This window comes from Podarcis filfolensis (assembly GCF_964270895.1).
Source record: "Podarcis filfolensis genome assembly, chromosome: 4".
Classification (NCBI taxonomy): Eukaryota; Metazoa; Chordata; class Lepidosauria; order Squamata; family Lacertidae; genus Podarcis; species Podarcis filfolensis.
The window spans coordinates 16,191,061-16,335,239 of NC_139607.1; positions in this window are offsets into that span (position 1 = coordinate 16,191,061).

Below are 144,179 nucleotides of genomic sequence, written 5' to 3' on the forward strand. Positions count from 1 at the left end.
GTTTGGAACCATTTTTGAGTTAATTGCAAAACGTCAGACTTTTGCTGAAATTGTGACTGCGCAGCTTAGGGATTTTTTCAAAAAAAAGTTGTTCAGAGTCGAGGGCTTATTCTGTTTCATATGGTAAAAACCCATCTGTTTCCACCAAAAAATCTTTCAAGAGATCCTTTGCAACAGTTTGGCACCATTTTTGAGTGAATTGCATAACGTCAGATTTTTGCTGAAATTGTGACCGCGCGGCTTAGGGATTTTTTCAAAAAAAAGTCGTTCAGAGTCGAGGGCTTATTCTGTTTCCGATGATAAAAACACATCTGTTTCCACCGAAAGATCTTTCAAGAGATCCTTTGCAACAGTTTGGAACCATTTTTGAGTGAATTGCAAAACGTCAGATTTTTGCTGAAATTGTGACCGCGCGGCTTAGGGATTTTTTCAAAAAAAAGTCGTTCAGAGTCGAGGGCTTATTCTGTTTCCGATGATAAAAACACATCTGTTTCCACCGAAAGATCTTTCAAGAGATCCTTTGCAACAGTTTGGCACCATTTTTGAGTGAATTTCAGAACGTCAGATTTTTGATGAAATTGTGACCGCGCGGCTTAGGGATTTTTTCAAAAAAAAGTTGTTCAGAGTCGAGTGCTAATTCTGTTTCCGATGATAAAAACACATCTGTTTCCACCGAAAAATCTTTCAAGAGATCCTTTGCAACAGTTTGGAACCATTTTTGAGTGAATTGCAAAACGTCAGATTTTTGCTGAAATTGTGACCGCGCGGCTTAGGGATTTTTTCAAAAAAAAAGTTGTTCAGAGTCGAGGGCTTATTCTGTTTCTGATGATAAAAACACATCTGTTTCCACCGAAAAATCTTTCAAGAGATCCTTTGCAACAGTTTGGAACCATTTTTGAGTGAATTGCAAAACGTCAGACTTTTGCTGAAATTGTGACCGCGCGGCTTAGGGATTTTTTCAAAAAAAAGTTGTTCAGAGTCGAGGGCTAATTCTGTTTCCTATGGTAAAAACACATCTGTTTCCACCAAAAAATCTTTCAAGAGATCCTTTGCAACAGTTTGGCACCATTTTTGAGTGAATTGCATAACGTCAGATTTTTGCTGAAATTGTGACCGCGCGGCTTAGGGATTTTTTCAAAAAAAAGTCGCTCAGAGTCGAGGGCTTATTCTGTTTCCGATGATAAAAACACATCTGTTTCCACCGAAAGATCTTTCAAGAGATCCTTTGCAACAGTTTGGAACCATTTTTCAGTGAATTGCAAAACGTCAGACTTTTGCTGAAATTGTGACCGCGCGGCTTAGGGATTTTTTCAAAAAAAAGTCGTTCTGCATCGAGGGCTGATTCTGTTTCCGATGATAAAAACACATCTGTTTCCACCGAATAACCTTTCAAGAGATCCTTTGCAACAGTTTGGCACCATTTTTGAGTGAATTGCAGAACGTCACATTTTTGCTGAAATTGTGACCGCGCGGCTTAGGGATTTTTTTCAAAAAAAAGTTGTTCAGAGTCGAGGGCTAATTCTGTTTCTGATGTTAAAAACACATCTGTTTCCACCAAAAAATCTTTCAAGAGATCCTTTGCAACAGTTTGGAACCATTTTTGAGTGAATTGCATAACGTCAGATTTTTGCTGAAATTGTGACCGCCCGGCTTAGGGATTTTTTCAAAAAAAAGTGGTTCAGAGTCGAGGGCTAATTCTGATTCCGATGATAAAAACACATCTGTTTCCACCGAATAACCTTTCAAGAGATTGTTTGCAACAGTTTGGCACCATTTTTGAGTGAATTGCAAAACGTCAGATTTTTGCTGAAATTGTGACCGCGCGGCTTAGGGATTTTTTCAAAAAAAAGTCGTTCAGAGTCGAGGGCTTATTCTGTTTCCGATGATAAAAACACATCTGTTTGCACCAAATAATCTTTCAAGAGATCCTTTGCAACAGTTTGGCACCATTTTTGAGTGAATTGCATAACGTCAGATTTTTGCTGAAATTGTGACAGCGCGGCTTAGGGATTTTTTCAAAAAAAAGTCGTTCAGAGTCGAGGGCTCATTCTGTTTCCGATGATAAAAATACATCTGTTTCCACCGAAAAATCTTTCAAGAGATCCTTTGCAACTGTTTGGAACCATTTTTGAGTGAATTGCAAAACGTCAGATTTTTGCTGAAATTGTGACCGCGCGGCTTAGGGATTTTTTCAAAAAAAAGTCGTTCTGCGTCGAGGGCTTATTCTGTTTCCGATGATAAAAACACATCTGTTTCCACCGAAAGATCTTTCAAGAGATCCTTTGCAACAGTTTGGCACCATTTTTGAGTGAATTGCAAAACGTCAGACTTTTGCTGAAATTGTGACCGCGCGGCTTAGGGATTTTTTCAAAAAAAAGTTGTTCAGAGTCGAGGGCTTATTCTGTTTCCTATGGTAAAAACACATCTGTTTCCACCAAAAAATCTTTCAAGAGATCCTTTGCAACAGTTTGGCACCATTTTTGAGTGAATTGCATAACGTCAGATTTTTTCTGAAATTGTGACCGCGCGGCTTAGGGATTTTTTCAAAAAAAAGTCGTTCAGAGTCGAGGGCTTATTCTGTTTCCGATGATAAAAACACATCTGTTTCCACCGAAAGATCTTTCAAGAGATCCTTTGCAACAGTTTGGAACCATTTTTGAGTGAATTGCAAAACGTCAGATTTTTGCTGAAATTGTGACCGCGCGGCTTAGGGATTTTTTCAAAAAAAAGTCGTTCAGAGTCGAGGGCTTATTCTGTTTCCGATGATAAAAACACATCTGTTTCCACCGAAAGATCTTTCAAGAGATCCTTTGCAACAGTTTGGAACCATTTTTGAGTGAATTACAAAACGTCAGACTTTTGCTGAAATTGTGACCGCGCGGCTTAGGGATTTTTTCAAAAAAAAGTTGTTCAGAGTCGAGGGCTTATTCTGTTTCCTATGGTAAAAACACATCTGTTTCCACCAAAAAATCTTTCAAGAGATCCTTTGCAACAGTTTGGCACCATTTTTGAGTGAATTGCATAACGTCAGATTTTTGCTGAAATTGTGACCGCGCGGCTTAGGGATTTTTTCAAAAAAAAGTCGTTCAGAGTCGAGGGCTTATTCTGTTTCCGATGATAAAAACACATCTGTTTCCACCGAAAGATCTTTCAAGAGATCCTTTGCAACAGTTTGGAACCATTTTTGAGTGAATTACAAAACGTCAGACTTTTGCTGAAATTGTGACCGCGCGGCTTAGGGATTTTTTCAAAAAAAAGTTGTTCAGAGTCGAGGGCTTATTATGTTTCCTATGGTAAAAACACATCTGTTTCCACCAAAAAATCTTTCAAGAGATCCTTTCCAACAGTTTGGCACCATTTTTGAGTGAATTGCATAACGTCAGATTTTTGCTGAAATTGTGACCGCGCGGCTTAGGGATTTTTTCAAAAAAAAGTCGCTCAGAGTCGAGGGCTTATTCTGTTTCCGATGATAAAAACACATCTGTTTCCACCGAAAGATCTTTCAAGAGATCCTTTGCAACAGTTTGGAACCATTTTTCAGTGAATTGCAAAACGTCAGACTTTTGCTGAAATTGTGACCGCGCGGCTTAGGGATTTTTTCAAAAAAAAGTCGTTCTGCATCGAGGGCTTATTCTGTTTCCGATGATAAAAACACATCTGTTTCCACCGAATAACCTTTCAAGAGATCCTTTGCAACAGTTTGGCACCATTTTTGAGTGAATTGCAGAACGTCACATTTTTGCTGAAATTGTGACCGCGCGGCTTAGGGATTTTTTCAAAAAAAAGTTGTTCAGAGTCGAGGGCTAATTCTGTTTCTGATGGTAAAAACACATCTGTTTCCACCAAAAAATCTTTCAAGAGATCCTTTGCAACAGTTTGGAACCATTTTTGAGTGAATTGCATAACGTCAGATTTTTGCTGAAATTGTGACCGCGCGGCTTAGGGATTTTTTCAAAAAAAAGTGGTTCAGAGTCGAGGGCTAATTCTGATTCCGATGATAAAAACACATCTGTTTCCACCGAATAACCTTTCAAGAGATTGTTTGCAACAGTTTGGCACCATTTTTGAGTGAATTGCAAAACGTCAGATTTTTGCTGAAATTGTGACCGCGCGGCTTAGGGATTTTTTTAAAAAAAAGTCGTTCAGAGTCGAGGGCTTATTCTGTTTCCGATGATAAAAACACATCTGTTTCCACCGAAAAATCTTTCAAGAGATCCATTGCAACAGTTTGGAAACATTTTTGAGTGAATTGCAAAACGTCAGACTTTTGCTGAAATTGTGACCGCGTGGCTTAGGGATTTTTTCAAAAAAAAGTTGTTCAGAGTCGAGGGCTAATTCTGTTTCCTATGGTAAAAACACATCTGTTTCCACCAAAAAATCTTTCAAGAGATCCTTTGCAACAGTTTGGCACCATTTTTGAGTGAATTGCATAACGTCAGATTTTTGCTGAAATTGTGACCGCGCGGCTTAGGGATTTTTTCAAAAAGAAGTCGCTCAGAGTCGAGGGCTTATTCTGTTTCCGATGATAAAAACACATCTGTTTCCACCGAAAGATCTTTCAAGAGATCCTTTGCAACAGTTTGGAACCATTTTTCAGTGAATTGCAAAACGTCAGACTTTTGCTGAAATTGTGACCGCGCGGCTTAGGGATTTTTTCAAAAAAAAGTTGTTCAGAGTCGAGGGCTAATTCTGTTTCCTATGGTAAAAACACATCTGTTTCCACCAAAAAATCTTTCAAGAGATCCTTTGCAACAGTTTGGCACCATTTTTGAGTGAATTGCATAACGTCAGATTTTTGCTGAGATTGTGACCGCGCGGCTTAGGGATTTTTTCAAAAAAAAGTCGTTCAGAGTCGAGGGCTTATTCTGTTTCCGATGATAAAAACACATCTGTTTGCACCAAATAATCTTTCAAGAGATCCTTTGCAACAGTTTGGCACCATTTTTGAGTGAATTGCATAACGTCAGATTTTTGCTGAAATTGTGACCGCGCGGCTTAGGGATTTTTTCAAAAAAAAGTCGTTCAGAGTCGAGGGCTCATTCTGTTTCCGATGATAAAAATACATCTGTTTCCACCGAAAAATCTTTCAAGAGATCCTTTGCAACTGTTTGGAACCATTTTTGAGTGAATTGCAAAACGTCAGATTTTTGCTGAAATTGTGACCGCGCGGCTTAGGGATTTTTTCAAAAAAAAGTCGTTCTGCGTCGAGGGCTTATTCTGTTTCCGATGATAAAAACACATCTGTTTCCACCGAAAGATCTTTCAAGAGATCCTTTGCAACAGTTTGGCACCATTTTTGAGTGAATTGCAAAACGTCAGACTTTTGCTGAAATTGTGACCGCGCGGCTTAGGGATTTTTTCAAAAAAAAGTTGTTCAGAGTCGAGGGCTTATTCTGTTTCCTATGGTAAAAACACATCTGTTTCCACCAAAAAATCTTTCAAGAGATCCTTTGCAACAGTTTGGCACCATTTTTGAGTGAATTGCATAACGTCAGATTTTTTCTGAAATTGTGACCGCGCGGCTTAGGGATTTTTTCAAAAAAAAGTCGTTCAGAGTCGAGGGCTTATTCTGTTTCCGATGATAAAAACACATCTGTTTCCACCGAAAGATCTTTCAAGAGATCCTTTGCAACAGTTTGGAACCATTTTTGAGTGAATTGCAAAACGTCAGATTTTTGCTGAAATTGTGACCGCGCGGCTTAGGGATTTTTTCAAAAAAAAGTCGTTCAGAGTCGAGGGCTTATTCTGTTTCCGATGATAAAAACACATCTGTTTCCACCGAAAGATCTTTCAAGAGATCCTTTGCAACAGTTTGGAACCATTTTTGAGTGAATTACAAAACGTCAGACTTTTGCTGAAATTGTGACCGCGCGGCTTAGGGATTTTTTCAAAAAAAAGTTGTTCAGAGTCGAGGGCTTATTCTGTTTCCTATGGTAAAAACACATCTGTTTCCACCAAAAAATCTTTCAAGAGATCCTTTGCAACAGTTTGGCACCATTTTTGAGTGAATTGCATAACGTCAGATTTTTGCTGAAATTGTGACCGCGCGGCTTAGGGATTTTTTCAAAAAAAAGTCGTTCAGAGTCGAGGGCTTATTCTGTTTCCGATGATAAAAACACATCTGTTTCCACCGAAAGATCTTTCAAGAGATCCTTTGCAACAGTTTGGAACCATTTTTGAGTGAATTACAAAACGTCAGACTTTTGCTGAAATTGTGACCGCGCGGCTTAGGGATTTTTTCAAAAAAAAGTTGTTCAGAGTCGAGGGCTTATTCTGTTTCCTATGGTAAAAACACATCTGTTTCCACCAAAAAATCTTTCAAGAGATCCTTTCCAACAGTTTGGCACCATTTTTGAGTGAATTGCATAACGTCAGATTTTTGCTGAAATTGTGACCGCGCGGCTTAGGGATTTTTTCAAAAAAAAGTCGCTCAGAGTCAAGGGCTTATTCTGTTTCCGATGATAAAAACACATCTGTTTCCACCGAAAGATCTTTCAAGAGATCCTTTGCAACAGTTTGGAACCATTTTTCAGTGAATTGCAAAACGTCAGACTTTTGCTGAAATTGTGACCGCGCGGCTTAGGGATTTTTTCAAAAAAAAGTCGTTCTGCATCGAGGGCTAATTCTGTTTCCGATGATAAAAACACATCTGTTTCCACCGAATAACCTTTCAAGAGATCCTTTGCAACAGTTTGGCACCATTTTTGAGTGAATTGCATAACGTCAGATTTTTGCTGAAATTGTGACCGCGCGGCTTAGGGATTTTTTCAAAAAAAAGTCGTTCAGAGTCGAGGGCTCATTCTGTTTCCGATGATAAAAATACATCTGTTTCCACCGAAAAATCTTTCAAGAGATCCTTTGCAACTGTTTGGAACCATTTTTGAGTGAATTGCAAAACGTCAGATTTTTGCTGAAATTGTGACCGCGCGGCTTAGGGATTTTTTCAAAAAAAAGTCGTTCAGAGTCGAGGGCTTATTCTGTTTCCGATGATAAAAACACATCTGTTTCCAACGAAAAATCTTTCAAGAGATCCTTTGCAACAGTTTGGAACCATTTTTGAGTGAATTGCAAAACGTCAGATTTTTGCTGAAATTGTGACCGCGCGGCTTAGGGATTTTTTCAAAAAAAAGTTGTTCAGAGTCGAGGGCTTATTCTGTTTCCTATGGTAAAAACACATCTGTTTCCACCAAAAAATCTTTCAAGAGATCCTTTGCAACAGTTTGGCACCATTTTTGAGTGAATTGCATAACGTCAGATTTTTGCTGAAATTGTGACCGCGCGGCTTAGGGATTTTTTCAAAAAAAAGTCGTTCAGAGTCGAGGGCTTATTCTGTTTCCGATGATAAAAACACATCTGTTTCCACCGAAAGATCTTTCAAGAGATCCTTTGCAACAGTTTGGAACCATTTTTGAGTGAATTGCAAAACGTCAGATTTTTGCTGAAATTGTGACCGCGCGGCTTAGGGATTTTTTCAAAAAAAAGTCGTTCAGAGTCGAGGGCTTATTCTGTTTCCGATGATAAAAACACATCTGTTTCCACCGAAAGATCTTTCAAGAGATCCTTTGCAACAGTTTGGAACCATTTTTGAGTGAATTACAAAACGTCAGACTTTTGCTGAAATTGTGACCGCGCGGCTTAGGGATTTTTTCAAAAAAAAGTTGTTCAGAGTCGAGGGCTTATTCTGTTTCCGATGATAAAAACACATCTGTTTCCAACGAAAAATCTTTCAAGAGATCCTTTGCAACAGTTTGGAACCATTTTTGAGTGAATTGCAAAACGTCAGACTTTTGCTGAAATTGTGACCGCGCGGCTTAGGGATTTTTTCAAAAAAAAGTTGTTCAGAGTCGAGGGCTTATTCTGTTTCCTATGGTAAAAACACATCTGTTTCCACCAAAAAATCTTTCAAGAGATCCTTTGCAACAGTTTGGCACCATTTTTGAGTGAATTGCATAACGTCAGATTTTTGCTGAAATTGTGACCGCGCGGCTTAGGGAGTTTTTCAAAAAAAAGTCGTTCAGAGTCGAGGGCTTATTCTGTTTCCGATGATAAAAACACATCTGTTTCCACCGAAAGATCTTTCAAGAGATCCTTTGCAACAGTTTGGCACCATTTTTGAGTGAATTGCATAACGTCAGATTTTTGCTGAAATTGTGACCGCGCGGCTTAGGGATTTTTTCAAAAAAAAGTTGTTCAGAGTCGAGGGCTAATTCTGTTTCCTATGGTAAAAACACATCTGTTTCCACCAAAAAATCTTTCAAGAGATCCTTTGCAACAGTTTGGCACCATTTTTGAGTGAATTGCATAACGTCAGATTTTTGCTGAAATTGTGACCGCGCGGCTTAGGGATTTTTTCAAAAAAAAGTCGCTCAGAGTCGAGGGCTTATTCTGTTTCCGATGATAAAAACACATCTGTTTCCACCGAAAGATCTTTCAAGAGATCCTTTGCAACAGTTTGGAACCATTTTTCAGTGAATTGCAAAACGTCAGACTTTTGCTGAAATTGTGACCGCGCGGCTTAGGGATTTTTTCAAAAAAAAGTCGTTCTGCATCGAGGGCTAATTCTGTTTCCGATGATAAAAACACATCTGTTTCCACCGAATAACCTTTCAAGAGATCCTGTGCAACAGTTTGGCACCATTTTTGAGTGAATTGCAGAACGTCACATTTTTGCTGAAATTGTGACCGCGCGGCTTAGGGATTTTTTCAAAAAAAAGTTGTTCAGAGTCGAGGGCTAATTCTGTTTCTGATGGTAAAAACACATCTGTTTCCACCAAAAAATCTTTCAAGAGATCCTTTGCAACAGTTTGGAACCATTTTTGAGTGAATTGCATAACGTCAGATTTTTGCTGAAATTGTGACCGCGCGGCTTAGGGATTTTTTCAAAAAAAAGTGGTTCAGAGTCGAGGGCTAATTCTGATTCCGATGATAAAAACACATCTGTTTCCACCGAATAACCTTTCAAGAGATTGTTTGCAACAGTTTGGCACCATTTTTGAGTGAATTGCAAAACGTCAGATTTTTGCTGAAATTGTGACCGCGCGGCTTAGGGATTTTTTTAAAAAAAAGTCGTTCAGAGTCGAGGGCTTATTCTGTTTCCGATGATAAAAACACATCTGTTTCCACCGAAAGATCTTTCAAGAGATCCTTTGCAACAGTTTGGAACCATTTTTCAGTGAATTGCAAAACGTCAGACTTTTGCTGAAATTGTGACCGCGCGGCTTAGGGATTTTTTCAAAAAAAAGTTGTTCAGAGTCGAGGGCTAATTCTGTTTCCTATGGTAAAAACACATCTGTTTCCACCAAAAAATCTTTCAAGAGATCCTTTGCAACAGTTTGGCACCATTTTTGAGTGAATTGCATAACGTCAGATTTTTGCTGAAATTGTGACCGCGCGGCTTAGGGATTTTTTCAAAAAAAAGTCGTTCAGAGTCGAGGGCTTATTCTGTTTCCGATGATAAAAACACATCTGTTTGCACCAAATAATCTTTCAAGAGATCCTTTGCAACAGTTTGGCACCATTTTTGAGTGAATTGCATAACGTCAGATTTTTGCTGAAATTGTGACCGCGCGGCTTAGGGATTTTTTCAAAAAAAAGTCGTTCAGAGTCGAGGGCTTATTCTGTTTCCGATGATAAAAATACATCTGTTTCCACCGAAAAATCTTTCAAGAGATCCTTTGCAACTGTTTGGAACCATTTTTGAGTGAATTGCAAAACGTCAGATTTTTGCTGAAATTGTGACCGCGCGGCTTAGGGATTTTTTCAAAAAAAAGTCGTTCAGAGTCGAGGGCTTATTCTGTTTCCGATGATAAAAACACATCTGTTTCCAACGAAAAATCTTTCAAGAGATCCTTTGCAACAGTTTGGAACCATTTTTGAGTGAATTGCAAAACGTCAGACTTTTGCTGAAATTGTGACCGCGCGGCTTAGGGATTTTTTCAAAAAAAAGTTGTTCAGAGTCGAGGGCTTATTCTGTTTCCTATGGTAAAAACACATCTGTTTCCACCAAAAAATCTTTCAAGAGATCCTTTGCAACAGTTTGGCACCATTTTTGAGTGAATTGCATAACGTCAGATTTTTGCTGAAATTGTGACCGCGCGGCTTAGGGATTTTTTCAAAAAAAAGTCGTTCAGAGTCGAGTTCTTATTCTGTTTCCGATGATAAAAACACATCTGTTTCCACCGAAAGATCTTTCAAGAGATCCTTTGCAACAGTTTGGAACCATTTTTGAGTGAATTGCAAAACGTCAGATTTTTGCGGAAATTGTGACCGCGCGGCTTAGGGATTTTTTCAAAAAAAAGTCGTTCAGAGTCGAGGGCTTATTCTGTTTCCGATGATAAAAACACATCTGTTTCCACCGAAAGATCTTTCAAGAGATCCTTTGCAACAGTTTGGAACCATTTTTGAGTGAATTACAAAACGTCAGACTTTTGCTGAAATTGTGACCGCACGGCTTAGGGATTTTTTCAAAAAAAAGTTGTTCAGAGTCGAGGGCTTATTCTGTTTCCTATGGTAAAAACACATCTGTTTCCACCAAAAAATCTTTCAAGAGATCCTTTGCAACAGTTTGGCACCATTTTTGAGTGAATTGCATAACGTCAGATTTTTGCTGAAATTATGACCGCGCGGCTTAGGGATTTTTTCAGAAAAAAGTCGTTCAGAGTCGAGGGCTTATTCTGTTTCCGATGATAAAAACACATCTGTTTCCACCGAAAGATCTTTCAAGAGATCCTTTGCAACAGTTTGGAACCATTTTTGAGTGAATTGCAAAACGTCAGATTTTTGCTGAAATTGTGACCGCGCGGCTTAGGGATTTTTTCAAAATAAAGTCGTTCAGAGTCGAGGGCTTATTCTGTTTCCGATGATAAAAACACATCTGTTTCCACCGAAAAATCTTTCAAGAGATCCTTTGCAACAGTTTGGAACCATTTTTCATTGAATTGCAAAACGTCAGATTTTTGCTGAAATTGTGACCGCGCGGCTTAGGGATTTTTTCAAAAAAAAGTTGTTCAGAGTCGAGGGCTAATTCTGATTCCGATGAAAATAACCCATCTGTTTCCACCTAATAACCTTTCAAGAGATCCTTTACAACAGTTTGGAACCATTTTTGAGTGAATTGCAAAACGTCAGATTTTTGCTGAAATTGTGACCGCGCGGCTTAGGGATTTTTTCAAAAAAAAGTTGTTTAGAGTCGAGGGCTAATTCTGTTTCTGATGATAAAAACACATCTGTTTCCACCGAATAACCTTTCAAGAGATCGTTTGCAACAGTTTGGCACCATTTTTGAGTGAATTGCATAACGTCAGATTTTTGCTGAAATTGTGACCGCGCGGCTTAGGGATTTTTTCAAAAAAAAGTTTTTCAGAGTCGAGGGCTAATTCTGTTTCCGATGATAAAAACACATCTGTTTCCACCGAAAGATCTTTCAAGAGATCCTTTGCAACAGTTTGGAACCATTTTTGAGTGAATTGCAGAACGTCAGATTTTTGCTGAAATTGTGACCGCGCGGCTTAGGGATTTTTTCCAAAAAAAAGTTGTTCAGAGTCGAGGGCTAATTCTGTTTCCAATGGTAAAAACACATCTGTTTCCACCGAAAAATCTTTCAAGAGATCCTTTGCAACAGTTTGGAACCATTTTTGAGTGAATTGCAAAACGGCAGATTTTTGCTGAAATTGTGACCGCGCGGCTTAGGGATTTTTTCAAAAAAAAAGTTGTTATGCGTCGAGGGCTTATTCTGTTTCCGATGATAAAAACACATCTGTTTCCACCGAATAACCTTTCAAGAGATCCTTTGCAACAGTTTGGCACCATTTTTGAGTGAACTGCAGAACGTCAGATTTTTGATGAAATTGTGACCGCGCGGCTTAGGGATTTTTTCAAAAAAAAGTTGTTTAGAGTCGAGGGTTATTCTGTTTCTGATGATAAAAACACATCTGTTTCCACCGAATAACCTTTCAAGAGATCGTTTGCAACAGTTTGGCACCATTTTTTAGTGAATTGCAGAACGTCAGATTTTTGCTGAAATTGTGACCGCGCGGCTTAGGGATTTTTTCAAAAAAAAAGTTGTTCAGAGTCGAGGGCTAATTCTGTTTCCAATGGTACAAACACATCTGTTTCCACCGAAAAATCTTTCAAGAGATCCTTTGCAACAGTTTGGAACCATTTTTGAGTGAATTGCAAAACGGCAGATTTTTGCTGAAATTGTGACCGCGCGGCTTAGGGATTTTTTCAAAAAAAAGTCGTTCTGCGTCGAGGGCTTATTCTGCTTCCGATGATAAAAACACATCTGTTTCCACCGAAAGATCTTTCAAGAGATCCTTTGCAACAGTTTGGAACCATTTTTGAGTGAATTGCAAAACGTCAGATTTTTGCTGAAATTGTGACCGCGCGGCTTAGGGATTTTTTCAAAAAAAAGTTGTTTAGAGTCGAGGGCTAATTCTGTTTCAGATGATAAAAACACATCTGTTTCCACCTAATAACCTTTCAAGAGATCGTTTGCAACAGTTTGGCACCATTTTTTAGTGAATTGCAGAACGTCAGATTTTTGCTGAAATTGTGACCGCGCGGCTTAGGGATTTTTTCAAAAAAAAAGTTGTTCAGAGTCGAGGGCTAATTCTGTTTCCAATGGTAAAAACACATCTGTTTCCACCGAAAAATCTTTCAAGAGATCCTTTGCAACAGTTTGGAACCATTTTTGAGTGAATTGCAAAACGGCAGATTTTTGCTGAAATTGTGACCGCGCGGCTTAGGGATTTTTTCAAAAAAAGTCGTTCTGCATCGAGGGCTAATTCTGTTTCCGATGATAAAAACACATCTGTTTCCACCGAATAACCTTTCAAGAGATCGTTTGCAACAGTTTGGCACCATTTTTGAGTGAATTGCAGAACGTCACATTTTTGCTGAAATTGTGACCGCGCGGCTTAGGGATTTTTTCAAAAAAAAGTTGTTCAGAGTCGAGGGCTAATTCTGATTCCGATGATAAAAACACATCTGTTTCCACCGAATAACCTTTCAAGAGATCGTTTGCAACAGTTTGGCACCATTTTTGAGTGAATTGCATAACGTCAGATTTTTGCTGAAATTGTGACCCCGCGCCTTAGGGATTTTTTCAAAAAAAAGTTGTTCAGAGTCGAGGGCTTATTCTGTTTCCGATGGTAAAAACATATCTGTTTCCACCAAAAAATCTTTCAAGAGATCCTTTGCAACAGTTTGGAACCATTTTTGAGTGAATTGCATAACGTCAGATTTTTGCTGAAATTGTGACCGCGCGGCTTAGGGATTTTTTCAAAAAAAAGTGGTTCAGAGTCGAGGGCTAATTCTCATTCCGATGATAAAAACACATCTGTTTCCACCGAATAACCTTTCAAGAGATCGTTTGCAACAGTTTGGCACCATTTTTGAGTGAATTGCAGAACGTCACATTTTTGCTGAAATTGTGACCGCGCGGCTTAGGGATTTTTTCAAAAAAAAGTTGTTCAGAGTCGAGGGCTTATTCTGTTTCCGATGGTAAAAACACATCTGTTTCCACCAAAAAATCTTTCAAGAGATCCTTTGCAACAGTTTGGCACCATTTTTGAGTGAATTGCATAACGTCAGATTTTTGCTGAAATTGTGACCGCGCGGCTTAGGGATTTTTTCAAAAAAAAGTCGTTCAGAGTCGAGGGCTAATTCTGTTTCCGATGATAAAAACACATCTGTTTCCACCAAATAATCTTTGAAGAGATCCTTTGCAACAGTTTGGAACCATTTTTGAGTCAATTGCAAAACGTCAGATTTTTGCTGAAATTGTGACCGCGCGGCTTAGGGATTTTTTCAAAAAAAGTTGTTCAGAGTCGAGGGCTAATTCTGTTTCCTATGGTAAAAACACATCTGTTTCCACCAAATAACCTTTCAAGAGATCCTTTGCAACAGTTTGGCACCATTTTTGAGTGAATTGCAGAACGTCAGATTTTTGCTGAAATTGTGACCGCGCGGCTTAGGGATTTTTTCAAAAAAAAGTTGTTCAGAGTCGAGGGCTAATTCTGTTTCCGATGATAAAAACACATCTGTTTCCACCGAAAAATCTTTGAAGAGATCCTTTGCAACAGTTTGGAACCATTTTTGAGTCAATTGCAAAACGTCAGATTTTTGCTGAAATTGTGACCGCGCGGCTTAGGGATTTTTTCAAAAAAAAGTTCTTCAGAGTCGAGGGCTAATTCTGTTTCTGATGATAAAAACACATCTGTTTCCACCGAATAACCTTTCAAGAGATCCTTTGCAACAGTTTGGCACCATTTTTGAGTGAATTGCAGAACGTCACATTTTTGCTGAAATTGTGACCGCGCGGCTTAGGGATTTTTTCAAAAAAAAGTTGTTCAGAGTCGAGGGCTAATTCTGTTTCCGATGGTAAAAACACATCTGTTTCCACCAAAAAATCTTTCAAGAGATCCTTTGCAACAGTTTGGAACCATTTTTGAGTGAATTGCATAACGTCAGATTTTTGCTGAAATTGTGACCGCGCGGCTTAGGGATTTTTTCAAAAAAAGTCGTTCTGCATCGAGGGCTAATTCTGTTTCCGATGATAAAAACACATCTGTTTCCACCGAATAACCTTTCAAGAGATCCTTTACAACAGTTTGGAACCATTTTTGAGTGAATTGCATAACGTCAGATTTTTGCTGAAATTGTGACCGCGCGGCTTAGGGATTTTTTCAAAAAAAAGTCGTTCAGAGTCGAGGGCTTATTCTGTTTCCGATGATAAAAACACATCTGTTTCCACCGAAAAATCTTTCAAGAGATCCTTTGCAACAGTTTGGAACCATTTTTGAGTGAATTGCAAAACGTCAGACTTTTGCTGAAATTGTGACCGCGCGGCTTAGGGATTTTTTCAAAAAAAAGTTGTTCAGAGTCGAGGGCTAATTCTGTTTCCTATGGTAAAAACACATCTGTTTCCACCAAAAAATCTTTCAAGAGATCCTTTGCAACAGTTTGGCACCATTTTTGAGTGAATTGCATAACGTCAGATTTTTGCTGAAATTGTGACCGCGCGGCTTAGGGATTTTTTCAAAAAAAAGTCGCTCAGAGTCGAGGGCTTATTCTGTTTCCGATGATAAAAACACATCTGTTTCCACCGAAAGATCTTTCAAGAGATCCTTTGCAACAGTTTGGAACCATTTTTCAGTGAATTGCAAAACGTCAGACTTTTGCTGAAATTGTGACCGCGCGGCTTAGGGATTTTTTCAAAAAAAAGTTGTTCAGAGTCGAGGGCTAATTCTGTTTCCGATGGTAAAAACACATCTGTTTCCACCAAAAAATCTTTCAAGAGATCCTTTGCAACAGTTTGGAACCATTTTTGAGTGAATTGCATAACGTCAGATTTTTGCTGAAATTGTGACCGCGCGGCTTAGGGATTTTTTCAAAAAAAAAGTTGTTCAGAGTCGAGGGCTAATTCTGTTTCCGATGATAAAAACACATCTGTTTCCACCGAAAGATCTTTCAAGAGATCCTTTGCAACAGTTTGTCACCATTTTTGAGTGAATTGCAGAACGTCAGATTTTTGCTGAAATTGTGACCGCGCGGCTTAGGGATTTTTTCAAAAAAAAGTCGCTCAGAGTCGAGGGCTTATTCTGTTTCCGATGATAAAAACACATCTGTTTCCACCTAATAACCTTTCAAGAGATCGTTTGCAACAGTTTGGAACCATTTTTGAGTGAATTGCAAAACGTCAGATTTTTGCTGAAATTGTGACCGCGCGGCTTAGGGATTTTTTCAAAAAAAAGTTGTTCAGAGTCGAGGGCTAATTCTGATTCCGATGGTAAAAACACATCTGTTTCCACCGAAAAATCTTTCAAGAGATCCTTTGCAACAGTTTGGAACCATTTTTGAGTGAATTGCAAAACGGCAGATTTTTGCTGAAATTGTGATCGCGCGGCTTAGGGATTTTTTCAAAAAAAAGTTGTTCTGCGTCGAGGGCTTATTCTGTTTCCGATGATAAAAACACATCTGTTTCCACCGAATAACATTTCAAGAGATCGTTTGCAACAGTTTGGCACCATTTTTGAGTGAACTGCAGAACGTCAGATTTTTGCTGAAATTGTGACCGCGCGGCTTAGGGATTTTTTCAAAAAAAAGTTGTTTAGAGTCGAGGGCTAATTCTGTTTCTGATGATAAAAACACATCTGTTTCCACCGAATAACCTTTCAAGAGATCGTTTGCAACAGTTTGGCACCATTTTTGAGTGAATTGCAGAACGTCAGATTTTTGCTGAAATTGTGACCGCGCGGCTTAGGGATTTTTTCAAAAAAAAGTCGTTCTGCGTCGAGGGCTTATTCTGTTTCCGATGATAAAAACACATCTGTTTCCACCGAAAGATCTTTCAAGAGATCCTTTGCAACAGTTTGGCACCATTTTTGAGTGAATTGCAAAACGTCAGATTTTTGCTGAAATTGTGACCGCGCGGCTTAGGGATTTTTTGAAAAAAAAGTTGTTTAGAGTCGAGGGCTAATTCTGTTTCAGATGATAAAAACACATCTGTTTCCACCTAATAACCTTTCAAGAGATCGTTTGCAACAGTTTGGCACCATTTTTGAGTGAATTGCAGAACGTCAGATTTTTGCTGAAATTGTGACCGCGCGGCTTAGGGATTTTTTCAAAAAAAAAGTTGTTCAGAGTCGAGGGCTAATTCTGTTTCCAATGGTAAAAACACATCTGTTTCCACCGAAAAATCTTTCAAGAGATCCTTTGCAACAGTTTGGAACCATTTTTGAGTGAATTGCAAAACGTCAGATTTTTGCTGAAATTGTGACCGCGCGGCTTAGGGATTTTTTCAAAAAAAGTCGTTCTGCATCGAGGGCTAATTCTGTTTCCGATGATAAAAACACATCTGTTTCCACCGAATAACCTTTCAAGAGATCCTTTGCAACAGTTTGGCACCATTTTTGAGTGAGTTGCAGAACGTCACATTTTTGCTGAAATTGTGACCGCGCGGCTTAGGGATTTTTTCAAAAAAAAGTGGTTCAGAGTCGAGGGCTAATTCTGTTTCCGATGATAAAAACACATGTGTTTCCACCAAAAAATCTTTCAAGAGATCCTTTGCAATAGTTTGGAACCATTTTTGAGTGAATTGCAAAACGTCAGACTTTTGCTGAAATTGTGACCGCGCGGCTTAGGGATTTTTTCAAAAAAAAGTTGTTCAGAGTCGAGGGCTAATTCTGTTTCCTATGGTAAAAACACATCTGTTTCCACCAAAAAATCTTTCAAGAGATCCTTTGCAACAGTTTGGCACCATTTTTGAGTGAATTGCATAACGTCAGATTTTTGCTGAAATTGTGACCGCGCGGCTTAGGGATTTTTTCAAAAAAAAGTCGTTCTGCATCGAGGGCTTATTCTGTTTCCGATGATAAAAACACATCTGTTTCCACCGAAAGATCTTTCAAGAGATCCTTTGCAACAGTTTGGAACCATTTTTGACTGAATTGCAAAACGTCAGATTTTTGCTGAAATTGTGACCGCGCGGCTTAGGGATTTTTTCAAAAAAAAGTTGTTTAGAATCGAGGGCTAATTCTGTTTCCGATGATAAAAACACATCTGTTTCAAGCGAATAACCTTTCAAGAGATCCTTTGCAACAGTTTGGAACCATTTTTGGGTGAATTGCAAAACGTCAGATTTTTGGTGAAATTGTGACCGCGCGGCTTAGGGATTTTTTCAAAAAAAAGTTGTTCAGAGTCGAGGGCTAATTCTGCTTCCGATGGTAAAAACACATCTGTTTCCACCGAATAACCTTTCAAGAGATCGTTTGCAACAGTTTGGCACCATTTTTGAGTGAATTGCATAACGTCAGATTTTTGCTGAAATTGTGACCGCGCGGCTTAGGGATTTTTTCAAAAAAAAGTCGTTCTGCATCGAGGGCTTATTCTGTTTCCGACGATAAAAACACATCTGTTTCCACCGAAAAATCTTTCAAGAGATCCTTTGCAACAGTTTGGAACCATTTTTGAGTGAATTGCAAAACGGCAGATTTTTGCTGAAATTGTGACCGCGCGGCTTAGGGATTTTTTCAAAAAAAAGTCGCTCAGAGTCGAGGGCTTATTCTGTTTCCGATGATAAAAACACATCTGTTTCCACCGAAAAATCTTTCAAGAGATCCTTTGCAACAGTTTGGAACCATTTTTGAGTGAATTGCAAAACGTCAGATTTTTGCTGAAATTGTGACCGCGCGGCTTAGGGATTTTTTCAAAAAAAAGTCGTTCTGCGTCGAGGGCTTATTCTGTTTCCGATGATAAAAACACATCTGTTTCCACCGAAAGATCTTTCAAGAGATCCTTTGCAACAGTTTGGCACCATTTTTGAGTGAATTGCATAACGTCAGATTTTTGCTGAAATTGTGACCGCGCGGCTTAGGGATTTTTTCAAAAAAAAGTCGCTCAGAGTCGAGGGCTTATTCTGTTTCCGATGATAAAAACACATCTGTTTCCACCGAAAGATCTTTCAAGAGATCCTTTGCAATAGTTTGGAACCATTTTTGAGTGAATTGCAAAACGTCAGATTTTTGCTGAAATTATGACCGCGCGGCTTAGGGATTTTTTCAAAAAAAAGTTGTTTAGAGTCGAGGGCTAATTCTGTTTCAGATGATAAAAACACATCTGTTTCCACCTAATAACCTTTCAAGAGATCGTTTGCAACAGTTTGGCACCATTTTTGAGTGAATTGCAGAACGTCAGATTTTTGCTGAAATTGTGACCGCGCGGCTTAGGGATTTTTTCAAAAAAAAAGTTATTCAGAGTCGAGGGCTAATTCTGTTTCCAATGGTAAAAACACATCTGTTTCCACCGAATAACCTTTCAAGAGATCCTTTGCAACAGTTTGGAACCATTTTTGAGTGAATTGCAAAACGTCAGATTTTTGCTGAAATTGTGACCGCGCGGCTTAGGGATTTTTTCAAAAAAAAGTCGCTCAGAGTCGAGGGCTTATTCTGTTTCCGATGATAAAAACACATCTGTTTCCACCGAAAAATCTTTCAAGAGATCCTTTGCAACAGATTGGAACCATTTTTGAGTGAATTGCAAAACGTCAGATTTTTGCTGAAATTGTGACCGCGCGGCTTAGGGATTTTTTCAAAAAAAAGTCATTCAGAGTCGAGGGCTTATTCTGTTTCCGATGATAAAAACACATCTGTTTCCACCGAAAAATCTTTCAAGAGATCCTTTGCAACAGTTTGGAACCATTTTTGAGTGAATTGCATAACGTCAGATTTTTGATGAAATTGTGACCGCGCGGCTTAGGGATTTTTTCAAAAAAAAGTGGTTCAGAGTCGAGGGCTAATTCTGATTCCGATGATAAAAACACATCTGTTTCCACCGAATAGCCTTTCAAGAGATCGTTTGCAACAGTTTGGCACCATTTTTGAGTGAATTGCATAACGTCAGATTTTTGCTGAAATTGTGACCGCGCGGCTTAGGGATTTTTTCAAAAAAAAGTGGTTCAGAGTCGAGGGCTTATTCTGTTTCCGATGGTAAAAACACATCTGTTTCCACCGAATAACCTTTCAAGAGATCGTTTGCAACAGTTTGGCACCATTTTTGAGTGAATTGCATAACGTCAGATTTTTGCTGAAATTGTGACCGCGCGGCTTAGGGATTTTTTCAAAAAAAAGTCGTTCTGCATCGAGGGCTTATTCTGTTTCCGACGATAAAAACACATCTGTTTCCACCGAAAAATCTTTCAAGAGATCCTTTGCAACAGTTTGGAACCATTTTTGAGTGAATTGCAAAACGTCAGACTTTTGCTGAAATTGTGACCGCGCGGCTTAGGGATTTTTTCAAAAAAAAGTCGCTCAGAGTCGAGGGCTTATTCTGTTTCCGATGATAAAAACACATCTGTTTCCACCGGAAGATCTTTCAAGAGATCCTTTGCAATAGTTTGGAACCATTTTTGAGTGAATTGCAAAACGTCAGATTTTTGCTGAAATTATGACCGCGCGGCTTAGGGATTTTTTCAAAAAAAAGTTGTTTAGAGTCGAGGGCTAATTCTGTTTCAGATGATAAAAACACATCTGTTTCCACCTAATAACAATTCAAGAGATCGTTTGCAACAGTTTGGCACCATTTTTGAGTGAATCGCAGAACGTCAGATTTTTGCTGAAATTGTGACCGCGCGGCTTAGGGATTTTTTCAAAAAAAAAGTTGTTCAGAGTCGAGGTCTAATTCTGTTTCCAATGGTAAAAACACATCTGTTTCCACCGAAAAATCTTTCAAGAGATCCTTTGCAACAGTTTGGAACCATTTTTGAGTGAATTGCATAACGTCAGATTTTTGCTGAAATTGTGACCGCGCGGCTTAGGGATTTTTTCAAAAAAAAGTGGTTCAGAGTCGAGGGCTAATTCTGATTCCGATGATAAAAACACATCTGTTTCCACCGAATAACCTTTCAAGAGATCGTTTGCAACAGTTTTGCACCATTTTTGAGTGAATTGCATAACGTCACATTTTTGCTGAAATTGTGACCGCGCGGATTAGGGATTTTTTCAAAAAAAAGTCATTCAGAGTCGAGGGCTTATTCTGTTTCCGATGATAAAAACACATCTGTTTCCACCGAAAAATCTTTCAAGAGATCCTTTGCAACAGTTTGGAACCATTTTTGAGTGAATTGCATAACGTCAGATTTTTGATGAAATTGTGACCGCGCGGCTTAGGGATTTTTTCAAAAAAAAGTCGCTCAGAGTCGAGGGCTTATTCTGTTTCCGATGATAAAAACACATCTGTTTCCACCGAAAGATCTTTCAAGAGATCCTTTGCAACAGTTTGGAACCATTTTTCAGTGAATTGCAAAACGTCAGACTTTTGCTGAAATTGTGACCGCGCGGCTTAGGGATTTTTTGAAAAAAAAGTTGTTCAGAGTCGAGGGATAATTCTGTTTCCAATGGTAAAAACACATCTGTTTCCACCGAATAACCTTTCAAGAGATCCTTTGCAACAGTTTGGAACCATTTTTGAGTGAATTGCAAAACGGCAGATTTTTGCTGAAATTGTGACCGCGCGGCTTAGGGATTTTTTCAAAAAAAGGTCGCTCAGAGTCGAGGGCTTATTCTGTTTCCGATGATAAAAACACATCTGTTTCCACCGAAAAATCTTTCAAGAGATCCTTTGCAACAGTTTGGAACCATTTTTGAGTGAATTGCAAAACGTCAGATTTTTGCTGAAATTGTGACCGCGCGGCTTAGGGATTTTTTCAAAAAAAAGTCATTCAGAGTCGAGGGCTTATTCTGTTTCCGATGATAAAAACACATCTGTTTCCACCGAAAAATCTTTCAAGAGATCCTTTGCAACAATTTGGAACCATTTTTGAGTGAATTGCAAAACGGCAGATTTTTGCTGAAATTGTGACCGCGCGGCTTAGGGATTTTTTCAAAAAAAAGTCGCTCAGAGTCGAGGGCTTATTCTGTTTCCGATGATAAGAACACATCTGTTTCCACCGAAAAATCTTTCAAGAGATCCTTTGCAACAGTTTGGCACCATTTTTGAGTGAATTGCATAACGTCAGATTTTTGCTGAAATTGTGACCGCGCGGCTTAGGGATTTTTTCAAAAAAAAGTCGTTCTGCGTCGAGGGCTTATTCTGTTTCCGATGATAAAAACACATCTGTTTCCACCGAAAGATCTTTCAAGAGATCCTTTGCAATAGTTTGGAACCATTTTTGAGTGAATTGCAAAACGTCAGATTTTTGCTGAAATTATGACCGCGCGGCTTAGGGATTTTTTCAAAAAAAAGTTGTTTAGAGTCGAGGGCTAATTCTGTTTCAGATGATAAAAACACATCTGTTTCCACCTAATAACCTTTCAAGAGATCGTTTGCAACAGTTTGGCACCATTTTTGAGTGAATTGCAGAACGTCAGATTTTTGCTGAAATTGTGACCGCGCGGCTTAGGGATTTTTTCAAAAAAAAAGTTGTTCAGAGTCGAGGTCTAATTCTGTTTCCAATGGTAAAAACACATCTGTTTCCACCGAATAACCTTTCAAGAGATCCTTTGCAACAGTTTGGAACCATTTTTGAGTGAATTGCAAAACGGCAGATTTTTGCTGAAATTGTGACCGCGCGGCTTAGGGATTTTTTCAAAAAAAAGTCGCTCAGAGTCGAGGGCTTATTCTGTTTCCGATGATAAAAACACATCTGTTTCCACCGAAAAATCTTTCAAGAGATCCTTTGCAACAGTTTGGAACCATTTTTGAGTGAATTGCAAAACGTCAGATTTTTGCTGAAATTGTGACCGCGCGGCTTAGGGATTTTTTCAAAAAAAAGTCATTCAGAGTCGAGGGCTTATTCTGTTTCCGATGATAAAAACACATCTGTTTCCACCGAAAAATCTTTCAAGAGATCCTTTGCAACAGTTTGGAACCATTTTTGAGTGAATTGCAAAACGTCAGATTTTTGCTGAAATTGTGACCGCGCGGCTTAGGGATTTTTTCAAAAAAAAGTCGTTCTGCGTCGAGGGCTTATTCTGTTTCCGATGATAAAAACACATCTGTTTCCACCGAAAGATCTTTCAAGAGATCCTTTGCAACAGTTTGGCACCATTTTTGAGTGAATTGCATAACGTCAGATTTTTGCTGAAATTGTGACCGCGCGGCTTAGGGATTTTTTCAAAAAAAAGTCGTTCTGCGTCGAGGGCTTATTCTGTTTCCGATGATAAAAACACATCTGTTTCCACCGAAAGATCTTTCAAGAGATCCTTTGCAATAGTTTGGAACCATTTTTGAGTGAATTGCAAAACGTCAGATTTTTGCTGAAATTATGACCGCGCGGCTTAGGGATTTTTTCAAAAAAAAGTTGTTTAGAGTCGAGGGCTAATTCTGTTTCAGATGATAAAAACACATCTGTTTCCACCTAATAACAATTCAAGAGATCGTTTGCAACAGTTTGGCACCATTTTTGAGTGAATTGCAGAACGTCAGATTTTTGCTGAAATTGTGACCGCGCGGCTTAGGGATTTTTTCAAAAAAAAAGTTGTTCAGAGTCGAGGTCTAATTCTGTTTCCAATGGTAAAAACACATCTGTTTCCACCGAAAAATCTTTCAAGAGATCCTTTGCAACAGTTTGGAACCATTTTTGAGTGAATTGCATAACGTCAGATTTTTGCTGAAATTGTGACCGCGCGGCTTAGGGATTTTTTCAAAAAAAAGTGGTTCAGAGTCGAGGGCTAATTCTGATTCCGATGATAAAAACACATCTGTTTCCACCGAATAACCTTTCAAGAGATCGTTTGCAACAGTTTTGCACCATTTTTGAGTGAATTGCATAACGACAGATTTTTGCTGAAATTGTGACCGCGCGGCTTAGGGATTTTTTCAAAAAAAAGTGGTTCAGAGTCGAGGGCTAATTCTGATTCCGATGATAAAAACACATCTGTTTCCACCGAATAACCTTTCAAGAGATCGTTTGCAACAGTTTTGCACCATTTTTGAGTGAATTGCATAACGTCAGATTTTTGCTGAAATTGTGACCGCGCGGCTTAGGGATTTTTTCAAAAAAAAGTGGTTCAGAGTCGAGGGCTAATTCTGATTCCGATGATAAAAACACATCTGTTTCCACCGAATAACCTTTCAAGAGATCGTTTGCAACAGTTTGGCACCATTTTTGAGTGAATTGCATAACGTCAGATTTTTGCTGAAATTGTGACCGCGCGGCTTAGGGATTTTTTCAAAAAAAAAGTCGTTCAGAGTCGAGGGCTTATTCTGTTTCCGATGATAAAAACACATCTGTTTCCACCAAAAAATTTTTCAAGAGATCCTTTGCAACAGTTTGGAACCATTTTTGAGTGAATTGCAAAACGTCAGACTTTTGCTGAAATTGTGACCGCGCGGCTTAGGGATTTTTTCAAAAAAAAGTTGTTCAGAGTCGAGGGCTAATTCTGTTTCCTATGGTAAAAACACATCTGTTTCCACCAAAAAATCTTTCAAGAGATCCTTTGCAACAGTTTGGCACCATCTTTGAGTGAATTGCATAACGTCAGATTTTTGCTGAAATTGTGACCGCGCGGCTTAGGGATTTTTTCAAAAAAAAAGTCGCTCAGAGTCGAAGGCTTATTCTGTTTCCGATGATAAAAACACATCTGTTTCCACCGAAAGATCTTTCAAGAGATCCTTTGCAACAGTTTGGAACCATTTTTCAGTGAATTGCAAAACGTCAGACTTTTGCTGAAATTGTGACCGCGCGGCTTAGGGATTTTTTCAAAAAAAAGTTGTTCAGAGTCGAGGGCTAATTCTGTTTCCAATGGTAAAAACACATCTGTTTCCACCGAATAACCTTTCAAGAGATCCTTTGCAACAGTTTGGAACCATTTTTGAGTGAATTGCAAAACGGCAGATTTTTGCTGAAATTGTGACCGCGCGGCTTAGGGATTTTTTCAAAAAAAAGTCGCTCAGAGTCGAGGGCTTATTCTGTTTCCGATGATAAAAACACATCTGTTTCCACCGAAAAATCTTTCAAGAGATCCTTTGCAACAGTTTGGAACCATTTTTGAGTGAATTGCAAAACGTCAGATTTTTGCTGAAATTGTGACCGCGCGGCTTAGGGATTTTTTCAAAAAAAAGTCATTCAGAGTCGAGGGCTTATTCTGTTTCCGATGATAAAAACACATCTGTTTCCACCGAAAAATCTTTCAAGAGATCCTTTGCAACAGTTTGGAACCATTTTTGAGTGAATTGCAAAACGTCAGATTTTTGCTGAAATTGTGACCGCGCGGCTTAGGGATTTTTTCAAAAAAAAGTCGTTCTGCGTCGAGGGCTTATTCTGTTTCCGATGATAAAAACACATCTGTTTCCACCGAAAGATCTTTCAAGAGATCCTTTGCAATAGTTTGGAACCATTTTTGAGTGAATTGCAAAACGTCAGATTTTTGCTGAAATTATGACCGCGCGGCTTAGGGATTTTTTCAAAAAAAAGTTGTTTAGAGTCGAGGGCTAATTCTGTTTCAGATGATAAAAACACATCTGTTTCCACCTAATAACAATTCAAGAGATCGTTTGCAACAGTTTGGCACCATTTTTGAGTGAATTGCAGAACGTCAGATTTTTGCTGAAATTGTGACCGCGCGGCTTAGGGATTTTTTCAAAAAAAAAGTTGTTCAGAGTCGAGGTCTAATTCTGTTTCCAATGGTAAAAACACATCTGTTTCCACCGAAAAATCTTTCAAGAGATCCTTTGCAACAGTTTGGAACCATTTTTGAGTGAATTGCATAACGTCAGATTTTTGCTGAAATTGTGACCGCGCGGCTTAGGGATTTTTTCAAAAAAAAGTGGTTCAGAGTCGAGGGCTAATTCTGATTCCGATGATAAAAACACATCTGTTTCCACCGAATAACCTTTCAAGAGATCGTTTGCAACAGTTTTGCACCATTTTTGAGTGAATTGCATAACGACAGATTTTTGCTGAAATTGTGACCGCGCGGCTTAGGGATTTTTTCAAAAAAAAGTGGTTCAGAGTCGAGGGCTAATTCTGATTCCGATGATAAAAACACATCTGTTTCCACCGAATAACCTTTCAAGAGATCGTTTGCAACAGTTTTGCACCATTTTTGAGTGAATTGCATAACGTCAGATTTTTGCTGAAATTGTGACCGCGCGGCTTAGGGATTTTTTCAAAAAAAAGTGGTTCAGAGTCGAGGGCTAATTCTGATTCCGATGATAAAAACACATCTGTTTCCACCGAATAACCTTTCAAGAGATCGTTTGCAACAGTTTGGCACCATTTTTGAGTGAATTGCATAACGTCAGATTTTTGCTGAAATTGTGACCGCGCGGCTTAGGGATTTTTTCAAAAAAAAAGTCGTTCAGAGTCGAGGGCTTATTCTGTTTCCGATGATAAAAACACATCTGTTTCCACCAAAAAATTTTTCAAGAGATCCTTTGCAACAGTTTGGAACCATTTTTGAGTGAATTGCAAAACGTCAGACTTTTGCTGAAATTGTGACCGCGCGGCTTAGGGATTTTTTCAAAAAAAAGTTGTTCAGAGTCGAGGGCTAATTCTGTTTCCTATGGTAAAAACACATCTGTTTCCACCAAAAAATCTTTCAAGAGATCCTTTGCAACAGTTTGGCACCATCTTTGAGTGAATTGCATAACGTCAGATTTTTGCTGAAATTGTGACCGCGCGGCTTAGGGATTTTTTCAAAAAAAAAGTCGCTCAGAGTCGAAGGCTTATTCTGTTTCCGATGATAAAAACACATCTGTTTCCACCGAAAGATCTTTCAAGAGATCCTTTGCAACAGTTTGGAACCATTTTTCAGTGAATTGCAAAACGTCAGACTTTTGCTGAAATTGTGACCGCGCGGCTTAGGGATTTTTTCAAAAAAAAGTTGTTCAGAGTCGAGGGCTAATTCTGTTTCCAATGGTAAAAACACATCTGTTTCCACCGAATAACCTTTCAAGAGATCCTTTGCAACAGTTTGGAACCATTTTTGAGTGAATTGCAAAACGGCAGATTTTTGCTGAAATTGTGACCGCGCGGCTTAGGGATTTTTTCAAAAAAAAGTCGCTCAGAGTCGAGGGCTTATTCTGTTTCCGATGATAAAAACACATCTGTTTCCACCGAAAAATCTTTCAAGAGATCCTTTGCAACAGTTTGGAACCATTTTTGAGTGAATTGCAAAACGTCAGATTTTTGCTGAAATTGTGACCGCGCGGCTTAGGGATTTTTTCAAAAAAAAGTCATTCAGAGTCGAGGGCTTATTCTGTTTCCGATGATAAAAACACATCTGTTTCCACCGAAAAATCTTTCAAGAGATCCTTTGCAACAGTTTGGAACCATTTTTGAGTGAATTGCAAAACGTCAGATTTTTGCTGAAATTGTGACCGCGCGGCTTAGAGATTTTTTCAAAAAAAAGTCGCTCAGAGTCGAGGGCTTATTCTGTTTCCGATGATAAAAACACATCTGTTTCCACCGAAAAATCTTTCAAGAGATCCTTTGCAACAGTTTGGAACCATTTTTGAGTGAATTGCAAAACGTCAGATTTTTGCTGAAATTGTGACCGCGCGGCTTAGGGATTTTTTCAAAAAAAAGTCGTTCTGCGTTGAGGGCTTATTCTGTTTCCGATGATAAAAACACATCTGTTTCCACCGAAAGATCTTTCAAGAGATCCTTTGCAACAGTTTGGCACCATTTTTGAGTGAATTGCATAACGTCAGATTTTTGCTGAAATTGTGACCGCGCGGCTTAGGGATTTTTTCAAAAAAAAGTCGTTCTGCGTCGAGGGCTTATTCTGTTTCCGATGATAAAAACACATCTGTTTCCACCGAAAGATCTTTCAAGAGATCCTTTGCAATAGTTTGGAACCATTTTTGAGTGAATTGCAAAACGTCAGATTTTTGCTGAAATTATGACCGCGCGGCTTAGGGATTTTTTCAAAAAAAAGTTGTTTAGAGTCGAGGGCTAATTCTGTTTCAGATGATAAAAACACATCTGTTTCCACCTAATAACCTTTCAAGAGATCGTTTGCAACAGTTTGGCACCATTTTTGAGTGAATTGCAGAACGTCAGATTTTTGCTGAAATTGTGACCGCGCGGCTTAGGGATTTTTTCAAAAAAAAAGTCGCTCAGAGTCGAGGGCTTATTCTGTTTCCGATGATAAAAACACATCTGTTTCCACCGAAAAATCTTTCAAGAGATCCTTTGCAACAGTTTGGAACCATTTTTGAGTGAATTGCAAAACGTCAGATTTTTGCTGAAATTGTGACCGCGCGGCTTAGGGATTTTTTCAAAAAAAAGTCATTCAGAGTCGAGGGCTTATTCTGTTTCCGATGATAAAAACACATCTGTTTCCACCGAAAAATCTTTCAAGAGATCCTTTGCAACAGTTTGGAACCATTTTTGAGTGAATTGCAAAACGTCAGATTTTTGCTGAAATTGTGACCGCGCGGCTTAGGGATTTTTTCAAAAAAAAGTCGTTCTGCGTCGAGGGCTTATTCTGTTTCCGATGATAAAAACACATCTGTTTCCACCGAAAGATCTTTCAAGAGATCCTTTGCAATAGTTTGGAACCATTTTTGAGTGAATTGCAAAACGTCAGATTTTTGCTGAAATTATGACCGCGCGGCTTAGGGATTTTTTCAAAAAAAAGTTGTTTAGAGTCGAGGGCTAATTCTGTTTCAGATGATAAAAACACATCTGTTTCCACCTAATAACCTTTCAAGAGATCGTTTGCAACAGTTTGGCACCATTTTTGAGTGAATTGCAGAACGTCAGATTTTTGCTGAAATTGTGACTGCGCGGCTTAGGGATTTTTTCAAAAAAAAAGTTGTTCAGAGTCGAGGTCTAATTCTGTTTCCAATGGTAAAAACACATCTGTTTCCACCGAAAAATCTTTCAAGAGATCCTTTGCAACAGTTTGGAACCATTTTTGAGTGAATTGCAAAACGTCAGATTTTTGCTGAAATTGTGACCGCGCGGCTTAGGGATTTTTTCAAAAAAAAGTCATTCAGAGTCGAGGGCTTATTCTGTTTCCGATGATAAAAACACATCTGTTTCCACCGAAAAATCTTTCAAGAGATCCTTTGCAACAGTTTGGCACCATTTTTGAGTGAATTGCATAACGTCAGATTTTTGCTGAAATTGTGACCGCGCGGCTTAGGGATTTTTTCAAAAAAAAGTCGTTCTGCGTCGAGGGCTTATTCTGTTTCCGATGATAAAAACACATCTGTTTCCACCGAAAGATCTTTCAAGAGATCCTTTGCAATAGTTTGGAACCATTTTTGAGTGAATTGCAAAACGTCAGATTTTTGCTGAAATTGTGACCGCGCGGCTTAGGGATTTTTTCAAAAAAAAGTCATTCAGAGTCGAGGGCTTATTCTGTTTCCGATGATAAAAACACATCTGTTTCCACCGAAAAATCTTTCAAGAGATCCTTTGCAACAGTTTGGAACCATTTTTGAGTGAATTGCATAACGTCAGATTTTTGCTGAAATTGTGACCGCGCGGCTTAGGGATTTTTTCAAAAAAAAGTCGCTCAGAGTCGAGGGCTTATTCTGTTTCCGATGATAAAAACACATCTGTTTCCACCGAAAAATCTTTCAAGAGATCCTTTGCAACAGTTTGGCACCATTTTTGAGTGAATTGCAGAACGTCACATTTTTGCTGAAATTGTGACCGCGCGGCTTAGGGATTTTTTCAAAAAAAAGTTGTTCAGAGTCGAGGGCTAATTCTGTTTCCGATGGTAAAAACACATCTGTTTCCACCGAAAAATCTTTCAAGAGATCCTTTGCAACAGTTTGGAACCATTTTTGAGTGAATTGCAAAACGTCAGATTTTTGCTGAAATTGTGACCGCGCGGCTTAGGGATTTTTTCAAAAAAAAGTCATTCAGATTCGAGGGCTTATTCTGTTTCCGATGATAAAAACACATCTGTTTCCACCGAAAAATCTTTCAAGAGATCCTTTGCAACAGTTTGGAACCATTTTTGAGTGAATTGGAAAACGTCAGACTTTTGCTGAAATTGTGACCGCGCGGCTTAGGGATTTTTTCAAAAAAAAGTTGTTCAGAGTCGAGGACTAATTCTGTTTCCTATGGTAAAAACACATCTGTTTCCACCAAAAAATCTTTCAAGAGATCCTTTGCAACAGTTTGGCACCATTTTTGAGTGCATTGCATAACGTCAGATTTTTGCTGAAATTGTGACCGCGCGGCTTAGGGATTTTTTCAAAAAAAAGTCGCTCAGAGTCGAGGGCTTATTCTGTTTCCGATGATAAAAACACATCTGTTTCCACCGAAAGATCTTTCAAGAGATCCTTTGCAACAGTTTGGAACCATTTTTGAGTGAATTGCAAAACGTCAGATTTTTGCTGAAATTATGACCGCGCGGCTTAGGGATTTTTTCAAAAAAAAGTTGTTTAGAGTCGAGGGCTAATTCTGTTTCAGATGATAAAAACACATCTGTTTCCACCTAATAACCTTTCAAGAGATCGTTTGCAACAGTTTGGCACCATTTTTGAGTGAATTGCAGAACGTCAGATTGTTGCTGAAATTGTGACCCCGCGGCTTAGGGATTTTTTCAAAAAAAAAGTCGTTCAGAGTCGAGGTCTAATTCTGTTTCCAATGGTAAAAACACATCTGTTTCCACCGAAAAATCTTTCAAGAGATCCTTTGCAACAGTTTGGAACCATTTTTGAGTGAATTGCAAAACGGCAGATTTTTGCTGAAATTGTGACCGCGCGGCTTAGGGATTTTTTCAAAAAAAAGTCGCTCAGAGTCGAGGGCTTATTCTGTTTCCGATGATAAAAACACATCTGTTTCCACCGAAAAATCTTTCAAGAGATCCTTTGCAACAGTTTGGAACCATTTTTGAGTGAATTGCAAAACGTCAGATTTTTGCTGAAATTGTGACCGCGCGGCTTAGGGATTTTTTCAAAAAAAAGTTGTTCAGAGTCGAGGACTAATTCTGTTTCCTATGGTAAAAACACATCTGTTTCCACCAAAAAATCTTTCAAGAGATCCTTTGCAACAGTTTGGCACCATTTTTGAGTGCATTGCATAACGTCAGATTTTTGCTGAAATTGTGACCGCGCGGCTTAGGGATTTTTTCAAAAAAAAGTCGCTCAGAGTCGAGGGCTAATTCTGTTTCAGATGATAAAAACACATCTGTTTCCACCTAATAACCTTTCAAGAGATCGTTTGCAACAGTTTGGCACCATTTTTGAGTGAATTGCAGAACGTCAGATTGTTGCTGAAATTGTGACCCCGCGGCTTAGGGATTTTTTCAAAAAAAAAGTCGTTCAGAGTCGAGGTCTAATTCTGTTTCCAATGGTAAAAACACATCTGTTTCCACCGAAAAATCTTTCAAGAGATCCTTTGCAACAGTTTGGAACCATTTTTGAGTGAATTGCAAAACGGCAGATTTTTGCTGAAATTGTGACCGCGCGGCTTAGGGATTTTTTCAAAAAAAAGTCGCTCAGAGTCGAGGGCTTATTCTGTTTCCGATGATAAAAACACATCTGTTTCCACCGAAAAATCTTTCAAGAGATCCTTTGCAACAGTTTGGAACCATTTTTGAGTGAATTGCAAAACGTCAGATTTTTGCTGAAATTGTGACCGCGCGGCTTAGGGATTTTTTCAAAAAAAAGTTCTTCAGAGTCGAGGACTAATTCTGTTTCCTATGGTAAAAACACATCTGTTTCCACCAAAAAATCTTTCAAGAGATCCTTTGCAACAGTTTGGCACCATTTTTGAGTGCATTGCATAACGTCAGATTTTTGCTGAAATTGTGACCGCGCGGCTTAGGGATTTTTTCAAAAAAAAGTCGCTCAGAGTCGAGGGCTTATTCTGTTTCCGATGATAAAAACACATCTGTTTCCACCGAAAAATCTTTCAAGAGATCCTTTGCAACAGTTTGGAACCATTTTTGAGTGAATTGCAAAACGTCAGATTTTTGCTGAAATTGTGACCGCGCGGCTTAGGGATTTTTTCAAAAAAAAGTCATTCAGAGTCGAGGGCTTATTCTGTTTCCGATGATAAAAACACATCTGTTTCCACCGAAAAATCTTTCAAGAGATCCTTTGCAACAGTTTGGAACCATTTTTGAGTGAATTGCATAACGTCAGATTTTTGCTGAAATTGTGACCGCGCGGCTTAGGGATTTTTTAAAAAAAAGTCGTTCTGCATCGAGGGCTAATTCTGTTTCCGATGATAAAAACACATCTGTTTCCACCGAATAACCTTTCAAGAGATCCTTTGCAACAGTTTGGCACCATTTTTGAGTGAATTGCAGAACGTCACATTTTTGCTGAAATTGTGACCGCGCGGCTTAGGGATTTTTTCAAAAAAAAGTTGTTCAGAGTCGAGGGCTAATTCTGTTTCCGATGGTAAAAACACATCTGTTTCCACCGAAAAATCTTTCAAGAGATCCTTTGCAACAGTTTGGAACCATTTTTGAGTGAATTGCAAAACGTCAGATTTTTGCTGAAATTGTGACCGCGCGGCTTAGGGATTTTTTCAAAAAAAAGTCATTCAGATTCGAGGGCTTATTCTGTTTCCGATGATAAAAACACATCTGTTTCCACCGAAAAATCTTTCAAGAGATCCTTTGCAACAGTTTGGAACCATTTTTGAGTGAATTGCAAAACGTCAGATTTTTGCTGAAATTATGACCGCGCGGCTTAGGGATTTTTTCAAAAAAAAGTTGTTTAGAGTCGAGGGCTAATTCTGTTTCAGATGATAAAAACACATCTGTTTCCACCTAATAACCTTTCAAGAGATCGTTTGCAACAGTTTGGCACCATTTTTGAGTGAATTGCAGAACGTCAGATTGTTGCTGAAATTGTGACCCCGCGGCTTAGGGATTTTTTCAAAAAAAAAGTCGTTCAGAGTCGAGGTCTAATTCTGTTTCCAATGGTAAAAACACATCTGTTTCCACCGAAAAATCTTTCAAGAGATCCTTTGCAACAGTTTGGAACCATTTTTGAGTGAATTGCAAAACGGCAGATTTTTGCTGAAATTGTGACCGCGCGGCTTAGGGATTTTTTCAAAAAAAAGTCGCTCAGAGTCGAGGGCTTATTCTGTTTCCGATGATAAAAACACATCTGTTTCCACCGAAAAATCTTTCAAGAGATCCTTTGCAACAGTTTGGAACCATTTTTGAGTGAATTGCAAAACGTCAGATTTTTGCTGAAATTGTGACCGCGCGGCTTAGGGATTTTTTCAAAAAAACGTCATTCAGGGTCGAGGGCTTATTCTGTTTCCGATGATAAAAACACATCTGTTTCCACCGAAAAATCTTTCAAGAGATCCTTTGCAACAGTTTGGCACCATTTTTGAGTGAATTGCATAACGTCAGATTTTTGCTGAAATTGTGACCGCGCGGCTTAGGGATTTTTTCAAAAAAAAGTCGTTCTGCGTCGAGGGCTAATTCTGTTTCCGATGATAAAAACACATCTGTTTCCACCGAAAGATCTTTCAAGAGATCCTTTGCAATAGTTTGGAACCATTTTTGAGTGAATTGCAAAACGTCAGATTTTTGCTGAAATTATGACCGCGCGGCTTAGGGATTTTTTCAAAAAAAAGTTGTTTAGAGTCGAGGGCTAATTCTGTTTCAGATGATAAAAACACATCTGTTTCCACCTAATAACCTTTCAAGAGATCGTTTGCAACAGTTTGGCACCATTTTTGAGTGAATTGCAGAACGTCAGATTTTTGCTGAAATTGTGACCGCGCGGCTTAGGGATTTTTTTAAAAAAAAAGTTGTTCAGAGTCGAGGTCTAATTCTGTTTCCAATGGTAAAAACACATCTGTTTCCACCGAAAAATCTTTCAAGAGATCCTTTGCAACAGTTTGGAACCATTTTTGAGTGAATTGCAAAACGGCAGATTTTTGCTGAAATTGTGACCGCGCGGCTTAGGGATTTTTTCAAAAAAAAGTCGCTCAGAGTCGAGGGCTTATTCTGTTTCCGATGATAAAAACACATCTGTTTCCACCGAAAAATCTTTCAAGAGATCCTTTGCAACAGTTTGGAACCATTTTTGAGTGAATTGCATAACGTCAGATTTTTGCTGAAATTGTGACCGCGCGGCTTAGGGATTTTTTAAAAAAAAGTCGTTCTGCATCGAGGGCTAATTCTGTTTCCGATGATAAAAACACATCTGTTTCCACCGAATAACCTTTCAAGAGATCCTTTGCAACAGTTTGGCACCATTTTTGAGTGAATTGCAGAACGCCACATTTTTGCTGAAATTGTGACCGCGAGGCTTAGGGATTTTTTCAAAAAAAAGTTGTTCAGAGTCGAGGGCTAATTCTGTTTCCGATGGTAAAAACACATCTATTTCCACCGAAAAATCTTTCAAGAGATCCTTTGCAACAGTTTGGAACCATTTTTGAGTGAATTGCAAAACGGCAGATTTTTGCTGAAATTGTGACCGCGCGGCTTAGGGATTTTTTCAAAAAAAAGTCGCTCAGAGTCGAGGGCTTATTCTGTTTCCTATGGTAAAAACACATCTGTTTCCACCAAAAAATCTTTCAAGAGATCCTTTGCAACAGTTTGGAACCATTTTTGAGTGAATTGCAAAACGTCAGATTTTTGCTGAAATTGTGACCGCGCGGCTTAGGGATTTTTTCAAAAAAAAAGTCATTCAGAGTCGAGGGCTTATTCTGTTTCCGATGATAAAAACACATCTGTTTCCACCGAAAAATCTTTCAAGAGATCCTTTGCAACAGTTTGGAACCATTTTTGAGTGAATTGGAAAACGTCAGACTTTTGCTGAAATTGTGACCGCGCGGCTTAGGGATTTTTTCAAAAAAAAGTCGCTCAGAGTCGAGGGCTTATTCTGTTTCCGATGATAAAAACACATCTGTTTCCACCGAAAGATCTTTCAAGAGATCCTTTGCAATAGTTTGGAACCATTTTTGAGTGAATTGCAAAACGTCAGATTTTTGCTGAAATTATGACCGCGCGGCTTAGGGATTTTTTCAAAAAAAAGTTGTTTAGAGTCGAGGGCTAATTCTGTTTCAGATGATAAAAACACATCTGTTTCCACCTAATAACCTTTCAAGAGATCGTTTGCAACAGTTTGGCACCATTTTTGAGTGAATTGCAGAACGTCAGATTTTTGCTGAAATTGTGACCGCGCGGCTTAGGGATTTTTTCAAAAAAAAAGTTGTTCAGAGTCGAGGTCTAATTCTGTTTCCAATGGTAAAAACACATCTGTTTCCACCGAAAAATCTTTCAAGAGATCCTTTGCAACAGTTTGGAACCATTTTTGAGTGAATTGCAAAACGGCAGATTTTTGCTGAAATTGTGACCGCACGGCTTAGGGATTTTTTCAGAAAAAAGTCGCTCAGAGTCGAGGGCTTATTCTGTTTCCGATGATAAAAACACATCTGTTTCCACCGAAAAATCTTTCAAGAGATCCTTTGCAACAGTTTGGAACCATTTTTGAGTGAATTGCAAAACGTCAGATTTTTGCTGAAATTGTGACCGCGCGGCTTAGGGATTTTTTCAAAAAAAAGTCATTCAGAGTCGAGGGCTTATTCTGTTTCCGATGATAAAAACACATCTGTTTCCACCGAAAAATCTTTGAAGAGATCCTTTGCAACAGTTTGGCACCATTTTTGAGTGAATTGCATAACGTCAGATTTTTGCTGAAATTGTGACCGCGCGGCTTAGGGATTTTTTCAAAAAAAAGTGGTTCAGAGTCGAGGGCTAATTCTGATTCCGATGATAAAAACACATCTGTTTCCACCGAAAAACCTTTCAAGAGATCGTTTGCAACAGTTTGGCACCATTTTTGAGTGAATTGCATAACGTCAGATTTTTGCTGAAATTGTGACCGCGCGGCTTAGGGATTTTTTCAAAAAAAAAGTCGTTCAGAGTCGAGGGCTTATTCTGTTTCCGATGATAAAAACACATCTGTTTCCACCAAAAAATCTTTCAAGAGATCCTTTGCAACAGTTTGGAACCATTTTTGAGTGAATTGCAAAACGTCAGACTTTTGCTGAAATTGTGACCGCGCGGCTTAGGGATTTTTTCAAAAAAAAGTTGTTCAGAGTCGAGGGCTAATTCTGTTTCCTATGGTAAAAACACATCTGTTTCCACCAAAAATTTTTTCAAGAGATCCTTTGCAACAGTTTGGCACCATTTTTGAGTGAATTGCATAACGTCAGATTTTTGCTGAAATTGTGACCGCGCGGCTTAGGGATTTTTTCAAAAAAAAGTCGCTCAGAGTCGAGGGCTTATTCTGTTTCCGATGATAAAAACACATCTGTTTCCACCGAAAGATCTTTCAAGAGATCCTTTGCAACAGTTTGGAACCATTTTTCAGTGAATTGCAAAACGTCAGACTTTTGCTGAAATTGTGACCGCGCGGCTTAGGGATTTTTTCAAAAAAAAGTTGTTCAGAGTCGAGGGCTAATTCTGTTTCCTATGGTAAAAACACATCTGTTTCCACCAAAAAATCTTTCAAGAGATCCTTTGCAACAGTTTGGCACCATTTTTGAGTGAATTGCATAACGTCAGATTTTTGCTGAAATTGTGACCCCGCGGCTTAGGGATTTTTTCAAAAAAAAGTCGTTCAGAGTCGAGGGCTTATTCTGTTTCCGATGATAAAAACACATCTGTTTCCACCGAATAACCTTTCAAGAGATCCTTTGCAACAGTTTGGCACCATTTTTGAGTGAATTGCAGAACGTCACATTTTTGCTGAAATTGTGACCGCGCGGCTTAGGGATTTTTTCAAAAAAAAGTTGTTCAGAGTCGAGGGCTAATTCTGTTTCCGATGATAAAAACACATCTGTTTCCACCGAAAAATCTTTCAAGAGATCCTTTGCAACAGTTTGGAACCATTTTTGAGTCAATTGCAAAACGTCAGATTTTTGCTGAAATTGTGACCGCGCGGCTTAGGGATTTTTTCAAAAAAAAGTTCTTCAGAGTCGAGGGCTAATTCTGTTTCTGATGATAAAAACACATCTGTTTCCACCGAAAAATCTTTCAAGAGATCCTTTGCAACAGTTTGGAACCATTTTTGAGTGAATTGCATAACGTCAGATTTTTGCTGAAATTGTGACCGCGCGGCTTAGGGATTTTTTAAAAAAAAAGTCGTTCAGAGTCGAGGGCTTATTCTGTTTCCGATGATAAAAACACATCTGTTTCCACCAAATAATCTTTCAAGAGATCCTTTGCAACAGTTTGGAACCATTTTTGAGTCAATTGCAAAACGTCAGATTTTTGCTGAAATTGTGACCGCGCGGCTTAGGGATTTTTTCAAAAAAAAGTCGTTCAGAGTCGAGGGCTTATTCTGTTTCCGATGATAAAAACACATCTGTTTCCACCGAATAACCTTTCAAGAGATCCTTTGCAACAGTTTGGCACCATTTTTGAGTGAATTGCAGAACGTCACATTTTTGCTGAAATTGTGACCGCGCGGCTTAGGGATTTTTTTAAAAAAAAGTTGTTCAGAGTCGAGGGCTAATTCTGTTTCCTATGGTAAAAACACATCTGTTTCCACCAAAAAATCTTTCAAGAGATCCTTTGCAACAGTTTGGCACCATTTTTGAGTGAATTGCATAACGTCAGATTTTTGATGAAATTGTGACCGCGCGGCTTAGGGATTTTTTCAAAAAAAAGTCGCTCAGAGTCGAGGGCTTATTCTGTTTCCGATGATAAAAACACATCTGTTTCCACCGAAAGATCTTTCAAGAGATCCTTTGCAACAGTTTGGAACCATTTTTCAGTGAATTGCAAAACGTCAGACTTTTGCTGAAATTGTGACCGCGCGGCTTAGGGATTTTTTCAAAAAAAAGTTGTTCAGAGTCGAGGGCTAATTCTGTTTCCTATGGTAAAAACACATCTGTTTCCACCAAAAAATCTTTCAAGAGATCCTTTGCAACAGTTTGGCACCATTTTTGAGTGAATTGCATAACGTCAGATTTTTGCTGAAATTGTGACCCCGCGGCTTAGGGATTTTTTCAAAAAAAAGTCGTTCAGAGTCGAGGGCTTATTCTGTTTCCGATGATAAAAACACATCTGTTTCCACCGAATAACCTTTCAAGAGATCCTTTGCAACAGTTTGGCACCATTTTTGAGTGAATTGCAGAACGTCAGATTTTTGCTGAAATTGTGACCGCGCGGCTTAGGGATTTTTTCAAAAAAAAGTTGTTCAGAGTCGAGGGCTAATTCTGTTTCCGATGATAAAAACACATCTGTTTCCACCGAAAAATCTTTCAAGAGATCCTTTGCAACAGTTTGGAACCATTTTTGAGTCAATTGCAAAACGTCAGATTTTTGCTGAAATTGTGACCGCGCGGCTTAGGGATTTTTTCAAAAAAAAGTTCTTCAGAGTCGAGGGCTAATTCTGTTTCTGATGATAAAAACACATCTGTTTCCACCGAAAAATCTTTCAAGAGATCCTTTGCAACAGTTTGGAACCATTTTTGAGTGAATTGAATAACGTCAGATTTTTGCTGAAATTGTGACCGCGCGGCTTAGGGATTTTTTAAAAAAAAAGTCGTTCAGAGTCGAGGGCTTATTCTGTTTCCGATGATAAAAACACATCTGTTTCCACCAAATAATCTTTCAAGAGATCCTTTGCAACAGTTTGGAACCATTTTTGAGTCAATTGCAAAACGTCAGATTTTTGCTGAAATTGTGACCGCGCGGCTTAGGGATTTTTTCAAAAAAAAGTCGTTCAGAGTCGAGGGCTTATTCTGTTTCCGATGATAAAAACACATCTGTTTCCACCGAATAACCTTTCAAGAGATCCTTTGCAACAGTTTGGCACCATTTTTGAGTGAATTGCAGAACGTCACATTTTTGCTGAAATTGTGACCGCGCGGCTTAGGGATTTTTTTAAAAAAAAGTTGTTCAGAGTCGAGGGCTAATTCTGTTTCCTATGGTAAAAACACATCTGTTTCCACCAAAAAATCTTTCAAGAGATCCTTTGCAACAGTTTGGCACCATTTTTGAGTGAATTGCATAACGTCAGATTTTTGATGAAATTGTGACCGCGCGGCTTAGGGATTTTTTCAAAAAAAAGTCGCTCAGAGTCGAGGGCTTATTCTGTTTCCGATGATAAAAACACATCTGTTTCCACCGAAAGATCTTTCAAGAGATCCTTTGCAACAGTTTGGAACCATTTTTCAGTGAATTGCAAAACGTCAGACTTTTGCTGAAATTTTGACCGCGCGGCTTAGGGATTTTTTCAAAAAAAAGTTGTTCAGAGTCGAGGGCTAATTCTGTTTCCTATGGTAAAAACACATCTGTTTCCACCAAAAAATCTTTCAAGAGATCCTTTGCAACAGTTTGGCACCATTTTTGAGTGAATTGCATAACGTCAGATTTTTGCTGAAATTGTGACCGCGCGGCTTAGGGATTTTTTCAAAAAAAAAGTCGTTCAGAGTCGAGGGCTTATTCTGTTTCCGATGATAAAAACACATCTGTTTCCACCAAAAAAATCTTTCAAGAGATCCTTTGCAACAGTTTGGAACCATTTTTGAGTGAATTGCAAAACGTCAGACTTTTGCTGAAATTGTGACCGCGCGGCTTAGGGATTTTTTTAAAAAAAAGTCGCTCAGAGTCGAGGGCTTATTCTGTTTCCGATGATAAAAACACATCTGTTTCCACCGAAAGATCTTTCAAGAGATCCTTTGCAACAGTTTGGCACCATTTTTGAGTGAATTGCATAACGTCAGATTTTTGCTGAAATTGTGACCCCGCGGCTTAGGGATTTTTTCAAAAAAAAGTCGTTCAGAGTCGAGGGCTTATTCTGTTTCCGATGATAAAAACACATCTGTTTCCACCGAATAACCTTTCAAGAGATCCTTTGCAACAGTTTGGCACCATTTTTGAGTGAATTGCAGAACGTCACATTTTTGCTGAAATTGTGACCGCGCGGCTTAGGGATTTTTTTAAAAAAAAGTTGTTCAGAGTCGAGGGCTAATTCTGTTTCCTATGGTAAAAACACATCTGTTTCCACCAAAAAATCTTTCAAGAGATCCTTTGCAACAGTTTGGCACCATTTTTGAGTGAATTGCATAACGTCAGATTTTTGATGAAATTGTGACCGCGCGGCTTAGGGATTTTTTCAAAAAAAAGTCGCTCAGAGTCGAGGGCTTATTCTGTTTCCGATGATAAAAACACATCTGTTTCCACCGAAAGATCTTTCAAGAGATCCTTTGCAACAGTTTGGAACCATTTTTCAGTGAATTGCAAAACGTCAGACTTTTGCTGAAATTTTGACCGCGCGGCTTAGGGATTTTTTCAAAAAAAAGTTGTTCAGAGTCGAGGGCTAATTCTGTTTCCTATGGTAAAAACACATCTGTTTCCACCAAAAAATCTTTCAAGAGATCCTTTGCAACAGTTTGGCACCATTTTTGAGTGAATTGCATAACGTCAGATTTTTGCTGAAATTGTGACCGCGCGGCTTAGGGATTTTTTCAAAAAAAAAGTCGTTCAGAGTCGAGGGCTTATTCTGTTTCCGATGATAAAAACACATCTGTTTCCACCAAAAAAATCTTTCAAGAGATCCTTTGCAACAGTTTGGAACCATTTTTGAGTGAATTGCAAAACGTCAGACTTTTGCTGAAATTGTGACCGCGCGGCTTAGGGATTTTTTTAAAAAAAAGTCGCTCAGAGTCGAGGGCTTATTCTGTTTCCGATGATAAAAACACATCTGTTTCCACCGAAAGATCTTTCAAGAGATCCTTTGCAACAGTTTGGCACCATTTTTGAGTGAATTGCATAACGTCAGATTTTTGCTGAAATTGTGACCCCGCGGCTTAGGGATTTTTTCAAAAAAAAGTCGTTCAGAGTCGAGGGCTTATTCTGTTTCCGATGATAAAAACACATCTGTTTCCACCGAATAACCTTTCAAGAGATCCTTTGCAACAGTTTGGCACCATTTTTGAGTGAATTGCAGAACGTCACATTTTTGCTGAAATTGTGACCGCGCGGCTTAGGGATTTTTTCAAAAAAAAGTTGTTGAGAGTCGAGGGCTAATTCTGTTTCCGATGATAAAAACACATCTGTTTCCACCGAAAAATCTTTCAAGAGATCCTTTGCAACAGTTTGGAACCATTTTTGAGTCAATTGCAAAACGTCAGATTTTTGCTGAAATTGTGACCGCGCGGCTTAGGGATTTTTTCAAAAAAAAGTTCTTCAGAGTCGAGGGCTAATTCTGTTTCTGATGATAAAAACACATCTGTTTCCACCGAAAAATCTTTCAAGAGATCCTTTGCAACAGTTTGGAACCATTTTTGAGTGAATTGCATAACGTCAGATTTTTGCTGAAATTGTGACCGCGCGGCTTAGGGATTTTTTCAAAAAAAAGTCGTTCAGAGTCGAGGGCTTATTCTGTTTCCGATGATAAAAACACATCTGTTTCCACCAAATAATCTTTCAAGAGATCCTTTGCAACAGTTTGGAACCATTTTTGAGTCAATTGCAAAACGTCAGATTTTTGCTGAAATTGTGACCGCGCGGCTTAGGGATTTTTTCAAAAAAAAGTCGTTCAGAGTCGAGGGCTTATTCTGTTTCCGATGATAAAAACACATCTGTTTCCACCGAATAACCTTTCAAGAGATCCTTTGCAACAGTTTGGCACCATTTTTGAGTGAATTGCAGAACGTCACATTTTTGCTGAAATTGTGACCGCGCGGCTTAAGGATTTTTTTAAAAAAAAGTTGTTCAGAGTCGAGGGCTAATTCTGTTTCCTATGGTAAAAACACATCTGTTTCCACCAAAAAATCTTTCAAGAGATCCTTTGCAACAGTTTGGCACCATTTTTGAGTGAATTGCATAACGTCAGATTTTTGATGAAATTGTGACCGCGCGGCTTAGGGATTTTTTCAAAAAAAAGTCGCTCAGAGTCGAGGGCTTATTCTGTTTCCGATGATAAAAACACATCTGTTTCCACCGAAAGATCTTTCAAGAGATCCTTTGCAACAGTTTGGAACCATTTTTCAGTGAATTGCAAAACGTCAGACTTTTGCTGAAATTGTGACCGCGCGGCTTAGGGATTTTTTCAAAAAAAAGTTGTTCAGAGTCGAGGGCTAATTCTGTTTCCTATGGTAAAAACACATCTGTTTCCACCAAAAAATCTTTCAAGAGATCCTTTGCAACAGTTTGGCACCATTTTTGAGTGAATTGCATAACGTCAGATTTTTGCTGAAATTTGCTTAGGGATTTTTTCAAAAAAAAGTCGTTCAGAGTCGAGGGCTTATTCTGTTTCCGATGATAAAAACACATCTGTTTCCACCAAATAATCTTTCAAGAGATCCTTTGCAACAGTTTGGAACCATTTTTGAGTCAATTGCAAAACGTCAGATTTTTGCTGAAATTGTGACCGCGCGGCTTAGGGATTTTTTCAAAAAAAAGTCGTTCAGAGTCGAGGGCTTATTCTGTTTCCGATGATAAAAACACATCTGTTTCCACCGAATAACCTTTCAAGAGATCCTTTGCAACAGTTTGGCACCATTTTTGAGTGAATTGCAGAACGTCACATTTTTGCTGAAATTGTGACCGCGCGGCTTAGGGATTTTTTCAAAAAAAAGTTGTTCAGAGTCGAGGGCTAATTCTGTTTCCGATGATAAAAACACATCTGTTTCCACCGAAAAATCTTTCAAGAGATCCTTTGCAACAGTTTGGAACCATTTTTGAGTCAATTGCAAAACGTCAGATTTTTGCTGAAATTGTGACCGCGCGGCTTAGGGATTTTTTCAAAAAAAAGTTCTTCAGAGTCGAGGGCTAATTCTGTTTCTGATGATAAAAACACATCTGTTTCCACCGAAAAATCTTTCAAGAGATCCTTTGCAACAGTTTGGAACCATTTTTGAGTGAATTGCAAAACGGCAGATTTTTGCTGAAATTGTGACCGCGCGGCTTAGGGATTTTTTCAAAAAAAAGTCGCTCAGAGTCGAGGGCTAATTCTGATTCCGATGGTAAAAACACATCTGTTTCCACCGAATAACCTTTCAAGAGACCGTTTGCAACAATTTGGCACCATTTTTGAGTGAATTGCATAACGTCAGATTTTTGCTGAAATTGTGACCCCGCGGCTTAGGGATTTTTTCAAAAAAAAGTCGTTCAGAGTCGAGGGCTTATTCTGTTTCCTATGGTAAAAACACATCTGTTTCCACCAAAAAATCTTTCAAGAGATCCTTTGCAACAGTTTGTTACCATTTTTGAGTGAATTGCATAACGTCAGATTTTTGCTGAAATTGTGACCGCGCGGCTTAGGGATTTTTTCAAAAAAAAGTCGTTCAGAGTCGAGGGCTTATTCTGATTCCGATGATAAAAACACATCTGTTTCCACCGAAAAATCTTTCAAGAGATCCTTTGCAACAGTTTGGAACCATTTTTGAGTGAATTGCATAACGTCAGATTTTTGCTGAAATTGTGACCGCGCGGCTTAGGGATTTTTTCAAAAAAAAGTCGTTCAGAGTCGAGGGCTTATTCTGTTTCCGATGATAAAAACACATCTGTTTCCACCAAATAATCTTTCAAGAGATCCTTTGCAACAGTTTGGAACCATTTTTGAGTCAATTGCAAAACGTCAGATTTTTGCTGAAATTGTGACCGCGCGGCTTAGGGATTTTTTCAAAAAAAAGTCGTTCAGAGTCGAGGGCTTATTCTGTTTCCGATGATAAAAACACATCTGTTTCCACCGAATAACCTTTCAAGAGATCCTTTGCAACAGTTTGGCACCATTTTTGAGTGAATTGCAGAACGTCACATTTTTGCTGAAATTGTGACCGCGCGGCTTAGGGATTTTTTAAAAAAAAAGTTGTTCAGAGTCGAGGGCTAATTCTGTTTCCTATGGTAAAAACACATCTGCTTCCACCAAAAAATCTTTCAAGAGATCCTTTGCAACCGTTTGGCACCATTTTTGAGTGAATTGCATAACGTCAGATTTTTGATGAAATTGTGACCGCGCGGCTTAGGGATTTTTTCAAAAAAAAGTCGCTCAGAGTCGAGGGCTTATTCTGTTTCCGATGATAAAAACACATCTGTTTCCACCAAATAATCTTTCAAGAGATCCTTTGCAACAGTTTGGAACCATTTTTGAGTCAATTGCAAAACGTCAGATTTTTGCTGAAATTGTGACCGCGCGGCTTAGGGATTTTTTCAAAAAAAAGTCGTTCAGAGTCGAGGGCTTATTCTGTTTCCGATGATAAAAACACATCTGTTTCCACCGAATAACCTTTCAAGAGATCCTTTGCAACAGTTTGGCACCATTTTTGAGTGAATTGCAGAACGTCACATTTTTGCTGAAATTGTGACCGCGCGGCTTAGGGATTTTTTCAAAAAAAAGTTGTTCAGAGTCGAGGGCTAATTCTGTTTCCGATGATAAAAACACATCTGTTTCCACCGAAAAATCTTTCAAGAGATCCTTTGCAACAGTTTGGAACCATTTTTGAGTCAATTGCAAAACGTCAGATTTTTGCTGAAATTGTGACCGCGCGGCTTAGGGATTTTTTCAAAAAAAAGTTCTTCAGAGTCGAGGGCTAATTCTGTTTCTGATGATAAAAACACATCTGTTTCCACCGAAAAATCTTTCAAGAGATCCTTTGCAACAGTTTGGAACCATTTTTGAGTGAATTGCAAAACGGCAGATTTTTGCTGAAATTGTGACCGCGCGGCTTAGGGATTTTTTCAAAAAAAAGTCGCTCAGAGTCGAGGGCTAATTCTGATTCCGATGGTAAAAACACATCTGTTTCCACCGAATAACCTTTCAAGAGACCGTTTGCAACAATTTGGCACCATTTTTGAGTGAATTGCATAACGTCAGATTTTTGCTGAAATTGTGACCGCGCGGCTTAGGGATTTTTTCAAAAAAAAGTCGTTCTGCATCGAGGGCTTATTCTGTTTCCGATGATAAAAACACATCTGTTTCCACCGAAAGATCTTTCAAGAGATCCTTTGCAACAGTTTGGAACCATTTTTGAGTGAATTGCATAACGTCAGATTTTTGCTGAAATTGTGACCGCGCGGCTTAGGGATTTTTTTAAAAAAAGTCGTTCTGCATCGAGGGCTAATTCTGTTTCCGATGATAAAAACACATCTGTTTCCACCGAATAACCTTTCAAGAGATCCTTTGCAACAGTTTGGCACCATTTTTGAGTGAATTGCAGAACGTCACATTTTTGCTGAAATTGTGACCGCGCGGCTTAGGGATTTTTTCAAAAAAAAGTTGTTCAGAGTCGAGGGCTAATTCTGTTTCCGATGGTAAAAACACATCTGTTTCCACCGAAAAATCTTTCAAGAGATCCTTTGCAACAGTTTGGAACCATTTTTGAGTGAATTGCAAAACGGCAGATTTTTGCTGAAATTGTGACCGCGCGGCTTAGGGATTTTTTCAAAAAAAAGTCGCTCAGAGTCGAGGGCTTATTCTGTTTCCTATGGTAAAAACACATCTGTTTCCACCAAAAAATCTTTCAAGAGATCCTTTGCAACAGTTTGGAACCATTTTTGAGTGAATTGCAAAACGTCAGATTTTTGCTGAAATTGTGACCGCGCGGCTTAGGGATTTTTTCAAAAAAAAGTCATTCAGAGTCGAGGCCTTATTCTGTTTCCGATGATAAAAACACATCTGTTTCCACCAAAAAATCTTTCAAGAGATCCTTTGCAACAGTTTGGCACCATTTTTGAGTGCATTGCATAACGTCAGATTTTTGCTGAAATTGTGACCGCGCGGCTTAGGGATTTTTTCAAAAAAAAGTCGCTCAGAGTCGAGGCCTTATTCTGTTTCCGATGATAAAAACACATCTGTTTCCACCGAAAGATCTTTCAAGAGATCCTTTGCAACAGTTTGGAACCATTTTTCAGTGAATTGCAAAACGTCAGACTTTTGCTGAAATTGTGACCGCGCGGCTTAGGGATTTTTTCAAAAAAAAGTTGTTCAGAGTCGAGGGCTAATTCTGTTTCCGATGGTAAAAACACATCTGTTTCCACCAAAAAATCTTTCAAGAGATCGTTTGCAACAGTTTGGCACCATTTTTGAGTGAATTGCATAACGTCAGATTTTTGCTGAAATTGTGACCGCGCGGCTTAGGGATTTTTTCAAAAAAAAGTGGTTCAGAGTCGAGGGCTAATTCTGTTTCCGATGATAAAAACACATCTGTTTCCACCGAAAAATCTTTCAAGAGATCCTTTTCAACAGTTTGGAACCATTTTTGAGTCAATTGCAAAACGTCAGATTTTTGCTGCAATTGTGACCGCGGAGCTTAGTGATTTTTTCAAAAAAAAGTTGTTTAGAGTCGAGGGCTAATTCTGTTTCTGATGATAAAAACACATCTGTTTCCACCGAATAACCTTTCAAGAGATCGTTTGCAACAGTTTGGCACCATTTTTGAGTGAATTGCAGAACGTCAGATTTTTGCTGAAATTGTGACCGCGCGGCTTAGGGATTTTTTTTAAAAAAAGTCGTTCTGCGTCGAGGGCTTATTCTGTTTCCGATGATAAAAACACATCTGTTTCCACCGAAAGATCTTTCAAGAGATCCTTTGCAACAGTTTGGAACCATTTTTGAGTGAATTGCAAAACGTCAGATTTTTGCTGAAATTGTGACCGCGCGGCTTAGGGATTTTTTCAAAAAAAAGTTGTTTAGAGTCGAGGGCTAATTCTGTTTCAGATGATAAAAACACATCTGTTTCCATCTAATAACCTTTCAAGAGATCGTTTGCAACAGTTTGGCACCATTTTTGAGTGAATTGCAGAACGTGAGATTTTTGCTGAAATTGTGACCGCGCGGCTTAGGGATTTTTTAAAAAAAAAAGTTGTTCAGAGTCGAGGGCTAATTCTGTTTCCAATGGTAAAAACACATCTGTTTCCACCGAAAAATCTTTCAAGAGATCCTTTGCAACAGTTTGGAACCATTTTTGAGTGAATTGCAAAACGGCAGATTTTTGCTGAAATTGTGACCGCGCGGCTTAGGGATTTTTTCAAAAAAAAGTCGCTCAGAGTCGAGGGATTATTCTGTTTCCGATGATAAAAACACATCTGTTTCCACCAAAAAATCTTTCAAGAGATCCTTTGCAACAGTTTGGAACCATTTTTGAGTGAATTGCAAAACGTCAGATTTTTGCTGAAATTGTGACCGCGCGGCTTAGGGATTTTTTCAAAAAAAAGTTGTTCAGAGTCGAGGGCTAATTCTGATTCCGATGATAAAAACCCATCTGTTTCCACCGAATAACCTTTCAAGAGATCGTTTGCAACAGTTTGGCACCATTTTTGAGTGAATTGCATAACGTCAGATTTTTGCTGAAATTGTGACCGCGCGGCTTAGGGATTTTTTCAAAAAAAAGTCGTTCTGCATCGAGGGCTTATTCTGTTTCCGATGATAAAAACACATCTGTTTCCACCGAAAAATCTTTCAAGAGATCCTTTGCAACAGTTTGGCACCATTTTTGAGTGAATTGCATAACGTCAGATTTTTGCTGAAATTGTGACCGCGCGGCTTAGGGATTTTTTCAAAAAAAAGTCGTTCTGCGTCGAGGGCTTATTCTGTTTCCGATGATAAAAACAAATCTGTTTCCACCGAAAGATCTTTCAAGAGATCCTTTGCAATAGTTTGGAACCATTTTTGAGTGAATCGCATAACGTCAGATTTTTGCTGAAATTATGACCGCGCGGCTTAGGGATTTTTTCAAAAAAAAGTTGTTTAGAGTCGAGGGCTAATTCTGTTTCAGATGATAAAAACACATCTGTTTCCACCGAAAGATCTTTCAAGAGATCCTTTGCAACAGTTTGGCACCATTTTTGAGTGAATTGCAGAACGTCAGATTTTTGCTGAAATTGTGACCGCGCGGCTTAGGGATTTTTTCAAAAAAAAAGTTGTTCAGAGTCGAGGTCTAATTCTGTTTCCAATGGTAAAAACACATCTGTTTCCACCGAAAAATCTTTCAAGAGATCCTTTGCAACAGTTTGGAACCATTTTTGAGTGAATTGCAAAACGTCAGATTTTTGCTGAAATTGTGACCGCGCGGCTTAGGGATTTTTTCCAAAAAAAGTTGTTTAGAGTCGAGGGCTAATTCTGTTTCTGATGATAAAAACACATCTGTTTCCACCGAATAACCTTTCAAGAGATCCTTTGCAACAGTTTGGCACCATTTTTGAGTGAATTGCAGAACGTCAGATTTTTGCTGAAATTGTGACCGCGCGGCTTAGGGATTTTTTCAAAAAAAAGTCGTTCTGCATCGAGGGCTTATTCTGTTTCCGATGATAAAAACACATCTGTTTCCACCGAAAGATCTTTCAAGAGATCCTTTGCAACAGTTTGGAACCATTTTTGAGTGAATTGCAAAACGGCAGATTTTTGCTGAAATTGTGACCGCGCGGCTTAGGGATTTTTTCAAAAAAAAGTCGCTCAGAGTCGAGGGCTTATTCTGTTTCCGATGATAAAAACACATCTGTTTCCACCGAAAAATCTTTCAAGAGATCCTTTGCAACAGTTTGGAACCATTTTTGAGTGAATTGCAAAACGTCAGATTTTTGCTGAAATTGTGACCGCGCGGCTTAGGGATTTTTTCAAAAAAAAGTTGTTCAGAGTCGAGGGCTAATTCTGATTCCGATGATAAAAACCCATCTGTTTCCACCAAATAACCTTTCAAGAGATCGTTTGCAACAGTTTGGCACCATTTTTGAGTGAATTGCATAACGTCAGATTTTTGCTGAAATTGTGACCGCGCGGTATAGGGATTTTTTCAAAAAAAAGTCGTTCTGCGTCGAGGGCTTATTCTGTTTCCGATGATAAAAACACATCTGTTTCCACCGAAAGATCTTTCAAGAGATCCTTTGCAACAGTTTGGAACCATTTTTGAGTGAATTGCAAAACGTCAGATTTTTGCTGAAATTGTGACCGCGCGGCTTAGGGATTTTTTCAAAAAAAAGTTGTTTAGAGTCGAGGGCTAATTCTGTTTCAGATGATAAAAACACATCTGTTTCCACCTAATAACCTTTCAAGAGATCCTTTGCAACAGTTTGGCACCATTTTTGAGTGAATTGCAGAACGTCAGATTTTTGCTGAAATTGTGACCGCGCGGCTTAGGGATTTTTTCAAAAAAAAAGTTGTTCAGAGTCGAGGGCTAATTCTGTTTCCAATGGTAAAAACACATCTGTTTCCACCGAATAATCTTTCAAGAGATCCTTTGCAACAGTTTGGCACCATTTTTGAGTGAATTGCAGAACGTCAGATTTTTGCTGAAATTGTGACCGCGCGGCTTAGGGATTTTTTCAAAAAAAAGTTTTTCAGAGTCGAGGGCTAATTCTGTTTCCGATGATAAAAACACATCTGTTTCCACCGAATAACCTTTCAAGAAATCGTTTGCAACAGTTTGGCACCATTTTTGAGTGAATTGCAGAACGTCAGATTTTTGCTGAAATTGTGACCGCGCGGCTTAGGGATTTTTTCAAAAAAAAGTCGTTCTGCATCGAGGGCTTATTCTGTTTCCGATGATAAAAACACATCTGTTTCCACCGAAAGATCTTTCAAGAGATCCTTTGCAACAGTTTGGAACCATTTTTGAGTGAATTGCAAAACGGCAGATTTTTGCTGAAATTGTGACCGCGCGGCTTAGGGATTTTTTCAAAAAAAAGTCGCTCAGAGTCGAGGGCTTATTCTGTTTCCGATGATAAAAACACATCTGTTTCCACCGAAAAATCTTTCAAGAGATCCTTTGCAACAGTTTGGAACCATTTTTGAGTGAATTGCAAAACGTCAGATTTTTGCTGAAATTTTGACCGCGCGGCTTAGGGATTTTTTTCAAAAAAAAGTTGTTCAGAGTCGAGGGCTAATTCTGATTCCGATGATAAAAACCCATCTGTTTCCACCGAATAACCTTTCAAGAGATCGTTTGCAACAGTTTGGCACCATTTTTGAGTGAATTGCATAACGTCAGATTTTTGCTGAAATTGTGACCGCGCGGTATAGGGATTTTTTCAAAAAAAAGTCCTTCTGCGTCGAGGGCTTATTCTGTTTCCGATGATAAAAACACATCTGTTTCCACCGAAAGATCTTTCAAGAGATCCTTTGCAACAGTTTGGAACCATTTTTGAGTGAATTGCAAAAGGTCAGATTTTTGCTGAAATTGTGACCGCGCGGCTTAGGGATTTTTTCAAAAAAAAGTTGTTCAGAGTCGAGGGCTAATTCTGATTCCGATGATAAAAACCCATCTGTTTCCACCGAATAACCTTTCAAGAGATCGATTGCAACAGTTTGGCACCATTTTTGAGTGAATTGCATAACGTCAGATTTTTGCTGAAATTGTGACCGCGCGGCTGAGGGATTTTTTCAAAAAAAAGTCGTTCTGCATCGAGGGCTTATTCTGTTTCCGATGATAAAAACACATCTGTTTCCACCGAAAAATCTTTCAAGAGATCCTTTGCAACAGTTTGGCACCATTTTTGAGTGAATTGCATAACGTCAGATTTTTGCTGAAATTGTGACCGCGCGGCTTAGGGATTTTTTCAAAAAAAAGTCGTTCTGCGTCGAGGGCTAATTCTGTTTCCGATGATAAAAACAAATCTGTTTCCACCTAATAACCTTTCAAGAGATCCTTTGCAACAGTTTGGCACCATTTTTGAGTGAATTGCAGAACGTCAGATTTTTGCTAAAATTGTGACCGCGCGGCTTAGGGATTTTTTCAAAAAAAAAGTTGTTCAGAGTCGAGGGCTAATTCTGTTTCCAATGGTAAAAACACATCTGTTTCCACCGAATAATCTTTCAAGAGATCCTTTGCAACAGTTTGGCACCATTTTTGAGTGAATTGCAGAACGTCAGATTTTTGCTGAAATTGTGACCGCGCGGCTTAGGGATTTTTTCAAAAAAAAGTTTTTCAGAGTCGAGGGCTAATTCTGTTTCCGATGATAAAAACACATCTGTTTCCACCGAATAACCTTTCAAGAGATCTTTTGCAACAGTTTGGCACCATTTTTGAGTGAATTGCAGAACGTCAGATTTTTGCTGAAATTGTGACCGCGCGGCTTAGGGATTTTTTCAAAAAAAAGTTGTTCAGAGTCGAGGGCTAATTCTGATTCCGATGATAAAAACCCATCTGTTTCCACCGAATAACCTTTCAAGAGATCGTTTGCAACAGTTTGGCACCATTTTTGAGTGAATTGCATAACGTCAGATTTTTGCTGAAATTGTGACCGCGCGGTATAGGGATTTTTTCAAAAAAAAGTCGTTCTGCGTCGAGGGCTTATTCTGTTTCCGATGATAAAAACACATCTGTTTCCACCGAAAGATCTTTCAAGAGATCCTTTGCAATAGTTTGGAACCATTTTTGAGTGAATTGCAAAACGTCAGATTTTTGCTGAAATTGTGACCGCGCGGCTTAGGGATTTTTTCAAAAAGAAGTTGTTCAGAGTCGAGGGCTAATTCTGATTCCGATGATAAAAACCCATCTGTTTCCACCGAATAACCTTTCAAGAGATCGATTGCAACAGTTTGGCACCATTTTTGAGTGAATTGCATAACGTCAGATTTTTGCTGAAATTGTGACCGCGCGGCTGAGGGATTTTTTCAAAAAAAAGTCGTTCTGCATCGAGGGCTTATTCTGTTTCCGATGATAAAAACACATCTGTTTCCACCGAAAAATCTTTCAAGAGATCCTTTGCAACAGTTTGGAACCATTTTTGAGTGAATTGCAGAACGTCAGATTTTTGCTGAAATTGTGACCGCGCGGCTTAGGGATTTTTTCAAAAAAAAGTTTTTCAGAGTCGAGGGCTAATTCTGTTTCCGATGATAAAAACACATCTGTTTCCACCGAATAACCTTTCAAGAGATCTTTTGCAACAGTTTGGCACCATTTTTGAGTGAATTGCAGAACGTCAGATTTTTGCTGAAATTGTGACCGCGCGGCTTAGGGATTTTTTCAAAAAAAAGTCGTTCTGCATCGAGGGCTTATTCTGTTTCCGATGATAAAAACACATCTGTTTCCACCGAAAGATCTTTCAAGAGATCCTTTGCAACAGTTTGGAACCATTTTTGAGTGAATTGCATAACGTCAGTTTTTTGCTGAAATTGTGACCGCGCGGCTTAGGGATTTTTTCAAAAAAAGTCGTTCTGCATCGAGGACTTATTCTGTTTCCGATGATAAAAACACATCTGTTTCCACCAAAAAATCTTTCAAGAGATCCTTTACAACAGTTTGGAACCATTTTTGAGTGAATTGCAAAACGTCAGATTTTTGCTGAAATTGTGACCGCGCGGCTTAGGGATTTTTTCAAAAAAAAGTTGTTTAGAGTCGAGGGCTAATTCTGTTTCAGATGATAAAAACCCATCTGTTTCCACCGAATAACCTTTCAAGAGATCCTTTACAACAGTTTGGAACCATTTTTGAGTGAATTGCAAAACGTCAGATTTTTGCTGAAATTGTGACCGCGCGGCTTAGGGATTTTTTCAAAAAAAAAGTTGTTTAGAGTCGAGGGCTAATTCTGTTTCTGATGATAAAAACCCATCTGTTTCCACCGAATAACCTTTCAAGAGATCGTTTGCAACAGTTTGGCACCATTTTTGAGTGAATTGCATAACGTCAGATTTTTGCTGAAATTGTGACCGCGCGGTATAGGGATTTTTTCAAAAAAAAGTCCTTCTGCGTCGAGGGCTTATTCTGTTTCCGATGATAAAAACACATCTGTTTCCACCGAAAGATCTTTCAAGAGATCCTTTGCAACAGTTTGGAACCATTTTTGAGTGAATTGCAAAAGGTCAGATTTTTGCTGAAATTGTGACCGCGCGGCTTAGGGATTTTTTCAAAAAAAAGTTGTTCAGAGTCGAGGGCTAATTCTGATTCCGATGATAAAAACCCATCTGTTTCCACCGAATAACCTTTCAAGAGATCGATTGCAACAGTTTGGCACCATTTTTGAGTGAATTGCATAACGTCAGATTTTTGCTGAAATTGTGACCGCGCGGCTGAGGGATTTTTTCAAAAAAAAGTCGTTCTGCATCGAGGGCTTATTCTGTTTCCGATGATAAAAACACATCTGTTTCCACCGAAAAATCTTTCAAGAGATCCTTTGCAACAGTTTGGCACCATTTTTGAGTGAATTGCATAACGTCAGATTTTTGCTGAAATTGTGACCGCGCGGCTTAGGGATTTTTTCAAAAAAAAGTCGTTCTGCGTCGAGGGCTAATTCTGTTTCCGATGATAAAAACAAATCTGTTTCCACCTAATAACCTTTCAAGAGATCCTTTGCAACAGTTTGGCACCATTTTTGAGTGAATTGCAGAACGTCAGATTTTTGCTAAAATTGTGACCGCGCGGCTTAGGGATTTTTTCAAAAAAAAAGTTGTTCAGAGTCGAGGGCTAATTCTGTTTCCAATGGTAAAAACACATCTGTTTCCACCGAATAATCTTTCAAGAGATCCTTTGCAACAGTTTGGCACCATTTTTGAGTGAATTGCAGAACGTCAGATTTTTGCTGAAATTGTGACCGCGCGGCTTAGGGATTTTTTCAAAAAAAAGTTTTTCAGAGTCGAGGGCTAATTCTGTTTCCGATGATAAAAACACATCTGTTTCCACCGAATAACCTTTCAAGAGATCTTTTGCAACAGTTTGGCACCATTTTTGAGTGAATTGCAGAACGTCAGATTTTTGCTGAAATTGTGACCGCGCGGCTTAGGGATTTTTTCAAAAAAAAGTTGTTCAGAGTCGAGGGCTAATTCTGATTCCGATGATAAAAACCCATCTGTTTCCACCGAATAACCTTTCAAGAGATCGTTTGCAACAGTTTGGCACCATTTTTGAGTGAATTGCATAACGTCAGATTTTTGCTGAAATTGTGACCGCGCGGTATAGGGATTTTTTCAAAAAAAAGTCGTTCTGCGTCGAGGGCTTATTCTGTTTCCGATGATAAAAACACATCTGTTTCCACCGAAAGATCTTTCAAGAGATCCTTTGCAATAGTTTGGAACCATTTTTGAGTGAATTGCAAAACGTCAGATTTTTGCTGAAATTGTGACCGCGCGGCTTAGGGATTTTTTCAAAAAGAAGTTGTTCAGAGTCGAGGGCTAATTCTGATTCCGATGATAAAAACCCATCTGTTTCCACCGAATAACCTTTCAAGAGATCGATTGCAACAGTTTGGCACCATTTTTGAGTGAATTGCATAACGTCAGATTTTTGCTGAAATTGTGACCGCGCGGCTGAGGGATTTTTTCAAAAAAAAGTCGTTCTGCATCGAGGGCTTATTCTGTTTCCGATGATAAAAACACATCTGTTTCCACCGAAAAATCTTTCAAGAGATCCTTTGCAACAGTTTGGAACCATTTTTGAGTGAATTGCAGAACGTCAGATTTTTGCTGAAATTGTGACCGCGCGGCTTAGGGATTTTTTCAAAAAAAAGTTTTTCAGAGTCGAGGGCTAATTCTGTTTCCGATGATAAAAACACATCTGTTTCCACCGAATAACCTTTCAAGAGATCTTTTGCAACAGTTTGGCACCATTTTTGAGTGAATTGCAGAACGTCAGATTTTTGCTGAAATTGTGACCGCGCGGCTTAGGGATTTTTTCAAAAAAAAGTCGTTCTGCATCGAGGGCTTATTCTGTTTCCGATGATAAAAACACATCTGTTTCCACCGAAAGATCTTTCAAGAGATCCTTTGCAACAGTTTGGAACCATTTTTGAGTGAATTGCATAACGTCAGTTTTTTGCTGAAATTGTGACCGCGCGGCTTAGGGATTTTTTCAAAAAAAGTCGTTCTGCATCGAGGACTTATTCTGTTTCCGATGATAAAAACACATCTGTTTCCACCAAAAAATCTTTCAAGAGATCCTTTACAACAGTTTGGAACCATTTTTGAGTGAATTGCAAAACGTCAGATTTTTGCTGAAATTGTGACCGCGCGGCTTAGGGATTTTTTCAAAAAAAAGTTGTTTAGAGTCGAGGGCTAATTCTGTTTCAGATGATAAAAACCCATCTGTTTCCACCGAATAACCTTTCAAGAGATCCTTTACAACAGTTTGGAACCATTTTTGAGTGAATTGCAAAACGTCAGATTTTTGCTGAAATTGTGACCGCGCGGCTTAGGGATTTTTTCAAAAAAAAAGTTGTTTAGAGTCGAGGGCTAATTCTGTTTCTGATGATAAAAACACATCTGTTTCCACCGAATAACCTTTCAAGAGATCGTTTGCAACAGTTTGGCACCATTTTTGAGTGAATTGCATAACGTCAGATTTTTGCTGAAATTGTGACCGCGCGGCTTAGGGATTTTTTCAAAAAAAAGTCGTTCTGCGTCGAGGGCTTATTCTGTTTCCGATGATAAAAACACATCTGTTTCCACCGAAAGATCTTTCAAGAGATCCTTTGCAACAGTTTGGAACCATTTTTGAGTGAATTGCAAAACGTCAGATTTTTGCTGAAATTGTGACCGCGCGGCTTAGGGATTTTTTCAAAAAAAAGTTGTTTAGAGTCGAGGGCTAATTCTGTTTCAGATGATAAAAACACATCTGTTTCCACCTAATAACCTTTCAAGAGATCCTTTGCAACAGTTTGGCACCATTTTTGAGTGAATTGCAGAACGTCAGATTTTTGCTGAAATTGTGACCGCGCGGCTTAGGGATTTTTTCAAAAAAAAAGTTGTTCAGAGTCGAGGGCTAATTCTGTTTCCAATGGTAAAAACACATCTGTTTCCACCGAATAATCTTTCAAGAGATCCTTTGCAACAGTTTGGCACCATTTTTGAGTGAATTGCAGAACGTCAGATTTTTGCTGAAATTGTGACCGCGCGGCTTAGGGATTTTTTCAAAAAAAAGTCGTTCTGCATCGAGGGCTTATTCTGTTTCCGATGATAAAAACACATCTGTTTCCACCGAAAGATCTTTCAAGAGATCCTTTGCAACAGTTTGGAACCATTTTTGAGTGAATTGCAAAACGTCAGATTTTTGCTGAAATTGTGACCGCGCGGCTTAGGGATTTTTTCAAAAAAAAGTTGTTCAGAGTCGAGGGCTAATTCTGATTCCGATGATAAAAACCCATCTGTTTCCACCGAATAACCTTTCAAGAGATCGTTTGCAACAGTTTGGCACCATTTTTGAGTGAATTGCATAACGTCAGATTTTTGCTGAAATTGTGACCGCGCGGTATAGGGATTTTTTCAAAAAAAAGTCGTTCTGCGTCGAGGGCTTATTCTGTTTCCGATGATAAAAACACATCTGTTTCCACCGAAAGATCTTTCAAGAGATCCTTTGCAATAGTTTGGAACCATTTTTTAGTGAATTGCAAAACGTCAGATTTTTGCTGAAATTGTGACCGCGCGGCTTAGGGATTTTTTCAAAAAAAAGTTGTTCAGAGTCGAGGGCTAATTCTGATTCCGATGATAAAAACCCATCTGTTTCCACCGAATAACCTTTCAAGAGATCGATTGCAACAGTTTGGCACCATTTTTGAGTGAATTGCATAACGTCAGATTTTTGCTGAAATTGTGACCGCGCGGCTTAGGGATTTTTTCAAAAAAAAGTCGTTCTGCATCGAGGGCTTATTCTGTTTCCGATGATAAAAACACATCTGTTTCCACCGAAAAATCTTTCAAGAGATCCTTTGCAACAGTTTGGAACCATTTTTGAGTGAATTGCAGAACGTCAGATTTTTGCTGAAATTGTGACCGCGCGGCTTAGGGATTTTTTCAAAAAAAAGTTTTTCAGAGTCGAGGGCTAATTCTGTTTCCGATGATAAAAACACATCTGTTTCCACCGAATAACCTTTAAAGAGATCTTTTGCAACAGTTTGGCACCATTTTTGAGTGAATTGCAGAACGTCAGATTTTTGCTGAAATTGTGACCGCGCGGCTTAGGGATTTTTTCAAAAAAAAGTCGTTCTGCATCGAGGGCTTATTCTGTTTCCGATGATAAAAACACATCTGTTTCCACCGAAAGATCTTTCAAGAGATCCTTTGCAACAGTTTGGAACCATTTTTGAGTGAATTGCAAAACGTCAGATTTTTGCTGAAATTGTGACCGCGCGGCTTAGGGATTTTTTCAAAAAAAAGTTGTTCAGAGTCGAGGGCTAATTCTGATTCCGATGATAAAAACCCATCTGTTTCCACCGAATAACCTTTCAAGAGATCTATTGCAACAGTTTGGCACCATTTTTGAGTGAATTGCATAACGTCAGATTTTTGCTGAAATTGTGACCGCGCGGCTGAGGGATTTTTTCAAAAAAAAGTCGTTCTGCATCGAGGGCTTATTCTGTTTCCGATGATAAAAACACATCTGTTTCCACCGAAAAATCTTTCAAGAGATCCTTTGCAACAGTTTGGAACCATTTTTGAGTGAATTGCAGAACGTCAGATTTTTGCTGAAATTGTGACCGCGCGGCGTAGGGTTTTTTTCAAAAAAAAGTTTTTCAGAGTCGAGGGCTAATTCTGTTTCCGATGATAAAAACACATCTGTTTCCACCGAATAACCTTTCAAGAGATCTTTTGCAACAGTTTGGCACCATTTTTGAGTGAATTTCAGAACGTCAGATTTTTGCTGAAATTGTGACCGCGCGGCTTAGGGATTTTTTAAAAAAAAAGTCGTTCTGCATCGAGGGCTTATTCTGTTTCCGATGATAAAAACACATCTGTTTCCACCGAATAATCTTTCAAGAGATCCTTTGCAACAGTTTGGCACCATTTTTGAGTGAATTGCAGAACGTCAGATTTTTGCTGAAATTGTGACCGCGCGGCTTAGGGATTTTTTCAAAAAAAAGTCGTTCTGCATCGAGGGCTTATTCTGTTTCCGATGATAAAAACACATCTGTTTCCACCGAAAGATCTTTCAAGAGATCCTTTGCAACAGTTTGGAACCATTTTTGAGTGAATTGCAAAACGTCAGATTTTTGCTGAAATTGTGACCGCGCGGCTTAGGGATTTTTTCAAAAAAAAGTTGTTCAGAGTCGAGGGCTAATTCTGATTCCGATGATAAAAACCCATCTGTTTCCACCGAATAACCTTTCAAGAGATCGTTTGCAACAGTTTGGCACCATTTTTGAGTGAATTGCATAACGTCAGATTTTTGCTGAAATTGTGACCGCGCGGTATAGGGATTTTTTCAAAAAAAAGTCGTTCTGCGTCGAGGGCTTATTCTGTTTCCGATGATAAAAACACATCTGTTTCCACCGAAAGATCTTTCAAGAGATCCTTTGCAATAGTTTGGAACCATTTTTTAGTGAATTGCAAAACGTCAGATTTTTGCTGAAATTGTGACCGCGCGGCTTAGGGATTTTTTCAAAAAAAAGTTGTTCAGAGTCGAGGGCTAATTCTGATTCCGATGATAAAAACCCATCTGTTTCCACCGAATAACCTTTCAAGAGATCGATTGCAACAGTTTGGCACCATTTTTGAGTGAATTGCATAACGTCAGATTTTTGCTGAAATTGTGACCGCGCGGCTTAGGGATTTTTTCAAAAAAAAGTCGTTCTGCATCGAGGGCTTATTCTGTTTCCGATGATAAAAACACATCTGTTTCCACCGAAAAATCTTTCAAGAGATCCTTTGCAACAGTTTGGAACCATTTTTGAGTGAATTGCAGAACGTCAGATTTTTGCTGAAATTGTGACCGCGCGGCTTAGGGATTTTTTCAAAAAAAAGTTTTTCAGAGTCGAGGGCTAATTCTGTTTCCGATGATAAAAACACATCTGTTTCCACCGAATAACCTTTAAAGAGATCTTTTGCAACAGTTTGGCACCATTTTTGAGTGAATTGCAGAACGTCAGATTTTTGCTGAAATTGTGACCGCGCGGCTTAGGGATTTTTTCAAAAAAAAGTCGTTCTGCATCGAGGGCTTATTCTGTTTCCGATGATAAAAACACATCTGTTTCCACCGAAAGATCTTTCAAGAGATCCTTTGCAACAGTTTGGAACCATTTTTGAGTGAATTGCAAAACGTCAGATTTTTGCTGAAATTGTGACCGCGCGGCTTAGGGATTTTTTCAAAAAAAAGTTGTTCAGAGTCGAGGGCTAATTCTGATTCCGATGATAAAAACCCATCTGTTTCCACCGAATAACCTTTCAAGAGATCTATTGCAACAGTTTGGCACCATTTTTGAGTGAATTGCATAACGTCAGATTTTTGCTGAAATTGTGACCGCGCGGCTGAGGGATTTTTTCAAAAAAAAGTCGTTCTGCATCGAGGGCTTATTCTGTTTCCGATGATAAAAACACATCTGTTTCCACCGAAAAATCTTTCAAGAGATCCTTTGCAACAGTTTGGAACCATTTTTGAGTGAATTGCAGAACGTCAGATTTTTGCTGAAATTGTGACCGCGCGGCGTAGGGTTTTTTTCAAAAAAAAGTTTTTCAGAGTCGAGGGCTAATTCTGTTTCCGATGATAAAAACACATCTGTTTCCACCGAATAACCTTTCAAGAGATCTTTTGCAACAGTTTGGCACCATTTTTGAGTGAATTTCAGAACGTCAGATTTTTGCTGAAATTGTGACCGCGCGGCTTAGGGATTTTTTAAAAAAAAAGTCGTTCTGCATCGAGGGCTTATTCTGTTTCCGATGATAAAAACACATCTGTTTCCACCGAAAGATCTTTCAAGAGATCCTTTGCAACAGTTTGGAACCATTTTTGAGTGAATTGCAAAACGGCAGATTTTTGCTGAAATTGTGACCGCGCGGCTTAGGGATTTTTTCAAAAAAAAGTCGCTCAGAGTCGAGGGCTTATTCTGTTTCCGATGATAAAAACACATCTGTTTCCACCGAAAAATCTTTCAAGAGATCCTTTGCAACAGTTTGGAACCATTTTTGAGTGAATTGCAAAACGTCAGATTTTTGCTGAAATTGTGACCGCGCGGCTTAGGGATTTTTTCAAAAAAAAGTTGTTCAGAGTCGAGGGCTAATTCTGATTCCGATGATAAAAACCCATCTGTTTCCACCGAATAACCTTTCAAGAGATCGTTTGCAACAGTTTGGCACCATTTTTGAGTGAATTGCATAACGTCAGATTTTTGCTGAAATTGTGACCGCGCGGCTTAGGGATTTTTTCAAAAAAAAGTCGTTCTGCATCGAGGGCTTATTCTGTTTCCGATGATAAAAACACATCTGTTTCCACCGAAAGATCTTTCAAGAGATCCTTTGCAACAGTTTGGCACTATTTTTGAGTGAATTGCATAACGTCAGATTTTTGCTGAAATTGTGACCGTGCGGCTTAGGGATTTTTTAAAAAAAAAGTCGTTCTGCGTCGAGGGCTTATTCTGTTTCCGATGATAAAAACACATCTGTTTCCACCGAAAAATCTTTCAAGAGATCCTTTGCAACAGTTTGGAACCATTTTTGAGTGAATTGCAAAACGTCAGATTTTTGCTGAAATTGTGACCGCGCTGCTTAGGGATTTTTTCAAAAAAAAGTTGTTCAGAGTCGAGGGCTAATTCTGATTCCGATGATAAAAACCCATCTGTTTCCACCGAATAACCTTTCAAGAGATCGTTTGCAACAGTTTGGCACCATTTTTGAGTGAATTGCATAACGTCAGATTTTTGCTGAAATTGTGACCGCGCGGCTTAGGGATTTTTTCAAAAAAAAGTCGTTCTGCAACGAGGGCTTATTCTGTTTCCGATGATAAAAACACATCTGTTTCCACCGAAAAATCTTTCAAGAGATCCTTTGCAACAGTTTGGAACCATTTTTGAGTGAATTGCAAAACGTCAGATTTTTGCTGAAATTGTGACCGCGCGGCTTAGGGATTTTTTCAAAAAAAAGTTGTTCAGAGTCGAGGGCTAATTCTGTTTCCGATGGTAAAAACACATCTGTTTCCACCAAAAAATCTTTCAGGAGATCCTTTGCAACAGTTTGGAACCATTTTTGAGTGAATCGCATAACGTCAGATTTTTGCTGAAATTGTGACCGCGCGGCTTAGGGATTTTTTCAAAAAAAAGTCGTTCTGCGTCGAGGGCTTATTCTGTTTCCGATGATAAAAACACATCTGTTTCCACCGAAAGATCTTTCAAGAGATCCTTTGCAACAGTTTGGCACCATTTTTGAGTGAATTGCATAACGTCAGATTTTTGCTGAAATTGTGACCGCGCGGCTTAGGGATTTTTTCAAAAAAAAGTCGTTCTGCGTCGAGGGCTTATTCTGTTTCCGATGATAAAAACCCATCTGTTTCCACCGAATAACCTTTCAAGAGATCCTTTGCAACAGTTTGGCACCATTTTTGAGTGAATTGCAGAACGTCAGATTTTTGCTGAAATTGTGACCGCGCGGCTTAGGGATTTTTTCAAAAAAAAGTTGTTCAGAGTCGAGGGCTAATTCTGATTTCGATAATAAAAACCCATCTGTTTCCACCGAATAACCTTTCAAGAAATCGTTTGCAACAGTTTGGCACCATTTTTGAGTGAATTGCATAATGTCAGATTTTTGCTGAAATTGTGACCGCGCGGCTTAGGGATTTTTTCAAAAAAAAGTTGTTCAGAGTCGAGGGCTAATTCTGTTTCCGATGATAAAAACACATCTGTTTCCACCGAATAACATTTCAAGAGATCTTTTGCAACAGTTTGGCACCATTTTTGAGTGAATTGCAGAACGTCAGATTTTTGCTGAAATTGTGACCGCGCGGCTTAGGGATTTTTTCAAAAAAAAGTCGTTCTGCATCGAGGGCTTATTCTGTTTCCGATGATAAAAACACATCTGTTTCCACCGAAAGATCTTTCAAGAGATCCTTTGCAACAGTTTGGCACCATTTTTGAGTGAATTGCATAACGTCAGATTTTTGCTGAAATTGTGACCGCGCGGCTTAGGGATTTTTTCAAAAAAAAGTCGTTCTGCAACGAGGGCTTATTCTGTTTCCGATGATAAAAACACATCTGTTTCCACCGAAAAATCTTTCAAGAGATCCTTTGCAACAGTTTGGAACCATTTTTGAGTGAATTGCAAAACGTCAGATTTTTGCTGAAATTGTGACCGCGCGGCTTAGGGATTTTTTCAAAAAAAAGTTGTTCAGAGTCGAGGGCTAATTCTGTTTCCGATGGTAAAAACACATCTGTTTCCACCAAAAAATCTTTCAAGAGATCCTTTGCAACAGTTTGGAACCATTTTTGAGTGAATCGCATAACGTCAGATTTTTGCTGAAATTGTGACCGCGCGGCTTAGGGATTTTTTCAAAAAAAAGTCGTTCTGCGTCGAGGGCTTATTCTGTTTCCGATGATAAAAACACATCTGTTTCCACCGAAAGATCTTTCAAGAGATCCTTTGCAACAGTTTGGCACCATTTTTGAGTGAATTGCGTAACGTCAGATTTTTGCTGAAATTGTGACCGCGCGGCTTAGGGATTTTTTCAAAAAAAAGTCGTTCTGCGTCGAGGGCTTATTCTGTTTCCGATGATAAAAACCCATCTGTTTCCACCGAATAACCTTTCAAGAGATCCTTTGCAACAGTTTGGCACCATTTTTGAGTGAATTGCAGAACGTCAGATTTTTGCTGAAATTGTGACCGCGCGGCTTAGGGATTTTTTCAAAAAAAAGTTGTTCAGAGTCGAGGGCTAATTCTGATTTCGATAATAAAAACCCATCTGTTTCCACCGAATAACCTTTCAAGAAATCGTTTGCAACAGTTTGGCACCATTTTTGAGTGAATTGCATAATGTCAGATTTTTGCTGAAATTGTGACCGCGCGGCTTAGGGATTTTTTCAAAAAAAAGTCGTTCTGCGTCAAGGGCTTATTCTGTTTCCGATGATAAAAACACATCTGTTTCCACCGAAAGATCTTTCAAGAGATTCTTTGCAATAGTTTGGAACCATTTTTGAGTGAATTGCAAAACGTCAGATTTTTGCTGAAATTATGACCGCGCGGCTTAGGGATTTTTTCAAAAAAAAGTTGTTCAGAGTCGAGGGCTAATTCTGATTCCGATGATAAAAACCCATCTGTTTCCACCGAATAACCTTTCAAGAGATCGTTTGCAACAGTTTGGCACCATTTTTGAGTGAATTGCATAACGTCAGATTTTTGCTGAAATTGTGACCGCGCGGCTTAGGGATTTTTTCAAAAAAAAGTCGTTCTGCAACGAGGGCTTATTCTGTTTCCGATGATAAAAACACATCTGTTTCCACCGAAAAATCTTTCAAGAGATCCTTTGCAACAGTTTGGAACCATTTTTGAGTGAATTGCAAAACGTCAGATTTTTGCTGAAATTGTGACCGCGCGGCTTAGGGATTTTTTCAAAAAAAAGTTGTTCAGAGTCGAGGGCTAATTCTGTTTCCGATGGTAAAAACACATCTGTTTCCACCAAAAAATCTTTCAAGAGATCCTTTGCAACAGTTTGGAACCATTTTTGAGTGAATCGCATAACGTCAGATTTTTGCTGAAATTGTGACCGCGCGGCTTAGGGATTTTTTCAAAAAAAAGTCGTTCTGCGTCGAGGGCTTATTCTGTTTCCGATGATAAAAACACATCTGTTTCCACCGAAAGATCTTTCAAGAGATCCTTTGCAACCGTTTGGCACCATTTTTGAGTGAATTGCATAACGTCAGATTTTTGCTGAAATTGTGACCGCGCGGCTTAGGGATTTTTTCAAAAAAAGGTCGTTCTGCGTCGAGGGCTTATTCTGTTTCCGATGATAAAAACACATCTGTTTCCACCGAAAGATCTTTCAAGAGATCCTTTGCAACAGTTTGGCACCATTTTTGAGTGAATTGCATAACGTCAGATTTTTGCTGAAATTGTGACCGCGCGGCTTAGGGATTTTTTCAAAAAAAAGTCGTTCTGCGTCGAGGGCTTATTCTGTTTCCGATGATAAAAACCCATCTGTTTCCACCGAATAACCTTTCAAGAGATCCTTTGCAACAGTTTGGCACCATTTTTGAGTGAATTGCAGAACGTCAGATTTTTGCTGAAATTGTGACCGCGCGGCTTAGGGATTTTTTCAAAAAAAAGTTGTTCAGAGTCGAGGGCTAATTCTGATTTCGATGATAAAAACCCATCTGTTTCCACCGAATAACCTTTCAAGAAATCGTTTGCAACAGTTTGGCACCATTTTTGAGTGAATTGCATAACGTCAGATTTTTGCTTAAATTGTGACCGCGCGGCTTAGGGATTTTTTCAAAAAAAAGTCGTTCTGCGTCAAGGGCTTATTCTGTTTCCGATGATAAAAACACATCTGTTTCCACCGAAAGATCTTTCAAGAGATCCTTTGCAATAGTTTGGAACCATTTTTGAGTGAATTGCAAAACGTCAGATTTTTGCTGAAATTATGATCGCGCGGCTTAGGGATTTTTTCAAAAAAAAGTTGTTTAGAGTCGAGGGCTAATTCTGTTTCAGATGATAAAAACACATCTGTTTCCACCTAATAACCTTTCAAGAGATCGTTTGCAACAGTTTGGCACCATTTTTGAGTGAATTGCAGAACGTCAGATTTTTGCTGAAATTGTGACCGCGCGGTTTAGGGATTTTTTCAAAAAAAAACTTGTTCAGAGTCGAGGTCTAATTCTGTTTCCAATGGTAAAAACACATCTGTTTCCACCGAAAAATCTTTCAAGAGATCCTTTGCAACAGTTTGGAACCATTTTTGAGTGAATTGCAAAACGGCAGATTTTTGCTGAAATTGTGACCGCGCGGCTTAGGGATTTTTTCAAAAAAAAGTCGCTCAGAGTCGAGGGCTTATTCTGTTTCCGATGATAAAAACACATCTGTTTCCACCGAAAAATCTTTCAAGAGATCCTTTGCAACAGTTTGGCACCATTTTTGAGTGAATTGCAAAACGTCAGATTTTTGCTGAAATTGTGACCGCGCGGCTTAGGGATTTTTTCAAAAAAAAGTTGTTCAGAGTCGAGGGCTAATTCTGATTCCGATGATAAAAACCCATCTGTTTCCACCGAATAACCTTTCAAGAGTTCGTTTGCAACAGTTTGGCACCATTTTTGAGTGAATTGCATAACGTCAGATTTTTGCTGAAATTGTGACCGCGCGGCTTAGGGATTTTTTCAAAAAAAAGTCGTTCTGCAACGAGGGCTAATTCTGTTTCCGATGGTAAAAACACATCTGTTTCCACCAAAAAATCTTTCAAGAGATCCTTTGCAACAGTTTGGAACCATTTTTGAGTGAATCGCATAACGTCAGATTTTTGCTGAAATTGTGACCGCGCGGCTTAGGGATTTTTTCAAAAAAAAGTCGTTCTGCGTCGAGGGCTTATTCTGTTTCCGATGATAAAAACACATCTGTTTCCACCGAATAACCTTTCAAGAGATCCTTTGCAACAGTTTGGCACCATTTTTGAGTGAATTGCAGAACGTCAGATTTTTGCTGAAATTGTGACCGCGCGGCTTAGGGATTTTTTCAAAAAAAAGTTGTTCAGAGTCGAGGGCTAATTCTGATTTCGATGATAAAAACCCATCTGTTTCCACCGAATAACCTTTCAAGAAATCGTTTGCAACAGTTTGGCACCATTTTTGAGTGAATTGCATAATGTCAGATTTTTGCTGAAATTGTGACCGCGCGGCTGAGGGATTTTTTCAAAAAAAAGTCGTTCTGCATCGAGGGCTTATTCTGTTTCCGATGATAAAAACACATCTGTTTCCACCGAAAAATCTTTCAAGAGATCCTTTGCAACAGTTTGGAACCATTTTTGAGTGAATTGCAAAACGTCAGATTTTTGCTGAAATTGTGACCGCGCGGCTTAGGGATTTTTTCAAAAAAAAGTTGTTCAGAGTCGAGGGCTAATTCTGTTTCCGATGGTAAAAACACATCTGTTTCCACCAAAAAATCTTTCAAGAGATCCTTTGCAACAGTTTGGAACCATTTTTGAGTGAATTGCATAACGTCAGATTTTTGCTGAAATTGTGACCGCGCGGCTTAGGGATTTTTTCAAAAAAAAGTCGTTCTGCGTCGAGGGCTTATTCTGTTTCCGATGATAAAAACACATCTGTTTCCACCGAAAGATCTTTCAAGAGATCCTTTGCAACAGTTTGGCACCATTTTTGAGTGAATTGCAAAACGTCAGATTTTTGCTGAAATTGTGACTGCGCGGCTTTGGGATTTTTTCAAAAAAAAGCCGTTCTGCGTCGAGGGCTTATTCTGTTTCCGATGATAAAAACACATCTGTTTCCACCGAAAGATCTTTCAAGAGATCCTTTGCAACAGTTTGGAACCATTTTTGAGTGAATTGAAAAACGTCAGATTTTTGCTGAAATTATGACCGCGCGGCTTAGGGATTTTTTCAAAAAAAAGTTGTTTAGAGTCGAGGGCTAATTCTGTTTCAGATGATAAAAACACATCTGTTTCCACCGAAAGATCTTTCAAGAGATCCTTTGCAACAGTTTGGAACCATTTTTGAGTGAATTGCAAAACGTCAGATTTTTGCTGAAATTGTGACCGCGCGGCTTAGGGATTTTTTCAAAAAAAAGTTGTTTAGAGTCGAGGGCTAATTCTGTTTCTGATGATAAAAACACATCTGTTTCCACCGAATAACCTTTCAAGAGATCCTTTGCAACAGTTTGGCACCATTTTTGAGTGAATTGCAGAACGTCAGATTTTTGCTGAAATTGTGACCGCGCGGCTTAGGGATTTTTTCAAAAAAAAGTTGTTCAGAGTCGAGGGCTAATTCTGATTTCGTTGATAAAAACCCATCTGTTTCCACCGAATAGACTTTCAAGAAATCGTTTGCAACAGTTTGGCACCATTTTTGAGTGAATTGCATAACGTCAGATTTTTGCTGAAATTGTGACCGCGCGGCTTAGGGATTTTTTCAAAAAAAAGTCGTTCTGCGTCAAGGGCTTATTCTGTTTCCGATGATAAAAACACATCTGTTTCCACCGAAAGATCTTTCAAGAGATCCTTTGCAATAGTTTGGAACCATTTTTGAGTGAATTGCAAAACGTCAGATTTTTGCTGAAATTATGACCGCGCGGCTTAGGGATTTTTTCAAAAAAAAGTTGTTCAGAGTCGAGGGCTAATTCTGATTCCGATGATAAAAACCCATCTGTTTCCACCGAATAACCTTTCAAGAGATCGATTGCAACAGTTTGGCACCATTTTTGAGTGAATTGCATAATGTCAGATTTTTGCTGAAATTGTGACCGCGCGGCTGAGGGATTTTTTCAAAAAAAAGTCGTTCTGCATCGAGGGCTTATTCTGTTTCCGATGATAAAAACACATCTGTTTCCACCGAAAAATCTTTCAAGAGATCCTTTTCAACAGTTTGGCACCATTTTTGAGTGAATTGCAGAACGTCAGATTTTTGCTGAAATTGTGACCGCGCGGCTTAGGGATTTTTTCAAAAAAAAAGTTGTTCAGAGTCGAGGGCTAATTCTGTTTCCAATGGTAAAAACACATCTGTTTCCACCGAAAAATCTTTCAAGAGATCCTTTGCAACAGTTTGGAACCATTTTTGAGTGAATTGCAAAACGGCAGATTTTTGCTGAAATTGTGACCGCGCGGCTTAGGGATTTTTTCAAAAAAAAGTTGTTTAGAGTCGAGGGCATATTCTGTTTCTGATGATAAAAACACATCTGTTTCCACCGAATAACCTTTCAAGAGATCGTTTGCAACAGTTTGGCACCATTTTTGAGTGAATTGCATAACGTCAGATTTTTGCTGAAATTGTGACCGCACGGCTTAGGGATTTTTTCAAAAAAAAGTCGTTCTGCGTCGAGGGCATATTCTGTTTCCGATGATAAAAACACATCTGTTTCCACCTAATAACCTTTCAAGAGATCGTTTGCAACAGTTTGGCACCATTTTTGAGTGAATTGCAGAACGTCAGATTTTTGCTGAAACTGTGACCGCGCGGCTTAGGGATTTTTTCAAAAAAAAAGTTGTTCAGAGTCGAGGGCTAATTCTGTTTCCAATGGAAAAAAACACATCTGTTTCCACCGAAAAATCTTTCAAGAGATCCTTTGCAACAGTTTGGAACCATTTTTGAGTGAATTGCAAAACGGCAGATTTTTGCTGAAATTGTGACCGCGCGGCTTAGGGATTTTTTCAAAAAAAAGTTGTTCTGCGTCGAGGGCTTATTCTGTTTCCGATGATAAAAACTCATCTGTTTCCACCGAATAACCTTTCAAGAGATCGTTTGCAACAGTTTGGCACCATTTTTGAGTGAACTGCAGAACGTCAGATTTTTGCTGAAATTGTGACCGCGCGGCTTAGGGATTTTTTCAAAAAAAAGTTGTTTAGAGTAGAGGACTAATTCTGTTTCTGATGATAAAAACACATCTGTTTCCACCGAATAACCTTTCAAGAGATCGTTTGCAACAGTTTGGCACCATTTTTGAGTGAATTGCATAACGTCAGATTTTTGCTGAAATTGTGACCGCGCGGCTTAGGGATTTTTTCAAAAAAAAGTTGTTTAGAGTCGAGGGCTAATTCTGTTTCAGATGATAAAAACACATCTGTTTCCACCTAATAACCTTTCAAGAGATCGTTTGCAACAGTTTGGCACCATTTTTGAGTGAATTGCAGAACGTCAGATTTTTGCTGAAATTGTGACCGCGCGGCTTAGGGATTTTTTCAAAAAAAAGTCGTTCTGCGTCGAGGGCATATTCTGTTTCCGATGATAAAAACACATCTGTTTCCACCGAAAGATCTTTCAAGAGATCCTTTGCCACAGTTTGGAACCATTTTTGAGTGAATTGCAAAACGTCAGATTTTTGCTGAAATTGTGACCGCGCGGCTTAGGGATTTTTTCAAAAAAAAGTTGTTTAGAGTCGAGGGCTAATTCTGTTTCAGATGATAAAAACACATCTGTTTCCACCTAATAACCTTTCAAGAGATCGTTTGCAACAGTTTGGCACCATTTTTGAGTGAATTGCAGAACGTCAGATTTTTGCTGAAATTGTGACCGCGCGGCTTAGGGATTTTTTCAAAAAAAAAGTTGTTCAGAGTCGAGGGCTAATTCTGTTTCCAATGGTAAAAACACATCTGTTTCCACCGAAAAATCTTTCAAGAGATCCTTTGCAACAGTTTGGAACCATTTTTGAGTGAATTGCAAAACGGCAGATTTTTGCTGAAATTGTGACCGCGCGGCTTAGGGATTTTTTCAAAAAAAAGTTGTTTAGAGTCGAGGGCATATTCTGTTTCCGATGATAAAAACACATCTGTTTCCACCGAATAACCTTTCAAGAGATCGTTTGCAACAGTTTGGCACCATTTTTGAGTGAATTGCATAACGTCAGATTTTTGCTGAAATTGTGACCGCACGGCTTAGGGATTTTTTCAAAAAAAAGTCGTTCTGCGTCGAGGGCATATTCTGTTTCCGATGATAAAAACACATCTGTTTCCACCTAATAACCTTTCAAGAGATCGTTTGCAACAGTTTGGCACCATTTTTGAGTGAATTGCAGAACGTCAGATTTTTGCTGAAATTGTGACCGCGCGGCTTAGGGATTTTTTCAAAAAAAAAGTTGTTCAGAGTCGAGGGCTAATTCTGTTTCCAATGGAAAAAAACACATCTGTTTCCACCGAAAAATCTTTCAAGAGATCCTTTGCAACAGTTTGGAACCATTTTTGAGTGAATTGCAAAACGGCAGATTTTTGCTGAAATTGTGACCGCGCGGCTTAGGGATTTTTTCAAAAAAAAGTTGTTCTGCGTCGAGGGCTTATTCTGTTTCCGATGATAAAAACACATCTGTTTCCACCGAATAACCTTTCAAGAGATCGTTTGCAACAGTTTGGCACCATTTTTGAGTGAACTGCAGAACGTCAGATTTTTGCTGAAATTGTGACCGCGCGGCTTAGGGATTTTTTCAAAAAAAAGTTGTTTAGAGTAGAGGACTAATTCTGTTTCTGATGATAAAAACACATCTGTTTCCACCGAATAACCTTTCAAGAGATCGTTTGCAACAGTTTGGCACCATTTTTGAGTGAATTGCATAACGTCAGATTTTTGCTGAAATTGTGACCGCGCGGCTTAGGGATTTTTTCAAAAAAAAGTCGCTCAGAGTCGAGGGCTTATTCTGTTTCCGATGATAAAAACACATCTGTTTCCACCGAAAAATCTTTCAAGAGATCCTTTGCAACAGTTTGGAACCATTTTTGAGTGAATTGCAGAACGTCAGATTTTTGCTGAAATTGTGACCGCGCGGCTTAGGGATTTTTTCAAAAAAAAGTTGTTCAGAGTTGAGGTCTAATTCTGATTCCGATGGTAAAAACACATCTGTTTCCACCGAATAACCTTTCAAGAGATCGTTTGCAACAGTTTGGCACCATTTTTGAGTGAATTGCATAACGTCAGATTTTTGCTGAAATTGTGACCGCGCGGCTTAGGGATTTTTTCAAAAAAAAGTCGTTCTGCATCGAGGGCTTATTCTGTTTCCGATGATAAAAACACATCTGTTTCAACTGAAAAATCTTTCAAGAGATCCTTTGCAACAGTTTGGAACCATTTTTGAGTGAATTGCAAAACGTCAGATTTTTGCTGAAATTGTGACCGCGCGGCTTAGGGATTTTTTCAAAAAAAAGTTTTTCAGAGTTGAGGGCTAATTCTGTTTCCGATGATAAAAACACATCTGTTTCCACCGAAAAATCTTTCAAGAGATCCTTTACAACAGTTTGGAACCATTTTTGAGTGAATTGCAAAACGTCAGATTTTTGCTGAAATTGTGACCGCGCGGCTTAGGGATTTTTTCAAAAAAAAAGTTGTTTAGAGTCGAGGGCTAATTCTGTTTCTGATGAGAAAAACACATCTGTTTCCACCGAATAACCTTTCAAGAGATCGTTTGCAACAGTTTGGCACCATTTTTGAGTGAATTGCATAACGTCAGATTTTTGCTGAAATTGTGACCGCGCGGCTTAGGGATTTTTTCAAAAAAAAGTCGTTCTGCGTCGAGGGCTTATTCTGTTTCCGATGATAAAAACACATCTGTTTCCACCGAAAAATCTTTCAAGAGATCCTTTGCAACAGTTTGGAACCATTTTTGAGTGAATTGCAAAACGTCAGATTTTTGCTGAAATTGTGACCGCGCGGCTTAGGGATTTTTTCAAAAAAAAGTTGTTTAGAGTCGAGGGCTAATTCTGTTTCAGATGATAAAAACACATCTGTTTCCACCTAATAACCTTTCAAGAGATCGTTTGCAACAGTTTGGCACCATTTTTGAGTGAATTGCAGAACGTCAGATTTTTGCTGAAATTGTGACCGCGCGGCTTAAGGATTTTTTCAAAAAAAAAGTTGTTCAGAGTCGAGGGCTAAGTCTGTTTCCAATGGTAAAAACACATCTGTTTCCACCGAAAAATCTTTCAAGAGATCCTTTGCAACAGTTTGGAACCATTTTTGAGTGAATTGCAAAACGTCAGATTTTTGCTGAAATTGTTACCGCGCGGCTTAGGGATTTTTTCAAAAAAAAGTTGTTTAGAGTCGAGGGCATATTCTGTTTCTGATGATAAAAACACATCTGTTTCCACCGAATAACCTTTCAAGAGATCGTTTGCAACAGTTTGGCACCATTTTTGAGTGAATTGCAAAACGTCAGATTTTTGCTGAAATTGTGACCGCGCGGCTTAGGGATTTTTTTTTAAAAAAAGTTGTTCGGAGTCGAGGGCTAATTCTGTTTCCAATGGTAAAAACACATCTGTTTCCACCGAAAAATCTTTCAAGAGATCCTTTGCAACAGTTTGGAACCATTTTTGAGTGCATTGCAAAACGGCAGATTTTTGCTGAAATTGTGACCGCGCGGCTTAGGGATTTTTTCAAAAAAAAGTTGTTCTGCGTCGAGGGCTTATTCTGTTTCCGATGATAAAAACACATCTGTTTCCACCGAAAGATCTTTCAAGAGATCCTTTGCAACAGTTTGGAACCATTTTTGAGTGAATTGCAAAACGTCAGATTTTTGCTGAAATTGTGACCGCGCGGCTTAGGGATTTTTTTTAAAAAAAAGTTGTTTAGAGTCGAGTGCATATTCTGTTTCTGATGATAAAAACACATCTGTTTCCACCTAATAACCTTTCAAGAGATCGTTTGCAACAGTTTGGCACCATTTTTGAGTGAATTGCAGAACGTCAGATTTTTGCTGAAATTGTGACCGTGCGGCTTAGGGATTTTTTTAAAAAAAAAGTTGTTCAGAGTCGAGGGCTAATTCTGTTTCCAATGGTAAAAACACATCTGTTTCCACCGAAAAATCTTTCAAGAGATCCTTTGCAACAGTTTGGAACCATTTTTGAGTGAATTGCAAAACGGCAGATTTTTGCTGAAATTGTGACCGCGCGGCTTAGGGATTTTTTGAAAAAAAAAGTTGTTTAGAGTCGAGGGCTAATTCTGTTTCTGATGATAAAAACACATCTGTTTCCACCGAATAACCTTTCAAGAGATCGTTTGCAACAGTTTGGCACCATTTTTGAGTAAATTGTATAACGTCAGATTTTTGTTGAAATTGTGACCGCGCGGCTTAGGGATTTTTTCAAAAAAAAGTTGTTCTGCGTCGAGGGCTTATTCTGTTTCCGATGATAAAAACACATCTGTTTCCACCGAATAACCTTTCAAGAGATCGTTTGCAACAGTTTGGCACCATTTTTGAGTGAACTGCAGAACGTCAGATTTTTGCTGAAATTGTGAACGCGCGGCTTAGGGATTTTTTGAAAAAAAAAGTTGTTTAGAGTCGAGGGCTAATTCTGTTTCTGATGATAAAAACACATCTGTTTCCACCGAATAACCTTTCAAGAGATCGTTTGCAACAGTTTGGCACCATTTTTGAGTGAATTGCATAACGTCAGATTTTTGCTGAAATTGTGACCGCGCGGCTTAGTGATTTTTTCAAAAAAAAGTCGTTCTGCGTCGAGGGCTTATTCTGTTTCCGATGATAAAAACACATCTGTTTCCACCGAAAGATCTTTCAAGAGATCCTTTGCAACAGTTTGGAACCATTTTTGAGTGAATTGCAAAACGTCAGATTTTTGCTGAAATTGTGACCGCGCGGCTTAGGGATTTTTTTTTAAAAAAAGTTGTTTAGAGTCGAGTGCATATTCTGTTTCTGATGATAAAAACACATCTGTTTCCACCTAATAACCTTTCAAGAGATCGTTTGCAACAGTTTGGCACCATTTTTGAGTGAATTGCAGAACGTCAGATTTTTGCTGAAATTGTGACCGTGCGGCTTAGGGATTTTTTTAAAAAAAAAGTTGTTCAGAGTCGAGGGCTAATTCTGTTTCCAATGGTAAAAACACATCTGTTTCCACCGAAAAATCTTTCAAGAGATCCTTTGCAACAATTTGGAACCATTTTTGAGTGAATTGCAAAACGGCAGATTTTTGCTGAAATTGTGACCGCGCGGCTTAGGGATTTTTTGAAAAAAAAAGTTGTTTAGAGTCGAGGGCTAATTCTGTTTCTGATGATAAAAACACATCTGTTTCCACCGAATAACCTTTCAAGAGATCGTTTGCAACAGTTTGGCACCATTTTTGAGTAAATTGTATAACGTCAGATTTTTGTTGAAATTGTGACCGCGCGGCTTAGTGATTTTTTCAAAAAAAAGTCGCTCAGAGTCGAGGGCTTATTCTGTTTCCGATGATAAAAACACATCTGTTTCCACCGAAAAATCTTTCAAGAGATCCTTTGCAACAGTTTGGAACCATTTTTGAGTGAATTGCAAAACGTCAGATTTTTGCTGAAATTGTGACCGCGCGGCTTAGGGATTTTTTCAAAAAAAAGTTGTTTAGAGTCGAGGGCTAATTCTGTTTCAGATGATAAAAACACATCTGTTTCCACCTAATAACCTTTCAAGAGATCGTTTGCAACAGTTTGGCACCATTTTTGAGTGAATTGCAGAACGTCAGATTTTTGCTGAAATTGTGACCGCGCGGCTTAAGGATTTTTTCAAAAAAAAAGTTGTTCAGAGTCGAGGGCTAAGTCTGTTTCCAATGGTAAAAACACATCTGTTTCCACCGAAAAATCTTTCAAGAGATCCTTTGCAACAGTTTGGAACCATTTTTGAGTGAATTGCAAAACGTCAGATTTTTGCTGAAATTGTGACCGCGCGGCTTAGGGATTTTTTCAAAAAAAAGTTGTTTAGAGTCGAGGGCATATTCTGTTTCTGATGATAAAAACACATCTGTTTCCACCGAATAACCTTTCAAGAGATCGTTTGCAACAGTTTGGCACCATTTTTGAGTGAATTGCAAAACGTCAGATTTTTGCTGAAATTGTGACCGCACGGCTTAGGGATTTTTTCAAAAAAAAGTCGTTCTGCGTCGAGGGCATATTCTGTTTCCGATGATAAAAACACATCTGTTTCCACCTAATAACCTTTCAAGAGATCGTTTGCAACAGTTTGGCACCATTTTTGAGTGAATTGCAGAACGTCAGATTTTTGCTGAAATTGTGACCACGCGGCTTAGGGATTTTTTCAAAAAAAAAGTTGTTCAGAGTCGAGGGCTAATTCTGTTTCCAATGGTAAAAACACATCTGTTTCCACCGAAAAATCTTTCAAGAGATCCTTTGCAACAGTTTGGAACCATTTTTGAGTGAATTGCAAAACGGCAGATTTTTGCTGAAATTGTGACCGCGCGGCTTAGGGATTTTTTGAAAAAAAAAGTTGTTTAGAGTCGAGGGCTAATTCTGTTTCTGATGATAAAAACACATCTGTTTCCACCGAATAACCTTTCAAGAGATCGTTTGCAACAGTTTGGCACCATTTTTGAGTAAATTGTATAACGTCAGATTTTTGTTGAAATTGTGACCGCGCGGCTTAGTGATTTTTTCAAAAAAAAGTCGCTCAGAGTCGAGGGCTTATTCTGTTTCCGATGATAAAAACACATCTGTTTCCACCGAAAAATCTTTCAAGAGATCCTTTGCAACAGTTTGGAACCATTTTTGAGTGAATTGCAAAACGTCAGATTTTTGCTGAAATTGTGACCGCGCGGCTTAGGGATTTTTTCAAAAAAAAGTTGTTTAGAGTCGAGGGCTAATTCTGTTTCAGATGATAAAAACACATCTGTTTCCACCTAATAACCTTTCAAGAGATCGTTTGCAACAGTTTGGCACCATTTTTGAGTGAATTGCAGAACGTCAGATTTTTGCTGAAATTGTGACCGCGCGGCTTAAGGATTTTTTCAAAAAAAAAGTTGTTCAGAGTCGAGGGCTAAGTCTGTTTCCAATGGTAAAAACACATCTGTTTCCACCGAAAAATCTTTCAAGAGATCCTTTGCAACAGTTTGGAACCATTTTTGAGTGAATTGCAAAACGTCAGATTTTTGCTGAAATTGTGACCGCGCGGCTTAGGGATTTTTTCAAAAAAAAGTTGTTTAGAGTCGAGGGCATATTCTGTTTCTGATGATAAAAACACATCTGTTTCCACCGAATAACCTTTCAAGAGATCGTTTGCAACAGTTTGGCACCATTTTTGAGTGAATTGCAAAACGTCAGATTTTTGCTGAAATTGTGACCGCACGGCTTAGGGATTTTTTCAAAAAAAAGTCGTTCTGCGTCGAGGGCATATTCTGTTTCCGATGATAAAAACACATCTGTTTCCACCTAATAACCTTTCAAGAGATCGTTTGCAACAGTTTGGCACCATTTTTGATTGAATTGCAGAACGTCAGATTTTTGCTGAAATTGTGACCACGCGGCTTAGGGATTTTTTCAAAAAAAAAGTTGTTCAGAGTCGAGGGCTAATTCTGTTTCCAATGGAAAAAAACACATCTGTTTCCACCGAAAAATCTTTCAAGAGATCCTTTGCAACAGTTTGGAACCATTTTTGAGTGAATTGCAAAACGGCAGATTTTTGCTGAAATTGTGACCGCGCGGCTTAGGGATTTTTTCAAAAAAAAGTTGTTCTGCGTCGAGGGCTTATTCTGTTTCCGATGATAAAAACACATCTGTTTCCACCGAATAACCTTTCAAGAGATCGTTTGCAACAGTTTGGCACCATTTTTGAGTGAACTGCAGAACGTCAGATTTTTGCTGAAATTGTGACCGCGCGGCTTAGGGATTTTTTCAAAAAAAAGTTGTTTAGAGTAGAGGACTAATTCTGTTTCTGATGATAAAAACACATCTGTTTCCACCGAATAACCTTTCAAGAGATCGTTTGCAACAGTTTGGCACCATTTTTGAGTGAATTGCATAACGTCAGATTTTTGCTGAAATTGTGACCGCGCGGCTTAGGGATTTTTTCAAAAAAAAGTCGCTCAGAGTCGAGGGCTTATTCTGTTTCCGATGATAAAAACACATCTGTTTCCACCGAAAAATCTTTCAAGAGATCCTTTGCAACAGTTTGGAACCATTTTTGAGTGAATTGCAGAACGTCAGATTTTTGCTGAAATTGTGACCGCGCGGCTTAGGGATTTTTTCAAAAAAAAGTTGTTCAGAGTCGAGGTCTAATTCTGATTCCGATGGTAAAAACACATCTGTTTCCACCGAATAACCTTTCAAGAGATCGTTTGCAACAGTTTGGCACCATTTTTGAGTGAATTGCATAACGTCAGATTTTTGCTGAAATTGTGACCGCGCGGCTTAGGGATTTTTTCAAAAAAAAGTCGTTCTGCATCGAGGGCTTATTCTGTTTCCGATGATAAAAACACATCTGTTTCCACCGAATAACCTTTCAAGAGATCGTTTGCAACAGTTTGGCACCATTTTTGAGTGAATTGCAAAACGTCAGATTTTTGCTGAAATTGTGACCGCACGGCTTAGGGATTTTTTCAAAAAAAAGTCGTTCTGCGTCGAGGGCATATTCTGTTTCCGATGATAAAAACACATCTGTTTCCACCTAATAACCTTTCAAGAGATCGTTTGCAACAGTTTGGCACCATTTTTGAGTGAATTGCAGAACGTCAGATTTTTGCTGAAATTGTGACCACGCGGCTTAGGGATTTTTTCAAAAAAAAAGTTGTTCAGAGTCGAGGGCTAATTCTGTTTCCAATGGAAAAAAACACATCTGTTTCCACCGAAAAATCTTTCAAGAGATCCTTTGCAACAGTTTGGAACCATTTTTGAGTGAATTGCAAAACGGCAGATTTTTGCTGAAATTGTGACCGCGCGGCTTAGGGATTTTTTCAAAAAAAAGTTGTTCTGCGTCGAGGGCTTATTCTGTTTCCGATGATAAAAACACATCTGTTTCCACCGAATAACCTTTCAAGAGATCGTTTGCAACAGTTTGGCACCATTTTTGAGTGAACTGCAGAACGTCAGATTTTTGCTGAAATTGTGACCGCGCGGCTTAGGGATTTTTTCAAAAAAAAGTTGTTTAGAGTAGAGGACTAATTCTGTTTCTGATGATAAAAACACATCTGTTTCCACCGAATAACCTTTCAAGAGATCGTTTGCAACAGTTTGGCACCATTTTTGAGTGAATTGCATAACGTCAGATTTTTGCTGAAATTGTGACCGCGCGGCTTAGGGATTTTTTCAAAAAAAAGTCGCTCAGAGTCGAGGGCTTATTCTGTTTCCGATGATAAAAACACATCTGTTTCCACCGAAAAATCTTTCAAGAGATCCTTTGCAACAGTTTGGAACCATTTTTGAGTGAATTGCAGAACGTCAGATTTTTGCTGAAATTGTGACCGCGCGGCTTAGGGATTTTTTCAAAAAAAAGTTGTTCAGAGTCGAGGTCTAATTCTGATTCCGATGGTAAAAACACATCTGTTTCCACCGAATAACCTTTCAAGAGATCGTTTGCAACAGTTTGGCACCATTTTTGAGTGAATTGCATAACGTCAGATTTTTGCTGAAATTGTGACCGCGCGGCTTAGGGATTTTTTCAAAAAAAAGTCGTTCTGCATCGAGGGCTTATTCTGTTTCCGATGATAAAAACACATCTGTTTCAACTGAAAAATCTTTCAAGAGATCCTTTGCAACAGTTTGGAACCATTTTTGAGTGAATTGCAAAACGGCAGATTTTTGCTGAAATTGTGACCGCGCGGCTTAGGGATTTTTTCAAAAAAAAGTCGTTCTGCGTCGAGGGCTTATTCTGTTTCCGATGATAAAAACACATCTGTTTCCACCGAAAGATCTTTCAAGAGATCCTTTGCAACACTTTGGCACCATTTTTGAGTGAATTGCATAACGTCAGATTTTTGCTGAAATTGTGACCGCGCGGCTTAGGGATTTTTTCAAAAAAAAGTTGTTTAGAGTCGAGGGCTAATTCTGTTTCTGATGATAAAAACACATCTGTTTCCACCGAATAACCTTTCAAGAGATCGTTTGCAACAGTTTGGCACCATTTTTGAGTGAATTGCATAACGTCAGATTTTTGCTGAAATTGTGACCGCGCGGCTTAGGGATTTTTTTAAAAAAAAGTCGTTCTGCGTCGAGGGCTTATTCTGTTTCCGATGATAAAAACACATCTGTTTCCACCGAAAGATCTTTCAAGAGATCCTTTGCCACAGTTTGGAACCATTTTTGAGTGAATTGCAAAACGTCAGATTTTTGCTGAAATTGTGACCGCGTGGCTTAGGGATTTTTTCAAAAAAAAGTTGTTTAGAGTCGAGGGCTAATTCTGTTTCAGATGATAAAAACACATCTGTTTCCACCTAATAACCTTTCAAGAGATCGTTTGCAACAGTTTGGCACCATTTTTGAGTGAATTGCAGAACGTCAGATTTTTGCTGAAATTGTGACCGCGCGGCTTAGGGATTTTTTCAAAAAAAAAGTTGTTCAGAGTCTAGGGCTAATTCTGTTTCCAATGGTAAAAACACATCTGTTATCACCGAAAAATCTTTCAAGAGATCCTTTGCAACAGTTTGGAACCATTTTTGAGTGAATTGCAAAACGGCAGATTTTTGCTGAAATTGTGACCGCGCGGCTTAGGGATTTTTTCAAAAAAAAGTCGCTCAGAGTCGAGGGCTTATTCTGTTTCCGATGATAAAAACACATCTGTTTCCACCGAAAAATCTTTCAAGAGATCCTTTGCAACAGTTTGGAACCATTTTTGAGTGAATTGCAAAACGTCAGATTTTTGCTGAAATTGTGACCGCGCGGCTTAGGGATTTTTTCAAAAAAAAGTTGTTCAGAGTCGAGGGCTAATTCTGATTCCGATGGTAAAAACACATCTGCTTCCACCGAATAACCTTTCAAGAGATCGTTTGCAACAGTTTGGCACCATTTTTGAGTGAATTGCAGAACGTCAGATTTTTGCTGAAATTGTGACCGCGCGGATTAGGGATTTTTTTTTAAAAAAAGTTGTTCGGAGTCGAGGGCTAATTCTGTTTCCAATGGTAAAAACACATCTGTTTCCACCGAAAAATCTTTCAAGAGATCCTTTGCAACAGTTTGGAACCATTTTTGAGTGCATTGCAAAACGGCAGATTTTTGCTGAAATTGTGACCGCGCGGCTTAGGGATTTTTTCAAAAAAAAGTTGTTCTGCGTCGAGGGCTTATTCTGTTTCCGATGATAAAAACACATCTGTTTCCACCGAATAACCTTTCAAGAGATCGTTTGCAACAGTTTGGCACCATTTTTGAGTGAACTGCAGAACGTCAGATTTTTGCTGAAATTGTGAACGCGCGGCTTAGGGATTTTTTCAAAAAAAAGTTGTTCAGAGTCGAGGTCTAATTCTGATTCCGATGGTAAAAACACATCTGTTTCCACCGAATAACCTTTCAAGAGATCGTTTGCAACAGTTTGGCACCATTTTTGAGTGAATTGCATAACGTCAGATTTTTGCTGAAATTGTGACCGCGCGGCTTAGGGATTTTTTCAAAAAAAAGTCGTTCTGCATCGAGGGCTTATTCTGTTTCCGATGATAAAAACACATCTGTTTCAACTGAAAAATCTTTCAAGAGATCCTTTGCAACAGTTTGGAACCATTTTTGAGTGAATTGCAAAACGGCAGATTTTTGCTGAAATTGTGACCGCGCGGCTTAGGGATTTTTTCAAAAAAAAGTCGTTCTGCGTCGAGGGCTTATTCTGTTTCCGATGATAAAAACACATCTGTTTCCACCGAAAGATCTTTCAAGAGATCCTTTGCAACACTTTGGCACCATTTTTGAGTGAATTGCATAACGTCAGATTTTTGCTGAAATTGTGACCGCGCGGCTTAGGGATTTTTTCAAAAAAAAGTTGTTTAGAGTCGAGGGCTAATTCTGTTTCTGATGATAAAAACACATCTGTTTCCACCGAATAACCTTTCAAGAGATCGTTTGCAACAGTTTGGCACCATTTTTGAGTGAATTGCATAACGTCAGATTTTTGCTGAAATTGTGACCGCGCGGCTTAGGGATTTTTTTAAAAAAAAGTCGTTCTGCGTCGAGGGCTTATTCTGTTTCCGATGATAAAAACACATCTGTTTCCACCGAAAGATCTTTCAAGAGATCCTTTGCCACAGTTTGGAACCATTTTTGAGTGAATTGCAAAACGTCAGATTTTTGCTGAAATTGTGACCGCGTGGCTTAGGGATTTTTTCAAAAAAAAGTTGTTTAGAGTCGAGGGCTAATTCTGTTTCAGATGATAAAAACACATCTGTTTCCACCTAATAACCTTTCAAGAGATCGTTTGCAACAGTTTGGCACCATTTTTGAGTGAATTGCAGAACGTCAGATTTTTGCTGAAATTGTGACCGCGCGGCTTAGGGATTTTTTCAAAAAAAAAGTTGTTCAGAGTCTAGGGCTAATTCTGTTTCCAATGGTAAAAACACATCTGTTATCACCGAAAAATCTTTCAAGAGATCCTTTGCAACAGTTTGGAACCATTTTTGAGTGAATTGCAAAACGGCAGATTTTTGCTGAAATTGTGACCGCGCGGCTTAGGGATTTTTTCAAAAAAAAGTCGCTCAGAGTCGAGGGCTTATTCTGTTTCCGATGATAAAAACACATCTGTTTCCACCGAAAAATCTTTCAAGAGATCCTTTGCAACAGTTTGGAACCATTTTTGAGTGAATTGCAAAACGTCAGATTTTTGCTGAAATTGTGACCGCGCGGCTTAGGGATTTTTTCAAAAAAAAGTTGTTCAGAGTCGAGGGCTAATTCTGATTCCGATGGTAAAAACACATCTGCTTCCACCGAATAACCTTTCAAGAGATCGTTTGCAACAGTTTGGCACCATTTTTGAGTGAATTGCAGAACGTCAGATTTTTGCTGAAATTGTGACCGCGCGGATTAGGGATTTTTTTTTTAAAAAAGTTGTTCGGAGTCGAGGGCTAATTCTGTTTCCAATGGTAAAAACACATCTGTTTCCACCGAAAAATCTTTCAAGAGATCCTTTGCAACAGTTTGGAACCATTTTTGAGTGCATTGCAAAACGGCAGATTTTTGCTGAAATTGTGACCGCGCGGCTTAGGGATTTTTTCAAAAAAAAGTTGTTCTGCGTCGAGGGCTTATTCTGTTTCCGATGATAAAAACACATCTGTTTCCACCGAATAACCTTTCAAGAGATCGTTTGCAACAGTTTGGCACCATTTTTGAGTGAACTGCAGAACGTCAGATTTTTGCTGAAATTGTGAACGCGCGGCTTAGGGATTTTTTGAAAAAAAAAGTTGTTTAGAGTCGAGGGCTAATTCTGTTTCTGATGATAAAAACACATCTGTTTCCACCGAATAACCTTTCAAGAGATCGTTTGCAACAGTTTGGCACCATTTTTGAGTGAATTGCATAACGTCAGATTTTTGCTGAAATTGTGACCGCGCGGCTTAGTGATTTTTTCAAAAAAAAGTCGTTCTGCGTCGAGGGCTTATTCTGTTTCCGATGATAAAAACACATCTGTTTCCACCGAAAGATCTTTCAAGAGATCCTTTGCAACAGTTTGGAACCATTTTTGAGTGAATTGCAAAACGTCAGATTTTTGCTGAAATTGTGACCGCGCGGCTTAGGGATTTTTTTTAAAAAAAAGTTGTTTAGAGTCGAGTGCATATTCTGTTTCTGATGATAAAAACACATCTGTTTCCACCTAATAACCTTTCAAGAGATCGTTTGCAACAGTTTGGCACCATTTTTGAGTGAATTGCAGAACGTCAGATTTTTGCTGAAATTGTGACCGTGCGGCTTAGGGATTTTTTTAAAAAAAAAGTTGTTCAGAGTCGAGGGCTAATTCTGTTTCCAATGGTAAAAACACATCTGTTTCCACCGAAAAATCTTTCAAGAGATCCTTTGCAACAGTTTGGAACCATTTTTGAGTGAATTGCAAAACGGCAGATTTTTGCTGAAATTGTGACCGCGCGGCTTAGGGATTTTTTGAAAAAAAAAGTTGTTTAGAGTCGAGGGCTAATTCTGTTTCTGATGATAAAAACACATCTGTTTCCACCGAATAACCTTTCAAGAGATCGTTTGCAACAGTTTGGCACCATTTTTGAGTAAATTGTATAACGTCAGATTTTTGTTGAAATTGTGACCGCGCGGCTTAGTGATTTTTTCAAAAAAAAGTCGCTCAGAGTCGAGGGCTTATTCTGTTTCCGATGATAAAAACACATCTGTTTCCACCGAAAAATCTTTCAAGAGATCCTTTGCAACAGTTTGGAACCATTTTTGAGTGAATTGCAAAACGTCAGATTTTTGCTGAAATTGTGACCGCGCGGCTTAGGGATTTTTTCAAAAAAAAGTTGTTCAGAGTCGAGGGCTAATTCTAATTCCGATGGTAAAAACACATCTGTTTCCACCGAAAAATCTTTCAAGAGATCCTTTGCAACAGTTTGGAACCATTTTTGAGTGAATTGCAGAACGTCAGATTTTTGCTGAAATCGTGACCGCGCGGCTTAGGGATTTTTTCAAAAAAAAGTTGTTCAGAGTCGAGGTCTAATTCTGATTCCGATGGTAAAAACACATCTGTTTCCACCGAATAACCTTTCAAGAGATCGTTTGCAACAGTTTGGCACCATTTTTGAGTGAATTGCATAACGTCAGATTTTTGCTGAAATTGTGACCGCGCGGCTTAGGGATTTTTTCAAAAAAAAGTCGTTCTGCATCGAGGGCTTATTCTGTTTCCGATGATAAAAACACATCTGTTTCAACTGAAAAATCTTTCAAGAGATCCTTTGCAACAGTTTGGAACCATTTTTGAGTGAATTGCAAAACGGCAGATTTTTGCTGAAATTGTGACCGCGCGGCTTAGGGATTTTTTCAAAAAAAAGTCGTTCTGCGTCGAGGGCTTATTCTGTTTCCGATGATAAAAACACATCTGTTTCCACCGAAAGATCTTTCAAGAGATCCTTTGCAACACTTTGGCACCATTTTTGAGTGAATTGCATAACGTCAGATTTTTGCTGAAATTGTGACCGCGCGGTTTAGGGATTTTTTCAAAAAAAAGTTGTTTAGAGTCGAGGGCTAATTCTGTTTCTGATGATAAAAACACATCTGTTTCCACCGAATAACCTTTCAAGAGATCGTTTGCAACAGTTTGGCACCATTTTTGAGTGAATTGCATAACGTCAGATTTTTGCTGAAATTGTGACCGCGCGGCTTAGGGATTTTTTCAAAAAAAAGTCGTTCTGCGTCGAGGGCTTATTCTGTTTCCGATGATAAAAACACATCTGTTTCCACCGAAAAATCTTTCAAGAGATCCTTTGCAACAGTTTGGAACCATTTTTGAGTGAATTGCAAAACGTCAGATTTTTGCTGAAATTGTGACCGCGCGGCTTAGGGATTTTTTCAAAAAAAAGTTGTTCAGAGTCGAGGGCTAATTCTGATTCCGATGGTAAAAACACATCTGCTTCCACCGAATAACCTTTCAAGAGATCGTTTGCAACAGTTTGGCACCATTTTTGAGTGAACTGCAGAACGTCATATTTTTGCTGAAATTGTGACCGCGCGGCTTAGGGATTTTTTCAAAAAAAAAGTTGTTCAGAGTCGAGGGCTAATTCTGTTTCCAATGGTAAAAACACATCTGTTTCCACCGAAAAATCTTTCAAGAGATCCTTTGCAACAGTTTGGAACCATTTTTGAGTGAATTGCAAAACGGCAGATTTTTGCTGAAATTGTGACCGCGCGGCTTAGGGATTTTTTCAAAAAAAAGTCGCTCAGAGTCGAGGGCTTATTCTGTTTCCGATGATAAAAACACATCTGTTTCCACCGAAAAATCTTTCAAGAGATCCTTTGCAACAGTTTGGAACCATTTTTGAGTGAATTGCAGAACGTCAGATTTTTGCTGAAATTGTGACCGCGCGGCTTAGGGATTTTTTCAAAAAAAAGTTGTTCAGAGTCGAGGGCTAATTCTGATTCCGATGGTAAAAACACATCTGTTTCCACCGAATAACCTTTCAAGAGATCGTTTGCAACAGTTTGGCACCATTTTTGAGTGAATTGCATAACGTCAGATTTTTGCTGAAATTGTGACCGCGCGGCTTAGGGATTTTTTCAAAAAAAAGTCGTTCTGCATGAAGGGCTTATTCTGTTTCCGATGATAAAAACACATCTGTTTCAACCGAAAAATATTTCAAGAGATCCTTTGCAACAGTTTGGAACCATTTTTGAGTGAATTGCAAAACGTCAGATTTTTGCTGAAATTGTGACCGCGCGGCTTAGGGATTTTTTCAAAAAAAAGTCGTTCTGCGTCGAGGGCTTATTCTGTTTCCGATGATAAAAACACATCTGTTTCCACCGAAAGATATTTCAAGAGATCCTTTGCAACAGTTTGGCACCATTTTTGAGTGAATTGCATAACGTCAGATTTTTGCTGAAATTGTGACCGCGCGGCTTAGGGATTTTTTCAAAAAAAAGTTGTTTAGAGTCGAGGGCTAATTCTGTTTCTGATGATAAAAACACATCTGTTTCCACCGAATAACCTTTCAAGAGATCGTTTGCAACAGTTTGGCACCATTTTTGAGTGAATTGCATAACGTCAGATTTTTGCTGAAATTGTGACCGCGCGGCTTAGGGATTTTTTCAAAAAAAAGTCGTTCTGCGTCGAGGGCTTATTCTGTTTCCGATGATAAAAACACATCTGTTTCCACCGAAAGATCTTTCAAGAGATCCTTTGCCACAGTTTGGAACCATTTTTGAGTGAATTGCAAAACGTCAGATTTTTGCTGAAATTGTGACCGCGTGGCTTAGGGATTTTTTCAAAAAAAAGTTGTTTAGAGTCGAGGGCTAATTCTGTTTCAGATGATAAAAACACATCTGTTTCCACCGAATAACCTTTCAAGAGATCGTTTGCAACAGTTTGGCACCATTTTTGAGTGAATTGCATAACGTCAGATTTTTGCTGAAATTGTGACCGCGCGGCTTAGGGATTTTTTCAAAAAAAAAGTTGTTCAGAGTCGAGGGCTAATTCTGTTTCCAATGGTAAAAACACATCTGTTTCCACCGAAAAATCTTTCAAGAGATCCTTTGCAACAGTTTGGAACCATTTTTGAGTGAATTGCAAAACGGCAGATTTTTGCTGAAATTGTGACCGCGCGGCTTAGGGATTTTTTAAAAAAAAAGTTGTTTAGAGTCGAGGGCATATTCTGTTTCTGATGATAAAAACACATCTGTTTCCACCGAATAACCTTTCAAGAGATCGTTTGCAACAGTTTGGCACCATTTTTGAGTGAATTGCATAACGTCAGATTTTTGCTGAAATTGTGACCGCGCGGCTTAGGGATTTTTTCAAAAAAAAGTCGTTCTGCGTCGAGGGCATATTCTGTTTCCGATGATAAAAACACATCTGTTTCCACCTAATAACCTTTCAAGAGATCGTTTGCAACAGTTTGGCACCATTTTTGAGTGAATTGCAGAACGTCAGATTTTTGCTGAAATTGTGACCGCGCGGCTTAGGGATTTTTTTAAAAAAAAAGTTGTTCAGAGTCGAGGGCTAATTCTGTTTCCAATGGTAAAAACACATCTGTTTCCACCGAAAAATCTTTCAAGAGATCCTTTGCAACAGTTTGGAACCATTTTTGAGTGAATTGCAAAACGGCAGATTTTTGCTGAAATTGTGACCGCGCGGCTTAGGGATTTTTTCAAAAAAAAGTTGTTCTGCGTCGAGGGCTTATTCTGTTTCCGATGATAAAAACACATCTGTTTCCACCGAATAACCTTTCAAGAGATCGTTTGCAACAGTTTGGCACCATTTTTGAGTGAATTGCATAACGTCAGATTTTTGCTGAAATTGTGACCGCGCGGCTTAGGGATTTTTTCAAAAAAAAGTCGTTCTGCGTCGAGGGCATATTCTGTTTCCGATGATAAAAACACATCTGTTTCCACCTAATAACCTTTCAAGAGATCGTTTGCAACAGTTTGGCACCATTTTTGAGTGAATTGCATAACGTCAGATTTTTGCTGAAATTGTGACCGCGCGGCTTAGGGATTTTTTCAAAAAAAAGTCGTTCTGCGTCGAGGGCTTATTCTGTTTCCGATGATAAAAACACATCTGTTTCCACCGAAAGATCTTTCAAGAGATCCTTTGCAATAGTTTGGAACCATTTTTGAGTGAATTGCAAAACGTCAGATTTTTGCTGAAATTATGACCGCGCGGCTTAGGGATTTTTTCAAAAAAAAGTTGTTTAGAGTCGAGGGCTAATTCTTTTTCAGATGATAAAAACACATCTGTTTCCACCTAATAACCTTTCAAGAGATCGTTTGCAACAGTTTGGCACCATTTTTGAGTGAATTGCAGAACGTCAGATTTTTGCTGAAATTGTGACCGCGCGGCTTAGGGATTTTTTCAAAAAAAAAGTTGTTCAGAGTCGAGGTCTAATTCTGTTTCCAATGGTAAAAACACATCTGTTTCCACCGAAAAATCTTTCAAGAGATCCTTTGCAACAGTTTGGAACCATTTTTGAGTGAATTGCAAAACGGCAGATTTTTGCTGAAATTGTGACCGCGCGGCTTAGGGATTTTTTCAAAAAAAAGTCGCTCAGAGTCGACAGCTTATTCTGTTTCCGATGATAAAAACACATCTGTTTCCACCGAAAAATCTTTCAAGAGATCCTTTGCAACAGTTTGGAACCATTTTTGAGTGAATTGCAAAACGTCAGATTTTTGCTGAAATTGTGACCGCGCGGCTTAGGGATTTTTTCAAAAAAAAGTTGTTCAGAGTCGAGGGCTAATTCTGATTCCGATGATAAAAACCCATCTGTTTCCACCGAATAACCTTTCAAGAGATCGTTTGCAACAGTTTGGCACCAATTTTGAGTGAATTGCATAACGTCAGTTTTTTGCTGAAATTGTGACCGCGCGGCTTAGGGATTTTTTCAAAAAAAGTCGTTCTGCATCGAGGACTTATTCTGTTTCCGATGATAAAAACACATCCGTTTCCACCGAAAAATCTTTCAAGAGATCCTTTACAACAGTTTGGAACCATTTTTGAGTGAATTGCAAAACGTCAGATTTTTGCTGAAATTGTGACCGCGCGGCTTAGGGATTTTTTCAAAAAAAAAATTGTTTAGAGTCGAGGGCTAATTCTGTTTCTGATGATAAAAACACATCTGTTTCCACCGAATAACCTTTCAAGAGATCGTTTGCAACAGTTTGGCACCATTTTTGAGTGAATTGCATAACGTCAGATTTTTGCTGAAATTGTGACCGCGCGGCTTAGGGATTTTTTCAAAAAAAAGTCGTTCTGCGTCGAGGGCTTATTCTGTTTCCGATGATAAAAACACATCTGTTTCCACCGAAAGATCTTTCAAGAGATCCTTTGCAAAAGTTTGGAACCATTTTTGAGTGAATTGCAGAACGTCAGATTTTTGCTGAAATTGTGACCGCGCGGCTTAGGGATTTTTTCAAAAAAAAAGTTGTTCAGACTCGAGGGCTAATTCTGTTTCCAATGGTAAAAACACATCTGTTTCCACCGAAAAATCTTTCAAGAGATCCTTTGCAACAGTTTGGAACCATTTTTGAGTGAATTGCAAAACGGCAGATTTTTGCTGAAATTGTGACCGCGCGGCTTAGGGATTTTTTCAAAAAAAAGTCGCTCAGAGTCGAGGGCTTATTCTGTTTCCGATGATAAAAACACATCTGTTTCCACCGAAAAATCGTTCAAGAGATCCTTTGCAACAGTTTGGAACCATTTTTGAGTGAATTGCAAAACGTCAGATTTTTGCTGAAATTGTGACCGCGCGGCTTAGGGATTTTTTCAAAAAAAAGTTTTTCAGAGTCGAGGGCTAATTCTGTTTCCGATGGTAAAAACACATCTGTTTCCACCAAAAAATCTTTCAAGAGATCCTTTGCAACAGTTTGGAACCATTTTTGAGTGAATTGCATAACGTCAGATTTTTGCTGAAATTGTGACCGCGCGGCTTAGGGATTTTTTCAAAAAAAAGTCGTTCTGCGTCGAGGGCTTATTCTGTTTCCGATGATAAAAACACATCTGTTTCCACCGAAAGATCTTTCAAGAGATCCTTTGCAATAGTTTGGAACCATTTTTGAGTGAATTGCAAAACGTCAGATTTTTGCTGAAATTATGACCGCGCGGCTTAGGGATTTTTTCAAAAAAAAGTTGTTTAGAGTCGAGGGCTAATTCTGTTTCTGATGATAAAAACACATCTGTTTCCACCGAATAACCTTTCAAGAGATCGTTTGCAACAGTTTGGCACCATTTTTGAGTGAATTGCATAACGTAAGATTTTTGCTGAAATTGTGACCGCGCGGCTTAGGGATTTTTTTAAAAAAAAGTCGTTCTGCGTCGAGGGCTTATTCTGTTTCCGATGATAAAAACACATCTGTTTCCACCGAAAGATCTTTCAAGAGATCCTTTGCCACAGTTTGGAACCATTTTTGAGTGAATTGCAAAACGTCAGATTTTTGCTGAAATTGTGACCGCGCGGCTTAGGGATTTTTTCAAAAAAAAAAGTTGTTTAGAGTCGAGGGCTAATTCTGTTTCAGATGATAAAAACACATCTGTTTCCACCTAATAACCTTTCAAGAGATCGTTTGCAACAGTTTGGCACCATTTTTGAGTGAATTGCAGAACGTCACATTTTTGCTGAAATTGTGACCGTGCGGCTTAGGGATTTTTTCAAAAAAAAGTTTTTCAGAGTCGAGGGCTAATTCTGTTTCCGATGATAAAAACACATCTGTTTCCACCGAAAAATCTTTCAAGAGATCCTTTGCAACAGTTTGGAACCATTTTTGAGTGAATTGCAAAACGTCAGATTTTTGCTGAAATTGTGACCGCGCGGCTTAGGGATTTTTTCAAAAAAAAAGTTGTTTAGAGTCGAGGGCTAATTCTGTTTCTGATGATAAAAACACATCTGTTTCCACCGAAAAATCTTTCAAGAGATCCTTTGCAACAGTTTGGAACCATTTTTGAGTGAATTGCAAAACGTCAGATTTTTGCTGAAATTGTGACCGCGCGGCTTAGGGATTTTTTTTTAAAAAAGTCGTTCTGCGTCGAGGGCTTATTCTGTTTCCGATGATAAAAACACATCTGTTTCCACCGATAGATCTTTCAAGAGATCCTTTGCAACAGTTTGGAACTATTTTTGAGTGAATTGCAAAACGTCAGATTTTTGCTGACATTGTGACCGCGCGGCTTAGGGATTTTTTCAAAAAAAAGTTGTTTAGAGTCGAGGGCTAATTCTGTTTCAGATGATAAAAACACATCTGTTTCCACCTAATAACCTTTCAAGAGATCGTTTGCAACAGTTTGGCACCATTTTTGAGTGAATTGCAGAACGTCAGATTTTTGCTGAAATTGTGACCGCGCGGCTTAGGGATTTTTTCAAAAAAAAAGTTGTTCAGAGTCGAGGGCTAATTCTGTTTCCAATGGTAAAAACACATCTGTTTCCACCGAATAACCTTTCAAGAGATCCTTTGCAACAGTTTGGCACCATTTTTGAGTGAATTGCAGAACGTCAGATTTTTGCTGAAATTGTGACCGCGCGGCTTAGGGATTTTTTCAAAAAATAGTTTTTCAGAGTCGAGGGCTAATTCTGTTTCCGATGATAAAAACACATCTGTTTCCACCGAAAAATCTTTCAAGAGATCCTTTGCAACAGTTTGGAACCATTTTTGAGTGAATTGCAAAACGTCAGATTTTTGCTGAAATTGTGACCGCGCGGCTTAGGGATTTTTTCAAAAAAAAAGTTGTTTAGAGTCGAGGGCTAATTCTGTTTCTGATGATAAAAACACATCTGTTTCCACCGAATAACCTTTCAAGAGATCGTTTGCAACAGTTTGGCACCATTTTTGTGTGAATTGCATAACGTCAGATTTTTGCTGAAATTGTGACCGCGCGGCTTAGGGATTTTTTCAAAAAAAAGTCGTTCTGCGTCGAGGGCTTATTCTGTTTCCGATGATAAAAACACATCTGTTTCCACCGATAGATCTTTCAAGAGATCCTTTGCCACAGTTTGGAACCATTTTTGAGTGAATTGCAAAACGTCAGATTTTTGCTGAAATTGTGACCGCGCGGCTTAGGGATTTTTTCAAAAAAAAGTTGTTTAGAGTCGAGGGCTAATTCTGTTTCAGATGATAAAAACACATCTGTTTCCACCTAATAACCTTTCAAGAGATCGTTTGCAACAGTTTGGCACCATTTTTTAGTGAATTGCAGAACGTCAGATTTTTGCTGAAATTGTGACCGCGCGGCTTAGGGATTTTTTCAAAAAAAAAGTTGTTCAGAGTCGAGGGCTAATTCTGTTTCCAATGGTAAAAACACATCTGTTTCCACCGAAAAATCTTTCAAGAGATCCTTTGCAACAGTTTGGAACCATTTTTGAGTGAATTGCAAAACGGCAGATTTTTGCTGAAATTGTGACCGCGCGGCTTAGGGATTTTTTCAAAAAAAAGTTGTTTAGAGTCGAGGGCATATTCTGTTTCTGATGATAAAAACACATCTGTTTCCACCGAATAACCTTTCAAGAGATCGTTTGCAACAGTTTGGAACCATTTTTGAGTGAATTGCAGAACGTCAGATTTTTGCTGAAATTGTGACCGCGCGGCTTAGGGATTTTTTCAAAAAAAAAGTTGTTCAGAGTCGAGGGCTAATTCTGTTTCCAATGGTAAAAACACATCTGTTTCCACCGAAAGATCTTTCAAGAGATCCTTTGCAATAGTTTGGAACCATTTTTGAGTGAATTGCAAAACGTCAGATTTTTGCTGAAATTATGACCGCGCGGCTTAGGGATTTTTTCAAAAAAAAGTTGTTTAGAGTCGAGGGCTAATTCTGTTTCTGATGATAAAAACACATCTGTTTCCACCGAATAACCTTTCAAGAGATCGTTTGCAACAGTTTGGCACCATTTTTGAGTGAATTGCATAACGTAAGATTTTTGCTGAAATTGTGACCGCGCGGCTTAGGGATTTTTTTAAAAAAAAGTCGTTCTGCGTCGAGGGCTTATTCTGTTTCCGATGATAAAAACACATCTGTTTCCACCGAAAGATCTTTCAAGAGATCCTTTGCCACAGTTTGGAACCATTTTTGAGTGAATTGCAAAACGTCAGATTTTTGCTGAAATTGTGACCGCGCGGCTTAGGTATTTTTTCACAAAAAAAAGTTGTTTAGAGTCGAGGGCTAATTCTGTTTCAGATGATAAAAACACATCTGTTTCCACCTAATAACCTTTCAAGAGATCGTTTGCAACAGTTTGGCACCATTTTTGAGTGAATTGCAGAACGTCACATTTTTGCTGAAATTGTGACCGTGCGGCTTAGGGATTTTTTCAAAAAAAAGTTTTTCAGAGTCGAGGGCTAATTCTGTTTCCGATGATAAAAACACATCTGTTTCCACCGAAAAATCTTTCAAGAGATCCTTTACAACAGTTTGGAACCATTTTTGAGTGAATTGCAAAACGTCAGATTTTTGCTGAAATTGTGACCGCGCGGCTTAGGGATTTTTTCAAAAAAAAAGTTGTTTAGAGTCGAGGGCTAATTCTGTTTCTGATGATAAAAACACATCTGTTTCCACCGAAAAATCTTTCAAGAGATCCTTTGCAAAAGTTTGGAACCATTTTTGAGTGAATTGCAAAACGTCAGATTTTTGCTGAAATTGTGACCGCGCGGCTTAGGGATTTTTTTTTTAAAAAGTCGTTCTGCGTCGAGGGCTTATTCTGTTTCCGATGATAAAAACACATCTGTTTCCACCGATAGATCTTTCAAGAGATCCTTTGCAACAGTTTGGAACTATTTTTGAGTGAATTGCAAAACGTCAGATTTTTGCTGACATTGTGACCGCGCGGCTAAGGGATTTTTTCAAAAAAAAGTTGTTTAGAGTCGAGGGCTAATTCTGTTTCAGATGATAAAAACACATCTGTTTCCACCTAATAACCTTTCAAGAGATCGTTTGCAACAGTTTGGCACCATTTTTGAGTGAATTGCAGAACGTCAGATTTTTGCTGAAATTGTGACCGCGCGGCTTAGGGATTTTTTCAAAAAAAAAGTTGTTCAGAGTCGAGGGCTAATTCTGTTTCCAATGGTAAAAACACATCTGTTTCCACCGAATAACCTTTCAAGAGATCCTTTGCAACAGTTTGGCACCATTTTTGAGTGAATTGCAGAACGTCAGATTTTTGCTGAAATTGTGACCGCGCGGCTTAGGGATTTTTTCAAAAAATAGTTTTTCAGAGTCGAGGGCTAATTCTGTTTCCGATGATAAAAACACATCTGTTTCCACCGAAAAATCTTTCAAGAGATCCTTTGCAACAGTTTGGAACCATTTTTGAGTGAATTGCAAAACGTCAGATTTTTGCTGAAATTGTGACCGCGCGGCTTAGGGATTTTTTCAAAAAAAAAGTTGTTTAGAGTCGAGGGCTAATTCTGTTTCTGATGATAAAAACACATCTGTTTCCACCGAATAACCTTTCAAGAGATCGTTTGCAACAGTTTGGCACCATTTTTGTGTGAATTGCATAACGTCAGATTTTTGCTGAAATTGTGACCGCGCGGCTTAGGGATTTTTTCAAAAAAAAGTCGTTCTGCGTCGAGGGCTTATTCTGTTTCCGATGATAAAAACACATCTGTTTCCACCGATAGATCTTTCAAGAGATCCTTTGCCACAGTTTGGAACCATTTTTGAGTGAATTGCAAAACGTCAGATTTTTGCTGAAATTGTGACCGCGCGGCTTAGGGATTTTTTCAAAAAAAAGTTGTTTAGAGTCGAGGGCTAATTCTGTTTCAGATGATAAAAACACATCTGTTTCCACCTAATAACCTTTCAAGAGATCGTTTGCAACAGTTTGGCACCATTTTTGAGTGAATTGCAGAACGTCAGATTTTTGCTGAAATTGTGACCGCGCGGCTTAGGGATTTTTTCAAAAAAAAAGTTGTTCAGAGTCGAGGGCTAATTCTGTTTCCAATGGTAAAAACACATCTGTTTCCACCGAAAAATCTTTCAAGAGATCCTTTGCAACAGTTTGGAACCATTTTTGAGTGAATTGCAAAACGGCAGATTTTTGCTGAAATTGTGACCGCGCGGCTTAGGAATTTTTTCAAAAAAAAGTTGTTTAGAGTCGAGGGCATATTCTGTTTCTGATGATAAAAACACATCTGTTTCCACCGAATAACCTTTCAAGAGATCGTTTGCAACAGTTTGGAACCATTTTTGAGTGAATTGCAGAACGTCAGATTTTTGCTGAAATTGTGACCGCACGGCTTAGGGATTTTTTCAGAAAAAAGTCGTTCTGCGTCGAGGGCATATTCTGTTTCCGATGATAAAAACACATCTGTTTCCACCGATAGATCTTTCAAGAGATCCTTTGCAACAGTTTGGAACCATTTTTGAGTGAATTGCAAAACGTCAGATTTTTGCTGACATTGTGACCGCGCGGCTTAGGGATTTTTGCAAAAAAAAGTTGTTTAGAGTCGAGGGCTAATTCTGTTTCATATGATAAAAACACATCTGTTTCCACCGAATAACCTTTCAAGAGATCCTTTGCAACAGTTTGGCACCATTTTTGAGTGAATTGCAGAACGTCAGATTTTTGCTGAAATTGTGACCGCGCGGCTTAGGGATTTTTTCAAAAAAAAGTTTTTCAGAGTCGAGGGCTAATTCTGTTTCCGATGATAAAAACACATCTGTTTCCACCGAAAAATCTTTCAAGAGATCCTTTACAACAGTTTGGAACCATTTTTGAGTGAATTGCAAAACGTCAGATTTTTGCTGAAATTGTGACCGCGCGGCTTAGGGATTTTTTCAAAAAAAAAGTTGTTTAGAGTCGAGGGCTAATTCTCTTTCTGATGATAAAAACACATCTGTTTCCACCGAATAACCTTTCAAGAGATCGTTTGCAACAGTTTGGCACCATTTTTGAGTGAATTGCATAACTTCAGATTTTTGCTGAAATTGTGACCGCGCGGCTTAGGGATTTTTTCAAAAAAAAGTCGTTCTGCGTCGAGGGCTTATTCTGTTTCCGATGATAAAAACACATCTGTTTCCACCGAAAGATCTTTCAAGAGATCGTTTGCAACAGTTTGGAACCATTTTTGAGTGAATTGCAAAACGTCAGATTTTTCCTGACATTGTGACCGCGCGACTTAGGGATTTTTTCAAAAAAAAGTTGTTTAGAGTCGAGGGCTAATTCTGTTTCAGATGATAAAAACACATCTGTTTCCACCTAATAACCTTTCAAGAGATCGTTTGCAACAGTTTGGAACCATTTTTGAGTCAATTGCAAAACGTCAGATTTTTGCTGAAATTTGACCGCGCGGCTTAGGGATTTTTTCAAAAAAAAAGTTGTTCAGAGTCGAGGGCTAATTCTGTTTCCAACGGTAAAAACACATCTGTTTCCACCGAAAAATCTTTCAAGAGATCCTTTGCAACAGTTTGGAACCATTTTTGAGTGAATTGCAAAACGTCAGATTTTTGCTGAAATTGTGACCGCGCGGCTTAGGGATTTTTTCAAAAAAAAAGTTGTTTAGAGTCGAGGGCTAATTCTGTTTCTGATGATAAAAACACATCTGTTTCCACCGAATAACCTTTCAAGAGATCGTTTGCAACAGTTTGGCACCATTTTTGAGTGAATTGCATAACTTCAGATTTTTGCTGAAATTGTGACCGCGCGGCTTAGGGATTTTTTCAAAAAAAAGTCGTTCTGCGTCGAGGGCTTATTCTGTTTCCGATGATAAAAACACATCTGTTTCCACCGAAAGATCTTTCAAGAGATCGTTTGCAACAGTTTGGAACCATTTTTGAGTGAATTGCAAAACGTCAGATTTTTCCTGACATTGTGACCGCGCGACTTAGGGATTTTTTCAAAAAAAAGTTGTTTAGAGTCGAGGGCTAATTCTGTTTCAGATGATAAAAACACATCTGTTTCCACCTAGTAACCTTTCAAGAGATCGTTTGCAACAGTTTGGAACCATTTTTGAGTCAATTGCAAAACGTCAGATTTTTGCTGAAATTTGACCGCGCGGCTTAGGGATTTTTTCAAAAAAAAAGTTGTTCAGAGTCGAGGGCTAATTCTGTTTCCAACGGTAAAAACACATCTGTTTCCACCGAAAAATCTTTCAAGAGATCCTTTGCAACAGTTTGGAACCATTTTTGAGTGAATTGCAAAACGTCAGATTTTTGCTGAAATTGTGACCGCGCGGCTTAGGGATTTTTTCAAAAAAAAGTTGTTTAGAGTCGAGGGCTAATTCTATTTCTGATGATAAAAACACATCTGTTTCCACCGAATAACCTTTCAAGAGATCGTTTGCAACAGTTTGGCACCATTTTTGAGTGAATTGCAGAACGTCAGATTTTTGCTGAAATTGTGACCGCGCGGCTTAGGGATTTTTTCAAAAAAAAAGTTGTTCAGAGTCGAGGGCTAATTCTGTTTCCAATGGTAAAAACACATCTGTTTCCACCGAAAAATCTTTCAAGAGATCCTTTGCAACAGTTTGGAACCATTTTTGAGTGAATTGCAAAACGGCAGATTTTTGCTGAAATTGTGACCGCGCGGCTTAGGGATTTTTTCAAAAAAAAGTTGTTTAGAGTCGAGGGCATATTCTGTTTCTGATGATAAAAACACATCTGTTTCCACCGAATAACCTTTCAAGAGATCGTTTGCAACAGTTTGGCACCATTTTTGAGTGAATTGCATAACGTCAGATTTTTGCTGAAATTGTGACCGCACGGCTTAGGGATTTTTTCAGAAAAGAGTCGTTCTGCGTCGAGGGCATATTCTGTTTCCGATGATAAAAACACATCTGTTTCCACCGAAAGATCTTTCAAGAGATCCTTTGCAACAGTTTGGAACCATTTTTGAGTGAATTGCAAAACGTCAGATTTTTCCTGACATTGTGACTGCGCGGCTTAGGGATTTTTTCAAAAAAAAGTTGTTTAGAGTCGAGGGCTAATTCTGTTTCAGATGATAAAAACACATCTGTTTCCACCTAATAACCTTTCAAGAGATCGTTTGCAACAGTTTGGCACCATTTTTGAGTGAATTGCAGAACGTCAGATTTTTGCTGAAATTGTGACCGCGCGGCTTAGGGATTTTTTCAAAAAAAAGTCGTTCTGCGTCGAGGGCTTATTCTGTTTCCGATGATAAAAACACATCTGTTTCCACCGAAAGATCTTTCAAGAGATCGTTTGCAACAGTTTGGAACCATTTTTGAGTGAATTGCAAAACGTCAGATTTTTGCTGAAATTGTGACCGCGCGGCTTAGGGATTTTTTCAAAAAAAAAGTTGTTTAGAGTCGAGGGCTTATTCTGTTTCCGATGGTAAAAACCGAAAAATCTTTCAAGAGATCCTTTACAACAGTTTGGAACCATTTTTGAGTGAATTGCAAAACGTCAGATTTTTGCTGAAATTGTGACCGCGCGGCTTAGGGATTTTTTCAAAAAAAAAGTTGTTTAGAGTCGAGGGCTAATTCTGTTTCAGATGATAAAAACACATCTGTTTCCACCGAATAACCTTTCAAGAGATCGTTTGCAACAGTTTGGCACCATTTTTGAGTGAATTGCATAACGTCAGATTTTTGCTGAAATTGTGACCGCGCGGCTTAGGGATTTTTTCAAAAAAAAGTCGTTCTGCGTCGAGGGCTTATTCTGTTTCCGATGATAAAAACACATCTGTTTCCACCGAAAGATCTTTCAAGAGATCGTTTGCAACAGTTTGGAACCATTTTTGAGTCAATTGCAAAACGTCAGATTTTTGCTGAAATTGTGACCGCGCGGCTTAGGTATTTTTTCAAAAAAAAAGTTGTTCAGAGTCGAGGGCTTATTCTGTTTCCGATGATAAAAACACATCTGTTTCCACCGAAAGATCTTTCAAGAGATCCTTTGCCACAGTTTGGAACCATTTTTGAGTGAATTGCAAAACGTCAGATTTTTGCTGAAATTGTGACCGCGCGGCTTAGGGATTTTTTCAAAAAAAAGTTGTTTAGAGTCGAGGGCTAATTCTGTTTCAGATGATAAAAACACATCTGTTTCCACCTAATAACCTTTCAAGAGATCGTTTGCAACAGTTTGGCACCATTTTTGAGTGAATTGCAGAACGTCAGATTTTTGCTGAAATTGTGACCGCGCGGCTTAGGGATTTTTTCAAAAAAAAAGTTGTTCAGAGTCGAGGGCTAATTCTGTTTCCAATGGTAAAAACACATCTGTTTCCACCGAATAATCTTTCAAGAGATCCTTTGCAACAGTTTGGCACCATTTTTGAGTGAATTGCAGAACGTCAGATTTTTGCTGAAATTGTGACCGCGCGGCTTAGGGATTTTTTCAAAAAAAAGTTTTTCAGAGTCGAGGGCTAATTCTGTTTCCGATGATAAAAACACATCTGTTTCCACTGAAAAATCTTTCAAGAGATCCTTTACAACAGTTTGGAACCATTTTTGAGTGAATTGCAAAACGTCAGATTTTTGCTGAAATTGTGACCGCGCGGCTTAGGGATTTTTTCAAAAAAAAAGTTGTTTAGAGTCGAGGGCATATTCTGTTTCTGATGATAAAAACACATCTGTTTCCACCGAATAACCTTTCAAGAGATCGTTTGCAACAGTTTGGCACCATTTTTGAGTGAATTGCAAAACGTCAGATTTTTGCTGAAATTGTGACCGCGCGGCTTAGGGATTTTTTCAAAAAAAGTCGTTCTGCGTCGAGGGCTTATTCTGTTTCCGATGATAAAAACACATCTGTTTCCACCGAAAGATCTTTCAAGAGATCCTTTGCAACAGTTTGGAACCATTTTTGAGTGAATTGCAAAACGTCAGATTTTTGCTGAAATTGTGACCGCGCGGCTTAGGGATTTTTTCAAAAAAAAGTTGTTTAGAGTCGAGGGCTAATTCTGTTTCAGATGATAAAAACACATCTGTTTCCACCTAATAACCTTTCAAGAGATCCTTTGCAACAGTTTGGCACCATTTTTGAGTGAATTGCATAACGTCAGATTTTTGCTGAAATTGTGACCGCGCGGCTTAGGGATTTTTTTTAAAAAAGTCGTTCTGCGTCGAGGGCTTATTCTGTTTCCGATGATAAAAACACATCTGTTTCCACCGAAAGATCTTTCAAGAGATCCTTTGCAACAGTTTGGCACCATTTTTGAGTGAATTGCAAAACGTCAGATTTTTGCTGAAATTGTGACCGCGCGGCTTAGGTATTTTTTCAAAAAAAAAGTTGTTCAGAGTCGAGGGCTAATTCTGTTTCCAATGGTAAAAACACATCTGTTTCCACCGAAAAATCTTTCAAGAGATCCTTTGCAACAGTTTGGAACCATTTTTGAGTGAATTGCAAAACGGCAGATTTTTGCTGAAATTGTGACCGCGCGGCTTAGGGTTTTTTTCAAAAAAAAGTCGTTCTGCGTCGAGGGCTAATTCTGTTTCAGATGATAAAAACACATCTGTTTCCACTGAAAGATCTTTCAAGAGATCCTTTGCAACAGTTTGGAACCATTTTTGAGTGAATTGCATAACGTCAGATTTTTGCTGAAATTGTGACCGCGCGGCTTAGGGATTTTTTCAAAAAAAAGTTGTTTAGAGTCGAGGGCTAATTCTGTTTCAGATGATAAAAACACATCTGTTTCCACCTAATAACCTTTCAAGAGATCGTTTGCAACAGTTTGGAACCATTTTTGAGTCAATTGCAAAACGTCAGATTTTTGCTGAAATTTGACCGCGCGGCTTAGGGATTTTTTCAAAGAAAAGTTGTTCAGAGTCGAGGGCTAATTCTGATTCCGATTATAAAAACCCATCTGTTTCCACCTAATAACCTTTCAAGAGATCGTTTGCAACAGTTTGGCACCATTTTTGAGTGAATTTCAGAACGTCAGATTTTTGATGAAATTGTGACCGCGCGGCTTAGGGATTTTAAAAAAAAAAAGTTGTTCAGAGTCGAGGGCTAATTCTGTTTCCGATGATAAAAACACATCTGTTTCCACCGAAAAATCTTTCAAGAGATCCTTTGCAACAGTTTGGAACCATTTTTGAGTCAATTGCAAAACGTCGGATTTTTGCTGAAATTGTGACCGCGCGGCTTAGGGATTTTTTCAAAAAAAAGTCGTTCTGCGTCGAGGGCTTATTCTGTTTCCGATGATAAAAACACATCTGTTTCCACCGAAAGATCTTTCAAGAGATCCTTTGCCACAGTTTGGAACCATTTTTGAGTGAATTGCAAAACGTCAGATTTTTGCTGAGATTGTGACCGCGCGGCTTAGGGATTTTTTCAAAAAAAAGTTGTTTAGAGTCGAGGGCTAATTCTGTTTCAGATGATAAAAACACATCTGTTTCCACCTAATAACCTTTCAAGAGATCGTTTGCAACAGTTTGGCACCATTTTTGAGTGAATTGCAGAACGTCAGATTTTTGCTGAAATTGTGACCGCGCGGCTTAAGGATTTTTTCAAAAAAAAAGTTGTTCAGAGTCGAGGGCTAATTCTGTTTCCAATGGTAAAAACACATCTGTTTCCACCGAAAAATCTTTCAAGGGATCCTTTGCAACAGTTTGGAACCATTTTTGAGTGAATTGCGAAACGGCAGATTTTTGCTGAAATTGTGACCGCGCGGCTTAGGGATTTTTTCAAAAAAAAGTTTTTCAGAGTCGAGGGCTAATTCTGTTTCCGATGATAAAAACACATCTGTTTCCACCGAAAAATCTTTCAAGAGATCCTTTACAACAGTTTGGAACCATTTTTGAGTGAATTGCATAACGTCAGATTTTTGCTGAAATTGTGACCGCGCGGCTTAGGGATTTTTTCAAAAAAAAGTCGTTCTGCGTCGAGGGCTTATTCTGTTTCCGATGATAAAAACACATCTGTTTCCACCGAAAGATCTTTCAAGAGATCCTTTGCAACAGTTTGGAACCATTTTTGAGTGAATTGCAAAACGTCAGATTTTTCCTGACATTGTGACCGCGCGACTTAGGGATTTTTTCAAAAAAAAGTTGTTTAGAGTCAAGGGCTAATTCTGTTTCAGATGATAAAAACACATCTGTTTCCACCTAATAACCTTTCAAGAGATCGTTTGCAACAGTTTGGAACCATTTTTGAGTCAATTGCAAAACGTCAGATTTTTGCTGAAATTTGCTTAGGGATTTTTTCAAAAAAAAGTCGTTCTGCGTCGAGGGCTTATTCTGTTTCCGATGATAAAAACACATCTGTTTCCACCGAAAGATCTTTCAAGAGATCCTTTGCCACAGTTTGGAACCATTTTTGAGTGAATTGCAAAACGTCAGATTTTTGCTGAAATTGTGACCGCGCGGCTTAGGGATTTTTTCAAAAAAAAGTTGTTTAGAGTCGAGGGCTAATTCTGTTTCTGATGATAAAAACACATCTGTTTCCACCAAAAAATCTTTCAAGAGATCCTTTGCAACAGATTGGAACCATTTTTGAGTGAATTGCATAACGTCAGATTTTTGCTGAAATTGTGACCGCGCGGCTTAGGGATTTTTTTAAAAAAAGTCGTTCTGCGTCGAGGGCTTATTCTGTTTCCGATGATAAAAACACATCTGTTTCCACCGAAAGATCTTTCAAGAGATCCTTTGCAACAGTTTGGAACCATTTTTGAGTGACTTGCAAAACGTCAGATTTTTGCTGAAATTGTGACCGCGCGGCTTAGGGATTTTTTTAAAAAAAAAGTTGTTCAGAGTCGAGGGCTAATTCTGTTTCCAATGGTAAAAACACATCTGTTTCCACCGAAAAATCTTTCAAGAGATCCTTTGCAACAGTTTGGAACCATTTTTGAGTGAATTGCAAAACGGAAGATTTTTGCTGAAATTGTGACCGCGCGGCTTAGGGTTTTTTTCAAAAAAAAGTCGTTCTGCGTCGAGGGCATATTCTGTTTCCGATGATAAAAACACATCTGTTTCCACTGAAAGATCTTTCAAGAGATCCTTTGCAACAGTTTGGAACCATTTTTGAGTGAATTGCATAACGTCAGATTTTTGCTGAAATTGTGACCGCGCGGCTTAGGGATTTTTTCAAAAAAAAGTCGTTCTGCGTCGAGGGCATATTCTGTTTCTGATGATAAAAACACATCTGTTTCCACCGAAAGATCTTTCAAGAGATCCTTTGCAACAGTTTGGAACCATTTTTGAGTGAATTGCAAAACGTCAGATTTTTGCTGACATTGTGACCGCGCGGCTTAGGGATTTTTTCAAAAAAAAGTTGTTTAGAGTTGAGGGCTAATTCTGTTTCAGATGATAAAAACACATCTGTTTCCACCTAATAACCTTTCAAAAGATCGTTTGCAACAGTTTGGAACCATTTTTGAGTCAATTGCAAAACGTCAGATTTTTGCTGAAATTTGACCGCGCGGCTTAGGGATTTTTTCAAAGAAAAGTTGTTCAGAGTCGAGGGCTAATTCTGTTTCCGATGATAAAAACACATCTGTTTCCACCGAAAAATCTTTCAAGAGATCCTTTGCAACAGTTTGGAACCATTTTTGAGTGAATTGCAAAACGTCAGATTTTTGCTGAAATTGTGACCGCGCGGCTTAGGGATTTTTTCAAAAAAAACTCGTTCTGCGTCGAGGGCATATTCTGTTTCCGATGATAAAAACACATCTGTTTCCACCGAAAGATCTTTCAAGAGATCCTTTGCCACAGTTTGGAACCATTTTTGAGTGAATTGCAAAACGGCAGATTTTTGCTGAAATTGTGACCGCGCGGCTTAGGGATTTTTTCAAAAAAAAGTTGTTTAGAGTCGAGGGCTAATTCTGTTTCAGATGATAAAAACACATCTGTTTCCACCTAATAACCTTTCAAGAGATCGTTTGCAACAGTTTGGCACCATTTTTGAGTGAATTGCAGAACGTCAGATTTTTGCTGAAATTGTGACCGCGCGGCTTAGGGATTTTTTCAAAAAAAAGTTGTTTAGAGTTGAGGGCTAATTCTGTTTCAGATGATAAAAACACATCTGTTTCCACCAAAAAATCTTTCAAGAGATCCTTTGCAACAGTTTGGAAGCATTTTTGAGTGAATTGCAAAACGTCAGATTTTTGCTGAAATTGTGACCGCGCGGCTTAGGGATTTTTTTAAAAAAAGTCGTTCTGCGTCGAGGGCTTATTCTGTTTCCGATGATAAAAACACATCTGTTTCCACCGAAAGATCTTTCAAGAGATCCTTTGCAAAAGTTTGGAACCATTTTTGAGTGAATTGCAAAACGTCAGATTTTTGCTGAAATTGTGACCGCGCGGCTTAGGGATTTTTTCAAAAAAAAAGTTGTTCAGAGTCGAGGGCTAATTCTGTTTCCAATGGTAAAAACACATCTGTTTCCACCGAAAAATCTTTCAAGAGATCCTTTGCAACAGTTTGGAACCATTTTTGAGTGATTTGCAAAACGGCAGATTTTTGCTGAAATTGTGAACGCGCGGCTTAGGGTTTTTTTCAAAAAAAAGTCGTTCTGCGTCGAGGGCATATTCTGTTTCCGATGATAAAAACACATCTGTTTCCACTGAAAGATCTTTCAAGAGATCGTTTGCAACAGTTTGGAACCATTTTTGAGTGAATTGCAGAATGTCAGATTTTTGCTGAAATTGTGACCGCGCGGCTTAGGGATTTTTTCAAAAAAAGGTTGTTCAGAGTCGAGGGCTAATTCTGTTTCCGATGATAAAAACACATCTGTTTCCACCGAAAAATCTTTCAAGAGATCCTTTGCAACAGTTTGGAACCATTTTTGAGTGAATTGCAAAACGTCAGATTTTTGCTGACATTGTGACCGCGCGGCTTAGGGATTTTTTCAAAAAAAAGTTGTTTAGAGTCGAGGGCTAATTCTGTTTCAGATGATAAAAACACATCTGTTTCCACCTAATAACCTTTCAAGAGATCGTTTGCAACAGTTTGGAACCATTTTTGAGTCAATTGCAAAACGTCAGATTTTTGCTGAAATTTGACCGCGCGGCTTAGGGATTTTTTCAAAGAAAAGTTGTTCAGAGTCGAGGGCTAATTCTGTTTCCGATGATAAAAACACATCTGTTTCCACCGAAAAATCTTTCAAGAGATCCTTTGCAACAGTTTGGAACCATTTTTGAGTGAATTGCAAAACGTCAGATTTTTGCTGAAATTGTGACCGCGCGGCTTAGGGATTTTTTCAAAAAAAAGTCGTTCTGCGTCGAGGGCTTATTCTGTTTCCGATGATAAAAACACATCTGTTTCCACCGAAAGATCTTTCAAGAGATCCTTTGCCACAGTTTGGAACCATTTTTGAGGGAATTGCAAAACGGCAGATTTTTGCTGAAATTGTGACCGCGCGGCTTAGGGATTTTTTCAAAAAAAAGTTGTTTAGAGTCGAGGGCTAATTCTGTTTCAGATGATAAAAACACATCTGTTTCCACCTAATAACCTTTCAAGAGATCGTTTGCAACAGTTTGGCACCATTTTTGAGTGAATTGCAGAACGTCACATTTTTGCTGAATTTGTGACCGCGCGGCTTAGGGATTTTTTCAAAAAAAAGTTGTTTAGAGTCGAGGGCTAATTCTGTTTCCAATGGTAAAAACACATCTGTTTCCACCGAAAAATCTTTCAAGAGATCCTTTGCAACAGTTTGGAACCATTTTTGAGTCAATTGCAAAACGTCAGATTTTTGCTGAAATTTGACCGCGCGGCTTAGGGATTTTTTCAAAGAAAAGTTGTTCAGAGTCGAGGGCTAATTCTGTTTCCGATGATAAAAACACATCTGTTTCCACCGAAAAATCTTTCAAGAGATCCTTTGCCACAGTTTGGAACCATTTTTGAGTGAATTGCAAAACGTCAGATTTTTGCTGAAATTGTGACCGCGCGGCTTAGGGATTTTTTCAAAAAAAAGTTGTTTAGAGTCGAGGGCTAATTCTGTTTCAGATGATAAAAACACATCTGTTTCCACCTAATAACCTTTCAAGAGATCGTTTGCAACAGTTTGGCACCATTTTTGAGTGAATTGCAGAACGTCAGATTTTTGCTGAAATTGTGACCGCGCGGCTTAGGGATTTTTTCAAAAAAAAAGTTGTTCAGAGTCGAGGGCTAATTCTGTTTCCAATGGTAAAAACACATCTGTTTCCACCGAATAACCTTTCAAGAGATCGTTTGCAACAGTTTGGCACCATTTTTGAGTGAATTGCATAACGTCAGATTTTTGCTCAAATTGGCTTAGGGATTTTTTCAAAAAAAAGTCGTTCTGCATCGAGGGCTTATTCTGTTTCCAATGATAAAAACACATCTGTTTCCACCGAAAAATCTTTCAAGAGATCCTTTGCAACAGTTTGGAACCATTTTTGAGTGATTTGCAAAACGTCAGATTTTTGCTGAAATTGTGACCGCGCGGCTTAGGGATTTTTTCCAAAAAAAGTTGTTTAGAGTCGAGGGCTAATTCTGTTTCTGATGATAAAAACACATCTGTTTCCACCGAATAACCTTTCAAGAGATCCTTTGCAACAGTTTGGCACCATTTTTGAGTGAATTGCAGAACGTCACATTTTTGCTGAATTTGTGACCGCGCGGCTTAGGGATTTTTTCAAAAAAAAGTTGTTCAGAGTCGAGGGCTAATTCTGTTTCCGATTGTAAAAACACATCTGTTTCCACCAAAAAATCTTTCAAGAGATCCTTTGCAACAGTTTCTAACCATTTTTGAGTGAATTGCATAACGTCAGTTTTTTGCTGAAATTGTGACCGCGCCGCTTAGGGATTTTTTCAAAAAAAGTCGTTCTGCATCGAGGACTTATTCTGTTTCCGATGATAAAAACACATCTGTTTCCACTGAAAAATCTTTCAAGAGATCCTTTACAACAGTTTGGAACCATTTTTGAGTGAATTGCAAAACATCAGATTTTTGCTGAAATTGTGACCGCGCGGCTTAAGGATTTTTTCAAAAAAAAAGTTGTTTAGAGTCGAGGGCTAATTCTGTTTCCAATGGTAAAAACACATCTGTTTCCACCGATAAATCTTTCAAGAGATCCTTTGCAACAGTTTGGAACCATTTTTGAGTGAATTGCAAAACGTCAGATTTTTGCTGAAATTGTGACCGCGCGGCTTAGGGATTTTTTCAAAAAAAAGTTGTTTAGAGTCGAGGGCTAATTCTGTTTCTGATGATAAAAACACATCTGTTTCCACCTAATAACCTTTCAAGAGATCGTTTGCAACAGTTTGGAACCATTTTTGAGTCAATTGCAAAACGTCAGATTTTTGCTGAAATTTGACCGCGCGGCTTAGGGATTTTTTCAAAGAAAAGTTGTTCAGAGTCGAGGGCTAATTCTGATTCCGATTATAAAAACCCATCTGTTTCCACCGAATAACCTTTCAAGAGATCGTTTGCAACAGTTTGGCACCATTTTTGAGTGAATTTCAGAACGTCAGATTTTTGATGAAATTGTGACCGCGCGGCTTAGGGATTTTTTCAAAAAAAAGTTGTTCAGAGTCGAGGGCTAATTCTGTTTCCGATGATAAAAACACATCTGTTTCCACCGAAAAATCTTTCAAGAGATCCTTTGCAACAGTTTGGAACCATTTTTGATTCAATTGCAAAACGTCAGATTTTTGCTGAAATTTTGACCGCGCGGCTTAGGGATTTTTTCAAAAAAAAGTCGCTCTGCGTCGAGGGCTTATTCTGTTTCCGATGATAAAAACACATCTGTTTCCACCGAAAGATCTTTCAAGAGATCCTTTGCCACAGTTTGGAACCATTTTTGAGTGAATTGCAAAACGTCAGATTTTTGCTGAAATTGTGACCGCGCGGCTTAGGGATTTTTTCAAAAAAAAGTTGTTTAGAGTCGAGGGCTAATTCTGTTTCTGATGATAAAAACACATCTGTTTCCACCTAATAACCTTTCAAGAGATCGTTTGCAACAGTTTGGCACCATTTTTGAGTGAATTGCAGAACGTCAGATTTTTGCTGAAAATGTGACCGCGCGGCTTAGGGATTTTTTCAAAAAAAAAGTTGTTCAGAGTCGAGGGCTAATTCTGTTTCCAATGGTAAAAACACATCTGTTTCCACCGAAAAATCTTTCAAGAGATCCTTTGCAACAGTTTGGAACCATTTTTGAGTGAATTGCAAAACGGCAGATTTTTGCTGAAATTGTGACCGCGCGGCTTAGGGATTTTTTCCCAAAAAAGTTGTTTAGAGTCGAGGGCTAATTCTGTTTCTGATGATAAAAACACATCTGTTTCCACCGAATAACCTTTCAAGAGATCCTTTGCAACAGTTTGGCACCATTTTTGAGTGAATTGCAGAACGTCACATTTTTGCTGAATTTGTGACCGCGCGGCTTAGGGATTTTTTCAAAAAAAAGTTGTTCAGAGTCGAGGGCTAATTCTGTTTCCGATGGTAAAAACACATCTGTTTCCACCAAAAAATCTTTCAAGAGATCCTTTGCAACAGTTTCTAACCATTTTTGAGTGAATTGCATAACGTCAGTTTTTTGCTGAAATTGTGACCGCGCGGCTTAGGGATTTTTTCAAAAAAAGTCGTTCTGCATCGAGGACTTATTCTGTTTCCGATGATAAAAACACATCTGTTTCCACTGAAAAATCTTTCAAGAGATCCTTTACAACAGTTTGGAACCATTTTTGAGTGAATTGCAAAACATCAGATTTTTGCTGAAATTGTGACCGCGCGGCTTAGGGATTTTTTCAAAAAAAAAGTTGTTTAGAGTCGAGGGCTAATTCTGTTTCTGATGATAAAAACACATCTGTTTCCACCTAATAACCTTTCAAGAGATCGTTTGCAACAGTTTGGAACCATTTTTGAGTCAATTGCAAAACGTCAGATTTTTGCTGAAATTTGACCGCGCGGCTTAGGGATTTTTTCAAAGAAAAGTTGTTCAGAGTCGAGGGCTAATTCTGATTCCGATTATAAAAACCCATCTGTTTCCACCGAATAACCTTTCAAGAGATCGTTTGCAACAGTTTGGCACCATTTTTGAGTGAATTTCAGAACGTCAGATTTTTGATGAAATTGTGACCGCGCGGCTTAGGGATTTTTTCAAAAAAAAGTTGTTCAGAGTCGAGGGCTAATTCTGTTTCCGATGATAAAAACACATCTGTTTCCACCGAAAAATCTTTCAAGAGATCCTTTGCAACAGTTTGGAACCATTTTTGATTCAATTGCAAAACGTCAGATTTTTGCTGAAATTTTGACCGCGCGGCTTAGGGATTTTTTCAAAAAAAAGTCGCTCTGCGTCGAGGGCTTATTCTGTTTCCGATGATAAAAACACATCTGTTTCCACCGAAAGATCTTTCAAGAGATCCTTTGCCACAGTTTGGAACCATTTTTGAGTGAATTGCAAAACGTCAGATTTTTGCTGAAATTGTGACCGCGCGGCTTAGGGATTTTTTCAAAAAAAAGTTGTTTAGAGTCGAGGGCTAATTCTGTTTCTGATGATAAAAACACATCTGTTTCCACCTAATAACCTTTCAAGAGATCGTTTGCAACAGTTTGGCACCATTTTTGAGTGAATTGCAGAACGTCAGATTTTTGCTGAAAATGTGACCGCGCGGCTTAGGGATTTTTTCAAAAAAAAAGTTGTTCAGAGTCGAGGGCTAATTCTGTTTCCAATGGTAAAAACACATCTGTTTCCACCGAAAAATCTTTCAAGAGATCCTCTGCAACAGTTTGGAACCATTTTTGAGTGAATTGCAAAACGGCAGATTTTTGCTGAAATTGTGACCGCGCGGCTTAGGGATCTTTTCAAAAAAAAGTTGTTTAGAGTCGAGGGCATATTCTGTTTCTGATGATAAAAACACATCTGTTTCCACCGAATAACCTTTCAAGAGATCGTTTGCAACAGTTTGGCACCATTTTTGAGTGAATTGCATAACGTCAGATTTTTGCTGAAATTGTGACCGCGCGGCTTAGGGATTTTTTCAAAAAAAAGTCGTTCTGCGTCAAGGGCATATTCTGTTTCCGATGATAAAAACACATCTGTTTCCACCGAAAGATCTTTCAAGAGATCCTTTGCAACAGTTTGGAACCATTTTTGAGTGAATTGCAAAACGTCAGATTTTTGCTGACATTGTGACCGCGCGGCTTAGGGATTTTTTTTAAAAAAAGTTGTTTAGAGTCGAGGGCTAATTCTGTTTCAGATGATAAAAACACATCTGTTTCCACCTAATAACCTTTCAAGAGATCGTTTGCAACAATTTGGCACCATTTTTGAGTGAGTTGCAGAACGTCAGATTTTTGCTGAAATTGTGACCGCGCGGCTTAGGGATTTTTTTTTAAAAAAAGTTGTTCAAAGTCGAGGGCTAATACTGTTTCCAATGGTAAAAACACATCTGTTTCCACCGAAAAATCTTTCAAGAGATCCTTTGCAACAGTTTGGAACCATTTTTGAGTGAATTGCAAAACGTCAGATTTTTGCTGAAATTGTGACCGCGCGGCTTAGGGATTTTTTTTTAAAAAAAGTTGTTTAGAGTCGAGGGCTAATTCTGTTTCTGATGATAAAAACACATCTGTTTCCACCGAATAACCTTTCAAGAGATCGTTTGCAACAGTTTGGCACCATTTTTGAATGAATTGCAGAACGTCAGATTTTTGCTGAAATTGTGACCGCGCGACTTAGGGATTTTTTCAAAAAAAAAGTTGTTCAGAGTCGAGGGCTAATTCTGTTACCAATGGTAAAAACACATCTGTTTCCACCGAAAAATCTTTCAAGAGATCCTTTGCAACAGTTTGGAACCATTTTTGAGTGAATTGCAAACCGTCAGATTTTTGCTGAAATTGTGACCGCGCGGCTTAGGGATTTTTTTTTTAAAAAAGTTGTTTAGAGTCGAGGGCTAATTCTGTTTCTGATGATAAAAACACATCTGTTTCCACCGAATAACCTTTCAAGAGATCGTTTGCAACAGTTTGGCACCATTTTTGAGTGAATTGCAGAACGTCAGATTTTTGCTGAAATTGTGACCGCGCGACTTAGGGATTTTTTCAAAAAAAAAGTTGTTCAGAGTCGAGGGCTAATTCTGTTTCCAATGGTAAAAACACATCTGTTTCCACCGAAAAATCTTTCAAGAGATCCTTTGCAACAGTTTGGAACCATGTTTGAGTGAATTGCAAAACGGCAGATTTTTGCTGAAATTGTGACCGCGCGGCTTAGGGATTTTTTCAAAAAAAAGTTGTTTAGAGTCGAGGGCTAATTCTGTTTCCGATGATAAAAACACATCTGTTTCCACCGAAAGATCTTTCAAGAGATCCTTTGCAACAGTTTGGAACCATTTTTGAGTGAATTGCAAAACGTCAGATTTTTGATGAAATTGTGACCGCGCGGCTTAGGGATTTTTTCAAAAAAAAGTTGTTCAGAGTCGAGGGCTAATTCTGTTTCCGATGATAAAAACACATCTGTTTCCACCGAAAAATCTTTCAAGAGATCCTTTGCAACAGTTTGGAACCATTTTTGAGTGAATTGCAAAACGTCAGATTTTTGCTGAAATTGTGACCGCGCGGCTTAGGGATTTTTTCAAAAAAAAGTTTTTCAGAGTTGAGGGCTAATTCTGTTTCCGATGATAAAAACACATCTGTTTCCACCTAATAACCTTTCAAGAGATCGTTTGCAACAGTTTGGCACCATTTTTGAGTGAATTGCAGAACGTCAGATTTTTGCTGAAATTGTGACCGCGCGGCTTAGGGATTTTTTCAAAAAAAAAGTTATTCAGAGTCGAGGGCTAATTCTGTTTCCAATGGTAAAAACACATCTGTTTCCACCAAAAAATCTTTCAAGAGATCCTTTGCAACAGTTTGGAACCATTTTTGAGTGAATTGCAAAACGTCAGATTTTTGCTGAAATTGTGACCGCGCGGCTTAGGGATTTTTTCAAAAAAAAGTTGTTCAGAGTCGAGGGCTAATTCTGTTTCCGATGATAAAAACACATCTGTTTCCACCGAAAAATCTTTCAAGAGATCCTTTACAACAGTTTGGAACCATTTTTGAGTGAATTGCAAAACGTCAGATTTTTGCTAAAATTGTGACCGCGCGCCTTGGGGATTTTTTCAAAAAAAAGTTGTTCAGAGTCGAGGGCTAATTCTGATTCCGATGATAAAAACCCATCTGTTTCCACCGAATAACCTTTCAAGAGATCGTTTGCAACAGTTTGGCACCATTTTTGAGTGAATTGCAAAACGTCAGATATTTGCTGAAATTGTGACCGCGCGGCTTAGGGATTTTTTCAAAGAAAAGTTGTTCAGAGTCGAGGGCTAATTCTGATTCCGATTGTAAAAACCCATCTGTTTCCAGCGAATAACCTTTCAAGAGATCGTTTGCAACAGTTTGGCACCATTTTTGAGTGAATTGCAGAACGTCAGATTTTTGCTGAAATTGTGACCGCGCGGCTTAGGGATTTTTTTAAAAAAAAAGTTGTTTAGAGTCGAGGGCTAATTCTGTTTCTGATGATAAAAACACATCTGTTTCCACCGAATAACCTTTCAAGAGATCGTTTGCAACAGTTTGGCACCATTTTTGAGTGAATTGCAGAACGTCAGATTTTTGCTGAAATTGTGACCGCGCGGCTTAGGGATTTTTTCAAAAAAAAAGTTGTTCAGAGTCGAGGGCTAATTCTGTTTCCAATGGTAAAAACACATCTGTTTCCACCGAAAAATCTTTCAAGAGATCCTTTGCAACAGTTTGGAACCATGTTTGAGTGAATTGCAAAACGGCAGATTTTTGCTGAAATTGTGACCGCGCGGCTTAGGGATTTTTTCAAAAAAAAGTTGTTTAGAGTCGAGGGCTAATTCTGTTTCAGATGATAAAAACACATCTGTTTCCACCGAAAGATCTTTCAAGAGATCCTTTGCAACAGTTTGGAACCATTTTTGAGTGAATTGCAAAACGTCAGATTTTTGCTGACATTGTGACCGCGCGGCTTAGGGATTTTTTCAAAAAAAAGTTGTTTAGAGTCGAGGGCTAATTCTGTTTCTGATGATAAAAACACATCTGTTTCCACCGAAAAATCTTTCAAGAGATCCTTTGCAACAGTTTGGAACCATTTTTGAGTGAATTGCAAAACGTCAGATATTTGCTGAAATTGTGACCGCGCGGCTTAGGGATTTTTTCAAAGAAAAGTTGTTCAGAGTCGAGGGCTAATTCTGATTCCGATTATAAAAACCCATCTGTTTCCACCGAATAACCTTTCAAGAGATCGTTTGCAACAGTTTGGCACCATTTTTGAGTGAATTTCAGAACGTCAGATTTTTGATGAAATTGTGACCGCGCGGCTTAGGGATTTTTTCAAAAAAAAGTTGTTCAGAGTCGAGGGCTAATTCTGTTTCCGATGATAAAAACACATCTGTTTCCACCGAAAAATCTTTCAAGAGATCCTTTGCAACAGTTTGGAACCATTTTTGAGTCAATTGCAAAACGTCAGATTTTTGCTGAAATTGTGACTGCGCGGCTTAGAGATTTTTTCAAAAAAAAGTCGTTCAGAGTCGAGGGCTTATTCTGTTTCCGATGATAAAAACACATCTGTTTCCACCGAAAAATCTTTCAAGAGATCCTTTGCAACAGTTTGGAACCATTTTTGAGTGAATTGCAAAACGTCAGATTTTTGCTGAAATTGTGACCGCGCGGCTTAGGGATTTTTTGAAAAAAAAAGTTTTTCAGAGTTGAGGGCTAATTCTGTTTCCGATGATAAAAACACATCTGTTTCCACCGAAAAATCTTTCAAGACATCCTTTACAACAGTTTGGAACCATTTTTGAGTGAATTGCAAAACGTCAGATTTTTGCAGAAATTGTGACCGCGCGGCTTAGGGATTTTTTCAAAAAAAAGTTGTTTAGAGTCGAGGGCTAATTCTGTTTCTGATGATAAAAACACATCTGTTTCCACCTAATAACCTTTCAAGAGATCGTTTGCAACAGTTTGGCACCATTTTTGAGTGAATTGCAGAACGTCAGATTTTTGCTGAAATTGTGACCGCGCGGCTTAGGGATTTTTTCAAAAAAAAAGTTATTCAGAGTCGAGGGCTAATTCTGTTTCCAATGGTAAAAACACATCTGTTTCCACCGAAAAATCTTTCAAGAGATCCTTTGCAACAGTTTGGAACCATTTTTGAGTGAATTGCAAAACGTCAGATTTTTGCTGAAATTGTGACCGCGCGGCTTAGGGATTTTTTCAAAAAAAAGTTGTTCAGAGTCGAGGGCTAATTCTGTTTCCGATGATAAAAACACATCTGTTTCCACCGAAAAATCTTTCAAGAGATCCTTTACAACAGTTTGGAACCATTTTTGAGTGAATTGCAAAACGTCAGATTTTTGCTGACATTGTGACCGCGCGGCTTAGGGATTTTTTCAAAAAAAAGTTGTTTAGAGTCGAGGGCTAATTCTGTTTCAGATGATAAAAACACATCTGTTTCCACCGAAAAATCTTTCAAGAGATCCTTTGCAACAGTTTGGAACCATTTTTGAGTGAATTGCAAAACGTCAGATATTTGCTGAAATTGTGACCGCGCGGCTTAGGGATTTTTTCAAACAAAAGTTGTTCAGAGTCGAGGGCTAATTCTGATTCCGATTATAAAAACCCATCTGTTTCCACCGAATAACCTTTCAAGAGATCGTTTGCAACAGTTTGGCACCATTTTTGAGTGAATTTCAGAACGTCAGATTTTTGATGAAATTGTGACCGCGCGGCTTAGGGATTTTTTCAAAAAAAAGTTGTTCAGAGTCGAGGGCTAATTCTGTTTCCGATGATATAAACACATCTGTTTCCACCGAAAAATCTTTCAAGAGATCCTTTGCAACAGTTTGGAACCATTTTTGAGTCAATTGCAAAACGTCAGATTTTTGCTGAAATTGTGACTGCGCGGCTTAGAGATTTTTTCAAAAAAAAGTCGTTCAGAGTCGAGGGCTTATTCTGTTTCCGATGATAAAAACACATCTGTTTCCACCGAAAAATCTTTCAAGAGATCCTTTGCAACAGTTTGGAACCATTTTTGAGTGAATTGCAAAACGTCAGATTTTTGCTGAAATTGTGACCGCGCGGCTTAGGGATTTTTTGAAAAAAAAAGTTTTTCAGAGTTGAGGGCTAATTCTGTTTCCGATGATAAAAACACATCTGTTCCACCGAAAAATCTTTCAAGACATCCTTTACAACAGTTTGGAACCATTTTTGAGTGAATTGCAAAACGTCAGATTTTTGCAGAAATTGTGACCGCGCGGCTTAGGGATTTTTTTAAAAAAAAGTTGTTTAGAGTCGAGGGCTAATTCTGTTTCTGATGATAAAAACACATCTGTTTCCACCTAATAACCTTTCAAGAGATCGTTTGCAACAGTTTGGCACCATTTTTGAGTGAATTGCAGAACGTCAGATTTTTGCTGAAATTGTGACCGCGCGGCTTAGGGATTTTTTCAAAAAAAAAGTTATTCAGAGTCGAGGGCTAATTCTGTTTCCAATGGTAAAAACACATCTGTTTCCACCGAAAAATCTTTCAAGAGATCCTTTGCAACAGTTTGGAACCATTTTTGAGTGAATTGCAAAACGTCAGATTTTTGCTGAAATTGTGACCGCGCGGCTTAGGGATTTTTTCAAAAAAAAGTTGTTCAGAGTCGAGGGCTAATTCTGTTTCCGATGATAAAAACACATCTGTTTCCACCGAAAAATCTTTCAAGAGATCCTTTACAACAGTTTGGAACCATTTTTGAGTGAATTGCAAAACGTCAGATTTTTGCTGAAATTGTGACCGCGCGGCTTGGGGATTTTTTCAAAAAAAAGTTGTTCAGAGTCGAGGGCTAATTCTGATTCCGATGATAAAAACCCATCTGTTTCCACCGAATAACCTTTCAAGAGATCGTTTGCAACAGTTTGGCACCATTTTTGAGTGAATTGCAGAACGTCAGATTTTTGCTGAAAATGTGACCGCGCGGCTTAGGGATTTTTTCAAAAAAAAAGTTGTTCAGAGTCGAGGGCTAATTCTGTTTCCAATGGTAAAAACACATCTGTTTCCACCGAAAAATCTTTCAAGAGATCCTTTGCAACAGTTTGGAACCATTTTTGAGTGAATTGCAAAACGGCAGATTTTTGCTGAAATTGTGACCGCGCGGCTTAGGGATCTTTTCAAAAAAAAGTTGTTTAGAGTCGAGGGCATATTCTGTTTCTGATGATAAAAACACATCTGTTTCCACCGAATAACCTTTCAAGAGATCGTTTGCAACAGTTTGGCACCATTTTTGAGTGAATTGCATAACGTCAGATTTTTGCTGAAATTGTGACCGCGCGGCTTAGGGATTTTTTCAAAAAAAAGTCGTTCTGCGTCAAGGGCATATTCTGTTTCCGATGATAAAAACACATCTGTTTCCACCGAAAGATCTTTCAAGAGATCCTTTGCAACAGTTTGGAACCATTTTTGAGTGAATTGCAAAACGTCAGATTTTTGCTGACATTGTGACCGCGCGGCTTAGGGATTTTTTTTAAAAAAAGTTGTTTAGAGTCGAGGGCTAATTCTGTTTCAGATGATAAAAACACATCTGTTTCCACCTAATAACCTTTCAAGAGATCGTTTGCAACAATTTGGCACCATTTTTGAGTGAATTGCAGAACGTCAGATTTTTGCTGAAATTGTGACCGCGCGGCTTAGGGATTTTTTTTAAAAAAAAGTTGTTCAAAGTCGAGGGCTAATACTGTTTCCAATGGTAAAAACACATCTGTTTCCACCGAAAAATCTTTCAAGAGATCCTTTGCAACAGTTTGGAACCATTTTTGAGTGAATTGCAAAACGTCAGATTTTTGCTGAAATTGTGACCGCGCGGCTTAGGGATTTTTTTTTAAAAAAAGTTGTTTAGAGTCGAGGGCTAATTCTGTTTCTGATGATAAAAACACATCTGTTTCCACCGAATAACCTTTCAAGAGATCGTTTGCAACAGTTTGGCACCATTTTTGAATGAATTGCAGAACGTCAGATTTTTGCTGAAATTGTGACCGCGCGACTTAGGGATTTTTTCAAAAAAAAAGTTGTTCAGAGTCGAGGGCTAATTCTGTTTCCAATGGTAAAAACACATCTGTTTCCACCGAAAAATCTTTCAAGAGATCCTTTGCAACAGTTTGGAACCATTTTTGAGTGAATTGCAAACCGTCAGATTTTTGCTGAAATTGTGACCGCGCGGCTTAGGGATTTTTTTTTTAAAAAAGTTGTTTAGAGTCGAGGGCTAATTCTGTTTCTGATGATAAAAACACATCTGTTTCCACCGAATAACCTTTCAAGAGATCGTTTGCAACAGTTTGGCACCATTTTTGAGTGAATTGCAGAACGTCAGATTTTTGCTGAAATTGTGACCGCGCGACTTAGGGATTTTTTCAAAAAAAAAGTTGTTCAGAGTCGAGGGCTAATTCTGTTTCCAATGGTAAAAACACATCTGTTTCCACCGAAAAATCTTTCAAGAGATCCTTTGCAACAGTTTGGAACCATGTTTGAGTGAATTGCAAAACGGCAGATTTTTGCTGAAATTGTGACCGCGCGGCTTAGGGATTTTTTCAAAAAAAAGTTGTTTAGAGTCGAGGGCTAATTCTGTTTCCGATGATAAAAACACATCTGTTTCCACCGAAAGATCTTTCAAGAGATCCTTTGCAACAGTTTGGAACCATTTTTGAGTGAATTGCAAAACGTCAGATTTTTGATGAAATTGTGACCGCGCGGCTTAGGGATTTTTTCAAAAAAAAGTTGTTCAGAGTCGAGGGCTAATTCTGTTTCCGATGATAAAAACACATCTGTTTCCACCGAAAAATCTTTCAAGAGATCCTTTGCAACAGTTTGGAACCATTTTTGAGTGAATTGCAAAACGTCAGATTTTTGCTGAAATTGTGACCGCGCGGCTTAGGGATTTTTTCAAAAAAAAGTTTTTCAGAGTTGAGGGCTAATTCTGTTTCCGATGATAAAAACACATCTGTTTCCACCTAATAACCTTTCAAGAGATCGTTTGCAACAGTTTGGCACCATTTTTGAGTGAATTGCAGAACGTCAGATTTTTGCTGAAATTGTGACCGCGCGGCTTAGGGATTTTTTCAAAAAAAAAGTTATTCAGAGTCGAGGGCTAATTCTGTTTCCAATGGTAAAAACACATCTGTTTCCACCAAAAAATCTTTCAAGAGATCCTTTGCAACAGTTTGGAACCATTTTTGAGTGAATTGCAAAACGTCAGATTTTTGCTGAAATTGTGACCGCGCGGCTTAGGGATTTTTTCAAAAAAAAGTTGTTCAGAGTCGAGGGCTAATTCTGTTTCCGATGATAAAAACACATCTGTTTCCACCGAAAAATCTTTCAAGAGATCCTTTACAACAGTTTGGAACCATTTTTGAGTGAATTGCAAAACGTCAGATTTTTGCTAAAATTGTGACCGCGCGCCTTGGGGATTTTTTCAAAAAAAAGTTGTTCAGAGTCGAGGGCTAATTCTGATTCCGATGATAAAAACCCATCTGTTTCCACCGAATAACCTTTCAAGAGATCGTTTGCAACAGTTTGGCACCATTTTTGAGTGAATTGCAAAACGTCAGATATTTGCTGAAATTGTGACCGCGCGGCTTAGGGATTTTTTCAAAGAAAAGTTGTTCAGAGTCGAGGGCTAATTCTGATTCCGATTGTAAAAACCCATCTGTTTCCAGCGAATAACCTTTCAAGAGATCGTTTGCAACAGTTTGGCACCATTTTTGAGTGAATTGCAGAACGTCAGATTTTTGCTGAAATTGTGACCGCGCGGCTTAGGGATTTTTTTTAAAAAAAAGTTGTTTAGAGTCGAGGGCTAATTCTGTTTCTGATGATAAAAACACATCTGTTTCCACCGAATAACCTTTCAAGAGATCGTTTGCAACAGTTTGGCACCATTTTTGAGTGAATTGCAGAACGTCAGATTTTTGCTGAAATTGTGACCGCGCGGCTTAGGGATTTTTTCAAAAAAAAAGTTGTTCAGAGTCGAGGGCTAATTCTGTTTCCAATGGTAAAAACACATCTGTTTCCACCGAAAAATCTTTCAAGAGATCCTTTGCAACAGTTTGGAACCATGTTTGAGTGAATTGCAAAACGGCAGATTTTTGCTGAAATTGTGACCGCGCGGCTTAGGGATTTTTTCAAAAAAAAGTTGTTTAGAGTCGAGGGCTAATTCTGTTTCAGATGATAAAAACACATCTGTTTCCACCGAAAGATCTTTCAAGAGATCCTTTGCAACAGTTTGGAACCATTTTTGAGTGAATTGCAAAACGTCAGATTTTTGCTGACATTGTGACCGCGCGGCTTAGGGATTTTTTCAAAAAAAAGTTGTTTAGAGTCGAGGGCTAATTCTGTTTCTGATGATAAAAACACATCTGTTTCCACCGAAAAATCTTTCAAGAGATCCTTTGCAACAGTTTGGAACCATTTTTGAGTGAATTGCAAAACGTCAGATATTTGCTGAAATTGTGACCGCGCGGCTTAGGGATTTTTTCAAAGAAAAGTTGTTCAGAGTCGAGGGCTAATTCTGATTCCGATTATAAAAACCCATCTGTTTCCACCGAATAACCTTTCAAGAGATCGTTTGCAACAGTTTGGCACCATTTTTGAGTGAATTTCAGAACGTCAGATTTTTGATGAAATTGTGACCGCGCGGCTTAGGGATTTTTTCAAAAAAAAGTTGTTCAGAGTCGAGGGCTAATTCTGTTTCCGATGATAAAAACACATCTGTTTCCACCGAAAAATCTTTCAAGAGATCCTTTGCAACAGTTTGGAACCATTTTTGAGTCAATTGCAAAACGTCAGATTTTTGCTGAAATTGTGACTGCGCGGCTTAGAGATTTTTTCAAAAAAAAGTCGTTCAGAGTCGAGGGCTTATTCTGTTTCCGATGATAAAAACACATCTGTTTCCACCGAAAAATCTTTCAAGAGATCCTTTGCAACAGTTTGGAACCATTTTTGAGTGAATTGCAAAACGTCAGATTTTTGCTGAAATTGTGACCGCGCGGCTTAGGGATTTTTTGAAAAAAAAAGTTTTTCAGAGTTGAGGGCTAATTCTGTTTCCGATGATAAAAACACATCTGTTTCCACCGAAAAATCTTTCAAGACATCCTTTACAACAGTTTGGAACCATTTTTGAGTGAATTGCAAAACGTCAGATTTTTGCAGAAATTGTGACCGCGCGGCTTAGGGATTTTTTCAAAAAAAAGTTGTTTAGAGTCGAGGGCTAATTCTGTTTCTGATGATAAAAACACATCTGTTTCCACCTAATAACCTTTCAAGAGATCGTTTGCAACAGTTTGGCACCATTTTTGAGTGAATTGCAGAACGTCAGATTTTTGCTGAAATTGTGACCGCGCGGCTTAGGGATTTTTTCAAAAAAAAAGTTATTCAGAGTCGAGGGCTAATTCTGTTTCCAATGGTAAAAACACATCTGTTTCCACCGAAAAATCTTTCAAGAGATCCTTTGCAACAGTTTGGAACCATTTTTGAGTGAATTGCAAAACGTCAGATTTTTGCTGAAATTGTGACCGCGCGGCTTAGGGATTTTTTCAAAAAAAAGTTGTTCAGAGTCGAGGGCTAATTCTGTTTCCGATGATAAAAACACATCTGTTTCCACCGAAAAATCTTTCAAGAGATCCTTTACAACAGTTTGGAACCATTTTTGAGTGAATTGCAAAACGTCAGATTTTTGCTGACATTGTGACCGCGCGGCTTAGGGATTTTTTCAAAAAAAAGTTGTTTAGAGTCGAGGGCTAATTCTGTTTCAGATGATAAAAACACATCTGTTTCCACCGAAAAATCTTTCAAGAGATCCTTTGCAACAGTTTGGAACCATTTTTGAGTGAATTGCAAAACGTCAGATATTTGCTGAAATTGTGACCGCGCGGCTTAGGGATTTTTTCAAAGAAAAGTTGTTCAGAGTCGAGGGCTAATTCTGATTCCGATTATAAAAACCCATCTGTTTCCACCGAATAACCTTTCAAGAGATCGTTTGCAACAGTTTGGCACCATTTTTGAGTGAATTTCAGAACGTCAGATTTTTGATGAAATTGTGACCGCGCGGCTTAGGGATTTTTTCAAAAAAAAGTTGTTCAGAGTCGAGGGCTAATTCTGTTTCCGATGATAAAAACACATCTGTTTCCACCGAAAAATCTTTCAAGAGATCCTTTGCAACAGTTTGGAACCATTTTTGAGTCAATTGCAAAACGTCAGATTTTTGCTGAAATTGTGACTGCGCGGCTTAGAGATTTTTTCAAAAAAAAGTCGTTCAGAGTCGAGGGCTTATTCTGTTTCCGATGATAAAAACACATCTGTTTCCACCGAAAAATCTTTCAAGAGATCCTTTGCAACAGTTTGGAACCATTTTTGAGTGAATTGCAAAACGTCAGATTTTTGCTGAAATTGTGACCGCGCGGCTTAGGGATTTTTTGAAAAAAAAAGTTTTTCAGAGTTGAGGGCTAATTCTGTTTCCGATGATAAAAACACATCTGTTCCACCGAAAAATCTTTCAAGACATCCTTTACAACAGTTTGGAACCATTTTTGAGTGAATTGCAAAACGTCAGATTTTTGCAGAAATTGTGACCGCGCGGCTTAGGGATTTTTTTAAAAAAAAGTTGTTTAGAGTCGAGGGCTAATTCTGTTTCTGATGATAAAAACACATCTGTTTCCACCTAATAACCTTTCAAGAGATCGTTTGCAACAGTTTGGCACCATTTTTGAGTGAATTGCAGAACGTCAGATTTTTGCTGAAATTGTGACCGCGCGGCTTAGGGATTTTTTCAAAAAAAAAGTTATTCAGAGTCGAGGGCTAATTCTGTTTCCAATGGTAAAAACACATCTGTTTCCACCGAAAAATCTTTCAAGAGATCCTTTGCAACAGTTTGGAACCATTTTTGAGTGAATTGCAAAACGTCAGATTTTTGCTGAAATTGTGACCGCGCGGCTTAGGGATTTTTTCAAAGAAAAGTTGTTCAGAGTCGAGGGCTAATTCTGATTCCGATTATAAAAACCCATCTGTTTCCACCGAATAACCTTTCAAGAGATCGTTTGCAACAGTTTGGCACCATTTTTGAGTGAATTTCAGAACGTCAGATTTTTGATGAAATTGTGACCGCGCGGCTTAGGGATTTTTTCAAAAAAAAGTTGTTCAGAGTCGAGGGCTAATTCTGTTTCCGATGATAAAAACACATCTGTTTCCACCGAAAAATCTTTCAAGAGATCCTTTGCAACAGTTTGGAACCATTTTTGAGTCAATTGCAAAACGTCAGATTTTTGCTGAAATTGTGACTGCGCGGCTTAGAGATTTTTTCAAAAAAAAGTCGTTCAGAGTCGAGGGCTTATTCTGTTTCCGATGATAAAAACACATCTGTTTCCACCGAAAAATCTTTCAAGAGATCCTTTGCAACAGTTTGGAACCATTTTTGAGTGAATTGCAAAACGTCAGATTTTTGCTGAAATTGTGACCGCGCGGCTTAGGGATTTTTTGAAAAAAAAAGTTTTTCAGAGTTGAGGGCTAATTCTGTTTCCGATGATAAAAACACATCTGTTCCACCGAAAAATCTTTCAAGACATCCTTTACAACAGTTTGGAACCATTTTTGAGTGAATTGCAAAACGTCAGATTTTTGCAGAAATTGTGACCGCGCGGCTTAGGGATTTTTTTTAAAAAAAGTTGTTTAGAGTCGAGGGCTAATTCTGTTTCTGATGATAAAAACACATCTGTTTCCACCTAATAACCTTTCAAGAGATCGTTTGCAACAGTTTGGCACCATTTTTGAGTGAATTGCAGAACGTCAGATTTTTGCTGAAATTGTGACCGCGCGGCTTAGGGATTTTTTCAAAAAAAAAGTTATTCAGAGTCGAGGGCTAATTCTGTTTCCAATGGTAAAAACACATCTGTTTCCACCGAAAAATCTTTCAAGAGATCCTTTGCAACAGTTTGGAACCATTTTTGAGTGAATTGCAAAACGTCAGATTTTTGCTGAAATTGTGACCGCGCGGCTTAGGGATTTTTTCAAAAAAAAGTTGTTCAGAGTCGAGGGCTAATTCTGTTTCCAATGGTAAAAACACATCTGTTTCCACCGAAAAATCTTTCAAGAGATCCTTTGCAACAGTTTGGAACCATGTTTGAGTGAATTGCAAAACGGCAGATTTTTGCTGAAATTGTGACCGCGCGGCTTAGGGATTTTTTCAAAAAAAAGTTGTTTAGAGTCGAGGGCTAATTCTGTTTCAGATGATAAAAACACATCTGTTTCCACCGAAAGATCTTTCAAGAGATCCTTTGCAACAGTTTGGAACCATTTTTGAGTGAATTGCAAAACGTCAGATTTTTGCTGACATTGTGACCGCGCGGCTTAGGGATTTTTTCAAAAAAAAGTTGTTTAGAGTCGAGGGCTAATTCTGTTTCTGATGATAAAAACACATCTGTTTCCACCGAAAAATCTTTCAAGAGATCCTTTGCAACAGTTTGGAACCATTTTTGAGTGAATTGCAAAACGTCAGATATTTGCTGAAATTGTGACCGCGCGGCTTAGGGATTTTTTCAAAGAAAAGTTGTTCAGAGTCGAGGGCTAATTCTGATTCCGATTATAAAAACCCATCTGTTTCCACCGAATAACCTTTCAAGAGATCGTTTGCAACAGTTTGGCACCATTTTTGAGTGAATTTCAGAACGTCAGATTTTTGATGAAATTGTGACCGCGCGGCTTAGGGATTTTTTCAAAAAAAAGTTGTTCAGAGTCGAGGGCTAATTCTGTTTCCGATGATAAAAACACATCTGTTTCCACCGAAAAATCTTTCAAGAGATCCTTTGCAACAGTTTGGAACCATTTTTGAGTCAATTGCAAAACGTCAGATTTTTGCTGAAATTGTGACTGCGCGGCTTAGAGATTTTTTCAAAAAAAAGTCGTTCAGAGTCGAGGGCTTATTCTGTTTCCGATGATAAAAACACATCTGTTTCCACCGAAAAATCTTTCAAGAGATCCTTTGCAACAGTTTGGAACCATTTTTGAGTGAATTGCAAAACGTCAGATTTTTGCTGAAATTGTGACCGCGCGGCTTAGGGATTTTTTGAAAAAAAAAGTTTTTCAGAGTTGAGGGCTAATTCTGTTTCCGATGATAAAAACACATCTGTTTCCACCGAAAAATCTTTCAAGACATCCTTTACAACAGTTTGGAACCATTTTTGAGTGAATTGCAAAACGTCAGATTTTTGCAGAAATTGTGACCGCGCGGCTTAGGGATTTTTTCAAAAAAAAGTTGTTTAGAGTCGAGGGCTAATTCTGTTTCTGATGATAAAAACACATCTGTTTCCACCTAATAACCTTTCAAGAGATCGTTTGCAACAGTTTGGCACCATTTTTGAGTGAATTGCAGAACGTCAGATTTTTGCTGAAATTGTGACCGCGCGGCTTAGGGATTTTTTCAAAAAAAAAGTTATTCAGAGTCGAGGGCTAATTCTGTTTCCAATGGTAAAAACACATCTGTTTCCACCGAAAAATCTTTCAAGAGATCCTTTGCAACAGTTTGGAACCATTTTTGAGTGAATTGCAAAACGTCAGATTTTTGCTGAAATTGTGACCGCGCGGCTTAGGGATTTTTTCAAAAAAAAGTTGTTCAGAGTCGAGGGCTAATTCTGTTTCCGATGATAAAAACACATCTGTTTCCACCGAAAAATCTTTCAAGAGATCCTTTACAACAGTTTGGAACCATTTTTGAGTGAATTGCAAAACGTCAGATTTTTGCTGACATTGTGACCGCGCGGCTTAGGGATTTTTTCAAAAAAAAGTTGTTTAGAGTCGAGGGCTAATTCTGTTTCAGATGATAAAAACACATCTGTTTCCACCGAAAAATCTTTCAAGAGATCCTTTGCAACAGTTTGGAACCATTTTTGAGTGAATTGCAAAACGTCAGATATTTGCTGAAATTGTGACCGCGCGGCTTAGGGATTTTTTCAAAGAAAAGTTGTTCAGAGTCGAGGGCTAATTCTGATTCCGATTATAAAAACCCATCTGTTTCCACCGAATAACCTTTCAAGAGATCGTTTGCAACAGTTTGGCACCATTTTTGAGTGAATTTCAGAACGTCAGATTTTTGATGAAATTGTGACCGCGCGGCTTAGGGATTTTTTCAAAAAAAAGTTGTTCAGAGTCGAGGGCTAATTCTGTTTCCGATGATAAAAACACATCTGTTTCCACCGAAAAATCTTTCAAGAGATCCTTTGCAACAGTTTGGAACCATTTTTGAGTCAATTGCAAAACGTCAGATTTTTGCTGAAATTGTGACTGCGCGGCTTAGAGATTTTTTCAAAAAAAAGTCGTTCAGAGTCGAGGGCTTATTCTGTTTCCGATGATAAAAACACATCTGTTTCCACCGAAAAATCTTTCAAGAGATCCTTTGCAACAGTTTGGAACCATTTTTGAGTGAATTGCAAAACGTCAGATTTTTGCTGAAATTGTGACCGCGCGGCTTAGGGATTTTTTGAAAAAAAAAGTTTTTCAGAGTTGAGGGCTAATTCTGTTTCCGATGATAAAAACACATCTGTTCCACCGAAAAATCTTTCAAGACATCCTTTACAACAGTTTGGAACCATTTTTGAGTGAATTGCAAAACGTCAGATTTTTGCAGAAATTGTGACCGCGCGGCTTAGGGATTTTTTTAAAAAAAAGTTGTTTAGAGTCGAGGGCTAATTCTGTTTCTGATGATAAAAACACATCTGTTTCCACCTAATAACCTTTCAAGAGATCGTTTGCAACAGTTTGGCACCATTTTTGAGTGAATTGCAGAACGTCAGATTTTTGCTGAAATTGTGACCGCGCGGCTTAGGGATTTTTTCAAAAAAAAAGTTATTCAGAGTCGAGGGCTAATTCTGTTTCCAATGGTAAAAACACATCTGTTTCCACCGAAAAATCTTTCAAGAGATCCTTTGCAACAGTTTGGAACCATTTTTGAGTGAATTGCAAAACGTCAGATTTTTGCTGAAATTGTGACCGCGCGGCTTAGGGATTTTTTCAAAGAAAAGTTGTTCAGAGTCGAGGGCTAATTCTGATTCCGATTATAAAAACCCATCTGTTTCCACCGAATAACCTTTCAAGAGATCGTTTGCAACAGTTTGGCACCATTTTTGAGTGAATTTCAGAACGTCAGATTTTTGATGAAATTGTGACCGCGCGGCTTAGGGATTTTTTCAAAAAAAAGTTGTTCAGAGTCGAGGGCTAATTCTGTTTCCGATGATAAAAACACATCTGTTTCCACCGAAAAATCTTTCAAGAGATCCTTTGCAACAGTTTGGAACCATTTTTGAGTCAATTGCAAAACGTCAGATTTTTGCTGAAATTGTGACTGCGCGGCTTAGAGATTTTTTCAAAAAAAAGTCGTTCAGAGTCGAGGGCTTATTCTGTTTCCGATGATAAAAACACATCTGTTTCCACCGAAAAATCTTTCAAGAGATCCTTTGCAACAGTTTGGAACCATTTTTGAGTGAATTGCAAAACGTCAGATTTTTGCTGAAATTGTGACCGCGCGGCTTAGGGATTTTTTGAAAAAAAAAGTTTTTCAGAGTTGAGGGCTAATTCTGTTTCCGATGATAAAAACACATCTGTTCCACCGAAAAATCTTTCAAGACATCCTTTACAACAGTTTGGAACCATTTTTGAGTGAATTGCAAAACGTCAGATTTTTGCAGAAATTGTGACCGCGCGGCTTAGGGATTTTTTTAAAAAAAAGTTGTTTAGAGTCGAGGGCTAATTCTGTTTCTGATGATAAAAACACATCTGTTTCCACCTAATAACCTTTCAAGAGATCGTTTGCAACAGTTTGGCACCATTTTTGAGTGAATTGCAGAACGTCAGATTTTTGCTGAAATTGTGACCGCGCGGCTTAGGGATTTTTTCAAAAAAAAAGTTATTCAGAGTCGAGGGCTAATTCTGTTTCCAATGGTAAAAACACATCTGTTTCCACCGAAAAATCTTTCAAGAGATCCTTTGCAACAGTTTGGAACCATTTTTGAGTGAATTGCAAAACGTCAGATTTTTGCTGAAATTGTGACCGCGCGGCTTAGGGATTTTTTCAAAAAAAAGTTGTTCAGAGTCGAGGGCTAATTCTGTTTCCGATGATAAAAACACATCTGTTTCCACCGAAAAATCTTTCAAGAGATCCTTTACAACAGTTTGGAACCATTTTTGAGTGAATTGCAAAACGTCAGATTTTTGCTGAAATTGTGACCGCGCGGCTTGGGGATTTTTTCAAAAAAAAGTTGTTCAGAGTCGAGGGCTAATTCTGATTCCGATGATAAAAACCCATCTGTTTCCACCGAATAACCTTTCAAGAGATCGTTTGCAACAGTTTGGCACCATTTTTGAGTGAATTGCAAAACGTCAGATATTTGCTGAAATTGTGACCGCGCGGCTTAGGGATTTTTTCAAAGAAAAGTTGTTCAGAGTCGAGGGCTAATTCTGATTCCGATTATAAAAACCCATCTGTTTCCACCGAATAACCTTTCAAGAGATCGTTTGCAACAGTTTGGCACCATTTTTGAGTGAATTTCAGAACGTCAGATTTTTGATGAAATTGTGACCGCGCGGCTTAGGGATTTTTTCAAAAAAAAGTTGTTCAGAGTCGAGGGCTAATTCTGTTTCCGATGATAAAAACACATCTGTTTCCACCGAAAAATCTTTCAAGAGATCCTTTGCAACAGTTTGGAACCATTTTTGAGTCAATTGCAAATTGTCAGATTTTTGCTGAAATTGTGACTGCGCGGCTTAGGGATTTTTTCAAAAAAAAGTCGTTCAGAGTCGAGGGCTTATTCTGTTTCCGATGATAAAAACACATCTGTTTCCACCGAAAAATCTTTCAAGAGATCCTTTGCAACAGTTTGGAACCATTTTTGAGTGAATTGCAAAACGTCAGATTTTTGCTGAAATTGTGACCGCGCGGCTTAGGGATTTTTTCAAAAAAAAGTTTTTCAGAGTTGAGGGCTAATTCTGTTTCCGATGATAAAAACACATCTGTTTCCACCGAAAAATCATTCAAGACATCCTTTACAACAGTTTGGCACCATTTTTGAGTGAATTGCAAAACGTCAGATTTTTGCTGAAATTGTGACCGCGCGGCTTAGGGATTTTTTCAAAAAAAAGTTGTTTAGAGTCGAGGGCTAATTCTGTTTCTGATGATAAAAACACATCTGTTTCCACCGAATAACCTTTCAAGAGATCGCTTGCAACAGTTTGGCACCATTTTTGAGTGAATTGCATAACGTCAGATTTTTGCTGAAATTGTGACCGCGCGGCTTAGGGATTTTTTCAAAAAAAAGTTGTTTAGAGTCGAGGGCTAATTCTGTTTCAGATGATAAAAACACATCTGTTTCCACCTAATAAGCTTTCAAGAGATCGTTTGCAACAGTTTGGCACCATTTTTGAGTGAATTGCAGAACGTCAGATTTTTGCTGAAATTGTGACCGCGCGGCTTAGGGATTTTTTCAAAAAAAAAGTTATTCAGAGTCGAGGGCTAATTCTGTTTCCAATGGTAAAAACACATCTGTTTCCACCGAAAAATCTTTCAAGAGATCCTTTGCAAAAGTTTGGAACCATTTTTGAGTGAATTGCAAAACGTCAGATTTTTGCTGAAATTGTGACCGCGCGGCTTAGGGATTTTTTCAAAAAAAAGTTGTTCAGAGTCGAGGGCTAATTCTGTTTCCGATGATAAAAACACATCTGTTTCCACCGAAAAATCTTTCAAGAGATCCTTTACAACAGTTTGGAACCATTTTTGAGTGAATTGCAAAACGTCAGATTTTTGCTGAAATTGTGACCGCGCGGCTTGGGGATTTTTTCAAAAAAAAGTTGTGCAGAGTCCAGGGCTAATTCTGATTCCGATGATAAAAACCCATCTGTTTCCACCGAATAACCTTTCAAGAGATCGTTTGCAACAGTTTGGCACCATTTTTGAGTGAATTGCAGAACGTCAGATTTTTGCTGAAATTGTGACCGTGCGGCTTAGGGATTTTTTCAAAAAAAAGTTTTTCAGAGTTGAGGGCTAATTCTGTTTCCGATGATAAAAACACATCTGTTTCCACCGAAAAATCTTTCAAGACATCCTTTACAACAGTTTGGAACCATTTTTGAGTGAATTGCAAAACGTCAGATTTTTGCTGAAATTGTGACCGCGCGGCTTAGGGATTTTTTCAAAAAAAAGTTGTTCAGAGTCGAGGGCTAATTCTGTTTCTGATGATAAAAACACATCTGTTTCCACCGAATAACCTTTCAAGAGATCGTTTGCAACAGTTTGGCACCATTTTTGAGTGAATTGCCTAACGTCAGATTTTTGCTGAAATTGTGACCGCGCGGCTTAGGGATTTTTTTTTAAAAAAAGTTGTTTAGAGTCGAGGGCTAATTCTGTTTCAGATGATAAAAACACATCTGTTTCCACCTAATAACCTTTCAAGAGATCGTTTGCAACAGTTTGGCACCATTTTTGAGTGAATTGCAGAACGTCAGATTTTTGCTGAAATTGTGACCGCGCGGCTTAGGGATTTTTTCAAAAAAAAAGTTATTCAGAGTCGAGGGCTAATTCTGTTTCCAATGGTAAAAACACATCTGTTTCCACCGAAAAATCTTTCAAGAGATCCTTTGCAACAGTTTGGAACCATTTTTGAGTGAATTGCAAAACGTCAGATTTTTGCTGAAATTGTGACCGCGCGGCTTAGGGATTTTTTCAAAAAAAAGTTGTTCAGAGTCGAGGGCTAATTCTGTTTCCGATGATAAAAACACATCTGTTTCCACCGAAAAATCTTTCAAGAGATCCTTTACAACAGTTTGGAACCATTTCTGAGTGAATTGCAAAACGTCAGATTTTTGCTGAAATTGTGACCGCGCGGCTTGGGGATTTTTTCAAAAAAAAGTTGTGCAGAGTCCAGGGCTAATTCTGATTCCGATGATAAAAACCCATCTGTTTCCACCGAATAACCTTTCAAGAGATCGTTTGGAACAGTTTGGCACCATTTTTGAGTGAATTGCAGAACGTCAGATTTTTGCTGAAATTGTGAAAGCGCGGCTTAGGGATTTTTTCAAAAAAAAGTCGTTCAGAGTCGAGCGCTTATTCTGTTTCCGATGATAAAAACACATCTGTTTCCACCGAAAAATCTTTCAAGAGATCCTTTGTAACAGTTTGGAACCATTTTTGAGTGAATTGCAAAACGTCAGATTTTTGCTGAAATTGTGACCGCGCGGCTTAGGGATTTTTTCAAAAAAAAGTCGTTCAGAGTCGAGCGCTTATTCTGTTTCCGATGATAAAAACACATCTGTTTCCACCGAAAAATCTTTCAAGAGATCCTTTGCAACAGTTTGGAACCATTTTTGAGTGAATTGCAAAACGTCAGATTTTTGCTGAAATTGTGACCGCGCGGCTTAGGGATTTTTCCAAAAAAAAGTTTTTCAGAGTCGAGGGCTAATTCTGTTTCCGATGATAAAAACACATCTGTTTCCACCGAAAAATCATTCAAGACATCCTTTACAACAGTTTGGAACCATTTTTGAGTGAATTGCAAAACGTCAGATTTTTGCTGAAATTGTGACCGCGCGGCTTAGGGATTTTTTCAAAAAAAAGTTGTTTAGAGTCGAGGGCTAATTCTGTTTCTGATGATAAAAACACATCTGTTTCCACCGAAAAATCTTTCAAGAGATCCTTTGCAACAGTTTGGAACCATTTTTGAGTGAATTGCAAAACGTCAGATTTTTGCTGAAATTGTGACCACGCGGCTTAGGGATTTTTTCAAAAAAAAGTTTTTCAGAGTTGAGGGCTAATTCTGTTTCCGATGATAAAAACACATCTGTTTCCACCGAAAAATCATTCAAGACATCCTTTACAACAGTTTGGAACCATTTTTGAGTGAATTGCAAAACGTCAGATTTTTGCTGAAATTGTGACCGCGCGGCTTAGGGATTTTTTCAAAAAAAAGTTGTTTAGAGTCGAGGGCTAATTCTGTTTCTGATGATAAAAACACATCTGTTTCCACCGAATAACCTTTCAAGAGATCGCTTGCAACAGTTTGGCACCATTTTTGAGTGAATTGCATAACGTCAGATTTTTGCTGAAATTGTGACCGCGCGGCTTAGGGATTTTTTCAAAAAAAAGTTGTTTAGAGTCGAGGGCTAATTCTGTTTCAGATGATAAAAACACATCTGTTTCCACCTAATAAGCTTTCAAGAGATCGTTTGCAACAGTTTGGCACCATTTTTGAGTGAATTGCAGAACGTCAGATTTTTGCTGAAATTGTGACCGCGCGGCTTAGGGATTTTTTCAAAAAAAAAGTTATTCAGAGTCGAGGGCTAATTCTGTTTCCAATGGTAAAAACACATCTGTTTCCACCGAAAAATCTTTCAAGAGATCCTTTGCAAAAGTTTGGAACCATTTTTGAGTGAATTGCAAAACGTCAGATTTTTGCTGAAATTGTGACCGCGCGGCTTAGGGATTTTTTCAAAAAAAAGTTGTTCAGAGTCGAGGGCTAATTCTGTTTCCGATGATAAAAACACATCTGTTTCCACCGAAAAATCTTTCAAGAGATCCTTTACAACAGTTTGGAACCATTTTTGAGTGAATTGCAAAACGTCAGATTTTTGCTGAAATTGTGACCGCGCGGCTTGGGGATTTTTTCAAAAAAAAGTTGTGCAGAGTCCAGGGCTAATTCTGATTCCGATGATAAAAACCCATCTGTTTCCACCGAATAACCTTTCAAGAGATCGTTTGCAACAGTTTGGCACCATTTTTGAGTGAATTGCAGAACGTCAGATTTTTGCTGAAATTGTGACCGTGCGGCTTAGGGATTTTTTCAAAAAAAAGTTTTTCAGAGTTGAGGGCTAATTCTGTTTCCGATGATAAAAACACATCTGTTTCCACCGAAAAATCTTTCAAGACATCCTTTACAACAGTTTGGAACCATTTTTGAGTGAATTGCAAAACGTCAGATTTTTGCTGAAATTGTGACCGCGCGGCTTAGGGATTTTTTCAAAAAAAAGTTGTTCAGAGTCGAGGGCTAATTCTGTTTCTGATGATAAAAACACATCTGTTTCCACCGAATAACCTTTCAAGAGATCGTTTGCAACAGTTTGGCACCATTTTTGAGTGAATTGCATAACGTCAGATTTTTGCTGAAATTGTGACCGCGCGGCTTAGGGATTTTTTTTAAAAAAAAGTTGTTTAGAGTCGAGGGCTAATTCTGTTTCAGATGATAAAAACACATCTGTTTCCACCTAATAACCTTTCAAGAGATCGTTTGCAACAGTTTGGCACCATTTTTGAGTGAATTGCAGAACGTCAGATTTTTGCTGAAATTGTGACCGCGCGGCTTAGGGATTTTTTCAAAAAAAAAGTTATTCAGAGTCGAGGGCTAATTCTGTTTCCAATGGTAAAAACACATCTGTATCCACCGAAAAATCTTTCAAGAGATCCTTTGCAACAGTTTGGAACCATTTTTGAGTGAATTGCAAAACGTCAGATTTTTGCTGAAATTGTGACCGCGCGGCTTAGGGATTTTTTCAAAAAAAAGTTGTTCAGAGTCGAGGGCTAATTCTGTTTCCGATGATAAAAACACATCTGTTTCCACCGAAAAATCTTTCAAGAGATCCTTTACAACAGTTTGGAACCATTTCTGAGTGAATTGCAAAACGTCAGATTTTTGCTGAAATTGTGACCGCGCGGCTTGGGGATTTTTTCAAAAAAAAGTTGTGCAGAGTCCAGGGCTAATTCTGATTCCGATGATAAAAACCCATCTGTTTCCACCGAATAACCTTTCAAGAGATCGTTTGGAACAGTTTGGCACCATTTTTGAGTGAATTGCAGAACGTCAGATATTTGCTGAAATTGTGAAAGCGCGGCTTAGGGATTTTTTCAAAAAAAAGTCGTTCAGAGTCGAGCGCTTATTCTGTTTCCGATGATAAAAACACATCTGTTTCCACCGAAAAATCTTTCAAGAGATCCTTTGTAACAGTTTGGAACCATTTTTGAGTGAATTGCAAAACGTCAGATTTTTGCTGAAATTGTGACCGCGCGGCTTAGGGATTTTTTCAAAAAAAAGTCGTTCAGAGTCGAGCGCTTATTCTGTTTCCGATGATAAAAACACATCTGTTTCCACCGAAAAATCTTTCAAGAGATCCTTTGCAACAGTTTGGAACCATTTTTGAGTGAATTGCAAAACGTCAGATTTTTGCTGAAATTGTGACCGCGCGGCTTAGGGATTTTTCCAAAAAAAAGTTTTTCAGAGTCGAGGGCTAATTCTGTTTCCGATGATAAAAACACATCTGTTTCCACCGAAAAATCTTTCAAGAGATCCTTTACAACAGTTTGGAACCATTTTTGAGTGAATTGCAAAACGTCAGATTTTTGCTGAAATTGTGACCGCGCGGCTTGGGGATTTTTTCAAAAAAAAGTTGTTCAGAGTCGAGGGCTAATTCTGATTCCTATGATAAAAACCCATCTGTTTCCACCGAATAACCTTTCAAGAGATTGTTTGCAACAGTTTGGCACCATTTTTGAGTGAATTGCATAACGTCAGATTTTTGCTGAAATTGTGACCGCGCGGCTTAGGGATTTTTTTAAAAAAAAGTCGTTCTGCATTGAGGGCTTATTCTGTTTCCGATGATAAAAACACATCTGTTTCCACCGAAAAATCTTTCAAGAGATCCTTTACAACAGTTTGGAACCATTTTTGACTGAATTGCAAAACGTCAGATTTTTGCTGAAATTGTGACCGCGCGGCTTAGGGATTTTTTCAAAAAAAAGTCGTTCAGAGTCGAGGGCTTATTCTGTTTCCGATGATAAAAACACATCTGTTTCCACCGAAAAATCTTTCAAGAGATCCTTTGCAACAGTTTGGAACCATTTTTGAGTGAATTGCAAAACGTCAGATTTTTGCTGAAATTGTGACCGCGCGGCTTAGGGATTTTTTCAAAAAAAGGTTTTTCAGAGTTGAGGGCTAATTCTGTTTCCGATGATAAAAACACATCTGTTTCCACCGAAAAATCTTTCAAGAGATCCTTTGCAACAGTTTGGAACCATTTTTGAGTGAATTGCAAAACGTCAGATTTTTGCTGAAATTGTGACCGCGCGGCTTAGGGATTTTTCCAAAAAAAAGTTTTTCAGAGTCGAGGGCTAATTCTGTTTCCGATGATAAAAACACATCTGTTTCCACCGAAAAATCTTTCAAGAGATCCTTTACAACAGTTTGGAACCATTTTTGAGTGAATTGCAAAACGTCAGATTTTTGCTGAAATTGTGACCGCGCGGCTTGGGGATTTTTTCAAAAAAAAGTTGTTCAGAGTCGAGGGCTAATTCTGATTCCTATGATAAAAACCCATCTGTTTCCACCGAATAACCTTTCAAGAGATTGTTTGCAACAGTTTGGCACCATTTTTGAGTGAATTGCATAACGTCAGATTTTTGCTGAAATTGTGACCGCGCGGCTTAGGGATTTTTTTAAAAAAAAGTCGTTCTGCATTGAGGGCTTATTCTGTTTCCGATGATAAAAACACATCTGTTTCCACCGAAAAATCTTTCAAGAGATCCTTTACAACAGTTTGGAACCATTTTTGACTGAATTGCAAAACGTCAGATTTTTGCTGAAATTGTGACCGCGCGGCTTAGGGATTTTTTCAAAAAAAAGTCGTTCAGAGTCGAGGGCTTATTCTGTTTCCGATGATAAAAACACATCTGTTTCCACCGAAAAATCTTTCAAGAGATCCTTTGCAACAGTTTGGAACCATTTTTGAGTGAATTGCAAAACGTCAGATTTTTGCTGAAATTGTGACCGCGCGGCTTAGGGATTTTTTCAAAAAAAGGTTTTTCAGAGTTGAGGGCTAATTCTGTTTCCGATGATAAAAACACATCTGTTTCCACCGAAAAATCTTTCAAGACATCCTTTACAACAGTTTGGAACCATTTTTGAGTGAATTGTAAAACGTCAGATTTTTGCTGAAATTGTGACCGCGCGGCTTAGGGATTTTTTCAAAAAAAAGTTGTTTAGAGTCGAGGGCTAATTCTGTTTCTGATGATCAAAACACATCTGTTTCCACCGAATAACCTTTCAAGAGATCGTTTGCAACAGTTTGGCACCATTTTTGAGTGAATTGCATAACTTCAGATTTTTGCTGAAATTGTGACCGCGCGGCTTAGGGATTTTTTCAAAAAAAAGTTTTTCAGAGTCGAGGGCTAATTCTGTTTCCGATGATAAAAACACATCTGTTTCCACCGGAAAAATCTTTCAAGAGATCCTTTACAACAGTTTGGAACCATTTTTGAGTGAATTGCAAAACGTCAGATTTTTCCTGAAATTGTGATCGCGCGGCTTAGGGATTTTTTCAAAAAAAAGTCGCTCAGAGTCGAGGGCTAATTCTGTTTCTGATGATAAAAACCCATCTGTTTCCACCGAATAACCTTTCAGGAGATCGTTTGCAACAGTTTGGCACCATTTTTGAGTGAATTGCATAACGTCAGATTTTTGCTGAAATTGTGACCGCGCGGCTTAGGGATTTTTTCAAAAAAAAGTTGTTCAGAGTCGAGGGCTAATTCTGTTTCCGATGATAAAAACACATCTGTTTCCACCGAAAAATCTTTCAAGAGATCCTTTGCAACAGTTTGGAACCATTTTTGAGTCAATTGCAAAACGTCAGATTTTTGCTGAAATTGTGACCCCGCGGCTTAGGGATTTTTTCAAAAAAAAGTTGTTCAGAGTCGAGGGCTAATTCTGTTTCCGATGATAAAAACACATCTGTTTCCACCGAAAAATCTTTCAAGAGATCCTTTACAACAGTTTGGAACCATTTTTGAGTGAATTGCAGAACGTCAGATTTTTGCTGAAATTGTGACCGCGCGGCTTAGGGATTTTTTCAAAAAAAAGTTGTTCAGAGTCGAGGGCTAATTCTGATTCCGATGAAAAAAACCCATCTGTTTCCACCGAATAACCTTTCAAGAGATCGTTTGCAACAGTTTGGCACCATTTTTGAGTGAATTGCAGAACGTCAGATTTTTGCTGAAATTGTGACCGCGCGGCTTAGGGATTTTTTCAAAAAAAAGTCGTTCTGCATCGAGGGCTTATTCTGTTTCCGATGATAAAAACACATCTGTTTCCACCGAAAAATCTTTCAAGAGATCCTTTGCAACAGTTTGGAACCATTTTTGAGTGAATTGCAAAACGGCAGATTTTTGCTGAAATTGTGACCGCGCGGCTTAGGGATTTTTTCAAAAAAAAGTTTTTCAGAGTCGAGGGCTAATTCTGTTTCCGATGATAAAAACACATCTGTTTCCACCTAATAACCTTTCAAGAGATCGTTTGCAACAGTTTGGCACCGTTTTTGAGTGAACTGCAGAACGTCAGATTTTTGCTGAAATTGTGACCGCGCGGCTTAGGGATTTTTTTCAAAAAAAAGTTGTTCAGAGTCGAGGGCGAATTCTGTTTCCAATGGTAAAAACACATCTGTTTCCACCAAAAAATCTTTCAAGAGATCCTTTGCAAGAGTTTGGCACCATTTTTGACTGAATTGCAAAACGTCAGATTTTTGCTGAAATTGTGACCGCGCGGCTTAGGGATTTTTTCAAAAAAAAGTCGTTCAGAGTCGAGGGCTTATTCTGTTTCCGATGATAAAAACACATCTGTTTCCACCTAATAACCTTTCAAGAGATCGTTTGCAACAGTTTGGCACCGTTTTTGAGTGAACTGCAGAACGTCAGATTTTTGCTGAAATTGTGACCGCGCGGCTTAGGGATTTTTTTCAAAAAAAAGTTGTTCAGAGTCGAGGGCGAATTCTGTTTCCAATGGTAAAAACACATCTGTTTCCACCAAAAAATCTTTCAAGAGATCCTTTGCAAGAGTTTGGCACCATTTTTGACTGAATTGCAAAACGTCAGATTTTTGCTGAAATTGTGACCGCGCGGCTTAGGGATTTTTTCAAAAAAAAGTCGTTCAGAGTCGAGGGCTTATTCTGTTTCCGATGATAAAAACACATCTGTTTCCACCTAATAACCTTTCAAGAGATCGTTTGCAAGAGTTTGGCACCATTTTTGAGTGAATTGCAGAACGTCAGATTTTTGCTGAAATTGTGACCGCGCGGCTTAGGGATTTTTTCAAAAAAAAAGTTATTCAGAGTCGAGGGCTAATTCTGTTTCCAATGGTAAAAACACATCTGTTTCCACCGAAAAATCTTTCAAGAGATTATTTGCAACAGTTTGGAACCATTTTTGAGTGAATTGCAAAACGTCAGATTTTTGCTGAAATTGTGACCGCGCGGCTTAGGGATTTTTTCAAAAAAAAGTTGTTCAGAGTCGAGGGCTAATTCTGTTTCCGATGATAAAAACACATCTGTTTCCACCGAAAAATCTTTCAAGAGATCCTTTACAACAGTTTGGAACCATTTTTGAGTGAATTGCAAAACGTCAGATTTTTGCTGAAATTGTGACCGCGCGGCTTGGGGATTTTTTCAAAAAAAAGTTGTGCAGAGTCCAGGGCTAATTCTGATTCCGATGATAAAAACCCATCTGTTTCCACCGAATAACCTTTCAAGAGATCGTTTGCAACAGTTTGGCACCATTTTTGAGTGAATTGCAGAACGTCAGATTTTTGCTGAAATTGTGACCGTGCGGCTTAGGGATTTTTTCAAAAAAAAGTTTTTCAGAGTTGAGGGCTAATTCTGTTTCCGATGATAAAAACACATCTGTTTCCACCGAAAAATCTTTCAAGACATCCTTTACAACAGTTTGGAACCATTTTTGAGTGAATTGCAAAACGTCAGATTTTTGCTGAAATTGTGACCGCGCGGCTTAGGGATTTTTTCAAAAAAAAGTTGTTTAGAGTCGAGGGCTAATTCTGTTTCTGATGATAAAAACACATCTGTTTCCACCGAATAACCTTTCAAGAGATCGTTTGCAACAGTTTGGCACCATTTTTGAGTGAATTGCATAACGTCAGATTTTTGCTGAAATTGTGACCGCGCGGCTTAGGGATTTTTTCAAAAAAAAGTTGTTTAGAGTCGAGGGCTAATTCTGTTTCAGATGATAAAAACACATCTGTTTCCACCTAATAACCTTTCAAGAGATCGTTTGCAACAGTTTGGCACCATTTTTGAGTGAATTGCAGAACGTCATATTTTTGCTGAAATTGTGACCGCGCGGCTTAGGGATTTTTTCAAAAAAAAAGTTATTCAGAGTCGAGGGCTAATTCTGTTTCCAATGGTAAAAACACATCTGTTTCCACCGAAAAATCTTTCAAGAGATCCTTTGCAACAGTTTGGAACCATTTTTGAGTGAATTGCAAAACGTCAGATTTTTGCTGAAATTGTGACCGCGCGGCTTAGGGATTTTTTCAAAAAAAAGTTGTTCAGAGTCGAGGGCTAATTCTGTTTCCGATGATAAAAACACATCTGTTTCCACCGAAAAATCTTTCAAGAGATCCTTTACAACAGTTTGGAACCATTTTTGAGTGAATTGCAAAACGTCAGATTTTTGCTGAAATTGTGACCGCGCGGCTTGGGGATTTTTTCAAAAAAAAGTTGTGCAGAGTCCAGGGCTAATTCTGATTCCGATGATAAAAACCCATCTGTTTCCACCGAATAACCTTTCAAGAGATCGTTTGCAACAGTTTGGCACCATTTTTGAGTGAATTGCAGAACGTCAGATTTTTGCTGAAATTGTGACCGCGCGGCTTAGGGATTTTTTCAAAAAAAAGTCGTTCAGAGTCGAGCGCTTATTCTGTTTCCGATGATAAAAACACATCTGTTTCCACCGAAAAATCTTTCAAGAGATCCTTTGTAACAGTTTGGAACCATTTTTGAGTGAATTGCAAAACGTCAGATTTTTGCTGAAATTGTGACCGCGCGGCTTAGGGATTTTTTCAAAAAAAAGTCGTTCAGAGTCGAGCGCTTATTCTGTTTCCGATGATAAAAACACATCTGTTTCCACCGAAAAATCTTTCAAGAGATCCTTTGCAACAGTTTGGAACCATTTTTGAGTGAATTGCAAAACGTCAGATTTTTGCTGAAATTGTGACCGCGCGGCTTAGGGATTTTTCCAAAAAAAAGTTTTTCAGAGTCGAGGGCTAATTCTGTTTCCGATGATAAAAACACATCTGTTTCCACCGAAAAATCTTTCAAGAGATCCTTTACAACAGTTTGGAACCATTTTTGAGTGAATTGTAAAACGTCAGATTTTTGCTGAAATTGTGACCGCGCGGCTTAGGGATTTTTTTTAAAAAAAAGTTGTTTAGAGTCGAGGGCTAATTCTGTTTCAGATGATAAAAACACATCTGTTTCCACCTAATAACCTTTCAAGAGATCGTTTGCAACAGTTTGGCACCATTTTTGAGTGAATTGCAGAACGTCAGATTTTTGCTGAAATTGTGACCGCGCGGCTTAGGGATTTTTTCAAAAAAAAAGTTATTCAGAGTCGAGGGCTAATTCTGTTTCCAATGGTAAAAACACATCTGTTTCCACCGAAAAATCTTTCAAGAGATCCTTTGCAACAGTTTGGAACCATTTTTGAGTGAATTGCAAAACGTCAGATTTTTGCTGAAATTGTGACCGCGCGGCTTAGGGATTTTTTCAAAAAAAAGTTGTTCAGAGTCGAGGGCTAATTCTGTTTCCGATGATAAAAACACATCTGTTTCCACCGAAAAATCTTTCAAGAGATCCTTTACAACAGTTTGGAACCATTTTTGAGTGAATTGCAAAACGTCAGATTTTTGCTGAAATTGTGACCGCGCGGCTTGGGGATTTTTTCAAAAAAAAGTTGTGCAGAGTCCAGGGCTAATTCTGATTCCGATGATAAAAACCCATCTGTTTCCACCGAATAACCTTTCAAGAGATCGTTTGGAACAGTTTGGCACCATTTTTGAGTGAATTGCAGAACGTCAGATTTTTGCTGAAATTGTGACCGCGCGGCTTAGGGATTTTTTTAAAAAAAAGTCGTTCAGAGTCGAGCGCTTATTCTGTTTCCGATGATAAAAACACATCTGTTTCCACCGAAAAATCTTTCAAGAGATCCTTTGTAACAGTTTGGAACCATTTTTGAGTGAATTGCAAAACGTCAGATTTTTGCTGAAATTGTGACCGCGCGGCTTAGGGATTTTTTCAAAAAAAAGTCGTTCAGAGTCGAGCGCTTATTCTGTTTCCGATGATAAAAACACATCTGTTTCCACCGAAAAATCTTTCAAGAGATCCTTTGCAACAGTTTGGAACCATTTTTGAGTGAATTGCAAAACGTCAGATTTTTGCTGAAATTGTGACCGCGCGGCTTAGGGATTTTTCCAAAAAAAAGTTTTTCAGAGTCGAGGGCTAATTCTGTTTCCGATGATAAAAACACATCTGTTTCCACCGAAAAATCTTTCAAGAGATCCTTTACAACAGTTTGGAACCATTTTTGAGTGAATTGCAAAACGTCAGATTTTTGCTGAAATTGTGACCGCGCGGCTTGGGGATTTTTTCAAAAAAAAGTTGTTCAGAGTCGAGGGCTAATTCTGATTCCTATGATAAAAACCCATCTGTTTCCACCGAATAACCTTTCAAGAGATTGTTTGCAACAGTTTGGCACCATTTTTGAGTGAATTGCATAACGTCAGATTTTTGCTGAAATTGTGACCGCGCGGCTTAGGGATTTTTTTAAAAAAAAGTCGTTCTGCATTGAGGGCTTATTCTGTTTCCGATGATAAAAACACATCTGTTTCCACCGAAAAATCTTTCAAGAGATCCTTTACAACAGTTTGGAACCATTTTTGAGTGAATTGCAAAACGTCAGATTTTTGCTGAAATTGTGACCGCGCGGCTTAGGGATTTTTTCAAAAAAAAGTCGTTCAGAGTCGAGGGCTTATTCTGTTTCCGATGATAAAAACACATCTGTTTCCACCGAAAAATCTTTCAAGAGATCCTTTGCAACAGTTTGGAACCATTTTTGAGTGAATTGCAAAACGTCAGATTTTTGCTGAAATTGTGACCGCGCGGCTTAGGGATTTTTTCAAAAAAAGGTTTTTCAGAGTTGAGGGCTAATTCTGTTTCCGATGATAAAAACACATCTGTTTCCACCGAAAAATCTTTCAAGACATCCTTTACAACAGTTTGGAACCATTTTTGAGTGAATTGTAAAACGTCAGATTTTTGCTGAAATTGTGACCGCGCGGCTTAGGGATTTTTTCAAAAAAAAGTTGTTTAGAGTGGAGGGCTAATTCTGTTTCTGATGATCAAAACACATCTGTTTCCACCGAATAACCTTTCAAGAGATCGTTTGCAACAGTTTGGCACCATTTTTGAGTGAATTGCATAACGTCAGATTTTTGCTGAAATTGTGACCGCGCGGCTTAGGGATTTTTTCAAAAAAAAGTTTTTCAGAGTCGAGGGCTAATTCTGTTTCCGATGATAAAAACACATCTGTTTCCACCGAAAAATCTTTCAAGAGATCCTTTACAACAGTTTGGAACCATTTTTGAGTGAATTGCAAAACGTCAGATTTTTCCTGAAATTGTGATCGCGCGGCTTAGGGATTTTTTCAAAAAAAAGTCGCTCAGAGTCGAGGGCTAATTCTGTTTCTGATGATAAAAACCCATCTGTTTCCACCGAATAACCTTTCAAGAGATCGTTTGCAACAGTTTGGCACCATTTTTGAGTGAATTGCATAACGTCAGATTTTTGCTGAAATTGTGACCGCGCGGCTTAGGGATTTTTTCAAAAAAAAGTTGTTCAGAGTCGAGGGCTAATTCTGTTTCCGATGATAAAAACACATCTGTTTCCACCGAAAAATCTTTCAAGAGATCCTTTGCAACAGTTTGGAACCATTTTTGAGTCAATTGCAAAACGTCAGATTTTTGCTGAAATTGTGACCGCGCGGCTTAGGGATTTTTTCAAAAAAAAGTTGTTCAGAGTCGAGGGCTAATTCTGTTTCCGATGATCAAAACACATCTGTTTCCACCGAAAAATCTTTCAAGAGATCGTTTGCAACAGTTTGGCACCATTTTTGAGTGAATTGCAGAACGTCAGATTTTTGCTGAAATTGTGACCGCGCGGCTTAGGGATTTTTTCAAAAAAAAGTTGTTCAGAGTCGAGGGCTAATTCTGATTCCGATGAAAAAAACCCATCTGTTTCCACTGAATAACCTTTCAAGAGATCTTTTGCAACAGTTTGGCACCATTTTTGAGTGAATTGCAGAACGTCAGATTTTTGCTGAAATTGTGACCGCGCGGCTTAGGGATTTTTTCAAAAAAAAGTCGTTCTGCATCGAGGGCTTATTCTGTTTCCGATGATAAAAACACACCTGTTTCCACCGAAAAATCTTTCAAGAGATCCTTTGCAACAGTTTGGAACCATTTTTGAGTGAATTGCAAAACGGCAGATTTTTGCTGAAATTGTGACCGCGCGGCTTAGGGATTTTTTCCAAAAAAAGTTGTTTAGAGTCGAGGGCTAATTCTGTTTCTGATGATAAAAACACATCTGTTTCCACCGATTAACCTTTCAAGAGATCCTTTGCAACAGTTTGGCACCATTTTTGAGTGAATTGCAGAACGTCAGATTTTTGCTGAAATTGTGACCGCGCGGCTTAGGGATTTTTTTCAAAAAAAAGTTGTTCAGAGTCGAGGGCGAATTCTGTTTCCAATGGTAAAAACACATCTGTTTCCACCAAAAAATCTTTCAAGAGATCCTTTACAAGAGTTTGGCACCATTTTTGACTGAATTGCAAAACGTCAGATTTTTGCTGAAATTGTAACCGCGCGGCTTAGGGATTTTTTCAAAAAAAAGTCGTTCAGAGTCGAGGGCTTATTCTGTTTCCGATGATAAAAACACATCTGTTTCCACCGAAAAATCTTTCAAGAGATCCTTTGCAACAGTTTGGAACCATTTTTGAGTGAATTGCAAAACGTCAGATTTTTGCTGAAATTGTGACCGCGCGGCTTAGGGATTTTTTCAAAAAAAAGTTTTTCAGAGTTGAGGGCTAATTCTGTTTCCGATGATAAAAACACATCTGTTTCCACCGAAAAATCTTTCAAGACATCCTTTACAACAGTTTGGAACCATTTTTGAGTGAATTGCATAACGTCAGATTTTTGCTGAAATTGTGACTGCGCGGCTTAGGGATTTTTTCAAAAAAAAGTCGTTCACAGTCGAGCGCTTATTCTGTTTCCGATGATAAAAACACATCTGTTTCCACCGAAAAATCTTTCAAGAGATACTTTGCAACAGTTTGGAACCATTTTTGAGTGAATTGCAAAACGTCAGATTTTTGCTGAAATTGTGACCGCGCGGCTTAGGGATTTTTTCAAAAAAAAGTTTTTCAGAGTCGAGGGCTAATTCTGTTTCCGATGATAAAAACACATCTGTTTCCACCGAAAAATCTTTCAAGAGATCCTTTACAACAGTTTGGAACCATTTTTGAGTGAATTGCAAAACGTCAGATTTTTCCTGAAATTGTGATCGCGCGGCTTAGGGATTTTTTCAAAAAAAAGTTGTTCAGAGTCGAGGGCTAATTCTGTTTCTGATGATAAAAACCCATCTGTTTCCACCGAATAACCTTTCAAGAGATCGTTTGCAACAGTTTGGCACCATTTTTGAGTGAATTGCATAACGTCAGATTTTTCCTGAAATTGTGACCGCGCGGCTTAGGGATTTTTTCAAAAAAAAGTCGTTCAGAGTCGAGGGCTAATTCTGTTTCCGATGATAAAAACACATCTGTTTCCACCGAAAAATCTTTCAAGAGATCCTTTGCAACAGTTTGGAACCATTTTTGAGTGAATTGCAAAACGTCAGATTTTTGCTGAAATTGTGACCGCGCGGCTTAGGGATTTTTTCAAAAAAAAGTTTTTCAGAGTCGAGGGCTAATTCTGATTCCGATGAAAAAAACCCATCTGTTTCCACCGAATAACCTTTCAAGAGATCGTTTGCAACAGTTTGGCACCATTTTTGTGTGAATTGCAGAACGTCAGATTTTTGCTGAAATTGTGACCGCGCGGCTTAGGGATTTTTTCAAAAAAAAGTTGTTCAGAGTCGAGGGCTAATTCTGTTTCCGATGATAAAAACACATCTGTTTCCACCGAAAAATCTTTCAAGAGATCCTTTACAACAGTTTGGAACCATTTTTGAGTGAATTGCAAAACGTCAGATTTTTGCTGAAATTGTGACCGCGCGGCTTGGGGATTTTTTCAAAAAAAAGTTGTTCAGAGTCGAGGGCTAATTCTGATTCCTATGATAAAAACCCATCTGTTTCCACCGAATAACCTTTCAAGAGATTGTTTGCAACAGTTTGGCACCATTTTTGAGTGAATTGCATAACGTCAGATTTTTGCTGAAATTGTGACCGCGCGGCTTAGGGATTTTTTTTAAAAAAAGTCGTTCTGCATTGAGGGCTTATTCTGTTTCCGATGATAAAAACACATCTGTTTCCACCGAAAAATCTTTCAAGAGATCCTTTACAACAGTTTGGAACCATTTTTGACTGAATTGCAAAACGTCAGATTTTTGCTGAAATTGTGACCGCGCGGCTTAGGGATTTTTTCAAAAAAAAGTCGTTCAGAGTCGAGGGCTTATTCTGTTTCCGATGATAAAAACACATCTGTTTCCACCGAAAAATCTTTCAAGAGATCCTTTGCAACAGTTTGGAACCATTTTTGAGTGAATTGCAAAACGTCAGATTTTTGCTGAAATTGTGACCGCGCGGCTTAGGGATTTTTTCAAAAAAAGGTTTTTCAGAGTTGAGGGCTAATTCTGTTTCCGATGATAAAAACACATCTGTTTCCACCGAAAAATCTTTCAAGACATCCTTTACAACAGTTTGGAACCATTTTTGAGTGAATTGTAAAACGTCAGATTTTTGCTGAAATTGTGACCGCGCGGCTTAGGGATTTTTTCAAAAAAAAGTTGTTTAGAGTCGAGGGCTAATTCTGTTTCTGATGATCAAAACACATCTGTTTCCACCGAATAACCTTTCAAGAGATCGTTTGCAACAGTTTGGCACCATTTTTGAGTGAATTGCATAACGTCAGATTTTTGCTGAAATTGTGACCGCGCGGCTTAGGGATTTTTTCAAAAAAAAGTTTTTCAGAGTCGAGGGCTAATTCTGTTTCCGATGATAAAAACACATCTGTTTCCACCGAAAAATCTTTCAAGAGATCCTTTACAACAGTTTGGAACCATTTTTGAGTGAATTGCAAAACGTCAGATTTTTCCTGAAATTGTGATCGCGCGGCTTAGGGATTTTTTCAAAAAAAAGTCGCTCAGAGTCGAGGGCTAATTCTGTTTCTGATGATAAAAACCCATCTGTTTCCACCGAATAACCTTTCAAGAGATCGTTTGCAACAGTTTGGCACCATTTTTGAGTGAATTGCATAACGTCAGATTTTTGCTGAAATTGTGACCGCGCGGCTTAGGGATTTTTTCAAAAAAAAGTTGTTCAGAGTCGAGGGCTAATTCTGTTTCCGATGATAAAAACACATCTGTTTCCACCGAAAAATCTTTCAAGAGATCCTTTGCAACAGTTTGGAACCATTTTTGAGTCAATTGCAAAACGTCAGATTTTTGCTGAAATTGTGACCGCGCGGCTTAGGGATTTTTTCAAAAAAAAGTTGTTCAGAGTCGAGGGCTAATTCTGTTTCCGATGATCAAAACACATCTGTTTCCACCGAAAAATCTTTCAAGAGATCGTTTGCAACAGTTTGGCACCATTTTTGAGTGAATTGCAGAACGTCAGATTTTTGCTGAAATTGTGACCGCGCGGCTTAGGGATTTTTTCAAAAAAAAGTTGTTCAGAGTCGAGGGCTAATTCTGATTCCGATGAAAAAAACCCATCTGTTTCCACTGAATAACCTTTCAAGAGATCTTTTGCAACAGTTTGGCACCATTTTTGAGTGAATTGCAGAACGTCAGATTTTTGCTGAAATTGTGACCGCGCGGCTTAGGGATTTTTTCAAAAAAAAGTCGTTCTGCATCGAGGGCTTATTCTGTTTCCGATGATAAAAACACACCTGTTTCCACCGAAAAATCTTTCAAGAGATCCTTTGCAACAGTTTGGAACCATTTTTGAGTGAATTGCAAAACGGCAGATTTTTGCTGAAATTGTGACCGCGCGGCTTAGGGATTTTTTCCAAAAAAAGTTGTTTAGAGTCGAGGGCTAATTCTGTTTCTGATGATAAAAACACATCTGTTTCCACCGATTAACCTTTCAAGAGATCCTTTGCAACAGTTTGGCACCATTTTTGAGTGAATTGCAGAACGTCAGATTTTTGCTGAAATTGTGACCGCGCGGCTTAGGGATTTTTTTCAAAAAAAAGTTGTTCAGAGTCGAGGGCGAATTCTGTTTCCAATGGTAAAAACACATCTGTTTCCACCAAAAAATCTTTCAAGAGATCCTTTACAAGAGTTTGGCACCATTTTTGACTGAATTGCAAAACGTCAGATTTTTGCTGAAATTGTAACCGCGCGGCTTAGGGATTTTTTCAAAAAAAAGTCGTTCAGAGTCGAGGGCTTATTCTGTTTCCGATGATAAAAACACATCTGTTTCCACCGAAAAATCTTTCAAGAGATCCTTTGCAACAGTTTGGAACCATTTTTGAGTGAATTGCAAAACGTCAGATTTTTGCTGAAATTGTGACCGCGCGGCTTAGGGATTTTTTCAAAAAAAAGTTTTTCAGAGTTGAGGGCTAATTCTGTTTCCGATGATAAAAACACATCTGTTTCCACCGAAAAATCTTTCAAGACATCCTTTACAACAGTTTGGAACCATTTTTGAGTGAATTGCATAACGTCAGATTTTTGCTGAAATTGTGACTGCGCGGCTTAGGGATTTTTTCAAAAAAAAGTCGTTCACAGTCGAGCGCTTATTCTGTTTCCGATGATAA